Genomic DNA, 117,768 nt, shown 5'->3' with positions numbered 1-117,768 from the left:
ATATTTTAAGGAATCAAGTAATTGATAAATGGAAGTTTCCCTTTAAAGAATTCCAACTACAATTCCAATGTAAATAGAATGATAGAATTAGAAAACTATATGATCTAATGATATAATGGGTCTGGGCAATAATTATCAATGTTTGCTAAACTATTACATAAAAGGTTGATGAGAAACTTTAAAATAGAGTAATGAAGCTAACAGTATCTGAATCTGTTATTCTTAACATTACTAAAAAGTGAGAAAAGACATAGGGTACCTCCTTATGTGATTCAATACAAAGTACACACACCTATGAATTATTGTCCAAAAGTATATATATTGAATCTAATAAAGCCTTTACATCTAATCAACAATTTGCAGGAAACACCGGGGATAGAGGAACAAATTAAACAGCATCATTAAGATGTAATCAGTCAAATCCAGAATGTGGAAAATTCTACAGAGCAAATTATCTAATTTCTTCAATTTGAAAAATGGCATAAAAATTGGAGATGTGTGTAATTTATAGGCTAAAAAAGACTTAAGAGACACACCAACCAAATGACTCTCATTTGGATCTTTATTTGAATAAACTAACAGTAAAAGGACACTTTTGAGGTATCTGGGGAAATTTGAACATAACGTACTTACTACCTGATGTGAGAGCCATGCAAAGGGGCCTCTTCTAACCTCCTACTGTGGGGAGGGTAATTAACTGACAGTTCTAGCTGCTGTGGTCTGAATCCACCATGGTCTTCAATGTTTATCCCTGCTTCCTACTTCCTACGGCTGCTTCCTATGGCTGTTCCCTGCCAACAAAAGAGTATAGCAGGAATACAAAGTCAAGCCCACTCCTGTAAGATGTGGGTCTACTCTGATGAACAGGCACCTTTGGTCTGAGGACTTTTACACCTTCCTAAAACTTTTTTCAAACTGCACTATGTATTAAGACTGCCTGCTCAGCCATCCTTCTTCCCTCTCTCCTTCATAGTAGTCAGACCTGTACTGAGGTCTGCCAGCCTCTCCTAGCTCCTCACAGGTATTTTCCCCCAATAAATCCCTTGCAGTCCTTCCCCTCAAGAACCCAATCTAAACAGATGATATCAAGAAATTAGCATTAAATTTGTTAGGTATGATAATATTGTGGTTATTTTTTAAGTCCTTATCTATTAGGGATACATTCTCAAGTTTTTATAGGTGAAATGATAGGATGATTGAAATTTAACTTTAAAATACCCCAGCAAAAAAAAAAAGAAAAAAATGGGGGATAAAATAAGAGTAGCAATATATGGATCATTATTTTATCAACTTCTGTGCATATCTGAACATGGCCATAGTAACAAGTGAGAAATACCTGACCTGTAATCCTCAAAAGCTCATCAAATCCTGTCAAGGTCATCAAAAATAAGAAAAGTCTAAGAAACTTTCACAACTAAGAGGAGTGTTACGAGATATAACTACTAAATGTAATGTGGTATCTTAGATTGGATCCAGGAACATTAGGGAAAAAGTGAGGAAATATGAATCAAGTATGGACTTTAATAATAATGTATCAGTACTGGTTCATTAATTGTGACAAATGTACCATACTAATGTCAAACATTAGTAATGAGGCAAACTGGGTGTGAGGTATTCAAGTACTCTCTGTACTACCTTCATGGTAATTCTATAATCTAAAATTGCTCTAAAGTATTTAAAAAGCAGAAATAATTAAAAATAATAAACTATCTGGAAATAAAAAAATTATTCTAAATCAATAAACATAGACTTTAAAATTTTTCTTTACTCACTGATATGCAACACTGGATTTCTCCTCACTGATCAAATAGCTAGAAGATGTTACTGATTTTCTGAGTTCACAGTAAACTGAAGATTCAACCTCCCCATGAGCCACCCCAGTGTCCACACATGCAAAAAACAAAACAAAACAAAGACCAACAAAAACAAAACTGTAACTAATGAAATATACATTTATTTGTTCCAATCAAGTTTTAGAATTTGAAAAAAATGCATTCGTTACTAAAAACCTTCAGGCAATAACAGAGATCCAGCTTAACACAGTAAAACAAAGATTTCATTCCACAGTCTCCTGGACTTAAGAATCCATTTGAGTTCCAGAGATAATACTAAACTAATGCAGTTATGTCAAGCCACTAATCTCCACACTGGGGCTTTTCCTGATACAGTCTTTTGCACTGTAAGCAACAACAAAAAGACCACTTTTTTTTTTTTTAACAAGTTCATGCTATATTATTTATATAATGTCCAAAGAAAGACCAAGATCTTTCCCTAAAAATAGAAATGCACAATGCAAACTTGCAAGCTTTGACCTGCATCAGAATCACTTGAAGGGCCTGTTAAAACATAGATTGCTGAGCCCACCTCATTCAGGTGTTGGGTGGGGCCCAAGAGTTACTATTTCTAAGAGGTTTCTTTGTGAAGCCAGTACTGCTGGTGTGGAGACCACACTTTGAGAACCACTGGCAAAATGTTTAATAGGACAAGGATTATGTCATAAAAGTGAGTATGTTACAGTGTAAGCACAAAGCACTGCTTCGTAACTTTGGGCAAATTACCCTTCCTAATCTGTACTTGGCACTTTAAAGAATCAAATAAAAACAGTATTTAAGGCACTCAACACAATGCCTGGCAAATAGTGCTACTGAATTTCTAATTATTTAATGTTGTTATGCTATACTACATGTGTTAAAGTTGTGCTCAAATTGTTAACTACGTCAGTCACTGTACTTAGCTGAACCTCCTAAGGTACACTGATCTTAAAGGAGTTACAAGAAACAAAAGGCACTTTTAGGCCCCCTATGATCATCAATTAGCATTTCCAATGCCAAGTCATTCATCCCACTACAATTTTCGCTAAATCAGCGAGCTCAATGCATAATTTTACTTTAAATTAGTGATGTTGTTCATTGTCCCAAATCACCCATTCATGAAACTTTGATCAGCTATGGAAAGCTAATAATTTTCCTTTTCTTAACATTATATCAAATGAATGCATTCTTATCAAAAGTGATTGGCAGGTTCTTCAAAATGGGATTTCCTATGGCTTTGACTGATAGCTTTGGTTATACTTTTGCACTACAAGAATAAATCAAATACCTTTCTATTAATTTTGCACATTTTAATGTGAATAACACACTTAGCTGTCAAAACTGTTACTTTTCTTTCACATGTGTAAAGTCCAAGTCCAATCTACCTTTCTTAACTGGTTCATATTAATTTTTTTCATAATGCTCAACTATCTGACACCAAGTAGAGAGCTTCTTCCTTTATTAAACCTATCCTGGGCGCCTAGGTGGCTTAGTCGGTTAAGCATCTGCCTTTGGCGTGGGGTCCTGGGATCGAGCCCCTCATCAGACTTCCTGCTCGGTGGGGAGTCTGCTTCTCCCTCTCCCTCTGCCCCTGCTCATGGTCTCTCTCTCTCTCAAATAAATAAAATCTTTAAAAAAAAATTTTTAAAAACCCACCTTTACTCAGTCACATTCATTTTTTGAAAGTGAAGAGTAAAATTGCGCATTTGGTCCAATATTAAAAAGGAAGTTTTGCTTTCTAGCCTCCTTTTTAACCTTATCTGGTTAGACATCAAAATAAAATGAATGAATTGTAAAGGATATTATAACCAGTCCTATCTCTTTAACATGAAGGTCCAACATTACATAAATTCTCTCCAAAATGTAACTCTTGCAGAGGTGAAAAGAGAAACAAGACACAGGAGATTAAGAAAATATGTGGGTAGTATACAGCTACTGATAGAATTGTGTGCATGCACAGAGTGAATCTAGAAGAAAAAAAATACAGATTTGATAAAGTCTAAGATAAAGGGCTCCAGGTCCAATTAAGACTAAGAGACCTTACAAGTTTTTCGATAGGCTTGCTAATGGAGTAGGTTCTTATATAAGGACTTGAGACATTATCTAAACAGTCTGACTGAAGGATGCTTGTTCACTTGTTAGACATGTATGACATTACTGAGAAGATTAATTTAGAGTTCTAGAAGTAAAGAAGACTGATTAGCTTGTGCAGGTGTATGAAGAATGACACATTAGCAAAAGGTTATGTAAACCATTTACTCAAAAAACAAAGACCGGATTTGTACATTCTCAGACTCTTACTTAACTTTTTCAAACATTAAGGACCTGAAATTCTTTGAACACCATCAGATTTAGTTGATAATAGTTCCAATTCTGAATTAAGAAATTATTCATGTAGTTTTAAAACAAAGACAATTAAAATTTTTAGTCAGATTGAACATGTTTATACTTCCTTTCTTCAAGAAGTCCCACCACTGAAGTATACAGATCTTATCAATATAGCATTTTTATTTTTTTAAACATTTTTCCCTCTACAATAATGTATACTAAAGATTTAAATGTACTGCATACTGTTTTAGTAAGAGGCACACAAATTAATTAGAATATTAACATTATCCCTTAACTCCAAAAGTAAAATTCATGGTCAGGGTTTTACTGATAGTTCAGGGTGAAAAAAAAAATAACCAGTGTTGAAAAATAAATGAAAATTTATTTTTTTACTGAGTATTTATTATTTTACATGCAAAGCCTATTAAAAGTGAATCTGTATCAAGCTGACTATTCCACCATGAAAACCTATGCCATGGGAATTATGAAAGCTCTCTACACAATACTAATGTGGTCAATAAATTATCGAGGTGTTTTTCTACAAATATTTACTTAACTGATTTTTCAACAAAACAGTAAATTTTAGTTTTCATATGGTTGTTGCTGGTAGCAGCAGCCATCTAATACTTAAATCTAGAAGAAAAACCCTGACTAAAATAGCCAAATCTTCCAAGAAACAAGTTCACCAAAAGAGGCAATGTGTACCTATTAGGTATCCAGAAGAGGAATCAAAACAAAACAGGCGCATAATTAGTGTCCATCAAGTGATCATCACTAACATTCCATTATTACTAAAGCAATATGTGTCAGGATGTGAACTGCTTATTAGATGTAAATACCTAAAAACAAACTAGTAATCAATAATGTACAGAGAGAATACCATTAATAGTTTGTTGTATCTGAAATACACTGAATTCTTTTTATTTCATTACTGCTATAAATTCTTCAACAATGTTCTTTTCAAAAAGCATAATCACCTAAACAAAATATGGTAAGATATTTCCCAACAATGCATCAGGTCTTCCACTCCACCATTCAGTAAGTGCTGCAGCGAATTAAATGGTACCTATTATCTAGAGCTAAAAGACAATGGCTAGATAATACCAAAAAAAACCCCCACACTTTTGAATGAACTACTCAGATTAGACCAGCTAGTGCTAATTAAGAATGCACTTTGTGCTACTGACACACGCTACATAGACAGTACACTGCTAAATGAAGGGCTGGTCCATGTCCATTTTTAAAAAACATCTGTAAGAACTATAATTAGATATCTACTAGACTAATAAATACTTGCTAGAAGAATAGATATGAAAATTTAATGTATGTAGAGTCCTCATCCATAGTCCTCTCACATACTGACACGTTAACGGGTAGAGGATTTTAACGTGCTGTGAGAGTCTAGCTAAGTAAAATAAAAAAACAATATGGGTTCAGGTTTTCTAGGGTAATCTAGGTAATTTTTCAAGTTTGAGAATGACAACCAACTTCTAAACTTCAATGAGAAATTTAACAACATGGGGGAAGCACCTGAAGAGCAAAATGTTTGTTGTCTATTAGTATTACGCTTTCAGTTAAATGGAACAACAAAAGTGGCACTAGTTCTCACATAAATAATATATAAATTATGATCCTAGTTGATGGGATGTCCTTTACTTATGAGAGTGAGCATAGGAAGTCAAGCTTACTGTTACATATTAGAATGGTTCAGATACAATAAGAGAATGTTTAGCACTGACTTTAACATATTATTTTAAAGTTCTGACTCCTGAATGTTAGTTCTTTCTCACTTACTATTCCTCCCAATGAAAAGCTGGTGTGTTTCGTTTCTTATATTACAAGATGAAAATCTATGCCTGAATCTTGTAACAGGCTATTAACTAAACCATGAACAGTTATTAAATAAGTGCCAATACTGCATGGAACTTACTAGGCATGGACTCAAGATTATAAAACTACAAAAAAGATGAAAGATGACTATCACTGTACATATGAATATTGTCTAGGACATCAGATCAATGATCAACCCAAAGGTCTTTCCTGTTTTATATTACAGTGTTGAACTTACAAAGTCTATTATACTGACTTGTATTTTCAACAAAGTATTAGTGGACTCAAAATGTCCTATTTTAATTTCTAATTATAAAAATCCAGACTAATCCAGAAAACATAAACCCACATATAATTGAGGTAGGTTTTTCATCTTAGCAATACATTGCTTTAAACCACCATTAAAAAGTTAACTTTAAAAAAAAAAGAATACATTGCTTCATGTGTCTGCCCCCCGATACTTAATTTTCTATGTTTTAAACTGCTTGAGCCAGTGTAACAGTGCTAATCTCTATATTTAGTAAATTCCCTTAGAAATACATAAACACCACCCTCTTCCTCTCTAAAGGTAACTGTAGTGCAATAAAATTAATAACAATTCTAGAAAAATGAAAAATGGAGGTTACTTTGTAATTCTCAAATTAATGCATGTCAGAAATCAGGGGGACAAGTCATGTTCACTTTAAAATTAATAAACTTATTGTTTTGAAAATAATATCATAAACACAGTAAAACTTTGAATATGCTTTATTATGCCATAAAGTCCCAGGAAATATAAGAAATATAATTTCTGAATGGAACTAATAATTTCACAAATACTAGCACTTTATTGACAACAGCCAAGTTTTCTAAGGTAGTGCACATGTATTTTACCTTTTTAAAATCTCAATGCTTTTTATACATTTTAAAGGGAAATTGTAGCAGATCCTACTTAATTTTTCAATATTCAGTGTAAAAATCTATAAGTGATATAAATACACATTTTAAGGACAGGAGGAAGGACTGCTTGTGAACTGCTTTGCCTAAGTTGTCAGGCCTCTGTATTTGCACTAGGTACCATTATGTAAAAAATCATTGTTGGATGTTTTCCTAATAAACTGAAGAAAAGGAAAATTTAAAAACAGCTCAGTCTTTAAAAGCACTAATAACTGGTATAATTTTAAAAAAAGAAATGAAATATTCCTTTCCTTACATATGGATTAAATAGAAATTTCAAAAACTTTACTGAAAAACCAGCACACTAATAATGCTGGATACTGACAGCATTTTCACAACATCCAAAGCTTGGATGTAAAACTAGGTAACAGCAATATTTCTGCAAAATACCTAAGGGTAACTGAAGGGAGATGAGTGCCTCACAGCCAAGGCAGTGACTGAGCCTGGCATACCACTCTGACATGTGGAGAGCAGGTCACTGTTCCCATGCTGGGTAACATTCTCCAAAAAGGAGGCCCTTACGCAGTAATTCTGCAACTATATCAAGTTTGGTAATCTAACGTTGAAATTTTTGGTAAATATATTTAAACATATGAAAACTTCCCCAGAGACCAGATAAATTATTAAATAAACTAAAAGGGGGACAAAATGCTGGTAGCTAACATATGTTAATTCTAGGGTCTCCAGTGAAGATATAGAAAGGAAAGAGGCGACAGCAGCTATTTCCAAACTTAATTATGATCAGAATCATCAGATGGTGAGCTTTAAAAATTCTATCCAGGGTCTCAACCTAAATCTATCTAGAAATTACAGCCAGGGAATTCTTTGTAAGCAATCCAAGTGATTCTAATGATCAGCCAAGGTTGAAACTTCTGAAATGAGAAGCCAATCTAGGTAACCACAAAGAATTTTTAGAATTCAACATGTGATATTTATCATTTACATTCTGTCCAGTTGTCTCACTTCCCTATTTTTCTAATAGTAAATAATGAAGGGACTTGGCAAGTGAAGAAAAAGAGACAGTAGGTTACCCAAAATGGATTTTACTATGTTTCACTGGACAAAAGGGTATCAGTATACTGTTTAGGATTCAATTATCAGACAGACATTTCTTAATGTTAATATATTTTAAAAGAGGGGGTTTCCTTACTCAACATAAAAATTTAATATACAACAACTCTAAATACTAAATGATACTTAATAGAAAATTTATAAATTTCTTCAAAATTTTTAAAAATTGTTTTTAAAAATTCAATATTAGGAAGAAAATCCCTTAAATTTGAAGTAGGAGAATAATTCTCTCATATGAGAACAACTGTATCACAGTGTTATTCTCCAAGTTAGAAATAAGCAAAGTATTTCAATACTATTTCTGTTTATGTATTGTTTTGTAAATGTAATTATCAATATTTTAAGTGTGGATAAATATTTTGGTTTTGTTTTTAATGCAAATGACAATTAAAAATATGGATTTTTTTTCTTTTACACTGAAATTGTACACAGTCTCCAGGATTGATGAATGAACTTTTTAAATATCCCATGTTCATTTATAAATCTTGGAATAGTAAGAAATATAGTACCTACATAAGAAATTTTACGATGAAATTACAAAGTGTATGTCTTTCTGAAGCTAAAGTGATTTTAAATTTTTTTCAACATTCAAATACAAAAATTGTATATTTTAATTTACTGTAGCACAATTCAAGTATTCTTTAAAATTTTATATTTAGCCAACTAGTACATGATATTAAATGACTTTTCATAATAGCTTTCCTTTTTAAAGATGACTGTTACATAAAATGATGTGACACGCTATTACTCTAAATTGCTTAGAATAAGTTGAAAGAACAAATGACAATAGACAAAGCCTTTATGAGTAAATCAAAAACACATATAAGTTTGCACACATCAGTAATAAGGCAATTGCTGGTAATTCCCCAAAAGTATTTGAATTCATGTAAACAAAGACTATGTATATTCCTTTAGGGAGAAAACACACTACCATAGATAAAATATATTCAAATGGTTGTGACTTTAAACCATATATTATTTGAATACCACACAAAACCAAAAAAGGCATAACCTATCATTTTAATAACTGAAAGATGTTACTTATTCATGAAATAGAAGGTTGGTACTGTTTTGAAATAATGAAAAAGCAGTATTTTGAAAATAAAAACCCACTGTTTTCTAGAAATAAATATACATACTTAATGTATTGCAGCATAGGTATATTGTCCTACCATCAACTATAACATTCAATCAGTAGTTTTAAAGTACTTTTTCCACACTGGGACTTGAATCTTCTACCTTGTTAGCTGACCAACAACTTTCAAAAGAGTTTTATTTTCCTGCTTTAGTTGTTCATTTTCATCTTCTATGTCATCTAGGTCCTTAAGGAAACAAAAAATGAAAATAACATAGGAGTTTTTTAAATAATTAAAAATATACTAAAGGTGATAAAAACACTTTAAAATACATACATTCAAAGATAATTCATACAAGCATTTAATTTGGAAACAAGGACAAATTCTGAAAACAACTTTAGATGAAGTATGCCCCACCTGAAGGGAGCATCCACTACTCAACTCCTTCTCATTATTATCATGATAAGACAGATACCTCTTGCCAGATCTTTCATTTTTAGAAGTCAAAAATCAGAATTCTTTAATTGTGAATCTTCCAATTTTTAATCGTTATAAATAGCTTAATTTTTCAGTTAAAAACGAATCTCCCCTTCCCCCAAATTGAGGGCTAAACAAAATACATATGTAGGCAATATGAGGTTCAGGGCCTCGGATAACAGCCTGTGTCAAATGAGGCATCAAAACGATAGAGGTACAAGTTCTGGATGTACTCCTACCACCTTGTATGATCTTTAACAAGGGTGTGTGTTCGGAGGTGAAAATCTGGGGAAGTGATAAAATGGAGGCATACAGAAAAGGAGATCTGGAGCAAATAGAGTTGATCTGGTTCAATTCATGTTAGGCTTCTCTGTAACATTTTGTTTGAGGAAAAGGTTTTAGAGCTTTAAAAAAAACTGAAAGCCAATAAACTAAGTAATGATCCTCCAGCTTTAAAGTTATATGATTCCAGGTCTGTGTTCCCTATGTTAATCCTAGTGCCATATATACAACCATGTGGTAAATATGAAGATAATCCACTCTAAGTTTTAGTTAGAAGAAACTATTTCAAGGCACAATGCTTACTGATAGTTGTAAAAGCACATATTTTTAGATTTATCCTTGTAATTCAAAATACTAAAACTTGGAGTAATCAGTTTAAATTATAAGCATGCTACTGGACAGCAGCATTCTGATAAATTTAGCATACTGCCTTTGGACAATTAGGTAAATGTTTTTAAAATGTGCAAAAATAGAATCTGCATTTACTCACAAACCAAATGAATGATGTTGGTGAACTTACCTGTTGAAAGCAACAACAATAAATATACAGAATTCCGAAAATTACTACAACTGAGACCTAATCCAAGATTTAGAATTAAATAATAAAATATATTCCTGTATCATTACTTGATTATAAACTCTGTAAAAGCAGGTGTTTTATTATTCTTTTTAATGCACAGCGCCTAAGACAGTGCTAATATATCATAGACTTCAAAACTATTTTCAGATTTTATTAAATCATATTCCAAAACCAATAGAGGAATGCCTGTGTTCTAAACCAAGATGAAAGACTGTTTACAAAAATGGAGAGCTCAGAATTAGGATTTTGGAATACCTGATGTAAAATACTGGCTCAGACAGTTACTCCATGATTACTACCTAGGACTTTGAACAAGTTAAACTAAATTGTGCTGTCCTCATCTATTACCTGTAGTTAATGCCTTAGAGCTTTATTTAGAATGGATCTACATAATGAAGCCTCTTTATTTTCTCTTCTTTCATTGTTAGGGTTAAGACTGGATTAGGAATCTGTTCCCTTTTTCCCTGAAGCAAACTTACTTCTTTCCTCCATCTTATCTAAAGTCTTCTAATATGCAAAACTATGGAATCTCTTCTCATCAACATTACCTAAGTACGAGCCAGCACTAACACCTGCTTCTTAAGCAGAAAGGCCCAGCACTATTACCCGCTTCTTAAGCAGAAAGTAAATTCTAAGGCTAAAAGCAAGAAAAAGAGTTACAAAATAGTGTAATAGAGACCTAGTATAATGCTAAACCTAAAGTTGGAGATGTGTAAGTATAACTAGAGGGAAAAAAGGTGGTGAGAATTCACACAAAGACATCTGGAGTGTCTTATGGCAAGAAAGTAGCAAGTTTAGCTCTTCACTGAGGCAACTCTGTACCAATACCCTTTTATGTGTGGTGGTGACCAAGCTGCCTCTCACCTCCAGACTCTAACAAAAACACTGAACAAATCCATTCATCAGTCCATCCCCAAAAGAACAGTATTAACTGAATACAACTGATAACCGGCCAGAGGAAATCAGTTTATAGAATGAAATGATGATTCTTATTACCACAAGTTACCATCTCATTAACAAAATAATGAAATTACATAATCTCTTCATACATATGTATTTTCATCCAATTGAAGGGAAAAAAAAAACTATGAAACTGAAATGTGTGAATACTTACTCTATTTAACAGATCAATTTCTTCTTTGAGTTTTCCGATCATTTCCTCTTTATCTTGCATTAGTCTCACAAGTCTTAAGTTTTCTTGCCTTTCTCTTACTACTTCCTGGCAGATATAATTACAAAGTATTAATTGGGAAGTAACTGGTTGTTTTTAACCTTAAATGACATGTATCTGCCAAGTTTGGTGAAGCGCCCTAAATACAGGAAGACTTCCAAATGCATTTAAGTCACCTGGTGAGGGAAAGAAAAACCCATCCTAGGAAAGACCCAAAGAATGACAGGAATACAGGAGTTATAAGATGTATATATATATATATATATATATATATATATATATTTTTTTTTTTTTTTTTTAAGGATTTATTTATTTGACAGTGAGTATGAGAGTGTGCACGTAAAGGTGAGCATGGGCGAAGGGGGAGTGGGAGAGAATCCAAGCAAACTCCGTGCTGAGCATGAAGCCCGAGGCGGGGCTTGATCTCACAATCCATTAGATCATGACCTGATCAGAAACCAAGAGTCAGATGCTTAACCAACTGAGCCATCCAGGTGGCCCCATATTTCTGATTAAACCTATGTTTACACAATTCTTTAACAAATACTAATACCCAATGACTTACCCTCTTTAGTTTATCACCACCATTGGTTTTTTTATTATGTCAATCACCATATATTACATCATTAGTTTTTGATGTAGCGTTCCATGATTCATTGTTTGCACGTAACATCCAGTGGTCCATTCAGTACGTGCCCTCTTTAATACCCATCACCAGGGGCGCCTGGGTGGCTCAGTTGGTTAAGCGACTGCCTTCGGCTCAGGTCATGATCCTGGAGTCCCGGGATCGAGTCCCGCATCGGGCTCCCTGCTCAGCAGGGGGTCTGCTTCTCCCTCTGACCCTCTTCCCTCTTGTGCTGTCTCTCATTCTCTCTCTCAAATAAATAAAATCTTTAAAAAAAAAAAAAAAACCCATCACCAGGCTAGCCCATCTCCCCACCTCCCTCCCCTCTAGAACCCTCAGTTTGTTTCTCAGAGTCCATAGTCTCTCATGGTTCATCTTTATCACCACCATTGTAATGATATATCTTATTTTTTAAATGGATAATATCCTGTTTGAAGAAATTCAAATTTTTTATTCGAAATACAAAGTTTAAGGGGCACCTGGGTGGTGCAGTTGGTTAAGCCTCTGACTCAGGTAGTGATCTCTGAGCCTCTTGTCAGCTCCAAGCTCAGTGGAGTCTGCTTGGGATTCTCTCTCCCTCACCCCTGTCCCTCCCCCACCAAATCAATCAATCAATCAATCTTTAAAAAAAAACACACACACAAAGTTTAAGAAAAGGAGATGGCTCTGGAAAACTCTAAACAGAAAAACAATGGTCCTCAAATGTTACTTGTGGCTCTACCAGTTAATGGATAAAATAAAGGAACTGAAATAGATTACTGGTTTTTAAATTTCTTTTTTCTTCAAACAATGCAACACCTTTTTCAAAGAAATCTTATTTAGAATCCAGGGCCTTGGGCTGGGTTGACTACCTTGGGGGCAAAAGAAAAGCAGAACTGAAAAATTTCGTTCTTTCCTACTAGCCCTCAGAAAAAGCAGCCAGCCTGCTTCATTAAACAGCTGCTGCCAAACTACTCGGAACTGGATCCAAACTCATGTGGAACTGTAAAAGCCTTTCTAAAGAAACCCTTTAAACCGATTAGACTAAGTATTCCTTAAAGTTTTTAATTTAAACTCACAGAAACTGGTATTAAAGCTGAGATATGAACTAAAAACAATCATAATACTATAAAAATTTTTAAATTAAATTTCTACTTAAAACAATCTTTGTATCACAGAGAATAATTTCAGTTCAGCAATACAAAACATATTTTCAACAATCAGAAAGTAATCAGCACCATTACCAACTTTACATATTAAATGTTGACAGAAAAAAACCTGAGACCATATGGTTAATATATTGACGCGAATATTCATTTGCCTTGTTGTTCTCAAATACACTCCTAAATAGGTTTATTCTGACAACTGTTTCAAACACCAAAGATGGTTCTAAGCTCTAACCAGAACCCAGAAGAAAGTCTACAAATGATAAACTATACAGATAATATAAGAAACACACAGTAGGACATATTGCCAGCACAGACTTATAACCATTTCAAAAACAAAGACTGTCTTTATTTTTTTTTTTTTTAAAGATTTTATTTATTTATTTGAGAGAGAGAGAATGAGAGACAGAGAACATGAGAGGGAGGAGGGTCAGAGGGAGAAGCAGACTCTCCGCCGAGCAGGGAGCCCGATGCAGGACTCAATCCAGGGACTCCAGGATCATGACCTGAGCCGAAGGCAGTCGCTTAACCAACTGAGCCACCCAGGCGCCCCAAAGACTGTCTTTAATATGTTAGAGGTAATACGTAGCAGAATGGGAGTATACATTAAATATTAAGGAATACAAGAATTGGCTCCATTTCTGAAAGTTTTAACAACAAAACTGGATAAGAAAGTATTAAGGGAATCAGAAAATGCCTAGCCACAATGTATCTGGAAACTATATACTTAAGACAGTGATTTAAAACTGCAACTTGACTAAATATGGAAATACCAATTAATACTAATGGTATCTTCCACTAGCACCTCTCATTCTTTTCCCTTTGTTGGCACTCTCTCTCCCATTCAAATTTCAATTTATTTTCTCAGCTGCTATGAAAGTAAAATGAGGAATCCCAATGGCATATTGAATTTATCAATCTTAAATAATTTGTAATTCATACCTTTTCAAGATCTTCAATTTTCTTTTCCAACATGCTACTTGAGACCAAATTACCTGAAGCATTTGCATCCCTGTTATATCTGCTGAACACACTTCTATCTGTTCGGGGATATCTACTTGAGACATCTTCTTCAGAGGCAGTTGTGCTATGGAAAAAAAAAGATGTATTTTATAAAAGTACCTGTAAATACTCAGCAAGAAGAATACCAAGAATATTTTCTATTCACCATAAATAATTACCATTCCCTGAGGACACACAGTTATAGTAGCCAACTCATTTATAACTAAAGAAGTTAATCATTATTCTAACACAACAAAAAAAATTAAAAAAAAAAAAAAGTTAATTCTTTTGACCAATAACTACTGAGTAGCTGGCTAAGTACCAGACACTGTTCTGGGCATGAAGATATAACAGCAAACAAAGACATGGACTCTGCCTTTCACAGAGCTTTCAGTTTAACACGGAACATAACCAATTATAATAAAGCAAGATGACCATCACAATAAGGTAAGTATAGGGTACTATGACAACTGACAGGAGACTTAATGTAGATTATCTGTGGTGGAAAACCATTTTGTTTTCTTTTTCCATTTTTTAAAAAAATTCCAATCCATCAGGGACCAATACACTTTTCTAAATAAAATAAAAACGAACTAGTGGAAAAACAAAAGTTAAAAAGGCCATATAAAATATAAGGTCAATGTTTTATTAGCCATGCCCATAAAATTTTATTTCAATAATATAATTAGAATTAACAGAAAAAAGAATTACATAAAATTGTTTACTTTCATTGAAGTGTGCATATAGGCAATCACCGAAAACAGCCATCACACTAATCATTTCATAATTTTAATTAACCCAAAGTGAGGACTGAAATGGCAATTCTTCATATTAAACACCAATTCACATATTTAAGGTTTTTAACATAATAAGTGAGTTTGTTCCTTGTTTTTTTGTATTACTTACCTACTACTGCATTAAAAGTTACACCAAAACTTAGTGGCTTAAAACAACACATACTTATCATCTCACAATTTCTGTTGGTTAGGAATCTGGAAGCAATTTAGCTGAGTGGTTATGTTTCAAGGTCTTTTATGAGGTTTTGGTGAGGACTACAGTCATCTGAAGGCTTGACTGGTCTAGAGAATTTGCCTTTGAGCTCACTCACATGGCTGATGGCAAAAGGCTTCAGTTTCTAACTGGCTGTTGACCAAAAGCCTTAGTTTCTCAGTATGTAGGCCTCTCCACTGGGCTGTTCACCACATGACAGCTGGTTTCCAGAGACAGACAAGACAGACACTGTAGTATCTGCTATGACCTAATCTTATAAGTGACATACTATCATATCAACCCTATATATACTGCAGTGTGGAAGGGGATTACAAAGATGTAAATACCAGGAGGTAGGGCATCCTGGGAGCTCTCTCAGAGGCTGGCTACCACATTTGCTAAATGACCTATACTAGGTTAGACTGATGACAATGCCACCCATGAGGGATAAGGTATATCTAAACTACTTCTATGTTTTCTTTTAAGAGCACCCATAACAGAAAAACTAGTCTCATAGATGTATTTTAACAGGAATAGAAGATATTTTAAATAAAGCAATTTCAGCTCAGGATAGTAATTTTTAACTTTTACCCAAAAATCCAGAAAATGATGCTTTTTAAAATTTGTCTTCAATCCTTCATTGGTAGCCAATATCAATAATTTATCCATCAAAACTATAGTTCAATCCACAATAGTTTAAAAAAAAAAAAAGGATTCCTGAGCTATTAATTTCCTATGTACTGGCTTTCTTTTGATAAAAAAAATTCAAAGTGTGTCTTACCAAATTTGTAAATCTGACAAACTTCTTACCAAGTTTGTCTTACCAGTTTGATTTTAACATTTTATAAATGCACACTACAAAAATCATCAACTACTTTACTGATAATTATTACTGTGAAACCCATCATAACAATCTGTGGAACTCTTTCCCAAAATTTCTAACTTTCATTTTTGTCCTTTGATATTATATAACATTAAAAACATCTGACATTCTTTCCTTGCATGGAAGGCTAAGATCATTTTTAAAAAAGAATAAGGCTATCAGACAAATAAGTCTAATTCACGTATTTAAAAAGTTTGGGAACCAAACTGGTTCCTTATCTTGCAAAAACACTAAGCATTCATCCCAAAGTTCAAACACTTTTGTCTGACCATCTCCCTTTGAAAATTACTGTATTCCTTAGCATATGGTAACAGTTGACTGGTTCAGCTTCCAAACTATCATTTATTTTTTTAATCTCAAAAAAAATTTTTTTTAAAAGATTTTATTTATTTATTTGAGAGAGAGAGAATGAGAGACAGAGAGCATGAGAGGGAGGAGGGTCAGAGGGAGAAGCAGACTCCCTGCCGAGCAAGGAGCCCGATGCGGGACTCGATCCAGGGACTCCAGGATCATGACCTGAGCCGAAGGCAGTCGCTTAACCAACTGAGCCACCCAGGCGCCCTAATCTCAAACTTAATGCATTAGTGTTTAAGCAATTCACACTTTTGTGAACTACTGTTAATTTAGGTGATATAGAAAGTACAGTTTAGTTCAGCTGACAATAGCAAGACTTTCTCAATGAAAGAAGCAGGACATTGATTTACATTATGGCACAAGTTCCAGCATGTTTTTCTTGTCACCATCTCTCTATATAACCAGAACATACTCCTACAAAAGCAAAACAAAACTCCAAACCACATTTGTTGATTTGTTAACCCTTCAAAGTTTTACATAATTCATAATAAGTTGTGTTTGTCAGCAAGGAAGTTGAAAAATAAATTCTGCCTTCATATCAGTCATATTAACAAAATCAATGTATTCATCAAATTGTAACAAAAATTCCTTTCCTACCCTTATTTGTCTAAGAGTCAGTCTTCTGTATCACTAAACTGTTCCTAAATACATCAAGCTATGGTGTTGTCAGAAAGTATTACATAAACTATCTTCTTTGCAATGGATTCATCCAACATTTCCAAACAAACACCTTTCTCTTTTCATTCGTGTGTAGTTGTTTTTAATGTTAGCAACCTGATAATGAGACTTTAAAAGAAACTAAAAAAGCCCTAATGATTACATAAGAAATCCTGAAGATCCACTTCTGTCAGCTTAACTATAATATTCCTTCTTTCAATAATTCATTTGTGGTTGTGAATGTACTTATGTAATACATATAAATGCCACTTAAATTTTGATGGTATTATTGTTGTAGCAGCCAGTACATCACTGCAAATAACCCACTGTGGTTTTAGCACTTCCCCATCAATTATGGGTAAAAATTGAACTCAACACAGGCATTCCTCGGAGATACTTTGGGGTTTGGTTCCAGACCACCACAATGAAGCAAGTATCACAATAAAGAGAGTCAAATGAATTTTTTGGTTTCCCAGTGCATATAAAAGTTATGTTTACACCATACTGTAGACTATTTTTTAAATTTTATATAACTAAAAAATGTTAGGAAGTTTTTTTTTTAATTTTTATTTAAATTCTAGTTAGTTAAAATACAGTTCAATATTGGTTTCAGGAGTAGAATTCAGTGATTCATCACTTACATACAACACCCAGTGCTCATCATAACAAGTGCCCTCCTTAATCCCTATCACCCATCCAGCCCATCCCACACCCACCTCCCTCCCTCAACCCTCAGTTTGTCCTCTATCATTGAGTCTCTTATGGCTTGTTTCCCTCTCCTTTTTTCTTTTCCCCTTTCCCATATGTTCATTTGTTTTGTTTCTTAAATTCCACATATGAATGAAATCATATGGTATGTCTCTTATTTTTCTTAGCATAATATACTCTAGCTCCACCCACATCACTGCAAATGGCAAGATTTCATTCTCTTTGATGGCTGAGTAATATTTCATTGTATGTAAGACTTACTACATCTTCTTTATCCATTCATCAGTCGATGGACATTTGGGCTCTTTCCATAGTTTGGCTATTGTTGATAACGCTGCTTTTATAGACATCAGGGTGCATGTACCCCTTTGAATCTGTATTTTCGTATTCTTTGAGGAAATACCTAGTAGTGCAATTGCTGGGCTCATAGGGTAGTTCTATTTTTAACTTACTGAGGACCCTCCACACTGTTTTCCAGAGTGGCTGTACCAGTTTGCATTCCCACCAACAGTGCACGAGGGCTCCCCTTTCTCCACATCCTTGTCAACACCTATACTGTAGCCTATTAAATGTGCAATAACATTATGTTAAAGAAACAATGTAATCAATGAATCATGGAACACTACATCAAAAACTAATGATGTACTGTATAGGGTGACTAACGTAACATTAAACAAAGACACAGTGTACATGCTTAAGTTTAGAAATATTTTTTAGGGTGCCTGGGTGGCTCAGATGGTTAAGTGTCTGCCTTCGGCTCAGGTCATGATCCTGGAGTCCCGGGATCGAGTCCCGCATCGGGCTCCCTGCTCTGCGGGAAGTCTGCTTCTCCCTCTGCCTCTCTCTCTCTCTCTCTCATGAATAAATCTTAAAAAAAAAAAAAAAGAAATATTTTTTAAATGCTAACCATCATCTGAACTATCAATGAGTCATAAGTTTTTTGCTGGTGTTGGGGTGGGGGGGTCCATACTACCCAAAGCAATCTACACATACCTCAGTGTTGATGGCTGCTGACTGATCAGGGTGGTGGTTGCTAAAGGCTGGGGTGGTTGTGGCAATTTCTCAAAATAAGACAACAATGAAGTGTGATGTATTGACTGACTCTTCCTTTCACAAACAATTTCTCTGCAGCATGCAATGCTATTACATAGCATTTTACCCACAGCAGAATTTCTTTCAAAATTAGGAGTCATGCTCTCAAACCCTGCCAGTGCTTTATCAACCACGTTTATGTATTATCTAAATCCTCTGCTGTCCTTTCAACAAACTTCACAGCATCTTCACCAGGAGTGAAGAAGAAAACACCCATCTCAAGAAACCACTTTCTCCACTCATCTGTAAGAGGCAACTCCTTATCCAGTAAAGTTCTATCATGAGATTTCAACAACTCAGTCACATCCTCAGGCTTCACTTCTAATTCTAGTTCTCTCATTACTTCTACCACATCTGCAGTTACTTCCTCTACTGGTCTTGAACCTTCAAATTGTAAAAAACACAGTAACTACAAAGTACAAAAAAGCAAGTGCAATAAAACAAGGTAATGCCTGTATAGGAAAACTAATACTTCCCAACAAAACTAGCACAAACTCTTTTGGTCTGTAACTCTTTAAAATTACTTCTATCACCAGCATCATTTGATTTTGCTAGTGTTGAATTCAGAAAAGGTGTTATCTTTTCCTATCAAAAAAAGTCTAGTAAAGCTGGTTTTATTATTTATTAAATAGGATTAAAAATAAGGAATACAAATTTTACTTCTAGATTTAGATATACTAACAAAAGCAGAAATTGAAAAGGATGAAAAAGGTTTTCTATTTGTTTATTTTTATTTAATTATATACTTACATTTTAATTATCCTCTTTATGAAACAAGAATAAATCTGATTAAATTTAATGCAAGATTTTTAAAGTAAATAACTCCTTGTTGTTTTCTTCAGTTCTTACACATTTTGGGTTACAACTAACATAAAAATAACACACATACAGAAGAATATACATTCTTTTCAAGCTCACATGGTACATTCACCAAGACCAACCATATTCTAGACCATAAAACACATATTCACAAATTCAAAAGAATAGAAATCATACAATGTCTGCTCTCAGACCAAAACAGAATTTAACTAGAAATTAATAGCAGAAAAGTAACTGGAAAATCGTAAAATGTGTAGAAATTAATTAATAGACTTCTAAATAACACGAGTCAAAGAAGAAATCTCAAAGAATTTTTAAAATGTTTGAACTGAACAAAAATGAACCCACGACTTAAAATTTGTGGGATGCAATGAAAGCAGTGCTTGTAGAGAAATTTATAGCACTGAATGCATATGATAGAAAAGAAAGAAAATCTAAAATCAGTACTTTTAAGTTTCTGGCTTAGGAAACTGGAAAAGAAAGAATAAACTAATCCAAAGCAAGCAGAAGAAATAAGAATCAGAGCAGATATCAATGATATTGAAAACAGGAAACCAATAAAGAAAATCAATGAAACCAGAAACTGTTTCTTTGAAAAGATCAATAAATTCAAAAGGCCTCTAGCTAGGCTAAGCAAATGAGGGGACACAGATTATTAGTAACAGAAATGAAAGAGGGGACAGCACTAGAGAGTGCATGGACATTAAAAGGAATACTGTGAACAACTCTTCTCACAAATTTAATAACCTAGGTGAAATGGACCAATTCCTTAAAAGATACAGTCTGCCAAAACTCACACAAGAAGGGGCGTCTGGGTGGCTCAGTCGTTAAGCGTCTGCCTTCAGCTCAGGTCATGATCCCAGGGTCCTGGGTTCGAGCCCCACATGGGGCTCCCTGCTCAGCAGGAAGCCTGCTTCTCCCTCTCCCACTCCCCCTGCTTGTGTTCCCTCTCTCGCTATATCTTTCTCTGTCAAATAAATAAAATCTTAAAAAAGAAAAAAAACAACTTCACACAAGAAGAATTAGACAATCTGAATAGGCCTGTATCTGTTAAAGAAATTGAATCAATAATTGATAACCTTCCAAAACAGAAACCACTAGGTCCAGACAGGTTCACTGGTGAATCCTACCAAACATTTAAAGAATTATACCAATTCTCTAAAATCTCTTCCAGAAAAACAGAAGCAGAAGGAGTACTTCCTAACTCATTCTCTAAGGCCAGCATTACCCTAATACCAAAATCAGATGAAGATATCACAAGAAAACTGCAGACTAATATCTCTCATGAATATATAGATGCAAAAATCCTCAACAAAATATTTGCAAATAAAATATAACACTGTATATAAAAAAATATAGGGGTATCTGGGTGGCTCTGTTGGTTAAGTGTCTGCCTACGGCTCAGGTCATCCTAGCCCTACGTTGGGCTCCCTGCTCAGCGGGGAGTCTGCTTCTCCTTCTCCCTCTGCCTGCAGCTCTCCCTACTTGTTCTCTCTTTCTCTCTAATAAATAAATAAAATCTTAAAAAAAATTATATTAAATGGAATTTCCCAGGTATTCAAGGTTGGTTCAACATTCCAAAATCAATTAATGTAAGTGAGAGCTTTCCCCTAAGGTCAGGAACAAGACAGGATGCCTACTCTCACCACTTTTATTCAACATGGTACTGGTGGTCTTAGCCAAAGCAATCAGAGAGCATAAAGAAATAAAAGTCATCCAAATTGATAAAGAAAAAGTAAAACTCTCACTATTTGCAGATGAAATGATACTATATATAGAAAATCCTAAAGAATCTACCAAAAGACTGCTAGAACTAATAAATGAATTCAGTAAAGTAGCAGGATACAAAACCAATGTACAGAAATCTATCGCATTCCTATACACTAATAATAAAACAGCAGAAAGTGAAATTAAGAAAACAATCCCAGGGGCACCTGGGTGGCTCAGCTGGTTAAGCAGTTGCCTTCAGCTCAGACCATGATCTCAGGGTCCTGGGATTGAGCCCCGCATCGGGCTCCCTGCTCAGCCAGGAGTCTGCTTCTCCCTCTGCCCCTCCCACTGCTTGTGCTCTGTCTCTGTCTCTCCCAAATAAATAAAATCTTTAAAAAACAAAAATCTCATTTACAAAAACTGCAACAAAAGCAATAAAATATCTAGGAATACATTTAACCAAAGAGGTGAAAGACCTGTACTCTGAAAATTATAAAACACCGATGAAAGTAATTCAAGATGACGCAAAGAAATGGAAAGACATCCCATGTTCATGGGTTGGGAGAACAAATATTGTTAAAATGTCTATACTACCCAAAGCAATCTACACATTAATGCAATCCTTATCAAAATACCAACAGCATTTTTCACAGAACCAGAACAAACAATCCAAAAATGTCTATGCAACTACAAAAGACCTCGAATAGCCAAAGCAATCTTGAAAAAGAAGAACAACTGGAAGTATCACAATTCCAAGTCTCAAGTTCTATTACAAAGCAGTGGTAATTAAACAGTATGTTACTGACATAAAAACAGATGCATAGATCAATGGAACAGAACACAAAACCTGGAAATAAACTCACAATTATATGGTGAATTAATCTTTGACAAAGGAGGAAAGAATACACAATACAAATGGTGTTGGGACAACTGGACAGCAACAGGCAAAAGAATGAAACTGGACCACTTTCTTTCACCATACACAAAAATAAACTCCAAATGGATTAAACACCTAAATGTGAGACCTGAAACCATAAAAATCCTTGAAGACAGCACAGGCAGTAATCTCTCAGGGTCATAACATTTTTCTAGATATGTCTTTTATAAAGCAAAGGAAATAAAAGGAAAAATAACTACTGGGACTACATCAAAATAAAAAGTTTCTGCCCAGCAAAGGAAACAACAGAACTGAATGGGAAGAGATATCTGATATGGAGGACATACCTGACAAATGGTTAGTAACCAAAACATATAAAGAACTGATACAATTCAATACCCCAAAACAAATAATCCAATTAAAAAATGGGCAGAAGACATGAAGAGACATTTCTCCAAAGAAGACATACAGAAAGCCAACAGACACACAAAAAATTCTCAACTTCACTCATCATCAAGAAAATGCAAATCAAAACTACAATGAAATATCACCTCACACCTGGCAGACTGGCTAAAATCAAAAACACAAGAAACAAGTGTTGACAAGGATGTGGATAGAAAGGAATCCTCTTGCACTATTGGTGGAAATGCAAATTGGTGCAAGCGCTGTGGAAAACAATATGGAGGTTCCTCACAGAATTAAAAATAGAACTACCTTATGGCCCAGGAATCACACTACTGAGTATTAAACCAAAAAATACGAAAACACTAATTCAAAGGGATTCATACACCCTTATGTTTATTGCAGCATTATTTACAATAGCCAAGATATGGAAGCAGCCCAAGTGTCTATCAATAGATGAAGAGATAAAGAAGAGGTGGTGTGTATATATACAATAGAATATTATCCAGCCATAAAAAAGAACACTGCCATTTCCAACAACATGGATAGAGCTAGAGGGTATAATGCTAATCAAGGTCAGTCAATCAGAAAAGGACAAATAGCTATGATCTCACTCATATGCGGAATTTAAGAAAAAAACAAATGAGCAAAGGGAAAGAGAGAGAGACAAACCAAAAAACAGACTCTTAATTATAGAGAGCAAACATGGTTACCAGAAGGGAGGTGGGTGGGGAGATGGGTGTAAAGAAAGGATGAGATTTAGAATACACTTAACATGACGATAAAAAAATAAAAAAACAAAAACAAAAATCAATTAATGTAATCCATCACATCAACAGGCTAAAGAAAAAAAAATCAAATGACCACACCAATAAAGAAAAGCACTCCTTTTCAACCTCTTAGAGGAGTCCTAGCTAATGCAACAAAACAAGAAAATGCTACATGACATCATTGTCTATGTAGAAAATCCAAAAGAATCAAAAGAAAGAATCAACAACAACAAAAAAATTCCTGGAACTAACAAACAATTATAGCAAGGTTGAAGGACACAAGTTTAATACACAAAAGTCAATCAATCAATCACTGTCCTATATACTAGCAATAAACCAGTAGAATTTGAAATTTAAAAAAATATATTGAAAAAAAACTCTGATGAAAGATACCAAAGAAGAACTAAATAAATGTAGAGATATTCTCAGCTAATGAATAGGATGATTCAATATTGGCAAAATGTCAATTTTTCCCAACTTGATCTGTAGTCAATGCAAGCCCAATCAAAATCCCAGCAAGTTATTTTGTATTGACAAACTAATTCTGAAGTTCACACAGAGAGGCAAAAAAAAATCCAGAATAGCTAACACAGTATTGAAAAACAAAGCTGGAAGACTGATTATACCCAACTTCAATACTTAACTATAAAGCTACAGTAACCAAGACAGTGTGGTACTGTTGAAAGAATAAACAAATAGAATAGAACGGATAGGGAGCCCAGACATAAACTCACATAAGTAACCCACAACTGATCTTTGACAAAGGAGCAAAGGCAATACAATGGAGCAAAGATAAAAGATAGTCTTTTCAACAAATGGTGCTAGAACAACTGAACATCCACATGTAAAAAATGAAAAATTAAGACAAAGACCTTAAACCCTTCACAAAAATTAACTCAAAATGGGTAACAGGGGGCGCCTGGGTGGCTCAGATGGTTAAGCGTCTGCCTTCGGCTCAGGTCATGATCCCAGGGTCCTGGGATCGAGTCCCACATCGGGCTCCCAGCTCAGCGGGGAGCCTGCTTCTCCCTCTGACCCTCTCCCCTCTCATGCTGTTTCTCTCTCGCTCGCTCTCTAAAAAATAAATCTTTAAAAAAAAAAAAAAGGGTAACAGACCTAAATGGAAAATGGAAAACTATAAAACTCTTAGAAGATAACCAACATAGGAGAAAACCTAGAAAACCCTGGTTATGACAATGACTTTTTAGACTCAACACCAAAGGCATAATCTATGAAAGAAATAATCGACAGCTGGGCTTCATTAAAATTAAAAATTTCTACTCTGTAAAGGACAATGTTAAGAAAATGCGAAGGGGGTGCCTGGGTGGCTCAGTCGGTTAAGCATCTGCCTTTGGTTCAGGTCATGATCCCAGGGTCCTGGAATCAAGCCCCATGTCTGGCTTTCTGCTCAGCACGGAGTCTGCTTCTCCCTCTCCTTCTGCCTGCTTCTCTCTCTCCCTCTGCCTGCCACTCCCCCTGCTTGTGCTCTCCCTGCCCCCCACTCTCTCTGTCAGATAAATAAATAAAATCTTAAAAAAAAAAAATGGGAAGACAAGCCACACTGAGAGAAAATACTTATAAAAGACACACCTGACAAAGAACTCTTAAAACTCAATAAACAATCTTATTAAAAAACAGGCCAAAGACCAGGGAGCACCTGGGTGGCTCAGTCAGTTAAGCAGCTGCCTTGGGCTCAGGTCATGATCCCAGGGTCCTGGGATCGAGCCCCACGTCAGGCTCCCTGCTCAGTGGGGAGTCTGCTTCTCCCTCTCTCTCTGCCTGCCTCTCTGCCTACTTATGCTTTCTATTTCTCTGTCAAATAAATAAATAAAATAAAAAATAGGCCAAAGACCTTAACAGACACCTGTCAAAGAAGATATACAAATGAAAAATTAGCATATGAAAAGATGTTTCATATTATGTCATCAGGGAAATGCAAATTAAAATAATGCACACCCATTAGAATGGCTAAAATCAGAAACAATGAGAATCCCAAATGCTACGGAAGATATAGAACTGTTAGCCTGAAGGTAAAATGGCACAACCACTCTGGAAGAGATTTTGGTAGCTTCTTATAAAACTAAATATACTTTTAACCATACGCTCCATCAATCATGCTTCTTGATATTTACCTGAAGAAAATTATGTCTACACAAAAGTCTGCACAGGGATGATTACAACAGCTTTATTCCTAATTGCCAAAATTTAGAAGCAATCACAATATCCTTTCATAGATCAATGGACAAATAAACTGTGGTATATGCAGACAATGGGATATTATTCAGTGCTAAAAAGAAGCTAAAATGCATATTACTGTGACAGAAGCCAATATGAATAGACTATATATACTGTATGATTTCAATTATATGACACTGTGGAAAAGGCAAAACTATGGTGAAAGTAAAGATCAGTAATTTCCAAGGGGTAGGGGGAGAGATAACACAGGGAAGGATAAACAGATGGAGTACAGAGGACTTTCAGAGCAGGGAAAATACTCTGTATGCCATAATGATGAATACATGTCTTTCATTTGTCCAAACCCATAGAATGTACAATACTAAGAGTGAACCATAATGTAAACTATGCACTTTGGGTGATTATGATGCCATATGGAAGTTTATCAGTTTTAACAATTGTGCCTCTCTGATGGGGAATACTGATAATGCAGGAGGCTATGAGTGAGGGGAGGCAGGAGATATACTGGAAATCTCTGTACCTTCCCCTCAATTTTGCTGTTAATTTTAAACAGCTCTAAAAAACTTGAGTTAAAAAAAAAATCACACAAGCATCATGGCACTTGAACTAGTTAATATCCTATTCAGAAAGGAGAACACTGATCACGTACTTGGATGTGAGGATGACAATATCAAAATGCAATTTAAGCTTCTAAGTGTTTACTCTCAAGTTCTGTTCTTATCTTGTCATGGGTTGTTAACAACTGAAGCACCATACTTGGAGTAGCACTATGCATGCTAGATAATATTTAAACTCAGACTTAAAAGAGGAATAAGAATGTACAAATATCTACAAACAAAGGGTATGTGGCCCATTTAAGAAAGAGAAAAGTCCAATATGACTAAGGCATGAAACATAAATATAGGCATGGTAAGATACAATCCTTGAAAAGCAGGCAGGAAACCTGAAAACTATTTTATGGAAGAATCTGAACTGGTCTCCAAACTTTATTACATAACCATGTTGGTATGTATCTTTGTCTACTATTTTTATAATGATTTATAATCATATTTTATAAATCATATATTTACATATACTATATACATTATATATAATATAGTTAATATATGTAATAAATAATACATGTATGTAATATATATAAAATGATTTACAATATAATCATCCTATTAAAATAATATTATCATCTGTATCACAAAAAATAGAACATAAAGGGATGAAAAGAATTTAAAATTTATGTTTTAATTATTTATGATACAAAATTTTTTGTTTTCCTAAAAACGGACTATAATATTTTTAATGAAAGTATAGTTGAATATGTTTCATTACTTCTTAGGGTCTTACTTTAACACTGTGATACAGAGATTCAAAGAGCTAGTTCTAAGATCAGTTTGCAAATTTGATCTTAAACGGCTATCATAGCAAAAAGACATAAAATAAGAATTTCAATTTTTAAAACCTTTCACTTAAAACTCCCAAATAAGCATATAAGAACAGATCTGATTTTGTATATTTTGCCAGCTGAACAACCATGTGATCATCTTTGTACTTATTTTTTTTTTAAGATTTATTTACTTGAGAGAAAAGAGAGAATGTGTGCGCACACGAGTGGAGGGAGAGAGGGGAAGCAGACTCTCCACTGAGTGCAGAGCCCCACACGGGGCTCAATCCTACAACCCTGAGGTCATGACCTGAGATTAAAAAAGATTTTCTTCTTGCTTACTAACATTATCTTGTGTATCACCCCACCTTGGAGACTAGTTTAGACTTAATTTAAAGGTCACAGGAAGCCATTAAAGTAAGGAAAGTGAAAAAATCATTTAAATAAATGCATGAAAGATAAACAAAACTGGAAGCTGGGAGGCCAGTATGGAGGCTATCACAATAATATGTAAGAGATGGTGATGTCCTTTATTGGTGTATTGGCACTGGTGATATGCAGGAGATATAAACTCAATAGTCTTGATAAATGCCTGAATGTAGAGGAGGTAGTGGAAAAAAAAAAAAAAAGAAGAACGAGAAGGGTCATAAACAATGTCCAGATTTCTGGCTTGAGCAAAAGTAGATCTTGATGCCAACTACTGAAATCCACCAGGTTTTACAAGTTTACTTTTGAACATGCTGAGTTTGAGATACTTCTGCGATATCTGTAAGTAGGTATTTAAAAGTTGTTGGTTATACAGATACAGAGTCAATGACTTGGCAGTCATTGCTATATGTATAGGCAGTACCAGAAGTCAAAGAAGTAAAGAAAATTTCCGGTACAAATACACAGAACAAAAAGAATAAAGCTGAAGACAGACAGCTGAGTAATACCAACATATAAAAAACAAGTACAGGAAAGGAAAAACTACAAATAAGACTGGGAAATAGCAGCAAAATGGTAGAGTGGAAATCAAGAGAGTAGGGTATCACTGAAGCCATATCATATTATTGAAGGGCATTGGAATAATTTTTAAAAAGCTTTTCATTTAAAAAATCCAATTATCTGCATCAACCACAACATTATTCATGTAGAAATTACAATGCTGACAACCACAAACATAAAAACCTAGAAATATAGATATCCCTTAACAGCTTTGTATTTGCTTGATGCAGAAGCTTAGGACAGTTATTTCAGAAAATTTAACCCATTAACAATTTCTGAAATCCTTCATATTAGGCTTGTCACTACATAAATGATACTATTATACAAATTCAAAACAAGGAATAATTATTACTAAAAAAAATCAGTGTTTTATCCCCATTGTGTATTAGGTTTATAAGGAATACTGTCAAAATTGTGAATAATAGTTACTTGATCTCTTAACAAATTTAGCTCTTGTTTATTTTAAAAACAGAAATGTTTTCAACCTATATTGAGGGACAGACATGTACAGTGCAAAATATACAGAATAAAAGCCTGTTTCATTAACTCCAAAAAGTTTGTAATATTCTACTAGGAATGTTAACCTAAAGCTCTAACTAATACAATTCCAAAAAGAATCCCCTCTGCCCTTAGCTATTAAAGATATTAACTATAATGTTCAGAAAAGGGAAAAGAATAAAGTGTCTTCAAAGATAAATACTTCATTTACTGGAAGGTTTTCCCCCTCCGGGAATTTTCACATCTTCTGTGGAAAGACTAGGAGGTGTTACGCTGGGGAATAAAACATTGTTATTCTAAAACTATCATGAGAACAAGATTGGCACAGCATTATAAGATTATAGCTAGAGGAATTTTCCACTAAAATAGGTATTTTAAGGCTTAGCAATCAGAAGAAATATGAGACTCATGCGTAAAATCCCACTTTTAGAATGGATATCAAATATTTAGCAGTATTGGATAAACTATGAAATCCTTAATAACCAACAAGTACATGATTGCCCTCCATATTTTTAACATGTTTTGCTATCTTATTCTTTCCCACCATTACTCCCACTCCTTCCTCAAAACAGCCCCTTAACTCTGTGTAGGTCTTCCCTTTCTTCCTTTACACACACACACACACACACACACACGCACGCACAGCAACTAAAGATCAAAATCAAAAACTCTCAGACTCTACTCAAATTGATATGTATTAACTGGAAAAAAAAAAAAGATATGTATTAACTGTAGGAAACAAAAAATGTAAATCACTTATCTCCAGTAATCCCACCAACCCAGAGATAACTGCCGATATATTTTACAACATAGTAGTTCTTAACTTTTTTGGATCACAGCTCCCTTTGAAAATCTGAGGAAACGATAATTATTTATTTATTCATTCATTAATAAACATTATATTCTAGGGGAGCCTGGGTGGCTCAGTTGGTTAAGCGACTGCCTTTGGCTCAGGTCATGATCCTGGAGTCCCAGGATCGAGTCCCGCATCGGGCTCCCTGCTCAGCAGGGAGCCTGCTTCTCTCTCTGACCCTCCCCCCTCTCATGTGCTGTCTCTCTCATTCTCTCTCTCTCAAATAAATAAATAAAAAATCTTTAAAAAAAAAACAACATTATATTCTATTACATATAATTTTAGTAGATTTCAAGTTATGAACACTTGATATATATTATGATACTTTGTTTTGTATCATTCTCTCTGTAGTATGCCCCCCTTTCCCCATTTAACATAAATAGGTAATAATGATCCTATGTAACTGTTTTCTACAGGTTCAGTTTAATGTCTGCATTATAATTATTTATACTATACTAATATGTTATAGCTTATAACCTACCTCATTGTTAGAAATTTAAGCTTTTCCAGTTAGGGGCTATCATACATGCTCATTTCTGGTATTACATATAGTAAATTATCCTAAAGAGATCAAATAGGACAGTTATCTCATCAAATATAGCTGGTTGCTAAATTTCACTACCTGACAAACCCAGAAAACATTCTTCCAGATGGTCACTACATTTGGTAAGAACAGCTAAAATTATACTCTTCATTATTATCTTAACATGTGTCTCCCAAACACCAAGCATAGTACCCTTGTACCTCAGAATTATTCAAAACATATATGACATAAAACATCTATTTTTTTCAGAAGAATTTTTAACTAAGCAATATGAAAAATTTCTGTATATTAAGAATAAATAGGAACCAAAAAATTTACACATGAATGTTCACAGCATACTATATATTACATATCCTAATATAATTCCTATGAGCCAAAAGGTGGAAACACCCCAAATGTCCATTAAATGATGAATGGTTAAATAAAATGTGGTATTATCCAGGCAGGCTACAACACAGATAAATCTTGGCAGATGTTATGCTATATGAAAGAAGCCAGACCAAAAGGCCACATACTTGTATGATTTCATTTATATGCATTACCCAGCATATTCAAATCTATAAAAACACAAAACAGAGTACTGGTTGTTAAAGCTGAGGGGAAGGGAAAATGGTGACTGGCTGGCCATTTAACAGGCATGGGGTTTCCCCTTTTTTTGGTGTGGGGGTAGTTCTGCAACTAGATAATGGTAATGGTTATACAACACTGTTTAAGTACTATCAACCACTGAATTGTATACTTTCAAAGGATAAACTTTATGATATTTGAAGTACCGCTCAAAGCTCTTAAAAGCAGAGATTAAATATGGAAGAGCAAGTTCAGATTAGTGGTTAATTTCCAAGGAAATATAATACATAAAATGCACTTGAAAATAATGTACCAAATGTTATTACATAATTTCTCTTTCATGATTATAAAGATAACCTTAGATTTTGTTGGATTTGAAGATTATAAGAACAAAAGTTATTTTCCCATACTGTAGCCAGAACGACAGTAAAGATAGCTGAGCAAACTCTGTGAAATCCAAAGCCATGTGAAGAGAAGTTACTTTGCAAAACAAAAACTAAAACAAAAAAACTATGTTAAACAAAAAAAATCCAGTTACTGGTAACTTCCAGTTACTTGGGAGTCAAAATAAGCTAAATCAAACTCTGAATCAAACATTCTACGTTCTACCCATACTAGACAAATTAATATTACTATGAGGTAAAGCAACATATGTTGATAAGATCAACCAATTAATATGTCTGATCTCACACAAGTCATTAAATTTCACTGTGCCTCAGTTTGTTCATTTGTAAAATGGGGATAATAAAACATCTCCCTCATAAGGCTACCAGGAGAATTAACTGAATTAATGTATAGGGAAAGTACTTTGAATAGTGTATGGTACATAATAAATAGTATATAAATCTTAGCTAATAATATTTACAGCATAGATAAAAAGTCACAGATCCAAAAGGGAACCATTAGGTCCACAAAATGTACCAGTACCTCAATTACTTTTAAATTATCATTTTTTGATATTCACATTCATTTGTAATATCCATTAACCAGAAAAACCACAACTAGAACATATAGCTATTGTCTGCCTTACAGCATTTGGTAAAATACAGAATATATTAATACAAAAATAAGACATTTTGAGAAGGAATATATTTCCTTAGAAAACACATATAGTCCAAGAATCCTGGTTTCTCTTCAGTTACTGGAAGATACATTTGGTCTTTAGTCTGTAATTCTCACCTTTAAACAATTTGGCTGATTGTTTTGGTTTGATCCCTAAACAGCAAACCAAAGAAATTTCTTGTGACTCAGTGGTTCTCAAAACACATGTGCAATCAAACAAGAACTACTGGTTTTAAAACAATGGTTATAAAGAAAGTGCCATTTAGAAAAAAGCTGCAACATCTTAAATCTTTGCATGAAAATTTTCTGAATAAATTATTCACCTTCTAAACTTAAATAGGTTCTACGTAATTTCCTATGGAAGATCCTAAGAATTAAGTGACAACTAAAGGTTTGAACTTCTTTGTTTGGTTTTCCTGCTCTCGCTCGCTCTCTCTGTCAAATAAATAAATAAATAAATCTTAAAAAATAATTAATAATCTGAAGATACAGTATCTTTTAAAAGTGATCCCTCTTTTTTTTCCAAAAGGAGAGTTATCTGAAATCAAATGGGAAGTTGTGATACCACATATGTGAATGAATGGCTGTGGCTCACACTAAAGTCAGCTGGTAGATGTTTGAGGTGTGTGTTTTGTGTCTTCCTACATGGTTCAGTTGATCTGGGTACAGTTTTCTGTGTTTACCTAGTGTTTCTTTTTTTTTTTTAAGATTTTATTTATTTATTTAACAGAGACACAGTGAGAGAGGGAACACAAGCAGGCAGTGGGAGAGGGAGAAGCAGGCCTCCCACTGAGCAGGGAGCCCAATGTGGGGCTTGATCCCAGGACCCTGGGATCATGACCTGAGCCGAAGGCAGACGCCTAACGACTGAGCCACCCAGGCGCCCCTTACCTAGTGTTTCTGATGAACAAAACGGTGTATAAGCAAACACAAAATTTGTGTTATGGTCAAACTGTTCCCTAATATATCCATTGGGACAAATTTGAGTTTCCAAAAACATGTATTATAGCAGAACTGACCGGAAGAGAATATTGGCTCTTAAGGAAAAGAACTGTAGTCACGTTTTGTTCTAATAAAGAATTGGGGAGCACCTGGCTGGCTCAGTCAGAATAGCATACAACTCTTGATCTCAGGCCCATGTTGGGTGTAGAAATTACTTAAATAAACAAAAAATAAAGAAATTATGGGTCCCCAAAGCAGTTATAATGAGTGTCTCTGTTATATTTATGCTGTACTTCATTGAAAGGGAGAAAGAGACTGCTCTGTTGATATCAGCCATTCTTTTTATTCTTTTTCTTTTTTTCTTTATTTTTTATTCTTATGTTAATCCCTATACATTATATCATTAGTTTTAGATGAAGTGTTCCATGATTCATTGTTTGTGCATAACACCCAGTGCTCCATGCAGAATGTGCCCTCCTCAATACCCACCACCAGGCTAACCCATCCTCCCACACCCCTCCCCTCTAGAACCCTGATTGTTTTTCAGAGTCCATCGTCTCTCATGGTTCGTCTACCCCTCTGATTTCCCCCGCTTCATTCTTCCCCTCCCGCTACCTTCTTCTTCTTCTTTTTTTTTCTTAACATATATTGCATTATTTGTTTCAGAAGTACAGATCTGAGATTCAACAGTCTTGCACAATTCACAGCGCTTACCAGAGCACATACCCTCCCCAGTGTCTATCACCCAGTCACTCCATCCCTCCCACCCCACCCCCCACTCCAGCAACCCTCAGTTTGTTTCCTGCAATTAAGAATTCCTCATATCAGTGAGATCATATGATACATGTCTTTCTCTGTTTGACTTATTTCACTCAACATAATACCCTCCAGTTCCATCCACGTCGTTGCAAATGGCAAGATCTCAGCCATTCTCTTTAAAACTTAAAAGTTGAAGACACCCGTGTTACATTAACTAAGGAGCAAACCAGAATGCAAAATCATTCATCCATCATGCTCACCGTCATACAAATAAAAAAGCCTAAAAAATAAAGTGGAAGTAAAAAATAAAAATAATGTTAATAATGACTAACTTGGATGGTAGGGTTATGAGTGGGCTTTTCTAATTCAAATCTTCAATAGTGAGGACTGCCTTTAAAAAAAAGAAAACAATTTTTAAATTGTATAAAAATTCTACCCTGATCATTTTTAGTAACTGCAAAAAATTATAAAGGAAGAAAAGTCCTGATGAAGGTACACACATTATAGTTATAGAAAGAAGTACAATAATAACATGAAACACTACAGATTTAAAATAGGATTTTGCACTTGTGTTTTAGCTAAGATAATGTTTATTCTTTCTAACATTCATATTCTGATATGTCCATGCTCTTTATAAAAGCAAAACCTTGTAGTGCCTGGGTGGCTCAGTCAGTTAAGCTTCAGATTCTTAATTTCAGCTCCAGCTCCTGTCAAGATTATGATCTAACTGACCTTGAGATCAAGCCCCTTGACAAGTTCAGTGGGGAGTCTGCTTCTCTCCCTCTCCCTCTGCCCCTCTCCCCCACTCACTGGCGGCACACACCCTCTCTCTCTCTCTCTCTCAAATAAATCTTTAAAACAAAAAATAAAATGAAAACCTTGTAATATTTCCTCTCTTGTAACTTAACTAATTTCTGCTCAGAGAGAATGTGGTACAACAAAGGGTTCACTGAACTAAAGCCTTTTTCCTCACTTTGGAAAGAAGATACCTGTCCTGCTGCCTGATGGGATTATTGTTGGGGGAGAGGACTTAGAAGCACTTCTGACTCCATAATTACTTAATAAAATAATTAATACTGCATTAAATATATTTGTGAAAACAAAGGGACCAGTTAATTACTATGTGAGAATGATAAAACTTACTATTTGTCTTAACTTGCTTCCCATATTTTTTAATCAGAGTCATTCCTGATGGCTTAATTACATACATAAATAAAAATGGTAAATTATATACCCAGGTTAATCCTGCCCTTTGCAAGTCACGTCTTGCCTTTTTTTTTAAGTGTATGACAGTTTTATTTAGATACCACATTGAGTAGGGTATCTACAAGCACCCATCTAATAACCTGTCTTGCCTTTTTAAAAAAACTTTATTTTAACCAATGTACTATAAACTTAACCAGTAAGCATATTTTTTTTTTTCAAAGATTTTATTTATTTATTTGAGAGAGACAGAATGAGAGACAGAGAGCATGAGAGGGAGGAGGGTCAGAGGGAGAAGCAGACTCCCTGCCAAGCAGGGAACCCGATGCGGGACTCGATCCTGTGACTCCAGGATCATGACCTGAGCTGAAGGCAGTCGCTTAACCAACTGAGCCACCCAGGCGCCCAACCAGTAAGCATATTAAGAAAATCACACATTGAAAAAAACAAAACCACCTACAAATAGATGATACGGATTCATCTTTCCTAAATCTTGAGTTGCAAGAATTTCATTAATTCCCACCTCCAAATAGTCTCTAAATATTTTTTTTTTAAAGATTTTATTTATTTTTGAGAGAGAGAGAGAGCACAAGCAGGGGGAGGGGGAGAGGGAGAAGCAGACACCCCTCTGAGCAGGGAGCCCAATGTGGGGCTTGATCCTGGGACTCCGGGATCATGACCTGAGCCGAAGACAGTCACTTAACCGACTAAGCCACCCAGGTGCCTTTAAATATGTTTTAAAAAGGAAATTAGTCAATATCTAAGAGATGCTCTAGATAAACAAGAGTTGATTCGATTAAATACAGTCTAAGTAGAGTGTTTAACAGACTCAATGCTCAAAAAGTACATTCTTGATATTTGTAAGAAAAAATTAAGTATTTAATTCATAATTTATAACAGCACACATACAACTAGTTTTGTGGGTTTTGTATCCTCCAATTGACTTTTTAAGAGTTTGTCTAGCTGTGTATAGTATATCATAAAGTTATTTGGTACACTGGAAACATTTTCTAACATATGAGGCCAAATTTCTATTCTTTAGGCAGTCTTCCTTTTAAATGCCCAATAGTCGGCAGACACCCTCATCAACAACATCCATTCTCTAGTCATTGCTACAACGTGCTGACAGATTAATGAAAGTAATGAACTGCTGATGTACAATTTAACAAATTCCTCTCGATAAGGAATTGATAATTTCAAATTAGATTCTGTTTTTTTAACAGAATTTTGTTTAATTTTTTTAGTTTTAATTTTTTTAGTTATTTTTCTTCTTTTTAAACAGTATTCGAACTATGAGTTGCTGTAAGTCAGTGAATAATGACTAGAAGCTTTAAAAAATATTTATTTTATAACAGTATTAAATAGGGCTAAATCTTTGAAAGCTGAAAATTAACAAAACATGCTCTAGGTCATGAAAATTTAAAAAATACCAGTATAGGAACAGGTCCCAAGCAAAATAATGGTCTGAAAAGCTTAAAAAGAGAAACATACATGACAGAAAACCAATCTTCTTCCTTATTTAACACAATGAAATGTAAATGAAGTTTTTGATGAGTATTTGTAAGAAAATTATTCCCTGTTGATTCTACTTAAAGAACACTAATCTGAAAAGTGTCAATTATAACTCAGGGTTTACTATTTAATAAGTAAATATTTATACATTTATTAAGTCACTGAAATTTATCTTTATCCCCAAACCAAAAACTAATGATAAAAATGTTCTTGGTTTGTGAATGTGGCATGGAAATAAGCCAAATCAAAGCTATTTGACTGGTAATAATTTCTGGCAAAAGAAAAGAGATTCTTTCCAGTTTAAGCTATTCATGTTAAGTAAAAATTATTAAGCAATGTATAACAGTTAGACACTTAAAAGAATCACAGGTTTCATTATACCTAAATCAAAATTAGTCAGAAATGAAAATTAAAACAGAAGCAGTAGCAAACATACAAAGTTCACCTGAGACAGTTTCACTTTCTTACTCAATTGTTGATTATTTTGGCCTTCTTACCTTTTTCTACTTGTAGTAGGTATTATGGCCCATAGTAAAAACTAAAAATTGAGATTTATATGTAATAGTATTAAAATTAGAGCTCTTCTTAATCAATGTTTTATTTTAGATGGAATATAATAATCAAAACTTTCAACCAAACACTTCAAACTTTAACATACAAATAGAGAAAATCAAAGGTTTTATAGGTGTGCTAAATTATATACCCAGGTTAATCCTGCCCTTTGCAAGTCATGTCTTGCCTTTTTTTTTTTTTTTAAGTGTATGACAGTTTTATTTAGATACCACATTGAGTAGGGTATCTACAAGCACACATCTAATAACCTGTCTTGCCTTTTTAAAAAAACTTTATTTTAACCAATGTACTATAAACTTAACCAATAAATTTAGGTAGATGGTGCAAGCATGTGTATTCTGGAGTCAGGATGTCTGAGTTCAAATCTTGACTCTACTAATGACTACCTAGTCTTGTTCCCTAGTGAAATTATTCTACCTCTTGAACCCCACTTCTCTCATCTACAAAATGAAAGTAAACATTGTACCTATTGTACCTACCTTTTAAGATAACTGCGAGAATTGAATGAGATTGCTCTATGTAAAGCACCTTGGACATTATAAGCACTTGATAAGGTTTACCATTATTCTATGATTATTAGCACATCCATGACCACATCGTCTGTAACCTTTATGATGTCACCAGGGAAAAAGAAAACTGATAGCCCAAGCATCCCCACTAAACAACTTCTCATATCTAATTTTGATTTTCTTCTTATACACGTACATACATACTCTCAAACACGTTTTCTGGTAAAAGCATTACTCATAGCGTAGAAGACTTGGTATGGTCTGAATGCTCTGCATCCTCCCAAAATTCATATGTTGAAATCCTCATGTTCAATGTAGTAGTATTAGGAGGTGGAGCCTTTCAGAGGTCTTTCAGAGGTGCTTAGGTCACAAACGTAGAGTCCTCATGGATGGAATCAGTGCTCTGATAAAAGCAATCTGAGAGAGTTCTTTGGCCTCTTCCATGCCACAGTAAGGACAGAGCAAGAAGTTGTTAGTCTGCAACCCTGAAGATGGCCTTCACCAGAACCTGATCTTGGTGGCTCTCTGATCTCTGACTTCCAGCCTCCAGAACTGTGAGAAAAGTAATTTCTGTTTAAGCCATCCCTTTCTATGGTGTTTTGTTATGGCAGCCCAAGTTGACTAATAAAAGTAGTATACTTTTATTTTCAATGTTCAAATACATAAGAGAAAATGATTCTAAGTTTCTATTTTGCTAATTTCATCAGTTCCATACAAATTCATGGTATGCACAGTTTTCAAAGACAGCAGGGTATGTCAGAATCAGTCATGATCAGAGAGACATTACTATACTCCCACCTACAATGTAATTTCTTCTTAACAGCACAATATTAAGGTTTCTTATTTTTCAACAAGCTGCTTGAAACAGTTCTAGTTAGTTAGGTCATGGTCAGACAGATATTACAGTCATGTTTGTAATATGTTGTAAGTTAAAACTTAGGGAGTCTTACCTTTTATATCTGCCTGAAACTGTTCTAGATGGGTCCTATAAAGCAAAAATAATGACATCAGTTTGGGTGTGTGTACAAGAACACAATTCCACATCATATAAAAGTTAATAATGTTTAACTTTGAAAGAAACTAATTTGGAACAAATATCATTGCTTTAAAAAATTGACAGTGCTGGTCAAACAAAATAAGATTCTACATCTGATTTCTCAGACAAAAACAACCACTTTTTTTAAATTATATTTCTAATTTAGAAGATTTTTAAAACTCAGAAAATTGAAAAAGGAAGCATCATTCATCAACCAATCAGCTTAAATCATTTTTGGAAGCCAATGAGCATTTAAAAACACAACTAGAATCAAACATATATATATACACAATATATATATACATGTATCTCTCCCTTCTGCTTTTTTTAATGCCCTCAATTAAAAAAAAGATTCACCCCAAATACATATAATGATTAATGTTTATTTTAAAAGACAGCTAAAAATTAAAAGTAAGAAAGTACTCTTTATGTTGATTGTATGCTATCCAAAAGAAAGGTTGCTGAAAGTTAACATTAACCACTGGGGTGGGGAAATTATTACCTTGCAATTTACCGGGCATTTTTCTGTTCAATCTTTTTTTTTTTTTTAAGATTTTATTTATTTATTTGAGAGAGAGAGAGAGAGTGCGCACCTGGGAGCAGGGAGAGGAGCACAGGGGGAGGGTGAGGAAGGGGGAAAGAATCTCAAGCAGACTCAGCGCAGGGTTTGATCCCTCCACCCTGATCATGACCTGAACCGAAACCAAGAGTCAGACACTTAAGCAAATGAGCCACTCAGGCATCCCTGTTCAATCTTTTTTTTTTAAGATTTTATTTATTCATTTGAGAGAGAGAGAGACAGCAAGAGAGAGCATGAGCGGGGAGGAGAGGGAGAAGCAGGCTCCCTGCTGAGCAGGGAGCCCAAAGCAGGGCTTAATCCCAGGACCCTAGGATCACGATGCCTACCTGACTGAGCCACCCAGATGCCCCAACCCCTGTTCAATCTTTTAATAGCCAAGGCTCTCCAAATATTTTTTGCAGTTTCATTTTAATAAAATCAGTCAAAATGAAATGATGAGTCTGTTTAAAAACTGATCACTCTTTTCTTCTAGTTATCATTTAAAGTATTCAAGAGAGACTCTACAGTTAAAGAATGTCTGATGTTAAAATCAGAGAATCCACTCCCTTTATAAATAAGATGACCAGATTCCAGACTAAAACAGCAAATGCTGATTGCATGGTGCAATAAAGGTCATAATCAATGTAGAGGAAACAGTATAGCAAACCATATGGTTAAGAGTTAAGATTTAGATCCAAGTTTCAACCAGACAAGCTTCAGTAGCTATGAAGCTATGGATAAGTTATTTAACTTCTATCAGTCTCAGTTTCCTCATCTCTAAAATAGGAATAACAATGTCAATGTTACTGGATTATTGTGGGGATTAAAGGACATAAGTGAGTAAAAAAATTACACAACTCCTTTACAATAGGCTTACAATTTAAATTTTGCAGCTAAGATTTTTTTTAAACTGGGATACAGAAAAATCTTTACCAATTTTTCTAAGTGGAATTTTAGTAAATCTGTCTCAATTATTCCAAGTCAGTATATTCCCATTAGAACAGCCTAACCTACTTATTTAAATAAAAGTTTATCTCAATTTTTCATGTCCGGCATATATCTTATTTTCTGGAAGGTGGGGATTCCCACCTTTGATTCCTTTTTCCCCCAAACCCCAGCTCAAATAGTATGCCATAAATATATATCGACAATGTATGGAACTAACTTCCCTAGTAATCTGCCACTACAGAAAAGTACCACTTTGGAATTAACCAGTTGCAGAAAGTAACCAGGTGACAGACAGGATACTAGAAGTGTCCGTATGTATGGGCTTGACCCCTTAACAGATTACCTCTGAGAAGTTATGCTTTGACAGCTGGTTTCAAGACATTTTAACTCTCCCCACCTTGCATCAGCTGTTCTTACAGAAGGGAGTAACAAAGCCTAGCAAGTAAACTTAAAGAGTTTCTTATTAGCTTGTATTAAAGTGGCAGTCCCTAAAGATGGGGCAGATGAATCTTTGTACTTTATACACCAAACATGTAAACAAATCGCCTGTTTACAAAAATATTTCTAATAATTAACAACAAAAAATATACTTTGTAAAATCTAGCCTTTAAGTTATTTTTAAAACCATAATAACTAGATTAAAATTTTAATCACTGGTTATTTAGATAAAGCAGAAAGAAATACTAAGCTTGTGTCTATCCAAAGTACATTTTACTGAATGAAGATGATTATGATGTCATATGAAACTTTTACCCCTAAATTTTCACAAACAGTACTCAACTAACATTTTATAAAGGTTTTCATTTATAAATTTCCCTAATCTTATTCTACATGAACTAAAACTAAGACATAATATTAAATGATGTCCATCTAAATATGAATTAGAAAAAAATGTTAATGCCATAGGTTCCAAAACAACACTCTCTCTCAGTTTGGTTATAACTGAAATATTTTAAAACATGACATCAGCTTGATTGCCCAGACTACATTTTACTGAACTGGAGTAAGCAGAATTGCTGAATGAGAATAGCCTTTATTGGATTTATTGATTTGTGGGTTATTGGTCACTGACTGAAATGATATGAACATTGCAATAAATCATATTTATGAAGATTAACATAGGCATTTTCCTAAATATGGTAAAAACTTTGATTAATACAGATTTAGAGCAGAATTTTAACAACTATAGAAATGTGAAATGAAGGCTGTTTTCAGCAACACCAACTATAGTGGCATTATACTAATTTTATACTTTGACCCAATTATAAATGACTTAAAGTCAGTATAAGAGAAGTTTCTAGGGGCGCCTGGGTGGCTGAGTCATTAAGCATCTGCCTTCGGCTCAGGTCATGATCCCAGGGTCCTGGGATCGAGCCCCGCATCGGGCTCCCTACTCAGCGGGAAGCCTGCTTCTCCCTCCTCCCACTCCCCCTGCTTGTGCTCTTTCTCTCGCTGTGTCTCTCTGTCAAATAAATAAATAAAATCTTAAAAAAAAAAAAAAAAAGAGAAGTTTCTAGTTAAGTATACGAATAAGGAAGTTATATAATATCAGTTTTCCGTATTTCTCACAGCTTTTTTTTAAAACAACTAGTCACTTAAAACATATCTCAATGAAGTTTCACACAGTATTTTCTATATAGCTAGTATAGAAATCGGTAAAATAAGAACTCTGATCAGATCATTCCATGTTCATGTCCAAGATGTGTAAACAATTAGAATTTAGGCTTATTTCAATATAACTACTGTTTCAATAGTGAAGATTCTGAAGCAGACAGAAGAGACTTAAGCTTATTCTTTATTGGTAGATTTATATAGGGTCTTTTATTAGTTTACATATTTTGTAACTAAATGTTATTTCACAGTAATTCTAGTAATCATATTACATTCCTTAACAATGGAATGTTCCCCCTCCTACACTGTTGGTGGGAATGCAAGCTGCTGCAGCCACTCTGGAAAACAGTATGGAGGTTCCTCAAAAAGTTAAAAATAAAGCTACCATACGACCCAGCAATTGCACTACTGGGTATTTACCCCAAAGATACAAATGTAGTGATCCGAAGGGGTACATGCACCCCGATGTTTATAGTAGCAATGTCCACAATAGCCAAACTGTGGAAAGAGCCAAGATGTCCATCAAGATGAATGGATAAAGAAGACATGGTATATATATACAATGGAATATTATGCAGCCATCAAAAGAATAAAATCTTGCCATTTGCAACGACGGAATTGGAGGGTATTGTGCTGAGTGAAATAAGTCAATCAGAGAAAGACATGTATCGTATGACCTCACTGATATGAGAAATTCTTAATCTCAAGAAACTGAGGGTTGCTGGAGTGGTGGGGGGTGGGGGAGTGATAGATATTGGGGAGGGTATGTGCTATGGTGAGTGCTGTGAATTGTCTAAGACTGATGAATCACAGACCTGTACCTCTGAAACAAATAATACATTATATGTTAAAAAAAAAACAAAGAAGAAGAAAATAGCAGGAGGGGAAGAATGAAGGGGGGAAAATCTAACTGGGAGACAAACCATGAGAGACTATGGACTCTGAGAAACAAACTGAGGGTTGTAGAGGGGAAGGGGGTGGGGGGATGGGTTAGCCTGGTGATGGGTATTAAAGAGGGCACATACTGAATGGAGCACTGGGTGTTATACACAAACAATGAATCATGGAACACTACATCAAAAACTAATGATGTAATGTATGGTGATTAACATAATTTAAAAAAAAAACAACAATGGAATGTTCCCCAAACTGGACAGGCTATGTTAGTATGAGAACTAGCATTAGAAGAAATTGGGAGGAGTGGTAGTCTGCTTCTCATGTGCATTCAAAATGGTCATTTACAGATGGAGTTCAAAGTGATTTCTAAACTCTTGCCAAAAAAAGAAAATTGGGTATTTCTTGAATGAGAAATATTAGAGAGAGAAAAAGCAAAATCAACCTCTATAGTGCAGCAAGGGTCTCATAATTTTAAGAAGGAAATGCTTGATGTTTTTACACATTAAATATACAAATATAAACTTCACCTCAGATTTGTTAACTAGAAACCTCTGTATTTCTGTGGCAGCAAAGACTTCCAAGCAAAGGATGACAACTCAATAATTACTATACCTGTTAAAGTTGACAACTGCATTCTAAATGGGGGCAGGAGGTAGGAGATATACCAGTACCACTGAAACCACTTATAAAAACTACAACTGTTAAAAGTGACATTGGTCTTGGGGCGCCTGGGTGGCTCAGTCGTTAAGCGTCTGCCTTCGGCTCAGGTCATGATCCCAGGGGCCTGGGATCGAGCCCCACATCGGGCTCCCCGCTCAGCCAGGAGCCTGCTTCTCCCTCTCCCACTCCCCTTGCTTGTGTTCCCTCTCTCGCCATGTCTCTCTCTGTCAAATAAATAAAATCTTTAAAAAAAAAAAAAAAAAAAAAAAGAGTGACATTGGTCTTAAAAGTTTCAAAGACTATGTAATTAGACCTTCCAATAACCCCAAAGCCTGTTATACAACTGATTTAAAATACACTTTGCCTGAAATAATCTTCCTTACAATGGGATGGTTTATATTACTAAAGGGAGGGGGAAAGACCTATATAGCACTTAGAAAATGCTGGCAAGGCACAAACTGTTTTGTGTAAGTTTAAATAAAACATTCTGCTTTAGTCAAGCTTAGAATGGTCAGTAAGGAAATCCCATGAATTGTCTTTACAGGTGCAGTGGCAGACAGAACTTGTAAAGTATAAACAAATATAAAAGCATACGTGAAATAAGATCAGAGAAATACAAGACCAGCTAAATACAGCAAAATAATACTGAAGTTATTCAAATAAACTAATTACTGACAAAGCCATAGCCCTCAATAAAATTATGGCATAACATGCTAACTGGCCCTCAGGACTAACTTAAAGTACCTATACTGGTAGACATAATGTAGCAAAGTAACACTGCTGAAGATGAATGCAGAACAAAATATCTGTAATGTATAATCGATAGAATAGCTAAGAAAATGGAAAAAATAAGAACTTTATCAAATTAACAAAGATTTAAAAAGGAAAAACTCACCACTCCCCTTTCCTTTCTGAATGATTCAGTCCTAAAACCATTAGGTGTGGCAGAGCTAGATGGGGAGGAAACATAGTAGCCCAAACCATGGTATCAGAATACTGGAGCCCTACATGAAGAGGAGCTGCCTGGCATAGAGAATCAGACTCCAAGCAAACTGACAAGAACATCCATATAGCAAGGGGACTTGGCGTGGCCTGAGAAATCAGAGCCAGAGCAGAAATGAGGATGTCTACAAAGCAGGAAAGGGAAGGCAGACTATCAGTCCTGAGACAATGTCAGAAAGGGAGACCCATGTAGGGGACATCAAGAAGCCCAAGAAGGGTGTGATGGTCATTCATTCTAGAGGGTGGCACAGAACAGAGTTTTAGAGCCCCAGAAGGGTAAAGAAAACAGCATGGCATGGGGAGTTCGCAACCCTTGAAGAGAGCCTCTCTGCTCCACACTGAGCGGTATTCTGGCCTGAAGGTGTCAAAACCCAATGAGGTTGATGAGGGGTCTCCATGGAGAAGCAATTCAGCATAAGGTCTCAGAGTCTGAACATGAACAAAGACCCTAGGGAAGAGCAGCTTATCACAGGATGACAGAAGCTAAGCAGTGTAAGGAGGGAATCCTGGCGCATGGGGGCGGAGGGGTGATCCAGTGTGGGGAGTCACAATTCAAGCAGGGTAAGGAGGGCATCCTACAGCCTTGCATGGGATGCTCAAGCCTGAAGAGAGGGTCAGCAAGTGTTCATGCACAAAGAAAGCCAACATGGGATGTCAGAACTCACTTGTAGTGAGGAGGGTATAAATGTGGGGAAGGGGGGGCGCCTGGGTGGCTCAGACGGTTAAGCGTCTGCCTTCAGCTCAGGTCATGATCCCAGCGTCCTGGGATGGAGCCCCGCATCGGTCTCCCTGCTCAGCTGGAAGCCTGCTTCTCCCTCTCCTACTCCCCCCCCCCCTTGTGTTCCCTCTCTCTATGTCAAATAAATTAAAAAAAAAAAAATCTTTTAAAAAAATAATAAAAAAAAAATGTGGGGAAGGGGTGGCAATGGAAGATAGGTTACATAGAAGGGGACTGAACAAATAAGAAAACATTAAGGATAATGGGAGTTTCTCAATGTCACAAAAGGGAGTTAAAACTACTAGAATAAAACCCTATAGTATTAGATTAGTTTGGAAGTTATCAGTATAAATTAGTTTCAGTATCTACATAGATGTAGGCAGGTAGACAGACAGAAGGCAGATATTTATATATATAGATACACAAATAGTTTGTAGGTCTATACACAGAGAGGGACCAAGAATGGTGACATTTCAGTAACATAAACAAACCTACAGCCCAGATCATGGCTTCAAAGTATTTTCCAGTAAAAGGAATCAGAGCTCCTTAGCTTCTTAAAGAAATGGCTGTTCCCAACCCTGGTGTAGGAAAGTTAAAGATGAGCTGTAACATCAGATTATGCCAAGAAGTATTCCAAAAATGATGGAGATGTGGCAAAAGCTCCAAACCGTTTCCACTGGCAAAATCTGGGATAATCTGAACACCAAAATAGATAATGGTGTGGTAGGCAGAATAATGACCCTCAAAAATGTCTATGTCCTAATCCCTGGAACCTTCAAACATACTAGGTTATACAGCAAAGGGTTGCTAATCAACAACCCTATATAGGGAGATTATCCTAGATTATCTAATGGGATCACAAGATTCATTAAAAGTGGAAGACAGAGGCAGAAGGTCAGAGGGAGATATGACTAAGAACAAAGGTCAGAATGACAAGCTGCAGGAAGTACTCAACCCACCGTTTCAGGCTTTGACAGAAGGAGAGCCATAAGCCAAAGAATGTGGGTAGCCACTGGGACCTGGAAAAGGCAAGGAAACAGATTCTCCCCTAGAGCCTCCAAAAAGGAATGCAGTCCTGATTTTTGCCTTTGAAGCCTTTGATTTTAGTCCTTGATATTGGCCAATCAGACCCGTGTTGGACTTCCAATTAATAAAACTGTAAGATGATAAATTTGTGCGCTGTTTTTAAGACAACAAATTTGTAGTGATTTGTTACAGCAGCAACAGAAAACTAATACAGATGGTAACAGTATAATCCATCAGATAAAATAGGTAATAGTGAGTCAATAAGATATACAGATATAAACACAGGAAGATGATAGAGAAGGTTTGATGGGGATTAAGATATCTACATGGTTCAAAGCACTTACCCACAAAATATTTTTTTTTCTGTTGAAGGATTTCATATAATCAGCAGTTCCACAAAACACTTATTAAGAAAGGGAAAATAAAAAAAAAAAAAGAAAGGGAAAATAAAATAACTGCCCTATAATCTTTTAAAGTGGGAAGATTAAGAAATTTATTTATTTTTTTTAAAGATAGACTGATTTGACAGAGAGAGAAAGAGAAAGAGAGAGCACAAGCAGAAAGAGAAAGAGAGAGCACAAGAGCGGCAGGCAGAGGGAGAGGGAGAAGCAGGCTCCCCGCCAAGCAGGTAGCCCAATGTGGGGCTCCATCCCAGGGTCCTGGGATCATGACCTGAGCCAAAGGCAGACTCTTAACCAACTGGGCCATCAAGGCACCCCAAGATAAGAAATGTAAAGAGAGACAGACTGCTTCATATTAAAGGAAACTAAAGAGATAACAGCAACTAAATGCAACACCTCATTCTGAATGAGATCCTTCTGCTATACTTTAGAACATTACTGGGATAGTACCTGAAACCTGAAAAAGGTCTAAGTATTATATGGTAAGAATGTGTCATTTTTAATTTTCTTTTTTTTTTTTCATTTTTCATTTTCTATTTTTAAGAGCCGTGTTGTGGTTATGTAGGAGACTGTAGAAAATACCCCGTAAAGGGAAGAAAGGCTCTTTCCTTTCTGTCTGGTGGCAGCCATCTGCTCAAAGCTAAGCCAAGGTGGGCGCTTACCAGTCCATCCAGGAGCTAGCTACAGAGGAAGTAGCAGTCGGCTGTAATGCACTTTCTTCTCAAGGGGTGCTGCTGGCAGTACCCCCAGCTCTCTACACTCCATAGGGACCCTGCCCAACCTGGTCCAATAAAGCGCACAGACTAGGGTACAAGGCCAAGCAAAGTTACGTCATATATAGGATTCATGTGCAACGTGGTGGCCACAAATGCCCAGTTCCTAAGGGTGCAACCTATGGCAAACTTGTCCACCATGGTGTTAACCGGCTAAAGTTTGCCCAAAGCCTTCAGTCTGTTGCAGAGGAGCAAGATGGACACCACCGTGGAGCTCTGAAAGTCCTGAAAATTCTTACTGGGTTGGCGAAGATTCCACGTACAAATTCTTTCGGTTATCCTCACTGATCCATTCCATAAAGCTAGCAAAAGAAATCCTGACACCCAGTGGATCGCCAAACCAGTACACAAGCACAGGAAGATACAAGAACTGACATCTGCAGGCTATAAGAATGTGGCCTTGGAAAGGGTCGTAAGTTTCACCACACTACTGGTGGTTCTTGGTGTGCGGCATGGAGAAGATGTAATACTCTCTAGCTCCACCATTACTGCTAATGTAAGTAATGTTTGTAAAATTAAAAGTGTTCCTTGTCTGTTAAAATGAGTTGTCTACAGAATGTTCCATGAATGCACTGTCAAATTATGAAAGTTAAAGTGCAATAATGTTTGAAGACTCTAAGTGGTGGTATATCTTGTTTCTTGTAAGATAAATGCTTTTGTCTTTGCTTTATCTTATTAGGGATTTTATACGTCAGTGTTTAAAATGCTATTTGGTATAACAGGTATAATATAAGTTCTGTAAAAGTGGAATGCAGAAGCTAGCCATGTAGATTTGCTGGTGCATGTAATGAAACCTACAGCTTCACTGAGATGATGTAATGCTCTACTGGTTTACTCTCAAATGGCTATTTTTAGGGGTTTGATAAGACCACACTTTTTAAAATTGGATTTTTCTGGAAATGTGAAGAATACCCTAATCTTTTATATATATATAAAAATATATATTTTATGGGCGCCTGGGTGGCTCATTTGGTTGGGCAACTGCCTTCGGCTCAGGTCATGATCCTGGAGTCCCGGGATCGAGTCCCGCATCGGGCTCCCTGCTCGGCGGGGAGTCTGCTTCTCCCTCAGACTCTCCTCCCTCTCATGTGCTCTCTTTCTCATTCTCTCTCTCTCAAATAAAAAAAATATATATATATTATATATATAAATATATGTTATTTATATATATAATTTTTATTTATATATGTTTGGAAATGTGAAGAATACCCTAATCTTTTATATATATAAATATATTTATATATAATATATATAAATATATTTATATGTTATATATTTATTATATAAATATATATGTTTACATATATATACACACACACATGTAAAATCATATGCAGAATAATATAGTTAACTGGGGTCCACATTTTTAGGTTTAATCCAATCTTCCCTTTATGTAACTGCTACTTCTAAAAGAGTAGTTTAAAAGAATGCCACCATTTTTAGGAGAATTGAATAAGCCTGTTGCAAGAGGGTTCTCTTACAAATGAAAGTAAATCCTGCTTAACCTAAGCAAAACTGCCTCGGTCTCCAGAGTACCACTGAAGTTCCTATAAAAGATGGAGGCTCCTGGTTCTATTCCACAACCCTATGGGATTTGTAGAACACTGAATTTCATACAAAACAGTCAGTAATGGTATTTACACTGGCGTATATTAAAACTGATGGAAACTGAACATTAGGTAAATGAGAAGAATTTACCTTAAGATTTGTAAGCTAGTAATCAATGCTAGGATGGCTATCAGAATTGTCCACTGACTTAAACTTACTAATTCTAACTTTATTAAGAGCAAAGAGGTAATTATTTTTCCTAGCTCTTTTTACAATAGGTACTGCTTAACTTGCTTAATCAGTCAGCCAGCAAATATTCACTGATCAAGAACTAAGAACCATACATACTGTTTTTAAGTCAAGAAGTATTTGGATAGAAGGAAAGTCAATGCTTAAATCCATTGAAAATACTTAAATGGAGCTGATGTAACCAAAAGGAGAATGGAAAAATTATTAAAAGCTACTTAAAAATGATTGTTAAAATAGCAACTGACATCCTGGTATTTTTAAATATTCATTTGTAAAATAAAAAAATAAAAAATAAAGTTTTAGGGGCACCTGGCTGGCTTCGTTGGTAGAGCACATGACTCTTGATCTCAGAGTTCACAATCAATCAATATATAATAACTCATAAGAAAATAAATTTTTAAGATAATTTTTTAAAATTAAATTTAAATAAATACTCACTTGTAGCAGGTAGGAACTGCCTGGATCTAATAAGCTGACAGCTTCATTCTGCATCGTGTTCTGTTGTGTAACTGCATCTTCACGTTTCCGCTCTTTCTGCCCTGCTTCATCATCTTCATATTCATCTAAGCACTAAAAGAAAAAATAGTTTCCATTTTATATCTACATAGTACTAACAGATTGTACTGATAGTATATGAAGATACATTTGGATAGCATTAAAGAAGTATCTGTACATTCAGAAACTAATTTATATGATAAAGGTGTTCCTTTCAGTAATATGTACATTTAATCCCTGTAAATTATCTGCTTAAACCCCAAGATCCACACTGATACCCCCAACAACTTATCTTTTCTCTAGACTCTAAATAGCAGTGACAGAGCTTGCTTAAAGGCAATGTTTACTCATTCTTTTACATTCATTCAACAAGTAAACGAATGGTGTCTACCTTAAACAAGGCACTTTTCAGAGGGTAACAAATGATATACCCAAGACATGGAATTTATAGTCTAGTGGGAAGTTACGATGTAAGATATAAGACATATAGAGATATAGATAGAGATGCAGATAACTCAATGATAAAGGCCATTTTCCAGCTTAGTACTACCTAAGAGTATATACAGAAAGAGTATTTTCACCTGGGGAGTAAGTCTTCTACAAAAACTCTGTGGAAGAGTTTATAATTTAAAGGATGGGTAAAATTTAGAACTGCAGATACAGAAAAAAGAGAATTTCAGATGGTGGGAAGAGCATATGGAAAGATTGTTGCTAAAAGCTCAATCAACACCTACATTATCTATCTCCAGACTCTACATGAAAAGAAGTCATAAACAGAAACAAAATTCTCTTCAATATATCCATTGTGGAATGGGTTATCTGTTCCTTGCAAATGAACACATTCCTTTTATTTTTAAGATTTTATTTATTTGAGAGAGAGAACGAGAGAGCACAAGCAGGGGGAGCAGCTGAGGGAGAGGGAGAAGCAGGCTCCCCACTGAGCAGGTAGTCCTAAATGGGAGTCGATTCCAAGGACCTGGGATCATGACTTGAGCTGAAGGCAGACGCTTAACTGACTGAGACACCCAGGCACCCCTGTAACTGAACACATTCCTAACCAATATCGCCTTAAAGGGTTCTGTGAGAGACAAAGAATAATGTTTCTGCAGGCAGTCTGTAAACAAGAAGGCACTAACCAAAGAAACAGGACTTACAAATTATAAAAAGAGAGAGTAAGTTAGGCCACTGTGCAAACTAAGAAAGGACACTGGAGTGCCTGGAATAGGAGGGACACAGTAGATAAGCAGCACATTCAAAGACACAAGGTCCATGATGGGAGATATGGAAGAAAGTACCTCTCTGAGATGGAGTCTTAAAAATTAGGATGATATGGAAAGGAAGTGAGGGGAAAGAATGAAAGGGGTGAGATTCCAGAGAATGCTCCTGCCCTCCCTGTAATGGAACTAACTGTGTGTACAGGTGTCATCTGGCCCTTGTCATGCACCCGGTGAGAACTGGGACTTGGGTTACCAGTGCAAGAAAAATGGATACTGAGGCTACTTGACTCTGATCCAGGAGACTAGTGTGATCTGCCATGATCCATGAAATGACAGCAGGCTAACACGGTTAGCTTGCAAGTAGAGTAAGATCTCTTGCTGAGGGAGGGGCGCCTCGGTGGCTCAGTTGGTTAAGCGACTGCCTTCGGCTCAGGTCATGGTCCTGGAGTCCCGGGATCGAGTCTCGCGTCGGGCTCCCTGCTCAGCGGGGAGTCTGCTTCTCCCTCTGACCCTCCTCCCTCTGTGCTCTCTGTCTTTCATTCTCTCTCTCTCTCAAATAAATAAATAAAATCTTTAAAAAAAAAAGAAAAGAAAAGAAACTGCCAAACTGTTTTCTAGTTTGAGTTTTTGCCAACAGTGTAGGAGATATTCAGTTGTTTGAAATCCTCATTAACACTTGGTATTATTAGTCTTTAATTTTAATCATTTTGGTAGATGTGTAGTGATAGCCTGTCAAGGTTTATTTCACATTTCCCTAATAACTAATTATATTGAGCCTCTTTTCATGTGTTTATTTGCAATGCCTGTATTTTCTTTGGTGGGATGTCTGTTCAGTTTTTGCTCATTTTTAATGATGCACTGAAATTTATTCTGGTATGTGGAATAAATCTAATTTCATCTTTTTAAATATGGCTATCCAGTTATCCCCAAGCCACATATTAAAAAGTTCCTCTTTTCCCACTGGTGTGTATTTCCACTTTATTGTAAACTCGGTTTGTCTGTGTATTTGGATCTATTTCTGAATTTCCTCTTCTTTTCCTGTGAGTTGCATTTTTTGATCCCAACTAATAGGACTTTAAAAATGTCTTGATTTCCTTTTTACTTGGTTACTTTGTCAGATTAGCAATGCCTGAATAATTTTTTAGAACATATTATAGCAGGGGCGCCTGGGTGGCTCAGATGGTTAAGCGTCTGCCTTCAGCTCAGGTCATGATCCCAGGGTCCCGGGATCGAGTCCCGCATCAGGCTCCCTGCTCAGCGGGGAGTCTGCTTCTCCCTCTGACCCTATAGCTGTCTCAACTGAAAGCTATTTGTGTTTTAATTTCTCTAGTGTCTTCTGACTACCACTCTAAGAGCAAGTCTCTCCTCTGGCCACAAAGCTCTAGCCCAGTGATTCTCATTCAGTCAATACCACTCCCTACAAGGCATGGAATTTTGTGAAGGCATTTTTGGTCATATTGATGAGTAAAGGATGCTACTGGTTTATGGATGAGAAGCATGGAATGAGTATCTTGCAATTTCAAAAATTAGTCCCTCTAAGAAAGAACTGACCCACATTCCATTCAACCATAGAATGTAATACTGAACAGTCATGCAGGTGAAAAATCTATTTATAATTATCTGAGCCTAAACATATTTTACCTCTAAAAAACAGTGTGTTTGCAGCATTTAAAAATAGAGAGAGATCTTTCCAGAAAGACAACTATACCCTGTAAATGATATTTTGTTAGTAATCTTATGAAAAAATTTGTCTGACATTTCAGAAAATGTCACTAACAGCAAAACTATTCATGGTATTTTAGTCATTAATAAAGCACACTTTTATCAGTCCAAAACAAAGTTTGAAAGCCAATGCACTATGTTTTTATAGCTCTAAGACTTTGCTTGAGGCAACAGACTGCACCATCACAATAGCAGCATCACCACAATATATCACACTTATAACAAAACATGACATATATAGTATATCTTCAATGTTTGCTGAAATAAATACTGGGGTGCACAGTGAAAAAACGAGACTAGACTGAACCAGGTTACAAGGACACTGAGACTAAGGAGAAGCTGGGGCTTAAAGTCCTAAATACAAAGTAACCAGCCAATCATCACTTAATTTCTTGAACAAATCAGAGACATACTGGTTTTGAAAGACTAACCATAGAGTGATATATATGTGAAATACGCAAATAAACTTGACTTAGACATCTTAAGGCTGTAGTTTCCACTACTAAAATTTTTATTACTATACCTCAAAGGTTTTTTGGGCTTTTTTGTTTTTTTCAGCTCAAACTCATTTCCCTTTTATTAAAGTCCAAGTTACCATTACATCATTTGGTATTCAATAAAGGAAAACTTTTTCAAATAAGGTAAAATGTCATCATCAGTATTTCCAGGTGGTTGTTTACAGTCAAGTAGCATCATGCATAAATCCTTGAGAGGCCCATCCATGAAGTTTATACTTTGTCAAGGCCCACTTCCTCTGGAGTGGGGAATCTCAATTCATTTAAAGTTGATCTAAGTTCCTGAATGACTTAGGGGTAGATTTCCTTATGAGGTCCAGCTTTGTCCTTAACAACCTCTAGGATGCAAACTGCACTAGCAAAATCATTTAACCACCTGCATGCCAGCAAAGCAGCATCACTGATTTGGGGTTTTGGAACCACATCATAGCCAACAAGCATGTTCATCCCTTCACACAATTTTCAGGCATCAGTATCTGGCTTGTTGAAGTATGTCACCCAGCAAGCATCAAATTCCTCATCTGTTTCCTGTGAGCCACAAGAGTAGCAGCATACCGACTGGAAAGTGGCAGCGGGGCTGACGGCCTGGGGCCAGGTACAGGAGGCCTCAAGGGCTGGCGAGGGCCGTTACAGCTGCCGCTACAGTGTCTTTGGCAGAGAGTGACGCCAAACCTAATGGTGAAGGCAGCCTGTACTCTAAGTCAAGGTTTTTAATATATCAAAAATGTAGTAAGTTCACAGAATGAAATAACTAAAAAGGATCCATTTCATGGTAGCTTCCTTATCAATTTTATAAAGCAGAATTCCACAAAATTCAGGAGTTCAGAAAAAGCAATCAACATATCATTTGTCAACTTTATTCTTTTTAAAAAAGACGTATTTATTTGAGAGAGGGAGTGCAAGTGTGTGAACCAGCGGGAGGGGGGTGGGGGATGGGAACAGAGAGAAAGGGAGTAGCAGATTTCCCCGCTGAGCACGGAGCCCCACTGAAGCCCCACAGAAGCCCCACTTGGAGCTCAATCTCAGGACTCTGAGATCATGACCTGAGCTGAAATCAAGAGTCAGATGTTTTACCAACTGAGCCACTCAGGCGTCCACATTTGCCAACTTTAAACACAATTTTATTAAGGTATTTTTAAATGTTTCTAATATTTGGAAAACCGCATACTCCACAGGACTTTGTACTTACATTAGTAAGAATTCTTGGACACTAGGGGTATACCTAAGCATAACAGATAATCATCATTCACAACTATTACTTATCTGAAACTATGCATACAAAACAAAATACAATTCAAAAAAATTGTGATTCAAACACATTAGAAATTGCTAAAATTAATTTTTGTTAAATATAAATGCTTAAGCCAAGTTTTGAGACTTTGATATTTTGACAGAATAAATTGTGTGATATACTATCTAGTTCTTGGAAGAGTTCAGCTAGATAACTGCTTCACATTCCTTTCTCTTTTTTCACATCTGTTCTCTTTCATAAGCGATGAGTCTTACAAAGAATGAAACAATTCATTCATCTCCAAACAATATTGAATAGTTCATAAAATCCATTAAAAAATGCTACTTCCTTTAATTTTCAGAATCCCCCCAAATTTTAATATCCTCTTCTATCCAAATGCTGAAGTCTATATAACATATGCACATTTGATCTTAAAATAAAGAATCCACAAAATTCCTTAAGTGTTCTGGTTTTTCAATAAATTTTTGCAAAGTATAAATACTTCTCTATAAAGCTCTACCACTAGGGAACAGGGAAACATTTTCTTCATATGAATCAGAATGAGGACAAAAATTACAACAGAACTAAAATGAAATGCAAATTTCAAACAGCCAGGAAAATTTAACTGTATCTATGTATAATAAATCATATAAATGTGGCTCTAAAAGCATTCTGATTGTCCTCTGCATTTAAAAGAAAATCAAGTAAGCAATCCTAGCAAAGCTTTTAGGGAAAAGAAAGAAAAGCTATATAGCTCCAAGAAAATGAAAAAAAGTTTCTATTTAGGAGCATACAATTACAAACCATGAATATGGGTAAGTGGCCGTGCTTTCCAAAATGAAAAGTTACTATTATCCATGAAAGGCATCAGGAAAGTTGAGATTTTCTTCAGTAAGACCACGTCAGTCCTATCAGTACCGCTGTGCTTTATCTGTCTTCCTCTCTGGTAATACCCTTTTTACATTCTCCATTACTCCTTTATCTAGCATATACCAGTCTGTCATCACTCAACCTCTGCCTAGCTTTTCCTTACCTTCCTTCCCCTGCTCCTAAGCCAAGAGGCTTATTTTGACTGGTTAAACAAAAGAAACTTTCCAACATAACAAAAAGAAAACTGAAATAAGATCAAATTAATAAGTATCTCTACATGAAAAGAACTGAACAAAATGAACAAATGACCCCTCTCTCCTCTCATCAGGTGGCTGAAAAAGCCATGTATATCTGTATCACAATGATTACAAACGACTACTACTGCTAGGACTACTACAACTACTACTACTATTACTACTACTACTACTGCACACAGCCCTCAGTCAGAAAGTATGGGAACTAAATGGAGTAAATTAAAATGTATGAAATTTCCAAAACTACTTATTAAACAATAATTCAGTAACTGAATGAGTTATGCTAACAACTTTGTAACATCTAACAGAAGCACTCTGATTTCATGGATTTAAAAGCTGAATTTACAATAAAAGTTAGCATTTTCAATAAAAAAGAAATCTTAGTTGTAAAGAATCCCAAAATATAACCCTCCAAAAACACGAAATGAAACCAGAATTTCATTCTTGCACAGTTTTAAAGAACCTTTCTCACCATTAAAATCTGCACCAATACCATCAGATACAACTCAGCCATGGTCAGACCCAACCACACAATCTTGTGCTGGGATCCCATTGGACCTCGGACCTAAGTAAGTGTTAAATTCTCTATATAGCAATATTCATGATTAGACAGGTAGCACTCAAGCACTCTCATTTTCAGCCATTTCAACTAATACTAGGAATAATAATTTTTTAAAAATAATTTTAAAACTGTAGTTAGGTACTTTTAAACAGAAAATGACATTTTTCATAATTACAAAATTAATGTACATTACCAAAACACTTTTTTCTTTTTAAGATTTTATTTATTTATTTGACAGAGAAACACACAGCGAGAAAGTGAACACAAGCAGGGGGAGTGGGAGAAGGAGAAGCAGGCTTCCCGCGGAGCAGGGAGCCCGATGTGGGGCTCCATCCCAGAACGCTGGGATCATGACCTGAGCTGAAGGCAGACGCTTAACGACGGAGCCACCCAGGCGCCCCACCAAAACACTTCTAGAATAAAAAAAGAGGAGCACCTGGGTGGCTCAGTTGGTAAAGCATCAGACTCTTGATTTCAGCTCAGGTCATGATCTCAGGGTCCTGAGATCAAGCCCTGGGAGTCTGCTTCTCTCCCTTCCTCTCCTTGCCCCATCCCCCAATACCCCTCCCCCCTCCCCCCCACTCTCTCTCTTTCTAAAATAAATCTTAAAAAAAAAAAACAAAACAGACAACTGGTATCACTTTGGTACAAATCCTTTCTTCTACTAGAACTTTTTTCTTAAATTCAGGTAATTACAGGCATCCTGTTGGGACTTACTTGCACCATCTTTTTTTCAACAAAAATTTTAGCAGCTGCATAGTATGATATCACATTATTAATACACCATGATTTGTTTAATCATATCTGGGTGTGGGTCATACAAACTAAATAGTCTTTCATATAAATTCTAGTGTACATCTCTAATTTTCGTGGCTCTTTAAGCATGCTGCCAAATCTTCTGCCAAGAAGGCTGTCTAATCCTTATTACTTTTTTTTAACTCTCAAACATATGAGGCAAATAATGGTTTGACTGAATCCTAGTTAGCAGAATGACCTTGTGTTATCTTTACTGACTTTATGTATTTCTTTATGTGGCTTTACGTTCCTCACTATGTCCTCTTTTCAATTTTTATGTTAATTTTTTTCATTTCCCTAGTATTTCTCAAAGCTCTTAATACAGTAAGATGGTAACTTCTGTCTATCATATAGCCAATCTTTCCTAGCTCACCTTTTAATTCTATTGAAGTTTTCCTTTTGAAATTTTCTCCCTGTGGTTTTATGTTAAGAAAATGTTTTCCGTGGCGCCTGGGTGGCTCAGTCGTTAAGGGTCTGCCTTCGGCTCAGGTCATGATCCCAGGGTCCTGGGATCAAGCCTTGCATCCTCCCTGCTCAGGGGGGAAGCCTGCTTCTCCCTCTCCCACTCCCCCTATTTGTGTTCCTACTCTCGCTGCCCCTCTCTCTGTCAAAAAAAAAAAAAAAAATTAAAAATGTTTTCCCATTTTGAGAGCTTTAGTAAACACATACACTTTCTAATTTTTACTATCTCTATTAATTTTTTAACTCATCTCCTATTTAATTTGTCATATAGTCAGTCTGGAAACAAATGTGTTTCCTTTTGTTGTAATTAGCAATTGTTCTAGCCACATACATGGAATAATCCAGAACTGCAGCACTGGTAGTGGGTTGTTTGAGTAATGGCTCCTGGAGGGCTCTAGCACCCCCCTCCAAGTTTCATACCCAGGGGTTCTGTACAACCCATCTCCTCACCATGGATACAAAATGCTACCTTTATTATATATTTTTATATATGGGTATGTTTTTAGCTTTCTGTTTGTTCCACTGATCTATCTATACTAATACTCAAATCACATTACTTTTATCATTGTAAGTAATATCTAGCAGTGCAATTATTATTCATTTTTAAAACTCTCTTGACCATTCCCAGCCAATGTATTCTCCTAGTAGATTATTTCAATACATTTGAAGTAATGTATAAATTACTTGGAAAAAACTACTGACAACATTTATTAGCTGTGTGACCTTGTAAAATGGGGACAAGAGCAGCGCCACATAATAGGGTTGTTGCTAAATAGGTCAGCAATAAGTTAGAACTAAGGAAATGAAAGTAGATATAGACAATGAATAGACATGGCAAGCAGAAGTAGAACCTGACTGGATTGGGAAAGCCAAAAGCAATCAAGTAGCAGTAACAAGATGACTCCTGGCTATCTAGCTCATGGTGTCATTCATGTACACAGAAAATTTAAAAAGGGAAATGGCGAGGAGTTTGGTATTGAGCATTTGAAATATTTGTGGGATATACAAGAGGAAAACAAAGACCAAGGTACAGATCAAAGACTAAGCCTCTTCTAAAACTGCAGGGAAGGCTCTCAATATGGATCTAAATGCAGATAACTTAGACAATACAGCCAAAAAAAATTTTTTTTTGAGAGAGTTCTGATTGAGAGCTCTCTAGTTTCTTCTCTGAGAAGTTAATTGTGCTCTTCTGCTGACAGTCATGGGGAGAAGTTTAGGATAAGGTAATGGGTAGGAGGTGGGTTAAAAGTTTAAACTACCTATAGTAGGAAACATAAAAGTGAGGGAAATAAAAATACATAAAGGACTTTCAGACAAGTGCTGAGGGTCTAGCTCAGAATGAAGAACCTAAGACTTCAAAATGGCACCAATCTGTGATATCTGAAAACTCATTAGTGTTATGAGTTCAGTTCTATTATGAAAACTTATTTATCAATATTTTCAGCCATTTATCTAATTATTTCTGGAATGGATGTGAAAAAGGGTCTTTCCATATCCCTCAACTGTTGAAACAGGTAATTCAGAAGCAAGTCCTGACCAGCAGGATATTAACTATGCAATTATACTTGAATATATTAGCTATGTTAGTATCATTTCCCATCAATATCTGACTCTCCTATGGAATTTTTTTAAGTTATTAAACTTAGTTAATCCAGGATCATACTAGTTTTAGGTGGAAATTCTTTCCACAGCCCTATATTATACACTTTCTTCTATTACCTACAACCAGGTCTCAACCTAATTAGACTTGTTCTAATGCTTAGCAGTTGGGAGTAACAGGCCTGGGTATTTATAACATACAAATTCCTCAACATGAGTCACACAAACAATGCTAGGAAAACAAAGTAGGCACTAGTATTAAGTAAAGAGACTATCTTCAGAAGGAACTATTAAAAAAAGACAAATATGCAAAACATATTCTATCTTAAATGTATCGATGATGGCTCTTAAGCATAGTGCTAAGGTCAGAAAAATAAACATCATACTCTTCAGCTCAACAATTCACACATTACTGATTACAGCCCTAGAGAGCAATGACATGAACAATCAAAGAAAACGAACAATCTAAATTATCTCTATTTAGTTTCCAACTATTATCAGATTTAAACAATCCAGTATTCACAGACTTCCTTCAGCTACATCCAATGATGCAATCTAATCCCATGAGTTATTCCTCAACTTCCAAGATATTTGGGCAATATACTGAACCACTCTATGCTTGTTCTGCTCATCTCCAAAATGGGGATAACACCAATAGCTATGTCCCATTGAACTGTAAGGATTAAAGGAAATAATGAATGCAGAAAAGCTAAGAACAGTAACACACACAGCACTTAGTAAATACTGTATTATCATAACTCTCATCAAAGAACACTCAGACATACATTTAAACATGGTAATGACAAGAATAGCTAACTTTTACTGTACACTTACTATGAACTAGGCATTTTTCTAATACTTTATTTGGATTATTTCAGTTAATCCTCACAGATAGGTACTACTATAGATTTATTTGGTCAATGCTGCTTCAGCTGGAATCTCTTTCTCCTTACTTCTCTATGCTTCCAACTCCAAGTATCCAATTCTTCCACATAGTAGGAATATATATGTTTATTGAATGAAACCTTGTCTGATTATTTCAAATGTAAAAATCAGATTATAAAGCCTCAAATTCTTAATATTTAACTCATTCTAGTTCTTTTCTTTATTTTTTAAAGATTTTATTTTTTTATTTGAGAGAGACAGAATGAGAGAGAGAGCACATGAGAGGGGGGAGGGTCAGAGGGCGAAGGAGACTCCCTGCTGAGCAGGGAGCCCCCTGTGGGACTCAATCCAGGGACTCGATCCAGGGACTCCAGGATCATGACCTGAGCCAAAGGCAGTCGCTTAACCAACTGAGCCACCCAGGCGCCCCTAACTCATTCTAGTTCTTGATTACCTACCACTACATAGCTCCTTTCATTTCATGTTACCTAATTAGATTTTAAGGTTCCCAAAAGCAGGTACCTCATCCAGTACTGTTTCTGGATCCTTCAGTCTCTTGTCAGTAGTAACTACAGAATGGGAAGTTAATAAATACAAATGCATATTTCCTAATTTAATATTTCCTAAGAACGTACTATAATATTTTAAAATAATTTTCATAGCAAATTTATTCACTTATTCAAGGACATTCCTTCTGCTTAAAAATACAATTTGAAAAATACTCAGGCACACAGAAATAACTTCTGGTAACCACCTTCCATCTTATCCCAATTTCATTAAAGATTCTAATGAGAAACACAGGATTTTCAAGAACTCTCATACATAGCATGCTCTAAGAAACACTATACAAATGCAGTAAAGTCTTATTTCTCCAGCACTGAACAAGCCAAACTTCCCTATGTTCTAAATAATTAATATGGGTCACTCTCAATCTCAAACCCCTCTCCCCAAATAATGAAAAGCAGTGATTATTAAATTCAGAGGATCTAAAATTAAGCCTAAAAAGACTGCAGGCAGAAGCCTTGAAACTTTTAAAATAAGTTATGTCTTTCTAGTTTTTGTGGGAATGTTTATTTATAAAATCATTTAGAATTTCCTATAAACTACCTATTGAGATTTTGGGAGGCAGGAAAAGAGAAGACTATGGAAGAGAAAGCAATATACTGCATGTCGAGATTTCTCCAATGCAATGTGCTTTTTCCGAGAATTTAGAAATATTTGGATAAACACGACAGAATAATTTGTATACATACTTGAACAAAAGGAATGATAGCACTGAATCCTTTGGAACTGAGCAATTATCCTGGAATCTCTTTTATGCTTGGAGAAACAAAACCACCAAAGAGCTCCTCTCTATTTTAGCCAGAACTTTCAATAGAGAACATTACCATTTGGTCAATACTACCAAAAAGAAATTACTAAATAAGGGAAGGTTATAGGAAAAGGAGTCCTAGAGAAGAAAGGAGAGTCACAGTTTTGCTAAGGTTTCTACTTGCTAAGGTTTCTACTATTTTCTGTAGATGTTCTACACAAAACCTACCTTTTCGGTTTAGTGTCTCTGAAGTGCATCTTCAGTCTTCTTTTTTCCCTTAGGAACATTCATCTAGCCCCTCTTAGGAAGCTCTACATTTCTGTTTAAATTTCCTTGTCCCCTAGACCCAACCTCTCCCATCCACAATATAGTCCATCTGAAAAAAACTTAACATATAAATCATTCATACTAATATGAACTTCCATTAAGAATGGTTTCTCTCACAAAAAATAGAAAGTGTATGTCTATATAATACAAACTAAAACTGATCTTGAATGTAAGCCAGCACTTGGCACAGAGGCTGGCAACTACAGGTATTTAAAAATTAAGTAGATGAATGAACAACTTAACATGTGAACCAATGAATCTACTTTTGCCTAGCAAGCTCCCACCCACCAAGGGTCTTTCCTCAGCACTCCCTTAGTCCTAGGATCCTCCATTTCTCTCCCATCCGTTGGCCCCAAGACTCAAGGACCCAAGTCCTACTTGCTGTACCTTATTCTTCTATCCCAGGCCTACAATCACTGGGTAACCCAAACACGCAACCAGCCTGTATAACCAAGAGAGATTCTGCCTTCTCAAACTCTTTAATCCTTTGGATACACAATATCCCAGGCATGAAGAACAAAAAGACTACTTGGGAGCACAGGGGTGTAGCTTAAAGGAAGTCAATCCTAGAATAGTTTGACAGGTAGGGATCTTGGAAGAGAACTTAAGAATATATGTATCTGAGAGTCTGAGGTCAAGAGAAATAACTAAAAACTGTTGTAGCAGTGGCTAGATAGTAAAGAAAATATAAGGAGAACTAAAAATTTAATCTCAATTTTGTCTAATTACCATATAACACCCACCATTAAATGGTGGATTCATTTTACTTTAAATTTTATTAGATAACATTAAACTCTATTTGTGCCCTTAATTCTCAGGTTTTATTGATTATACAAATGTAGTTAAACTGATTTTTTTTAATTTGTTAGTACATGATCATGCTAAATCAAATGTAGTAACAACAGTAACAGTTAACAATCACAGAGCACTTCTGTGTCAGGCACTGGTCTAAGTGCTTTTCAGAGAATAACTCTTTTAACCTTCACAACCCTGTAAAAGATAGGTACTATTATCAATCCCACTTTATAAATTTAGAAGCAGTTAAGCAACTTACCTAAAGTCACACAGCTAACAAGTGACGGAACTATGATTTGAATTCAGATAATGTGGTTGCAGAGCGTATGGTCTTAACCACTAAGCCACATTTACTATTCTGTGGTGACTAGCTTATTCTCTACTCCTAACAAAAATTTTTAAAAAGGGGGGTCTCAAATACAACAGATATTTTATACAATGTTTATTAATAGGATTAAGAAAGTCTAATGATTTACCAAGGGAAACTGCATATCTCCTTTCCTGAGCATTCTGAAAAATCATAAATACTTATCTGAGATGGTGTAAGATGGAGGTGGGGGGAGGGTGTATAATAGGAAAAATATATTTTATTACATCAAAGATGCCAATGACTGAAAACATACCATTATTTTACATGCCACAACACACAAAAAAACTGCCAAACTATAATACAATGTTATTTTAAAATGTATCTTTTTTTTTTTTTTAAGATTTTTTAAATTTATTTATTTGACAGAGAGAGCTAGCGAGAGCAGGAACACAAGCAGGGGGAGTGGGAGAAGGAGAAGCAGGCTTCCCACCGAGCAGGGAGCCCCATGCGGGGCTAGATCCCAGGACCCTGGGATCATGACCTGAGCTGAAGGCAGACGCTTAACGACTGAGCCACCCAGGCGCCCCTAAAACATATCTTAAATGAAAAGTGAACAAAGGTATAACTATGTCAATGAACTACAGTCACTTATCAAGGAAACTTCAATATATAGTTGCTTAATAGATGAGACCATGTAAAAGAAAATTAGTATTTCTTGAAATCTGCTATATCATTCCGGGAATCTACATATGTAGAAGAAATTAGACTTGAAAACAAACTAAAACTGGGGTTTAAACTGTGGTTGTAGAGAATTTCAAAACTACATGAGAAACTGGTTTATCAACCATATGCCTAGATTAGTTAGCTGGGGCTACCATAACAAAACACCACACAATGGGGGCTTAAAGAGAAATTTAATTTTCTCACAGTTCTGGAGGCTGGAAGTCCAAGACCATGGTGTCAGCAGGTTTGGTTTCTACTGACACCTCCCTCCTTGATTTGCAGACAGCTGTCTTCTCACAGTACCCTCTTACGGCCTTGTGTGTGTGTGTTTCCCTGGTGTCTCTCTCTATTATTATGGACACCAGTCATAATGGATTGCGTCCGCCTCTTACAATCTCATTTAACCTTAACTATCTCTTTAAAGGCCCTATCTCTAAATGTAGTCATACTGGAGGTTAGGGCTTGACTCAATCCATAACAATGTACAAGAGCTGATCTTAGTGGAACCCATTCCTAGAATGCAAAACATCATTTCTGTTATAGGGAGCTACTGTTGAGGTAATAGTCCTCAGTACGAAGTCATTTCTACATTAGGATCAATAACAACAACAACAACAAAATCAGAATAGCTCTTCATTTGAGATTAAAATAAATTATTCTGGGATTTTTAAGAATTGTTTAAGGCTCAAGAAAGTGCCCTTATTTCTGGTTCTTGCTATATTCTCATACTAGAATCAATTTACATTTTATATGACAAAGGCAAATACTGCTTTCAGGCAATTTTTGCACATTATTCTATATATTACTTAAGAGTAAGAATTACTATTTACCTTTGACTCACTAGCACCTCACAAAGTGCTGGGCATGTAGTAACTGCTTAATAAGTATCGGCGGGGGGGAAAATTGAAAGAAGAGAAGAAGGAAGAAATAAGTTGTTAATTTAGATACAGCAGTCTTTTAACTCTTACTAGCTTTTACTAGGTACTCTGCAAATTACTTGAACCAAAATACTTAACATTCAAAGAAGGTATAAAGATACATCCAGCAAATTTAAGGTCTAACACTTCAGCTGGTTCTTAGCTTCATGTCACAAATCATAAAAGTAGAAAGCAAAAAAATCTCACGAACAAAACGTCAGCTTCCCTGAATGAGCATTTAAATGCTAGCTGAAAACAGAAAACACAGTTTAAAAGACTTTTCAAAGCTTAGAGGGTCTATTTAATTGCCAGTAAGTCTACTAGTTCAAAAGCTGGTTTTTGAAGCCCGCTGATTCTACTGTTTCAACAAGAAACTTTCACAAAATTTTATCTGCTTCGCCCCCCAAAAAGCCTACATAAAACACAGCATTTACATATAATGCCTACTCTAAACTCCAGATATTCAGAAACTATCCATGCAATAAGCTGTCAGCTCATTCAGGGTTTATCATCTGTATGGCTCCACTCTACAAGAGGAAAAGTAGAAGCCTAGAGTAGGCTAGAGATAGGTGAAAAGAAACATTCTTAATGATTACCCGCTATTTTTCAACTGTCAAGGAGTATCAGAATGTATGTACAAACCAAAAATAAAGCAGTATCTAAATATTTGGTTGGGGGCGCCTGGGTGGCTCAGTTGGTTGAACATCCAACTCTTGGTTTAGGCTCAGGTCATGATCTCACGGGTGGTGAGACTGAGCCCTGCATCAGGCTCTGCACTCAGTGGGGAGTCTGCTTAAAGGTTCTCTCTCCCTGCCCCCCACTACTGGTGCGCTTATACTTGCTCATGTGCGTGTGCATACTCTCTTTCTCTCTCAAATATAAAAATCTTTAAATGTTTGGTTGGGATCTTAACCGTAACAGATACATGAACAAAGGTGGACCATTTTTAGTTTATTATTTGGGTCCATGCTTCTCCATAAATTTAGATAATTAAGTATGAAAGCAAATAGTAGTAACACTACTTTGATTTGACACATCTGAATCAATGAACATTAACACACATAGTTATTTAGAAAGGAAAACATTCCTTCAGTACAAATGTGCTTATTATGTGGTTTCTTGTATTTGTAATTGAAATTTAAGACGTTTAAATTGCCAAAATCCCATATGATTGAGTTTTAGTTTATTTTAAAAGGATCCAAAGTTCTTGATCTCATATGTCAGAAGAACTGAACGAAACTTCTATAATGAGAAAACAAAATGCCTACAGAAAATGATAAGTTCATTTTGTCTTAATTCTGACATTTACTGAAAAATGTTCTTGTGTAGCATACTTTTCAAAGCCTTTCAAAGAATGATAATAATATGCTTTTCCTATTACATAGTTCAGATCAAATTATATGCCTAACAATTACAAACGTAAGTATTCATTTACATACCTTCTTTCAGTGTTCAGAACACACTTCCTATTGACCAAATCACTTACGTGAAAGATTTAAATAAGACATTAGGTAACAAAAATTCCATTTCTCCTTAGTTGTTTTCCTATTCCCTTTATCAAATACTTTCTGAGCCATATACTTAAATATCGATATCCTCATTATCCCAACTATAGCATTGCTTTGTATAGTCTGAAGGCCCATGGAGCCAGCTCAATGTTAATCTGGTTATAGCAATTCAAACAACTCCTTTCAGGAGTAAGCCCAGTATCTCAATTAGGAAAAAGAGGGTTTCAGTCAGGTTCTACTACTATGTACCTACCCTTAAAGTAGTGTCTCTACTTTTTTATATAACCACATTTAGTGATGTTCAAATGAAATTATGCTTATTAAAATACCTCATAAATGTTACTTGTTACACAAACAATCTAATGGATACACCATTCTTTCAAATATTTACATGCAAGGCAGTGTTAGCAAATGGGGACTGAGAAACAAAACAGAAAGAATCCCTCTCCTCATGGAACTCAGACTCTAGCTGTGGAAATAATTAATATATTTAATCTCAGCTTCCTTCCACTAAAAATGACAACGAAGAAATGTTAAAAAGATATTAGCACATAATGACAAAAAAATAAGGCAACAGAATGAGAGATGACAGCTAAGTCTTGGACTACAGAAAGCAGACGGACAACTGCTGATTTAGCAGAGCAGATAAAGCTGAAATCTACACATCAATCAAAAAAGGAAAAGTATACCAAGGAATTGAAGAAAAGGCTTAGGAACTAGAAGTATCAGAAGTCCCTTAAAGGCAAGGGAGGGGGGAGGGTTGGGCAAAGAAAGGAGGAATAATGAAAATTCTATGTAAAAGGAAATTAGGACAACCTGCTCCCTACCCTCGTCCACTATTTTCTCCCCACAGACAAGGTTTACTCTTTACAAATACTGAACCAAAGAGGTGCCTGACTCTGAGACATCAGTAACAGTGACATCGGTAACAGTTAAGGGTGGAGGTGAGGAATGAATCACGCTGAAACAAGGAGTGAACATACGTACATATAAAATAGCGTAATTTTTAAAAAACAGTGTCATTTAAAAAAATAGTGTCCTTTTCAGTACCCTTCACCACATGGATCTCAAAACATCCAATGACAAAAGTATAATAAGTATTCCCCATAATTTCAGACTTACCCAAGTTGTTAAATACAGTAAGTATAATGCTTCTTGCTAACCAAAAAGCCGTATTTCGCTATCAAAATAATTTATTATTTTCAAGTTTAGATAGAAAGAGAGAAAAAGGACAAAAGAAATTATTTTCAGAGGTTAGATGATCATCCTGTCAGGAATGCTTTAGGCAATGAGTAAAAAGGTAATCAACACAATTTTAAATAGCACACAAATGGTTATGTAGTTATTTTAACATACATTAGAAAAAATATTGCTAGTATACTGAATCTGTAATTTCAGAGATATTATTGCTTAGCCAAGGCTAAATTTAAAAAAATATTATTATTGTAAATACTAACAAGGCACTCTGCAGAAATAACAGCAGTATGTAAACATCTAAACTTTGAGGCACACCACTGCAGAGACAATGACTAAATTAGCTGGTGACGTTAAGAGCAGATAAAATTCCTTCACACTCCAAGGATTCCTTCAAATCTGATTCTAAAAACATTTTTAATAAGGGTGCCTGGCTGGCTTAGTCCGTAGAACATGCAACTCTTGATCTCAGGGGTGTAAGTTCGAGCCCTATGCTGGGTGTAGATTACCCAAAAAATAAAATCTTTTAAAATAAAATTTTAATAGGGGCACCTGGGTGGCTCAGTTGGTTAAGCAATGGACCCTTGGTTTTGGCTAAGGTCATGATATCAGGGGTCATGAGATGATCTCCATGCTCAGCGTGGAGTCTGCTTGGAATTCTTTCCCTCTTCTTCTCCCCCCCCCCCGGCCCTACCCCCCTTTCTCTCTCTCTCAAAAATGAATAAAGAAATAAAATTTTAACAGACCTATTTTAGGAAGCAAATATTTTCTGGATCTATACTGACATAATGTATATGACCAAAGGGATGCTTTTGCAGACATTTTCCCAAGAAAGGACATAACACTAGACAAAATTAATTCTTTGAGCTATAGTAATTTAAAATTTTGAAAACAGAATAATACATTAATGAAGAAATAAGGAAGCACTCAGAAAAAAAGAGAGAGGAAATTTATAAGTTATATTAATAGAAACTACCATTTACTGAGGTTCTACTATGTACTGAGTCAGACAATAGAAATAGGCAGTCTTCACAAAACTCTCGTTTATAGATTAAAAATCAAGACTCAGAGATTAAATAATTAGCCGTGGTCCCAGCTGGGGGGAAGAAGGGAAAAAATTGAGAAATAAGGGAAAAAATTATTTGCTAACCACCAAATTCTTAATATAGTTTCCTAACATTCCTAACATCTAAAAATCCATAAAGTAAATGACTAAAGACTATTAGGCAAACAAAATGGTCAATAAATTAGATTTACTACAATTAACATTCCAAGGAGATATTATCCCCACAAAAACCATCAATTTGATAAAACAGATTCATCATGTTCATCTTATTCTAGCTGAGGATTTAATTACATTGCTGGTCCAGCCAATGAAGTTATAGCAAAAAGAATGCCCAAAACTTAAATGGTCACATACCACTTTTCAATTACACAAAGTCAGAAGTTATTTAGCAGCCCAACGAAACAACAACAACAAAATTTGGCCATATGCTTTATATTTCTATGACCTGTGTCCTTAAAATGCCAAAGGATGTTTAGCAGTTAAACTTAAATTCCTTAAGTTTTCAGAAATCCTCCCATATTTGTATTATCATAAAAAGTAGTTAATTTTGTGAAACTGAAGGGAGACTCTGCTATTCATGCTTTTAAAATGTGCTTTTAATTTTTCTGACTACTAAAGGCTATAATAATGTCACTTGGAAAACAGAAGGCTGAGTGAGCATCTGAGGGTAAAAAGGAATGTTTTCACAGGCTCAGTTGGTAAATACCACTGGCTCTAGATGAACATTCTTCCCTAACTGGAAGCCAATCACAATTTAACTTGAAAAATCTCCTTGTTAACACAGAGCAATGGGAGATCGTATTATCTCAATTATCCCTTCACTTAAACTCAAGGGTTCAACTAATACTTTAAACATTATCAACATCCGTTCCTTTTTACTGTGTTTCCAAGTAAGTCCATACCCAGAGTTAAGATTTAGCTAAACTAGTCAACAAGCCTACATGTTAGTTCTCTAGTTTCGGTACTACAAAAAGCTGATTTTTATACTTCATACTTTGCAAACATTCAATTTGCAAGTTACAATACAAGTGCTCTAAGGGAAGAACTTGAGACCCCCAATTCAAAATTTTAATGTCATAGCAATCATTCCTTGTATTACACACAGCAGTAATCAACACAGCTGAATAAGGGCAATATGATGGGAAGATATAATTCTACACAATTCCAGAGGAATAAATCTGCAATCAGTAAATCTACTTGGATACTAGGGTACATGACCTTGAACAGAAAGAACTAGGTGTCCAGGAGATGCATGAAGTATAATCATATGAAATAAATAAAAATTTTAAAATTAAGCAAAATATTACATTTCTGAAATTTAAAGTATTTTTCTTTCTTCTGATATAAATCTTTACTCTATGTGACTGAATAGGTAATACACTATAAACATGAAAAGGCAATTCAGAAAACACCAACACCCAGTTAAGTAGGTGTAAACATGTACTATCTCAAAGAAAAGCAAATTATAACCAAAAAAGAGAGAATTGATTAAAAATATTATGGCACACAATTCAAATTTGAAGCTTTCCCTTATAAACCTGAATCCTCAATCCCAGATCTTAGTCTTCCATATCTTGGCTCAATCTCTCAATATAGATGCCCCATGTGGTAGGTATCTCAGCTTCCATCTGGCCAGAGGATCAGATTATTCTTACCTCTAGGCTGGACTAGCAAAACAAACACTCAAGTAACAATAAGAAAATATTTCAAGGAGGAAAGGAATAGTCCCAAGGCTTAAATCCCTTGGTCCCTTCTACAGTGGATTTCTGAACCACTATTCATAGCTGTAAAACACTAGAAAGGACTGATATGATCAGTATTTAAAATTTAGACTATAAAAGGAAAGAAAAGGAAGCAACCCATGTCACTCAACTTGATGAATGGATGAACAAACACAAACAAAAGTGGTATATATGTATGTGTGTGTGTGTCTATACACACACACACACACACACAGCCTTAACAGGGAAATTCTGACACACACTACAACATGCATGAGCCTTTTAAGACATATACTAAATGAAATAAGCTAGTAACAAAAGGATAAATACAGTACAATTCCACTTCTATGAGGTACCTAAAGCAGTCAAATTCATAGACAAAAAGTAGAATAATGGTTGGGGGGGTGGGGAGAAGGAAGGGGAAATGGGGAATTACTGTCCAATGGAGTATCAGTTGGGAAGATGATAAAGTGGCTGCACAACAATGTAAATGTATTTAATGCCACTGAACTGTACACTTTAAGACAGAATGGTAAATTTTATGTTATGTATATTCTACCACAATAATAAAAAAGGGAAAGGAAAGATAAAAACGATTAAGCTCACAACTGCAAAGACCCTTTAAGACTTTCAAAAACACTAGTGGAATTTAAATATTTAATTGACTAAGTAATACAAGGATATTCTTTGGCTAAATATACCTTGTAATACAGACTACAACCTGATGAATGTGAGGATTTGAGCTGATAAAGGAAAGGCTTTCAATACAAGTCCACTTAAATCTTTCATATGGAAAAATCTTCAGATTTGTGATTCTATGGAGAATGTCAATTCAAAAGCTCTTTGGAAAGAGTTCAATGATAAAATAAGATAAAAATATGGACCATCATGCCCTTACTTCATTTTCCAAACTCTGTATTAACCTTTTCCTGAAAGGCATGCATATTCTGTAGCAAATCTTTTCATCAATCACCATGTGAAAACCTTTGGCAGGGACACTGTGCATTCCTGGGAGGATTTAAATGAGTTTGTGAGAGACTGAAACCTGGCTTAAAAGCAAAGAATTGGATTTAGAATTTGACAAAGAGTTTCTTTTCTGAAGAACTTAAAATGTTCTATCATGAGTTTTCATATTTATTTGCTCCATCGTTAGCAAAGTAGCAAAATAAAATTATCTTTGGTAGTTTTCTACACTTTACTGCCCTAGCTCTATCTGTCTACGCTATAGTCCTATATTTGAAATCACATTCCTATTTTTAGCAAAAAAGGAATAAATTAAAAATTCCAATTACGGGAAATCCTATTTCAAATCCATCATTTAAAAACTCTTAATTCATCTACTTTTGAACTAATTCTCTACTAGAAAGCAGGATAATATTTTTAAATGATGCAATTTCAATCTCCTTAAACACTTCACGTGAACTGACATCAGTGCTTATTAAAAATAAATCAAGCCTATCTTTTATTTCAAATTCTTGGGGTTTTTCTTAACGTTCACCTGACAAAAATATTTTATTTTATTTATTTATTTATTTATTTTTTAAGATTTTATTTATTTATTTGACAGAGAGAGACACAGCGAGAGAGGGAATACAAGCAGGGGGAATGGGAGAGGGAGAAGCAGGCTTCCCGCGGAGCAGGGAGCCCGATGCGGGGCTCGATCCCAGGACCCTGGGATCATGACCTGAGCCGAAGGCAGACGCTTAACGACTGAGCCACCCAGGTGCCCCCTGACAAAATTATTTTAATTGTAAACAAAAGACACTCATTTAATTCTGCAACATTCAGTTTACACCTAAAAACTGAAATTGCTCTAAAGAATCCTTATTTGTAGTGGAGTAAATTAGAGAAAATCAAGTACTACGACAGGTGCTATCTGAATGATACAAAATCTTCCTAGAAGAGCCAAATTGCCAGATCAGCTTAATTTAAGTACTCAAACATGTTAAAACAGCTGCTGTAAACCCAAGAGAACAAGATGAAAAGATCAACAAAAATGAATTGACAGTCCTTAAAGAATAGAAGGGGGGAAAACCAAAAGATCCTTGTGAAGAATATTCCAGTCCTATGACTCAGGGAAATTATTGGCACAACAGTGATTAGAAAAATGGAGAAAAGTCTACTCATAATGGCATCACCCACCATTTCCATAAATAATGTTTGCTTAAATATGACTGCATTTAAAATTTACCATAATTACAAATAATATTCTATTAAAGCACCGAAGTGTGGGGAGTGGGGAGGAAGACACGGACTAGTCAATCCACTGGTTAAAATATGATCAAATATAATAACAATAATAACAAGGCAGACTCTGTGATCGATATATTAAAAAAAGGGAATACACTCCCATATAACAGACAAAGCTTTGCATCAATTATAAGACAATGATTCAAATGACAGCCCTCTTGTCCCTCTGTACAAAAGCATGTGTTTCTCCTTCCCATAAATCAACCAACCAAAGAAGGCTCTGGGAGGGTTTCCTTTCCCTCTTAACATGGAAACCTGCTCAAAAAAGCCTAATTTTAATGGTGTTTTACAATCCCATGGAAAGGGCAACAATTATCACTTGGGTACTGGGGACTGCAGACACTTAAATGCCCTTTCTTCCTTTCAGTAACAATCAAGGAATTCTTTCACCTTGTGAAGTATTGCTACTGTACTCTAAGGAAAAAAAACTAAGGAAGTAGAAGGAAGTTCATTTGTTTTTATTAAAGTCACTTAACACCTCTATTAGTTTTCTAATGCATTTAAGCCTGCTAAAAATAAGGAATCTCAGGCCTCGCCCCAGATTCTTTCAACAAAATCTGCATTTTACAAAAGCCTCAGGTAATCTGTAGGCACATTAAAGTCTGAGGTGTAATGGTCTAAAATGGCCCACCTGCCAACCTGACATTCCCAATTAGTCCAGGCCCAATTACGTATCACCAGTCTCCAAACATTTTTAAGCTTTAAAATGGAAGTGTTAAAGGAGCTCAAAATCTGAATATGAACTAACATCTTCTCCAGTATTAGACTAAAATGAGAGAGGACTTCAATGGAAGTGTAGGGTCCCCTTGGGAGTGTTAAGAAAATACTGATGTCCAGGACACACACCACAGGATTAAATACGGAGCATCAGTCCCCCAGGTGACTTTAACATACAGCTAAAAAGGATAACCAATAAACTAGAGCCTGGCTTCTCACACTTTAGTGCACCTATCACCTGTGGATCTGTCAAAATGCAGATTCTAATTCATTCTCTGAACTGAGGCCTGAAATACTGCATTTCTAAGAAGATTCTGAGAAGCAACAGCCCAGCCTCTGCCCATGTGGTCTAACAACTCAGGAACAGGTTGTCAAAAACAGGGATTTTGAGTTTTTGCTCTCCTTATTCTCAATAGTCAAGTGTGAATATGGATGACCTCCAAATTCAATATTCACATTACGTGTCACAGACACTGTTTTAGACAAACCACTACAAAAATTAACAAGATACATAAAATTCCTACCCTCACAGAGTGGATCATCTAATACATGAAAGAGACAATCAATTAAAATAGTGCTGATGGAGATACCTAACCCAGACCTGGAATGGAGAGATTTCTTAAGTACCATATGACACAGATGAGCACATCTGGAATGGAATTCCTTCCGGGGCAGAAGACAGTGCATGTGAAGGTCTCAAGGTGAGGAAGAGCACATCACACTGAAAAATCCAATATTCACTATGTCTAAAGAGTCCAGAACGTGAAGGAGAGAATCTGAGAGATGAGACTGAAGGGCAGACTGAGCAAAGGCCAAAACATGAAGAGTCTGGTACACTAAGAGTCTAGACGTTTCCTAACTCCTTTTTGAACAGGAGAATTATATGACCAGATTTGTGTTTTGAAATCTAGCTCTCACTATAGGACGGAGAACAGATTGGAGACCGATAAAATTAATTAGAAGCTACCACAGTGATCCAAATTAAGTGATACCGGTAGCTTGAACTATTGCAGTAATAATGAGGATGGGAAAAAAGTAAATGAATCTGAGTGATATTCAGGAACTAAAGTTGACAACATGTGGTGAAATGAATGGATGTGATATGGAAGTGGAGCAAGAAAATACGGAAGATAATCATGTTAATTCAGAGCAGTCATATCAATAACTTGGAAAAACTAGATAGTCATACTACTCACAAGTTAGGGAACACAAGAACAATAAAGTTCAGCAGGAAAAGATTATAAATTTTTAGGGAAAAAAGCAGAAATATTCAGTAGACAGATTGGCACACAAATCTCAAGCTCAAGAAGAAAAAAGACACTGGAAATACAGTCATAAATTAACAGTGATGACATCAATTTCTGGCCAAGTTGGAGTAATAAGGACCAGATTTACCTTCCTGTATGAAAAAACAATAACAAAAAACAGATCAAACACACAAAATAATGGTTTTTAGACAATGGACATAAGGCAGCATACAATAATGACCCCTGAGAGACAGAAAACTAACAAGGTAAACTGCACAGTTACTGCTTAGTTTACAGACTGCAACACGGTAAAGAAGAACCTGGGTAGAGCCCAGCAATCTCTTGGAATTGAAGAAATACACGTGGGAGTCTTGGGGTGGCTGGAATTTGCAGGGCAGAATTCCGAAGAGGAAAGAGGTACAGAAATCTCCAGAGATGGATCCCCTCTCAAGATTTAAACTAAGTATTGATCGGGCGCCTGGGTGGCTCAGCTGGTTAAGCGACTGCCTTCGGCTCAGGTCATGATCCTGGAGTCCCGGGATCGAGTCCCGCATCGGGCTCCCTGCTCGGCAGGGAGTCTGCTTCTCCCTCTGACCCTCCTCCCTCTCATGCTCTCTGTCTCTCATTCTCTCTGTCTCAAATAAATAAATAAAATCTTTAAAAAAAAAAAAACCTAAGTATTGATCAATGCATGCACACGAGGAAGCACCCCAAAGCTGGGGAGAGAACCATCCATGAGGATTAGTGGGAACAAATCTAAACAAAGCTAAAACAGGCAACACCACTGTGCTGAAGGAAGCCAGATTTAAAAGAGTACATACTAGGGGCGCCTGGGTGGCTCAGTCAGTTAAGCGTCTGCCTTCGGCTCAGGTCATGATCCCAGGGTCCTGGGATCGAGCCCCGCATCGGGCTCCTGGCTCGGCGGGAAGCCTGCTTCTCCCTCTTCCTCTGCCTCTCTCCCTGCTCATGATCTCTCTCTCTCTCTGTATCTCTGTGGCTCAAATGAATGAAGAAAATCTTAAAAAAAAAAAAAAAAGAGTACATACTATATGATTACATGTATATAAAATACTAGAAAATGTCAAATAATCTATTGTGACAGAAAACAAATCACTGGTTGCCTTGGATAGGGGAAAAATTACAAAGGGGTAATGGGTAAACTTCTGAGAGCAATGGATATGTTCAATATCTTAATTGTAGTGATAGTTTCAAGGGTGTATACAAATGTCAAAACCTGTATACTGTACACTTCAAATATGTTTGGTTTACAGTGTGTTTATTATATTTCAATAAAATTTTTAAAAACTATCAGCATATACATACAAACTGAAGCTATGGGGGTAGCTGAGATTGCTGAGCAATCACATATAGATTCAGAAGATCATCTAGGGTAGGACCATAAAGAAAACCAATATTTAAAGAAGTAATAAAGCAAAGAGATTGGGAAGGAGTGTCCAAAGAATTAAAGGAGAAATCTGGAGAGTATGGCATCACTGAAGCAAAGGAAAAAGAGTTTTCTCTCACGGAGACTCTTCAGGAAAGAGCAGTCTATAATGTCAAATGTAAGATAAGGCCTATTAAAAGTTCAGTGAGCAAAAGAGACGAAGATTATGAGGTAGGCAACACGGTTTAGGAGAAAGAGCACCAAGATAAACATTCTTTATTCAATAATTTGTCAAATTTCACAAGAAAGACTAAGAAATAGGGTGAAATTTTTATTTTAGGTTTGACAGTTAAGAAAAACCATGAATCCTAGATGCCAACAGATTGTTACATCTGGCACTAGCACCCTCCTAACTAATATACTATATGCAACATAAACAACAGTAATTGTCCTTAATTGAGTCTTCAAAGGAAATTAAATCAGAATCAAGCTAAGCGTTGTTGGTGCATATTCTCATTAAGTATAAGGAAAAATCCAATTTGGAGGTCCATCTTCCCATCTAAATTTAATAGGAAACTAAATACTTGAAATTCTTCCAGTTTTTCTTTTTTAATGGGTAATAGGGTTATTTATGTTCTTCCTATCAACCAAGCAGAAAAGATTTTTTTTTGCCTCATGTTAAAATAAGAATTTATGTTTACATACAGATGCACCTCATCAGTACACATAGAATTTAATTCAGTAAATTAAAGTTAGTGAACAATCTTTAAAACAAATGCAGATTTATCTGTTATAACACTAAAATTCCAAGAGAATAAATTAGTCATCCCTCAAAGTAAATACCAGAAAGTAGTTGTTTTATTGTTCCTTTTAAATGTTTATACAGATTCAACTTAATAAGTATCTCAAAATGAAAGTTTTAAAATAGATTCTATATGTTAGTCTCTTGATTATATATATTTTAATCTAAACTCAAGCTACAAATATCTGTAATATTTTGTAGCAGGAGCACTTTAGATATTGGATAAAATAAGCCAATAGAGACGGCCAAATACAGCCACAGGCATTCACAAACATGGACGAGCTTTATTTGATCTTGTCATGAAAAACACTGCCCCGCACTCTACCTCGTTTTAGTAGCATCATCTCCAGCTGTACAATAGTAATACATGACTGGAGAAAACCCACTAGTTCTCATATTGTCCAAACCAACTGATCCCTAAATAAGATTAAAGTGTTAAAAATGTTTTTCACAGCAAATTCCATTTTATAACTATGTATATTTCTATCTGCGGTCACTCAGAATATTTATTGCATTCTTATGTAACCATAAGAGAAAAATAAGCTATAGCAGCTTGAGACTACACATTAATTAAAAACTTTATCAATCATAAAGAACATCAAAGTTTTTAAAAGTAATTTACTGTGATATTTAAAAAGGATTTTGTCTCTGGTCTATCCAGTTTCCCTTTTTTTCTTTTATGATATTTAACAGAAGAAAATATTTGTGTTTAAAAGACTACATACTCCCTAAACACAGTGCTACAAACTGTTCAAAATAGAAAGGTTAAAGAGTGAGGTGGGAGAGAGAGACCTGGAAAGAAAAGAGTAACTCTTACTAACCAACTATTTTATTAGACAAGTCTGCAAGAAATAACAGTAAAAAGAAAATGCTGAAAACAATATATTCCTCATGTTTAGTGCTAGGCCCATGTTAAAAGTTTGGGAGACATAACTAGCCTTTAAAAGGCATTAAAAGCAAATTTACCTCAGACATATTAATTATAAGCTCTACAATCACCTACAGTGAGCAGCCCAAAGTCTCTGATGAATTTATCCTGGTCAGGAGTAGCAGGGGAAATGAAGCCAGGGAAACAGGAAACAGCATGGATAAAATGCTTTTTCCTAAGGTAAACTTCAAAGTGGCATTGAAAGGAATCTGGTCCTTTCCTGATCAGCTGACCATGTTAAGAGGCAGAGAATGAAAGTACATAGTTATTAGGTACCACAATACAATTCAAGATGACAGAGACAGAAACATGCAGCAGAAGTGCTAAGATAAGGCACTGGGAAAAGAGAGGAGAATGAAGGAAAGCAAAGATTAAAAAACACCTCCTGGGGATAATCTTACACACACAGTATAACCACCACCATCACCTCACAAGACAAGAATACCTTCCTCTGTCATAGACTTTCGTAATAGCCCATACCAAAGGTTCTTAAGCTCTAGCACCCATCAGTGTTATCCAGGGAGCTTGCTAAAACAGTAGGTCCAGAGTAAAGCACAAGAATTTGAATTTCTAACAAGGATGTTAGAAATCCTAATATTTGATGAGGCTGCCAGACCCAGAACCACACTTTAAGAAGCACTGCTCTATACTTACCTTTTCATAACACTTATCCTACTCATGACCACTTATTTTATATTTGTCATCTGGGAGGAGAGAGACTCTTAAATCCATCACTATATGCCTATCACGCAGCACAATGGGTGATATATCATAGTCTCCAAATATTATTCAATGAATAAAGACCACTGTGAAAAACGTGGAATGCCCATAGAACAGAAGTAAACGGGAGGAGGGTGGAGATGCACTAAAAAGAGAAATAAGAGTACAAAGATGTAGAAAACAAAAGCACGATATAAATTTACAAGTATTTACAACAAGAACGGCAGCAATTGTACACTGATCTAATTTCATATAGGTCATAAGCAGAGAAATGTGTGTGACAATGAGGCAGAAAAAGCAAAAGAGTTAGAAGGAAGAAAAATCAAAGAGTATTGGATATCATCAAAAAGACAGTATTTAAATGGAAAGAGCAGTAAATTACATTCAAGTGGAGAAAAGAATTTGTTATGGACATACTGCTGTTAGATAGCAATGACCCTAATCATCATCATCACTGCTAAAATTCATTAAGTACCTATGAGTCAGATACTACATTAAGCAGTTACATTTAACCAACCACTCCAGATAGCTGTTCTCTACATTTTACAGATAAGGAAACTAGACTGTAAGTGATGAAATCATTTGCCTTTAGAGTCAGAGGGACCTAGACTTGAATCCCTAGAATAGCCTTAAGCAAATAATTTAGCCTTTTAACCTCTTGCTTAACTGTTATTCTTTCCATTAAGTCAGTTTTTTGCTACGGTTGTTTATTTTTAACTTAGCATTTAATGAGTACCCTGTGTGCTAAATAAATAACATGGTGGTCGAGAGCATCAAGGTGTAAACTCAATGAACGGAATACTGCCTGGGTTTAAATTCCAGACAAGGTCAATTTCATTTATAAAATGGGTATAATAATAAGACCACCAGCCACACAGGGCTTAGAAGAGTGTTTAGCAATAAAACCTAGCATCTATTATCATTATACATCATTGCCATTATTACTATTAATCCATATATCAACACAAGTATTAGTCCTACCCAAAAGAGAATAGGACCTGGAATCTGTAATTAACTATATCTATTTAAGTATTTGTTGAATTTAGTTGTTTTATCTATACTCAAAGTGCTACTAAGTTATTTTTTACAAACTTTAGAGAATTCAGTCTTTTCATTTACAGGAAAAGACTTTGTGTATGCGACGGGGGGGGGGCGGGGGGGGCGGGGAGATGCTGTGTAACAAAATTAACATCTAAGTAAGGATAGAGAGGTAGTGTAAAAGAGAAAAGAAAGCAGAAGACAACATCTCTTATGTCCAGAACTCATAAAATAGGCCCTCAAGATATACTCGATCTGATATATTTCTACTTTCTTGGAAGCTGTATTTCTCATTTCAGGATACAATCACCCTTCCTAGAAATATACCATGACACCTGGTATGCAGAGGCACAATACATCTATGATCTATTCTTACAGCATCAAATATATTCAAAGATGCAGGAGGAGGGTGGTGCGTAGAGGAGTGGAGATTTCAAAGAACTGGGCAACCATACCAGTACAACTCGGGCCACCTGAGATACACAGAACTGTATCCTCTCTTGCCCAGGAGTCATTTGATGGCAGTTTGAGAAGTACTGGTTTCTATAATAAACCTATTAGTGGTATAATATTAACTCTTCTTCTACAATTACTAAAAATGAGGTCAATATGATCAAATCAGATAATGCATGTACATTTTCTTCAAACTGTCAAGACCTAACCACATAAATTAGTATTAATGTCCTCTTCATTTTTTAAAAACTATGACTCCACTCCTTGAGGAAAGGGCTCATGTAACAAATAGTTTTTTCTCTCCAAAGTCATTTTTATAATTAACATTTATAGAAGATTCCCTACCACTGTATTTTTAGAATACCTATGCAAATTGTTAGTGTCAAGCCATTTAAAGATAACAGATCTGCGTTGATCTTTTTTTTAAGGAATTATTTGAGAGCACATGTGTGCATGAGTGGGAGGGACAAAGGGAGAGGGAGAGAGAATCTCACGCAGACTCCGTGCTGAGCATGGAGCCCAACGCAAGGCCCTGAAATCATGGGCCCTGAGACCTGGGCCAAAATCAAGAGTCAGGCGCTTAACCAACTATGCCACCCAGGTGCCCCTGTGTTAATCTTTTCATAAAATCGTATGATTCACTATCTAGGTTCACCTCTTTACTTCGACCACTGACAAATACCAGAATATTAAAAATTAGATGTTCTATTATGATTTTCCCCATCCCTAGATCCATGCTGTCCAATGGAAATAAACTATAAGCCACAGATGTAATTTTAAATGTTCTAGTAACCACATTAAAAACAAGTCAAAAACAGGTAAAATTAATTTTGATAATATACTTTATTTCATCCAATAGACCAAAAGTATAATTTTAATACGTAATTCATATAAAGTTTAGTATTTTAATGTTCTCATAATTTTATATTAATATTTTTCCACACAAAGTCTTCAAAACCCAGTTTATATTTTATTTTTTTTTCCCCAGTGTATATTTTATACTTAACAGCACATCTCAACTCAGACCAGTCACATTTCAGGTGCTCAGGAACCACCTGTAACAGTGGCTTTCATACTAGCTACAGAAACCCTATATGGTGACACAAACAAGTTTCACTGACCTAAAGGCTACAAATTCCTGATATTTATGCCTACCTAATCTACTAAAGGAATTTAAAGAGAAAACCTTTATTCCCTCTCCTTTCATTGTATATCAGAGTAAAACTGAAACTGAATTTAAAAAAGGTGTAATTCAACAAAATAAACACCAAAAGTATAAACCTCTGCACTAGCAAAATTAAAAAGATTCAGTGGTACATCAACAATCCAGAAACCAGAAAAGACCATATGGTGAAAGCGAAAATACATTAACTGAGTAACTACTGTGTCTAATATTAATCTATAAAAAATACAGCTATTAAGTATCAGTTAGTGATTCTCAAACATGGCTGGAATTCTAACACAGGCAAACTAATTTCAGAATTAAAAAACTCCACTAGGACTTTTTTGTTGGTACCATGTTCTTTCTGTCATAAACCCAAATGACTTTCCTCTTGGTAACTGCTAATACTTCCCCACTTTTATACCACACCCACTTCCCCTGGCCAACCTGGGTATGGAAGAGTCCCTACTGTAACCCCTTCCTTCTGTCCTCAAGGAAGGTATACAGACCTTTTCTTTAAAACACATAAATTCTTTCCTCAGGAATTTTTTTTTCCTTTTTATTGACATATAATGTATTATTTATTTCAGGGGTACAGGTTTGTGATACATCAGTCTTACACAATTCACAGTGCTCACCATAGCACATAGCCTCCCCAATATCCACCACCCAGCCATCCCATCCCTCCCACCCCCCTCCACTCCAGCAATCCTCAGTCTGTTTTCCTCAGGAATTTCTTAAATCCTTTACACATGTTTGTGTGTATTCTGAAGCTTCCAAGAAACAGCAATATAACACAACAAATTTTCCAAATTTATCCATCAGAACTCTTCTCCTCCTGGACAATACTTCACCCCCACCTCACCCCATCCCTTGACTCCATTAACTAAATAAAAGATGCTCAGCGCTCAGCCCTCAGAACTTTGCTCTTATATATCTAAGCTACCTCCCTAGATGATCTATCTCCTCTCATATGGTTTAAACACCACAGATCACTAATTCTCAAAGTGTGGTCCCCAGAGTTAAAACAGCATCACTTGGGGACATGGGCAAATTCTTGGGACACCAATTCAGACCTACTGAATCAGAAACTATTTGGGTGGACCCCAGCAATGTGTGTTAGAACAAGTCCTCTAAGTGATGTTAATGTGTGCTAAAGTTTGAGAACCACTGCCTATGACACTTACTAGCTCCAAATTGTTACCTTGAGGCCAGATCTCTTCCATGAAATACAGACTCAGCCTATCTAGTAAGATAGCCAAAAAGCATCTTACTGTATTTTTTTAAAAAGATGGAATTTACATAAACTAGGGAATAATATAAATAGTAAATATTTACCTACAGCAAAGAAAAAATCTGCCCTTAAGGACTTCTATTTCAACTCTTAACCATAATATTTCTAACTAGAAAACTTAATAACAAAAGATTTCAAATTGAGTATGGTGTTCATTATCAGCCTTGAAAGAATCTCTGTGGATATCCAAACGTATTTGCTGGTAAAAAAAATATATCTTTGGAAGGCACACAAGAAAAATAACAGTGGTTATCTATATGTACTATTTGAAATTTTGCCATGGGCATATAAGTTTTAAAAATTAATATATTATATTTAAGGTAATATTTCATAAGAAAATAATTTTCTCATTTACTTTCTTAAAAAACTGCTATATTTCTAACAGTTTAATTCAAAGCCATATTAAACTGAGAAACTGTTAACCACAAAGTTTGATTCTGCCTTTGCATCATTATATGCATTAAACCAAAGCCCCCTGCCCTCACTTTGTTCCCCTCATCCTCATAAACATTTCAGTAAGCATCTATGAAAAGTTCACGTGTCATCAGTAAAAAAATACTAAGTTAGGGTCATACCTTAAACAGGGCTCAGAAACTATAGGGTCCAGGGAATTATAATATAGAAGGGTTACAACAGTCTGGTTAATCACACTCAGAAAGTAAAATGGAAAAGCAATAAAAAGTAAAAATAAAAGTACCTCAAACAGTGGCGCCTGGGTAGTTCAGCTGGTTAAAGCCGTCTGACTCCTGGTTTTGGCGCAGGTCATAATCTCAGGGTTATGAGATCAAGTCCTGCCATAGGCTCCCCACTCAGCGGGGAGCCTGCTTCCCCTCACTCTCTCCCTCTGCCCCTCCCCTGCTGTCATAAACACATAAATCTTTAAAAAAGTAACTTAAATGTTGCCACTAGAAAAAAATGCTAGAAAACATTCTCAAACTGAAATCACAATGTTGCACACCTGAAACTAATGTAACACTGTACGTCAACTATACTTCAATTTATAAAAATAATTAAAATTTTTAAAATAAGTTCTCTGTATAAGTAAATTATGTGTTTGTAAAAAAAAAAAAAAAGATTCTCAAACTAAAAAACAATCTTTTCCAAAAAGCCCCATTGGAATGCAAGAAATGTTACCTGAATTAGAGAAAAATGTCAGTCAATAAATAAGTACAGTAGGGCTTAAAAGATCCAGACTTCAGTATAGGAAACAGTGATAAAGATCATTTGTAGGGATAATACTTAATATTTGACAAAATAATTTTTACAGATACCCTCTCATTTGATTCTGACAACAACCCTGTAGGTAGGCTGTGATATTAGAATAACTAGGTTATGATGTATTCTAATAAAGAAATCAAAGATCAAAGAAATTAGGTAACCAACTGCTCAGAGTCATATAGCCACAGAAAAGTGTGTGTGTGTGTGTATATATATATATATTTTTTTTTTTTAAGATTTTATTTATTTATTTGACAGAGAAAGAGGTAGCGAGAGCAGGAACACAAGCAGGGGGAGTGGGAGAGGGAGAAGCAGGCTTCCCACGGAGCAGGGAGCCCGATGCGGGGCTCGATCCCAGGACCCGGGGATCATGACCTGAGCCGAAGGCAGACGCTTAATGACTGAGCTACCCAGACGCCCCAAGTAAAAAATATTTTAGTCCTTAACCTGTGACCTTCTACTTTATCTCCATATGGGGATATCTATGTCGTCTGGGATTATTAATCTCTTGCTTCCATTCACATCCTCGTTCTGGCCCATTCATCAATGGACTCCACTGCCAAACTGAACTAGGATTCAGTCAGCTTGCTTCCCTCTGCAAAGCAAAAGGTATCATTCACACATAAAGGCCAAAGTAGGAGCCCAGCTCTTCTGGATTCCAGGGTAAGAAATCTAAGAAGGCTTAAACCAAATCACCAAAGTCCTTTTAAGCATCTACAAACTGTAATAAAATGGCATCCATTCCAATCAGGCCTATTCCTAGAGAACAGAGGACAGAGATAAACAGAAATAACTAAAATGTATGAATCAACACTTAAAACCAAAAGAGAGATAGGAAAAATGGGCAGGATACCAACAATAATCTCAGCAGATCTCCATACACCTGATAAAATACAGAGTAAGTGACTGGGGTTCATTCCATGGCAACACTGATTCTCACCTTATCAAACATTTATCCATTCATCATTTTTCTCCCACACAAAGTATTGTTAATTTAACATTAATTATTAAGATTTATCAATTCTTAATATTTATCCTTCATATTAATTCTTAATAATTATTACTGAATACTGTTAACTATTAATGATATTACTAAGAAGGATGGATGTGGGAGTGAGATAAACCTGAATTTCAATCTTGACTCCATCAGTTAGTAGCTGTTTAAGACTGGGTAGGGGTACATGTGGCCCTTTAGAAAAATGGAGAGTCACTCAACTATCTTTAGAGTCAGGATTAAATTAAAAGTGCTTATCCAAAACTTCTCCCATATAACAATTCTCAGATAAATAGTATATTTGTATTTACAATGACAACATAGTATCATTTTTATTATTTCCTTTACGATCAGTGATTAGCATTTTTTATTTTATTTTTCTTTAAAGATTTTATTTATTTTTAGAGAGAGAGAATGAGAGAGAATGAATGAGGGGAGGGACAGAGGAAGGGAATCTCCAACAGGCTCCCCGCTGAGTGTAGAGCCTGGTGAAGAGCTCAAACCCAAGACCCCAAGATCACGATAGGAGCCAAAACCAGGGTTCAGATCCCCAACCGACTGAGCCACCCAGGTACCCCAGTGATTAGCATTTTTTAAATAGCATTCTCTCAATGTTTCCTTATTCCACCTTCATACATCAAATACCAAGAGTTTAATAAACTCTAAGAAATCTAAGAGGGGCGCCTAGGTGGCTCAGTCAGTTGGGCGTCTGCCTTCAGTCAGGTCATGATCCCAGGGTCATGGGATTAAGCCCTGCATCAGGCTTCCTGCTCAGCAAGGAGTCTGCTTCCCCCTCTCCCTCTGCCCCACCCCTTGTGCTGTCTCTCTCTCCCTCAAATAAATAAAAATTTTTTAAAAATCTAAGAAAAATTAGGATTTTTTAAATGAAAAAAAAAAAAAAAAAGACACCAGACTTGAATTGGGTAATCTGTTTTAGTTAACATTAAGCTATTAATAAATTCTGTAAATCAATGTTTCTCACAGGTACTGTTGATGGTACACTTTTCATCACAATTATCTGATGAGATCTTTAAAATATAGATTTCACAGGTCCTCTCCTACACTTACTAACTCTTCCTTAATGATTCCATGGCAGCTAACATGTAGTAACATTTGTTTTAAACAGCCTAGTATGGGGGTGCCTGGGTGGCTCAGTCGTTGAGTGTCTGCCTTCGGCTCAGGTCATGATCCCAGGGTCCTGGGATCGAGCCCTGCATCGGGCTCCCTGCTCCGCGGGAAGCCTGCTTCTGCCTCTCACACTCCCCTTGCTTGTGTTCCCTCTCTCGCTGTCTCTCTGTCAAATAAATAAATTAAATCTTTAAAAAAAAAAAAAAAGTCTTTAAAAAAATGAACAGCCTAGTATGAACTGACACAGCAACTTATAAGAAAAACAAAGTTATACCACATGTAGTGATTTACTAGCATCCCAATTAATTCAAGAATATCATTAATAAGTAATGTGTTCATAATGTAATAAACTGACAAAAATAAATTCAACTGCAAAGGATATGCAAAACACACATTCCAGGAAAAGTACTAAGTGTTGGCAAATATGAAATTGTCGAAGGGAGTAAATAGCTCATGTCTTAGTCCCTCTGGGCTGCTATGACAAAATACCATAGGCTAAGTGGCTTATACGCAAGAGAAATTTATTTCTCACAGTTCTGGAGGCTGGGAATTCCAAGATCAAGGTGCTGGCCGATTGGTTGTCTGGTGAGAACCCACTTCTTCATTCACAAACAGAGGTCTCTTTTGCTCTCCTCACAAGGTGGAAGGTGCAAGAAAGCTCACTGGAACCTCTTTTATAAGGGCACTAATCCCATTCATGAAGGCGCTGCCTTCCTGATCTAATCACCTCCCAAAAACCCCACTTCCAAATACCATCACATATGAATTTGGAGGAAAACATTTAGTCTATACAGCAGCTTATAATGAAGTTGTCCTTTACTTTCTAAACAAAAAATTGCCCATCAAAAATAAATAGACCTAAGGAGAAATTTACTATTTACCTACTTTCCATAAGTGATTATTTTTGTAAGAGCTGTACAAAACAAATCTCCTGAAAACAGTTATCAAAGCCTACCACTTCAAGGGCTGCAGGGCAACTAGCCCCTAATTTTTTTTAAAAAAATTTTTATTTATTTATTTGAGAGAGAGGGAGAGCACACACAAACGGTGGGGGCGGGGGGGGGGGACAGGCAGAGGGAGAGGGAAAAGCAGACTCTCCACTGAGCAGGGAGCCTGATGCAGGGCTCAATCCCAGAACCCTGAGATCATGACCTGAACCTAAGGCAGATGCTTAACCTACTGAGCCACCCAGGCACCCCACCCCTAATTTTTTTAAGTAAGTTTTCATTAGTCAAAATGATCTGGAGATAGAAAAAGGATCCGAATGATCCTCTTCTTTGACTACCTGAGCAAAACCCTCCCCTCAATTAAAAAAGAACTTACATAATAAATTAAGAACTCAGGGCGCCTGGGTGGCTCAACTGCTTAAGTGACTGCCTTCAGCTCAAATCATGATCCCGGAGTCCTGGGACAGAGTCCCACATTGGGCTCCCGGCTCAGCGGGAAGTCTGCTTCTCCCTCTGTCCCTCTCCCCTCTCATGCTGTTTCTCTCTCTCTCTCTAATAAAATCTTTAAAAAATAAAATAAATTAAGCACACAAAAAGGAGTTCTCTATACTGTCGTAAGAGTTTTCTCTAAATTTTGGCCCTGTAGGATAATGTGCTTTTAAATTATTAATTACCATGAACTATCATTACCAAGTTTTTACACTGAATCTGTATTAACTGAACATGCCCTGAAAGTATATTTTTATTTTTATTTTATGTTTTCAAATCCATGACATTACCTTGTTTTCGGTCATATTATTGTTTTTTAGTAAGTCAGTGTTTTGTTGTTGTTGTTGTTTTTTAAGATTTTATTTTTAAGTAATCTCTACACCCAATGTGGAACTGGAACTCACAACCCTGAGATTAAGAGTCACATGCTCCAATGACTGAGTCAGCCAGGAGTCCCAGAAAGCCAATGTTTTTAAACATAACATTAAAAAGGAAGTCCTAGAACACAGGCAGCAACCTCTTCCACCTCAGCCGCAGCAACTTCTTCCTAGAAACATCGCCAAAGGCAAGGGAAGCAAGGGCAAAAATGAACTATTGGGACTTCATCAAGATAAAAAGCTTTTGCACAGCAAAGGAAACAGTCAACAAAACCAAAAGACAACCGACAGAATAGGAGAAGATATTGGCAAATGACATATCAGATAAAGGGCTAGTATCCAAAATCTATAAAGAACTTATCAAACTCAACACCCAAAGAACAAATGATCCAATCAAGAAATGGGCAGAAGACATGAACAGACATTTTTCCAAAGAAGACCTCCAAATGACCAAGAGACACATGAAAAAGTGCTCAACATCGCTCGGCATCAGGGAAATCCAAATCAAAACCTCAATGAGATACCACCTCACACCAGTCAGAATGGCTAAAATTAACAAGTCAGGTAACAACAGATGTTGGCGAGGATGTGGAGAAAGGGGAACCCTCCTACATTGTTGGTGGGAATGCAAGCTGCTGCAACCACTCTGGAAAATAGTATGAGGGTTCCTTAAAAAGTTGAAAACAGAGATACCGTATGACCCAGCAATCACACTACTGGGTATTTACCCCAAAGATACAAATATAGTGATCCAGGGCGCCTGGGTGGCTCAGATGGTTAAGCGTCTGCCTTCGGCTCAGGTCATGATCTCAGGGTCCCGGGATCGAGTCCCGCATCGGGCTCCCTGCTCTGCAGGGAGCCTGCTTCTCCCTCTGCCTCTCTCTCTCTCTCTCTCTCTCTCTGTCATGAATAAATAAATAAAATCTTAAAAAAAAAAAAAACAAATATAGTGATCCAAAGGGGTATGTGCACCCCAATGTTTATAGTGGCAATGTCCACAATAGCCAAACTATGGAAAGAGCCAAGATGTCCATCAAAAGATGAATGGATAAAGAAGATGTGGTATATATATACAATGGAATATTATGCAGCCATCCAAAAAAAAAAAAAAAAACCGAAATCTTGCCATTTGCAACGACGTGGATGGAACTGGAGGGTATTATGCTGAGGGAAATAAGTCAATCAGAGAAAGACATGTATCATATGATCTCACTGATATGAGGAATTCTTAATCTCAGAAACAAACTGAGGGTTGCTGGAGTGGTGGCGGGTGGGAGGGATGGGGTGGCTGAGTGATAGACATTGGGGAGGCTATGTGCTATGGTGAGTGCTGTGAATTGTCTAAGACTGATGAATCACAGACCTGTACCTCTTAATACATTATATGCTAAAAAAAGATAGTAGGAAGGGGAAAATGAAGGGGAGGAAATTGGAGGGGGAGATGAACCATGAGAAACTATGGACTCTGAGAAACAAACTGAGGGTTCTAGAGGGGAGGGGAGTGGGGGGATGGGTTAGCCTCGTGATGGGTATTAAAGAGGGCACATACTGCATGGAGCACTGGGTGTTATATGCAAACAATGAATCATGGAACACTACATCAAAAACTAATGATGTAATGTATGGTGATTAACATAACATAATAAAATAAAATTAAAAAGAAAAAAAGGAAGTCCTAAATGTGATACCAAATTAGTTCTCCTTTTTTTGAGATACCAAATTATTTCAAGGTCAGAGTAGTTTTTTTCTTAAAGCTCCAAATTTTATACTTTAGAAAAAAGAATGGGAACAGAAAACATACTAATAATTGTGTAAGTATAGTCAATATGCATCTATTACTTACATTAGCAAACCAAAAAATTTTTTAACTTTATAATGAACATTCAGTCACTGCATTCATCATTTACAACTAGACAACTCCTCTTTAACTTCCAGGAAGGAGAGGCAGTTCAGCACATATTTTTCCAAAAATCATTATTGATATTTTAGGGTTCAACTTTGATAATATACCTCCAATAAATATTCTTTGAGAAACAGATTAAAACAATGAAAGAAAAGATTTAATTTCTTTTCCAAACTGAGATATGTTTCCATGGAATGATGGTGGTTATTCATAAGATTCTCAAAAAAAAAAAGTGCAGTTTTTGAAAGAAATTTTATAAATGCAAAAATAATTTTTTAAATTCTTCTTATAGTCTACAAACACAAAACTAAAATAGATACCTTCAAACCATAGCTATGCTATTAAATTCTAATCTTTAAAATAGTTTTCATCAGCTCCAAAACAAGAGAGTAAGTCTAACTAGAGAAGATTTATTTTGCTGACAGATTATTCTTTGTGGTTCAGCTTCCTTCCATCCTTCAACTCACATCCTTCTCACTTCTAACCCACATTAAATAACAATTTAAACTGCCAAATACTTTAAGATCTACAGATAGTTGGCTCAATAAACTTGTCTCAACATATTTCTATTGTATTGTAAAAATTCCAAAAGTCAATTAAAATAAAAATTGTTAAGTACAAGAAAATTGATTCCACGTTTCATCTCAAGTATACATAAGTAAGGAATTAAGATGACCTCCCTCTTTCATTTGTGAAATTTTATTATGACTAATTAATCTATTGCTTACACTACTCTGACACACATCTCCTCTCTCCAGACTCCATTCCATTCCAAGTTTTAGTCTCTGGGCTTTATCATTTATGACAGCTTACAACTCCCAATCTTGTTTCAAGAGTGCTCAAATTTTGGAAGCAATTCTGGAAGTGGATTACACAGTTCAGTTTTCTAAAATCAAACTGTAGTAAAACCTAACATCCCATAACAGAGCCTATATTTTTCCTTCTATGGAGTTAACAATAATATATCTCACAATACCCATGAACTTTAAACTATTCACAGACATTATCTTGTTAATCTTTACAACATTTCTATAAGGAAGCAATAGGTAAAAGCATCCCATAACTTGGAAGTTTCCAACCCTTTTTAAACTCCTCAGTTTCTCAGAGATTATATTATTTGATATACTACTAAAATAAGCAACCTGTAAGATACAAACTGCATCTTAATAATTTAAGAAGGCAACTCAAATGGATTAGTAGAGGGCTTCCTTTCCCTTGTAGGAGTCTAACTGAAAGTAGTTTCAATTAGTACAAAGGGGGTTTTGTGGTCCTCTTTCTCTTTCTCACATGGTAAAACAAATGCAGTAAGCTTCTATCTCCCTAAAGAGAAAAACTGATAATTTAACCCACCTTATCTGTACAAACCATTATCTCAGGGTAACTAAATAGTTGATAAAAGTTCTCTTTATAAAATACTCCAGCTAATACATTTTTTTAAAAGATTTATTTATTTGACAGAGAGAAAGCACATGCACACACAAGTAGGGGGAGGCAGAGGGAGAAGAAAGAATCTGTAGCAGACTCCCAGCTGAGCACAGAACAGAGGCAGGGCTCATCCCAGGACCCTGAGATCACGACCTGAGCCAAAACCAAGAGTCTGCTGCTTAACCATCTGAGCCACCCAGGTGGCTAGGTGCTCCTAGCTAATAAATTATAAGGGTATGACAGAATTAGATTATCACCATTTTGCAACCCCTAATAAAATGGATCCAGACCAGGAGTCCCCAAAGCATGGTATGGACACCCCTATGGGTCCCTAAAACCCTTTCAGAGAATCTGTAAAGTCAAAACGATTTACAATACTAAAATGTTACTTGTGTTTCCCCCCCCTCATGCTCTCATTAGCGTACATGAATGAAGTTTTCAGAAGCTACATGATATAGATTATCACAAAAAACTAAATGATAAAGTAGATATGAGAATCCAGCAGTCTTTTTTTAAGCCAGATAATAAAGAGATTTACAAAAATGTAAAACAATGCCACTCTTCTCACTAAGTTTATGTTCTGGAAAATAGTTTTCACAAAAATGTTATTCATATAAACATGCAGTTATCGTTATTTTTTTTTTAAAGATTTTTTATTTATTTGTTTGAGACAGAGAGAATGAGAGAGATAGAGCACACGAGAGGGGGGAGGGTCAGAGGGAGAAGCAGACTCCCCGCCGAGCAGGGAGCCCGATGCGGAACTCGATCCCGGGACTCCAGGATCATGACCTGAGCCGAAGGCAGTCGCTTAACCAACTGAGCCACCCAGGCGCCCAGTTATTGTTATTTTTAAATAAATAAATGATTATTTCTAAAATTTGTTTTAATTTCTATTAAAATAAACACCAATAGATATAACGGTATTTACACATAAACAAACTCTTTAGGATCCTTAATAATTTTGAGGAATATAAAGGGGTCGTGGGACTAAAAAGCAATTCATTAGTAACTGCTAACATCATTAAAAGAGAGATGACCAAACAATTTATGACTCCTGACATAAGTACCAAATACCACCTATGAAGTATTCTTGCCCCACCAAAAAAGAAAAAAAAAAAAAACAAAAAACCCACCCCACACGTGAACATGAATCTGATCAGCTTCTAGTTTAAATAAAATCTACCAATTTACAGGAAATAAACGGTGCAGAGGTTTACAATAAACACCACCATGCGGACGCATTCAGCAAAATCCAGACTACAGTAAACACTATAGAACAATCAGCTTTATTCAATAAACTGCCAAAGAATAAAAGAGGGAGAGAGAATGTAAAGATTAAAAAGAAACATAAGAGACACAGCAATCAACTGCAGTGTATAAACCTTATTTAGGCAAAATATAAAAAACATATATGAGACAATCATACAAATGTGAACAATGGGTATTTGATATTAAAAATTATTATTTAAATGTAATCGTATTGTAATAGTAATATAGTGGTTATCATTAAAAGAGTCTCTTTTATAAACCTATACTATTTACAAATGAAATGATAGGATTCAAGATGTCTCAAAATAATGAGGACTGGGGGAAAAGAAAATTACTGAACCCAGATAGTTATGGTTGTACACAGGGTTCATTATACTATTTTGTTTACCTTTGTTCTTTTGGTTTTTCTATAAGTTGTTGTTGCTTTTTAATGTTTCAAGTTAGGAGAAAATGTATTTCCATAAGTAAGTTCATTCACTCACTCTGACACCAAAGAGAACTATAACCAGTGTTTGCTCCCATTAAGCTGCCTGATAATGTGTTGTTTCAGCTTCACGAAGCAGCCCCAAGCAGTTTGTCTTTGGTTATCCAGCATCCTACTTCTGAACTCGTCACCTCCAAGAATATTAAAACAAAACAAAAATAAAAACAAACAAACAAAAAAAAACTGAGCGAGGACAAATATAAAGAGAGAAATTAGGACAAGTTGGGGACTTCACACTAGAAGGAAATAGTCTCTTCCCAAGAGAACAAATACCAGCATGCTTACACACAGGCGCATACTGTCCATTATAACCCAGAAATGGGAAAGTTCCAAACAGAGCCAGGGAAAGGAAGGAATGAGTACATTGTTTTTTAAAGATTTATTTATTTGAGAGAGAGTGAGAGAGAAAGTGAGCGAGCATGGGGGAGTGGGAGGGGGGGCAGAGGGAGAGGGGGAGAGAGAATCCCAAGCAGGCTCCCCGCTGAGTGCGGAGCCGGACATGGGGCTCAATCCCATGATGCCGAGACCACCACCCAAGCCAAAATCAAGAGTCAAACACTCAACTGACTGAGTCACCCTGGCACCCCTGGAATGAGTGCATTTTTTTTAATTTAAATTCAATTAGCCAACATAAAGTACATGATTAGTTTTTGATGTAGTATTCAATGAGTGCATTTTAATAATTTCACTCCTGTCTTTTTCTATTACAGACACATCAAAGATTGATTAGTCTTCACATTTTGATTTGAAAGTCTTCAGTCCTAGAGTTGTTGAAAGGCAAGCCCTAAAAATTACTGCCTTCAGTTATCTATAGGATACTGCCACTCCACCAATTGGAGACTATGTAAAGATTAAGGATATAAAATCAATAATCTTAAAGTCAGAGTTTCTTGTACATGATATTACTTGTTTTTTAAAAGTAATCTGCATGACAAACTTATGAATCACAAAGGCCTCAAAACTTTCCCTGCATGGAAGGAAAGGGTAAGCCATATACTCAAGTAGGACCATGTCCATTTATCCAAGATCATCTACATTTCAAATTTCCTATCTTGTCATCAGGTCTTACATTCTGATTATTGGTTTGGGAAATACAGTCATCAGATCCATAGAACTTAAATAACTAAGAAATATATTTAAATAACATCTAAATAAATAAATAACATCTAACATCTTTCCCATCTAATAAGGTTTCACTTTCAACACCTCCAAAAGAAGCAACTCTATCAATAATCTATCCTGAGTTGAATAACTCTCACTCAAGTGTTCTTTAAAAAAAAAAAAAAATCATATTATAAATGGAAAAATAAACTGAAACTGTTAAATAAGTTCTTCTATATGGACAGTAGTTAGTCTTTGTTTTTAATGATTACTTTGCAAGAAAAAAGTCAATATTTTTAACCTATCGATGGACAAAAAGCTAAAGAATCTTTCTTCTAACTAGGAAAGAAAGCTGTTAATCACGTTTTCATTCCCTCAACCAGAGCAAATTTTTATTATTTTTCCCCATTTTGGCAATGTAAATAGTTTATACAAAACAACAAAAAGTTTTAAGGAACTAATTGATAGTATGTAACCAAGGAAAACTGCAAGGGAAAATTACAAAAGGGTTTTTCTGTTTGTTTGTTGTTAGAACTGTATTCTCAAAGATTACCATGGAATCACACAATTTAAGCCTAAAAAATGCCCTATCATCCTAGTTAATACAGTAAGAAAAGAAAATGAATACAGATTGAGAAGGAAGAAATAAAACTGTCTTTGTTCATAGATGACATGATTGTCTATATAGAAACCTCAAAGAATCAACAACAAAAAATGCTGGAAATGGGGTACCAGAAATGGGGTGGCTCAGTCAGTTGGGCGTCTGCCTTTGGTTCAGGTCGTGATCCTAGGGTTCTGGGATCAAGCCTCGCATTGGGCTCTCTGCTCAGCAGGGGCATCTGCTTCTCCCTCTCCCCACCTCCCCACCCCATTTGTGCTCACTCTCTCTCACTCTCTCTCAAATAAGTAAATAAAATCTTTAAAAAAATTCCAAAAATGATTAAGCAATCATAGCAAGGTTAATGAATACATGATTAATATAAAAAAAAAATCAATCGTTTTCCCATATGCCAGCAATGAACAAGTGGAATTTGAAATAAAAACATGATATATTTCCATTAGCACCCAAAAAAATGAGATACCTAGATATAATCTAACAAAATATATGCAACATCTATATGAAGAAAACTATACAAATCTGATGGAGAGATGTCAAAGAAGAGCTAAATAAATGGAGAGATATTCCCTATTTATGGTTAGGAAGACACATCACTCTCAAGATGTCAGTTCTTCCCAACTGATCTATATAAATTCAATGAAAGCCCAATCAAAATTCCTGTAGCAAGTATTTTGTGGATATAGACAAACTGATTCTAAAATTTATAGGGAGAAGTAAAAGACCCAGAACAGCCAACACAATACTGAAAGAGAAGAACAAAGCTGGAGGACTGACACTACCCAACTTCAAGACTTTCTATAAAGCTATAGTAATCAAGACAGTTTGGCACCGCTAAAAGAATAGACGAATAGGAGCACTGGAATAGACGAGACTAAAAATAGATCCACGTAAATACAGTCACTTGACAAACGAGCAAAGGTAATACAATGGAGCAAAGATAATCTTTTCAACAAACTGGACATCCATATGCAAAAAAATGAATCTAGACACAGATTTAAATACAAAACATTAAATTCTAAAAATCCTAGAAAATAACTAACATAGGGGTGCCTGGGTGACTCAGTGGTTGAGCATCTGCCTTTGGCTCGGGTCATGATCCTAGGGTGCTGGGATTAAGCCCCCCACATTGGGCTCCCTGCTCAGTGGGAAGCCCACTTGTCCCTCTCCCACTCCCCCTGCTTGTGCGCTCCCACGCACTCTCTCTGTCAAATAATAAAAAAAAAGAAAAGAACAGAACACAGGAGAAAACCTATATGACCTTAGGTTTTACAATGACTCTTTAGATATAACACCAAAGCCACAATTCATGATAGAAATAAGTGATGAGCTAGCCTTAATTAAAATTTAAAAATTCTACTCTGAAAAAGGCACTGTCAAGAAAATGAAAGGACTGGAAGATAACATTTACAAAAGAAAACATAAAAGACCATTATCCGAAATATATGAAGAACTCTTAAAATGCAGCAATAAGAAAACAACCCAAAAAATGGGCTAAAGACCTAACAGATAATTCACCAAAGAAGACATACAGATAGCAAATAAGCATATGAAAAGATGCTTCATATCACATGTCATCAGGGAAATGCAAATTAAAACAAGATATCACTACATACCTATCAATCAGAATGGCCAAAATCAAAAACACTGACAACCCCAAATGGTGTCAAGGATATGGAGCAACTGGAATTCTCACTGTTCATAGAAATACAAAACAGTACAGCCACTATGGAAGACAGTTTGACAGTGTCTTACAAAACTAAACATACTCGGGGTGCCTAGGTGGCTCAGTCGGTTAAGCGTATGACTTGGTTTTGGCTCTCGTCATGATCTCAGAGTCCTGGGATGGAACCCCGTGTCAGGCTCCCTGCTCAGCAGGGAGCATGTCTGAGATCCTCTCTCCCCCTCTGCCCTTCCCCCTGCTCTCATGCATGCATTCTCTCTAAAATAAAAAAAATTAAAATAGGGGCGCCTGGGTGGCTCAGTCGTTAAGCGTCTGTCTTCGGCTCAGGTCATGGTCCCAGGGTCCTGGGATCGAGCCCCGCATCGGGCTCCCTGCTCGGCGGGAAGTCTGCTTCTCCCTCTCGCACTCCCCCTGCTTGTGTTCCCTCTCTCACTGTGTCTCACTCTGTCAAATAAATAAATAAAATCTTTTAAAAAAAAAATTAAAATAGATAAATAAATAAAACTAAACATACTCTTACCATGCAATCCATTAATCACGCTCCTTGGTATTTACCTAAAGAAACTGAAAATTTAAAAGAAAAGAAACTGAAACTGGGAATTATGTCCACACAAAACCTGCACATGGGTGTTTATAACAGCTTTAATTACAACTGCCACAAGTTGGAAGCAATCTTCTTTAGTAGGTGAATGGATAAAGTGTGGTACCTCCATGGAATATTATTCAACACTAAAAAGAGCTATGAAAAGATGGAGGAAGCTTAAATGCATATTACTAAGTGAAAGAAACCTGTATGAAAAGACTACATACTGTAGGATTCCTACTCTATGACATTCTGGTAAAGACAAAGCTATGGAGATAGTAAAAAGATCTGTGATTGCCTGGGGTTGGGGGGAGGACTGAATAAATGGAACACAAAGGATTCTTAAGGGAGTAAAACTACTCTGTATGATACTACTACAATGGATACATACCATTATACATTTGTCCAAACTCACAGAATGTACAACACCAAGAATGAACCATAATATAAAATACAGACTTGGTGATAATGATGTGTCAGTACAGATTCATCAGTTCTAACAAATATACCACTCTGGTAGGGGATGCTGATAATGGGGGAGCCTATGCACAGGCGGGGGCAGAAGATACAATGGATATCTCTGTATCTTCTGTTCAATTTTGCTATAAACATAAAACTGCTCTAAAATATAAAGTCTGGGGGGGCCTAGGTGGCTCAGTTAGTTGAGCTCAGTTGATTAAGTTGGTTAAGCTCATTTGGTTAAGAGTCCTGGGATCGAGCCCCATGCCATGCTCCCGGCTCAGCCAGGAGTCGGCTTGTCCCTCTATCTCTGCCCTGCTCGTGCTCTCTCTTTCGCCCTCTCTAATAAATAAATTTATAATCTTAAAAAAAATTTTAAATACAATATAAAGTCTATTAAAAAAAAGATATCAAATCTGTTCCTGGAACCAAAATTAAATTAAATGGGTGTAACATCTTAACATTAAAATACGCATCTTATGTGTTATTATTATAAATGCTTTTCTTGAACAAAAAATTCCAGTTAGTAAGAATGAAAATTCTTCATAGAAAAATCAATTGGTTTCAAAAACACTAAAAATAACTTATTCAGAGTGCCTGGCTAGCTCGGTCCATAAGATTCTCAAAGCATACTCTTGATCTCAGGATTGTGAATTCAAGCCCCACGTTGAGTACATAGCTTACTTTAAAAATAAATAAATAAATAAGTAAACAAACTAAATTAAGTTTTGCTAAAAAGAAAAAATCGCTTATTCAGTTTCATTCTGAAAAATTCCATTTTACATTAAAAAAAAAGAGGTTTCCTGAGATGCAAATGTTGCAAAGGGAATAATCTGCAAAATATCAAGATAACAGAAAATTACTATGACCGATTCTTTCTTATGCCCAAACAAAATTTTTGGCAGTTATTTTCTAGTATTTATGTTCAAATATTCATTGGAATGAATAACCGTACTAAAAACCATAGTTCACAATAAAAATGTCTATCATAGGTTTAACGCCAAATTTTAAGTCTACCTCAAGATTTTATGATGTTAGAGGAGGAATCCAGGAGAAAACACAATTTATATATGAAATCACTTATCAATCAAGACATCTGCACTACATTCTTTTTTTTTTTTCAAAGATTTTATTTATTTATTTGAGAGAGAATGAGAGAGAGCACATGAGAAGGGGGAGGGTCAGAGGGAGAACTGGACTCCCTGCCGAACAGGGAGCCCGATGCGGGACTCGATCCAGGGACTCCAGGATCATGACCTGAGCCGAAGGCAGTCGCTTAACCAACTGAGCCACCCAGGCGCCCCTGCACTACATTCTTAATAAACATTCTTACTTCTACATAGCAAGCAATGAGCTAAGTATTGACAATACTAAAATAAGTAAACTCTCAAGCAAAAATAAGTTGAAAAAAGAAATCATTACATCCAAATATTCACTCCAAACCAGCTATTGCCTAAAGTTGCTTTGTGTTCACGCTTTTTTTTTTTTTTAAGATTTTATTTATTTGACAGAGACACAGTGAGAGAGGGAACACAAGCAGGCGGAGTGGGAGAGGGAGAAGCAGGCTTCCAGCTGAGCAGGGAGCCCGATGTGGGGCTCGATCCCAGGTCCCTGGGACCATGACCTGAGCCGAAGGCAGACGCTTAACGACTGAGCCACCCAGGCGCCCCTGTGTTCATGCTTTTAAAGATTTATCTTAGAGACAGAATGAGCACTTGAGCATGCAAGAGCAAGCAGGGGGAGGGACAGAGGGAGAGGAAGAGGGAGATGCAGGGAATCCCAAACCAACTCCCCGCTGAGGGCAGAGCCCCATCTCAGGACCCTGAGATCATGACCTGAGCCCAAGAGTCAGACACTCAACCAACTGAGCCACCCAGCCACCTGTGTTTGCGCTTTTGAACTTGAAATCAGCAAAGTGAAGTGTTGAGAAATGTAACTGAAGTCTCTTTTCTCTAATCAATTTACCATCTAAAATATTCCACCAATCTTTTTTCTTTTTAAGATTTTATTTATTTGACAGAGAGCACAAGCAGGGGGAGCAGCAGGCAGAGGAAGAGGGAGAAGCAGGCTCCCCACTGAGCAGGGAGCCAGCCCCATGTGGGGCTCGATCCCAGGGCCCTGGGACCATGACCTGAGACAAAGGCAGACACTTAACCCACTGAGCCACCCAGGCATCCCTATTTCACCAATCTCAAAATTGAATCCCTTCTCTGTGAGAATGATGTGGATAAATTTCATTGACATAGGAAAGGTTTTTTTTTTTTTTGTTTTGTTTTTTTTTTTAAATTCTCTCTTTTTTTTTTAAAGATTTATTTATTTATTTATTTGAGAGAGAGAGTGAGAGAGAGAAAGAGCACAAGAGGGGGGAGCGGGAGAGGGAGAAGCAGACTCCCTGCTGAGCAGGGAGCCCGATGCGGGACTCGATCCCGGGACTCCAGGATCATGACCTGAGCCGAAGGCAGTCGCTTAACCAACTGAGCCACCCAGGCGCCCAACATAGGAAAGGTTTTAATCAATATGCTAGAAACACAGGACTTACGTTCTGTGTCCTGAAGGTGGAAGTAGCTTCTCTGAATTCAAATCTACTGCCATCTAGAAATGAAGTCAGGCAGAAAGAAAGCACTTAAAATCTAAATGTTTATCCTACCCATCTCACTGAATCAATCAATAAAAATGAACATCCCTTTCTAAGGATCTTTGAAAAGTCAAAGATAGATTTGATTCCTTGTGAAAACACTTGATTAGATACTTAGAGGAGGGGCGCCTGGATGGCTCAGCCAGTTAAGCCATGACTCTTGGTGTAGGCTCAGGTCATGATCTCATGGAGTCCTGAGATTGAGCTCCGCCAAAGGATCCACACTCAGTGGGGAGTCTGCTTGAAGATTCTCTCCCTCTTCCCCCCCATTCACACGTGCATGCTCTGTCTCTCTAAAATAAATAAATCTTTAAAAAAAAAAAAGATATTTAGAGGAAAACCACATAAAAACTACAAATGTGGACCAAAAAGTGGTATGATTAATATTTTAACATAAACAAATTCTAATTGACATGATCAACTAAGCATTAGTATCTTCTCAAAGCTTTATATATACCTTATGAAGCCATACACATTTAATGAAAATATCATCATTAACCAAAGTATTTTTGGTGCTCTTCTTTTGGAATTTCCATTACAGCTTTGGCATATTTTCCGAACAACTGTTCATTTGATAAACATTAATTCATCACCTTGTTTGTGCTATAACTACTTAATGGTAACAAATGTTTGTCATTTGAGGGTAGATTTGACTTTTCTAAAATTCACCCCAGGTCATCTGGGTAACTCAGGTGATTAGGTTAAGTAAAATAATTACTATATGATCAAAAAAATGAAATGTTAAAACCTTAAATGCATGTTGCTAAAATGAAAAGTAGCCACTCTAGGGCGCCTGGGTGGCTCAGTTGGTTAAGCGACTGCCTTCGGCTCAGGTCATGATCCTGGAGTCCCTGGATCGAGTCCCGCATCGGGCTCCCTGCTCGGCAGGTAGTCTGCTTCTCCCTCTGACCCTCCTCCCTCTCATGCTCTCTGTCTCTCATTCTCTCTCTCAAATAAATAAATAAAATCTTTAAAAAAAAAAAAAAAAAAGAAAAGAAAAGTAGCCACTCTAAAAAAGCTTTACATGGTAGGATTCCAACTACACGATATTTTGGAAAAGGCAATACTATAGAGACAGGAAAAAGATCAGTAGTTGCCAGGGAGGGAAGGAAGTATGAACAGGTACAGCATAGAGGATTTTTAGGGCAGTGAAACTATTCCCTATGATACTGTAATGGTAGATACATGACATTATAAAATAACAAAATCCCAAAGAAGTGTGCAGTGAAATCTAACGTCAACTATCAACTTTAGTTAATCCTGGTTCAGCAGTTGTAACAAATATACCACCACACCAATGCAAGACGTTGATAGGGAAACTGGGGTTTGAGGGCAAATATGGGGATTCTCTACTTTCTACTCAATTTCTCTATAAACATAAAACTGCTCCAACATGTTACTATAAACTAATATAAGTGGTTCAGACGATCTAGAGTAGAACTTTTAAAATAACAATAGGGGTGCCTGGGTGGCTCAGTTGATCATCTGACTCTTGGTTTAGGCTTGGGTCGTGGGATCAGGCTGCACATCAGACTCCACGCTTGGCACAGAGTCTGCTTGAGATTCTCTCTCCCTCCCCCCTTTGGCCCTCCCCCAACTCATGCTCTCTCTAAATAAATAAAATCTTTAACAACAACAACAAAAAGATACATCAAACCAAACTACCAATGATAATACCTGTATATCTCTACTATGGGTTTGAAAATTGAGATTTTATAGTATTTTTTCCATTATTAACCTTCTGCTTATAAGATGTAATTCTGTCAAAGTTCAAAGAGAAATTGACAAGCCAACAACAGTAAACATCAGTATATCTTCTAAGAAACAACAGCTCAAACAAGCTCAAACAAGCCAGAAATAAGTAAGGTTGAATGATTTGAAACATAAGTTGGGAGACTGGCTTAACAGAAAATATTTAGAATTCTATACCCAGAAAATACACAATCTTTTCAAATACCCCTGGGATATCTACAAAAACTTCCCATGCCTTAGGTCATGGAGAAAATCTCAACAAGAAAGATTAAACAAAGACATGCCAACAACAAAGATCTCCTTAATTCAACCATCCAGAGATAATCAGTTAACCAGTGCATGATCTTTCCAAACTTTTTGCTATGCCTCTGACTCTCATATGTAGCTTTAAGAGAAAAAAATCTCTTAAAACAAAATAATTAAAAACCCGAAAGATGGGACACCTGGGTGGCTCAGTCAGTTAAGCATCTACCTTCGGCTCAGGTTATGATCCCAGGGTCCTGGGATCGAGTCCCACATGGGGCTCCTTGCTCAGCAAGGAGTCTGCTTCTCCCTCTCCTTCTGCTTGCTTCTCCCCCTGCTTGTGCTCTCTCTCTTTCTCTAACAAATAAATAAAATGTTTAAAAAATAAAATAAAATAAAAACCTGAAAGCAAGTTAAATATAAGGATGCCAACTTTGCTTGGGCTAATGCTAAAAGGTGATACTGCCCCTACTGTAAACTTGAAAGCACGGGGGGGCCGGGGGGGAAATATCAAGAGGCAAAGTTAGCATCTAATTCTTCTAATCAGAAATTCAGTATGGCTTATCATCTCTGTACTTCACTTTCCTCATCTGTAAAACAGGAAGAGCACTGACTGTCCTGGAGTTTTTCTAAAAATTAAGTGAGTTCAGGGGCGCCTGGGTGGCTCAGCTGGTTGGGTGTCTGCCTTCTGCTCAGGTCATGATCCCAGAGTCCTGGGATCAATCCCCATGTCGGGCTCTCTGCTCAGAGTCCGCTTCTCCCTCTCCATCTGCCTGCTTCTCTCCCTGCTTGTGCAGAGCTCTGTCAAATAAATAAAATCTTCAGAAATAAATAAAATAAAAATTTAGTGAGTTCATACCCATAAAGGGCTTAGAATAGTGCCAAGCCCAGTAAGCATGCAAATGTTATCTATTTATTAACATGGCTTCCTTATCCTGAGAGACAAATGCCTTTCTCTTCACCTACAATCAAAATAACAAAATATTCTAAAAGCCAGTTTATAGTGTAAGTGATTTCTGGTTTATTATCTTTGAACTTATCATTGACTCATAAGTTCCCCTAAGCACTCCAACTGAAGACAGTAACAGTCAATTAAACAAAACATAAAACTGAGAATGTTAATGAACTATATTCTACTACAATGTTCTAATGGTTTCACATATGTCTCCCCCCTCGTGTAGGACAACCTCCCAATTCATCTTACTTATGTTCTCCCCTTCCTCCAACCTATTCTCCACACAGCTGCCCAGCAGATCCTGTTAAAATCCTGGTGTCACCAATATAAACATATCCTGCTCAAGGTTTTCCTATGGACTGACACATCAAGCCTAAAATTTTCAGCCCATTTTTTAAGATCCTTCATAATTCCACTCCCTAATTTCTCTATTATTATTTCCTAATATAAACCCTTTATTCCAATCAGATTGCTAACTCTTTAGTCCTTCAAGATCAGCTCAAATCTCACACTCCCTCAATGAAACTTCCTGGACCATTCAGTTCTCTAGGGATCTCTCACATCTCTGTACTAACAGCATGGTATAACATTTAACACTTTAGTATACATTTCTTTTTAAATGTTTCAAAATGATATTACATAACCTTATTTCTCCAAATTAGATTATAAATTGCTCAAGAACAAATGATGAACGACAGTTCATTCAAATCCTGAGTGCTGGTAACAAAACAAGTATGGCAACTCAAATGGCCAAAAGGCCTACTTCAGTGTCTAACATGTAATATGTACTGAGACTGAAAAATGAAATAAATAAAATAAAATATGTACTAAGACTGCAGTCAATGTACTGTAGCTTTATCAGAACACCCAAATTATGAAATATTCTATAGCCATTAAGAATAACAACAACAACAACACAGTGGGAAACCTGGGTGGCTCAATCAGAACATGTGATTCTTGATCTTGGGGATGTGAGTTCAAGCCACACTGGGTGTAGAGATTACTAAAAAATATAAATAAACTAAAAAAAAACCAACAACAGAGGTATATATTTGCTGGCATACAAAGATATTCATGAGATATTGAAAACAAAAAGGTTTAATAGTATTTGTAGAATGATTAAATTTCTGGATATATGTATTTTTTATGTGTATGCCTAAAAATATACTTAAGAATTATATGCCAAAACTATAAAGTAATAGTTACCATTGGATAAACATAATTTCCACTTTATGTTTATGAAACAAAAAATATGCAGCAATTAACATCTTTCAAAAAGTTTAGAAGGAAATAATATTATTATTGGCCATGTTTAAAAATGGAAAAACACGGGCTCCTGGGTGGCTCAGTTGGTTAAGCGACTGCCTTCGGCTCAGGTCGTGATCCTGGAGTCCCAGGATCGAGTCCCACATCGGGCTCCCTGCCCAGCGGGGGGTCTGCTTCTCCCTCTGACTCTCTTCCCTCTCATGCTCTCTGTCTCTCATTCTCTCTCTCTCAAATAAATAAATAAAATCTTTAAAAAAAAAAAAAAGGAAAAACACGTCAAATTGATATAGTAATCTATAGCTTATCTTTGCACAATCCCGTTTCTGCTAATTTTATTTCTAATTTTCTACAAATAAGCAGGCATTACCTTTGCATCACCAAAAATAAACCAACACTATTCCTAAAACATGGTTTGGAGAAGCACTTGACTTCCTCTAAGATAATAGAGGGCAGAAGGGATGAAGGGGGAGGGTGGGGAGCATGTGTGGAAGTTGAACAAATAATATGTGAGAAAAGATTCAAAGGCAATGCTCACCCTTTAGCACCTGTATCCCAAGCATCTATGTTGCAAGATCAACACCACCTTTTATATCAAGTACAGGGTCACGTCTAAACCCAGGGACAATATTAAACTATAAACTTCTTCATGATAACACTCGGTACATAATCTGGCAATTTAGTATCATCAGAGCCCCCATCTCCTCTTCATCTTACTCCACTAAAAATGTCATTCCCAAATCTACCTACAGTATAGAATTATTTTTGTAATAAAAAGAATTACTTGGGCACAACTTTGTTTAGAGGCTATCCTCTCATCTCTTTTTAACCCACACAGAAATCTGGATTTATTTATTCTATTATATGCAATATAATTTTTACATGGTTTTGTATTGTTTATTATTCTTGAACAGATACCTGTTCTCCAAACAAGAAGATCCTCTTTGTGACTTCATATTAGGCAGGCAAAAGTTTTCCATTCCAGAAGCTGTCAGGGTTACTGGATATACAGGTATGGACAGAAGGAAATACCCAGCCAACAATACTAATAGAGAACAGCAGAATAAAGTCTGAATTCCTTGGCATGACATTCAGATCCATCACAATTGGTCCATATTATTCCTCTTCAGCCGTTCTCCACTCACTCCCCACCAAGAATTCTCTGCACATCAAAGTTTCCTCTGTTAGAACATATCCCTCCCTCTTTCCAACAATGATAACCAATGTGCATGCACTGGCACCCAAACAAATCTGGAGTCAGATCCAAATTCTGTCAGTACGGCCTTGGGCAAGTCACAACTTCTTTGAGGCATCTTGTAAAATGAGGAATATATTTTAAAAATCTACCTTGTGAATTAATGTGAAGATTAGAACTAACACATGGAAATCCCCCAGCACAGTACTGGGCACACAGGAGATATATTTGTAATAGAATGCTATTATTTCCTGGCTTTGTGCCTTCACAAATGCTATTTCCTCTACAGAGAATGTTACCGAGTCTCCCCTCTCCGTTTGGGAAATCCTTCCTATCAGTCAAGACACAGGGCTCAATACTACTTTACCTTATGTAAAGCCCTCTTTGACTCTCTCATGTAACTGATGGCTCCCTTTTCTGACCTAGTTCAGTACTCTGTTCTTTTCTCTATCATAGTTCTCATTATACCAAATTCCATTTATCTGTTATGAACTGAGTATTTGCATCTCCCCAAAATTCCTATGTTGAGATCCTAACCCCCAATATTACAGTATTAGAAGGGGGGGTCCCTTGGGAGGAGATTAGGTCATAAGGATGGGGCCCCTCACGAATGGGATTAGTGCCCTGATAAAAGAGATCCCAGATATCTCTCTCACCCCTTCCACCATGTGAGGACAGAGTGAACCAGGAAGCAGGCTCTCACCAGACACCAATTCTGCTGCTGTCTTGGACTTTGCAGCCTCCAGAACTGTGAGAATAAATTTCTGTTGTTTGTTAGACACCCAGTCTATGGTATTCTGTTATGGCAGCCTGAACTAAAACATTATCTTTTTCTCTGAGAGAAAACTGAAAGTTCCTTAAAGATTGGTGAGTATGTAATTCATCTTTGTATCATCTAGCACTGAGCTTGGGGTACAGCAGGCACTCAAATGTTTCTGAGTAAACCAAGTAAAAAAGAATCTAACAGGTCACAAGCAACCTTGTAGAGACCAACTGCAATTAGGTAGCAGGAAATGAACAATGAAATGGGAGTTAGCAGGTGAAAACAATGCCTGCAAGTTGAACAATTAAGTTGAAAGTGAAGCAGAATTAAGGGAACATTTCTTCATGGCAAGAAGATGAACCAAGAGGGAAAGGCCAAGTATTTAAGAAAGAAGGAAAACAATAAGCAAGATTTAGATAGGAATCGGGTACAGGTAGCCCTGGGGGGACGGGAGGGTAGGTGTGTGCTACCCTCAGCTAGAGGTAGGAATGTTGAGGAGGAATCTTCCAGCTCAAACATTGTTATGTAATTTTCTAATACCAATGAAATACCTCTTAATTCATCCATTTATTTCCTTTTCAGTATTTATATACTCTTAAATGAGTATTCTTATATCTAGTCACATCTGCTCCCTAGCCCTTTCTCCATCTCATTACTTGAACTGATCTTCTCAAGCCACTGTTTCACATATTTTGAATAGATGAATGTGGATATGCACATAAATGTATAAATAATGTATATGTATGAGTATATACATATACACTATAATATTTGTTTAGAAAACTGGATTTGTTCCAATGCAACTGATATATTAGGGAGCAAGTTGAACATAATACAAATTTCGCATCTGCTTACGTGAAACTGAAACACTAGGTAAGCACAGAAAATGCAACCCAGTCACACAAAATGACATAGAATGCACACATCTCAAACATCTGCCAGCTCAGTCCTCATGTTGGAACCCATCCACATCTGGTGTTACAGTTTCAGTCCAATTCAGATAACCCTTCTTCCAACACTTCACAAATTGCCACCCTTTTGACACCCACTTCTATAAGAAAACTCAGGTTTTCTTCAAGGTCAAGTGTCATATCTGTTGTAGTATTTATGTGTGTAACCATTTAACATGTGTAAAATTGTGCTAGTCTTTATTATGTTTCTATCTTTTTACAAGTCACTGACAAAATTTCTGAGTATTATACCCTTAAACTCCATTTTTCCTTCTGTCCTGTAGTTTTCATTGTGTGATTTTGCATGTATGATTAGGAACTTTTACGCTGAATTATAACTTACAAATACTTGTAATTATTGCAGCTCTGATCACCAATTTCCCACTGAAATCAAAAGCTACAGAGAAGGTTAAAAAATATATATATATGAGCATGGGGCACCTGGGTGGCTTAGTCAAACATCCCGACTCTTGATTTCAGCTCAGGTGGTGATTTCAGGGTCCTGGGATCGAGCCCCGTGTTGGGCTCCATGCTCAGCTCGGAGTTCACTTGAGGATTCTTTCTTTCCCCCTCCCTCTGCCCTCTCTTTCTCTCTCAAATAAATAAGTAAATCTTAAAAAAATAATTGGGCATCCCTCACAATTATCTAAAGGTCCTAGTATCTATGAGGTACTTTGAAAGACCCAAACACTTGTCTTGAAGAATGCTTCAGGAAACCCAATGCACGAAAAGAAAAGAATATGTATGTTTATCTTAAGACAACTTATCTGCCAATCAGCTACATAATAGGACAAAGAAGTAGTAGAGTCCTTCACCAATGAAGTAATGCTCAAGTATTTTAATATCAAGTAACACAAACATATCCATCCCTAAAGACAGAAAGCATAATGGTAGTTGCCAGGGACTAGGTAGGTAGAATGAGGAGTTATTGTTTAATAGATATAGAGTTTCAGTTTTACAAGATGAGAAGAGTAATGGGATGGATAGTGATAATGACTTTATAATAATACGAATATATTTAATACCACTGAATGTACACTCAAAAGCGGTTAAAATTTTGTTATTAGTATTTTACCACGAAGAAAAGAATCCCTATATTGCACACCTGAAACTAATTTTTTTTAATATCCATCCTTATTTTTGAAGAACACCATCATAAAAATACTCATGATGAATGACTACTAAATGCACATAAAATCTGTATAGTGTGGTTCCATTTTTTATGTAGATATAGAGAAAAAGGATCAGAAACAAGTATTTATATGAATTAAAATAACAGGTGATGTTTCTCTATCTTTTCCTGTATTTCTACAAAGGAACTACAATGAACACATTTTTTTTTTTAACACATTACTTTTACCAGCAGAAAAAAATTAAGATTACGTTAAGTTTAGTGTGGATCAACTTTTGCTTGCACTACAGGCTATCAAAAAGTCTCGCCAAGAATTTCAAACCCAAAGTAACTTCTTTGACTACTGCAGCTAATATAATCTTACTTTTTACTCCTCAAGTACCATCTTCTGAAAGTTAATATTGTTCTTCAAACTAAGATTTCCATTTTTTTAACGTACTACTAAAAATATTCAAGAAATTCCAAAAGCAACAGAAAGTAATACTTTGTATACAAAGTATACTTTGTATAACTTGCAAAATTCACTTTTATGCCCATAAGCTTAATATTAAATAGTACCTTTTAAAGTTAATTTTATTATAAAACACGTTTTCATCCTGTATTTCAAACTGTATTATTTTTATTTCTTATTCAGCTAGTCGCCCAGAGTTTATATAAAGAAACTGCAAAGAAAATTTAAGCTATCACAGAAATGTAATCTGTAACATAAATTCTCTCCTTTCTATTCATTTCAGCAAAACCCTAACAAAACACCGTCAGAATACAACACTGTTTTAAAAAAAATTCAACCATATAAAACAAATGAAACTATTACTGAAAACTACCCTGTGACGCATAGAATTTGGTGAAGGAATTTTCTAAAGACTATCACAGAATAAATATTATTATCCAATTTTCACATGCTAGGTTTTGAACTCATTGGATCAGTTTCGACCTTTTGAGATATATAATTTTGCTGCTTTTAGAAACTAAATGTTCTTACAATTTCATTCAGACATAGTGCCTAGTATATTTTTAAATAACCCAAGGAGAATATGATAGATGGCTAAGGCTTGAATCTATACAGTAGGTATATGGCTATAAACACAAATGCCTAAGATTTAAACTGAAAGTTCCCTCAACAATAACCAGATATTTTAAGAATCAATTGGCCAGCTAAAAATGCCTATAGATTTAATATGTGATAGTGAACAAGAGAAGAAATATCATGCAGTTGGGAATATTTTGTGATAAGATGGACAAAACCTGTTTTAAGAGTTTGAACCACAAATTATTAAATACACTTTCAAACATAATTATACACTTTCCCTTAAAGATATGTAAAAATGAAAAATGAATGAAAGTTCAAATTACACATTAAGGTAGAGTTTTTTTTTTTCCTGTAGTCTAGGCTTCTAACAAATTCAAGACAAGAAGCAAGGCAGATGCAACATTTTGCACTAACGGTACATTACATAAATGTTCAAGGTGCTTTGAATTTCCAAGTAGTTCAAGTTGTCTTTGTTAAAATGTTTTAGTTTTTAATTAGAAGGAAAAAAAAGAATTTTCAACATCCCAGTAAGAAATTTCCACTAGACATCAACAACCAGTTATCAATATAACCACACAGTAACTATAATTTATCATTTTATCATTTTTGGAACATTTACACCGACATTATTTTATTTGATCATGTAATAATCCTGTTAAGATAATCAGTATCAACTTCATTTGACAGATCAATAAACCATTACAGGGCATTTAAGTCGGTTCTTCCCAAACTTTAGGGTGTACAAGAATCACTCAGGAACATGTTCAGACTCTGCGGTCTCAGTAACCCCTCTCGCTCCCCAGACTGAGGTGGATTCCAGGAATCTCCATTTCAAATAAACAACACAGGTAATACTGGTACAGATGGTCCCCATCCCTACATCCCCAAGACGCATCTTTTAAGACACTGATTTAAGTAACACGACTAAGACTTTAGGTGGTTTACAACTCTATTTTTATTTTGAATCTAAGTTCCCAAATGTTTAGATAGTAGAGCTTTGCAGATCTCCTTGAAAGATATGTAAAATTTTAATTTTCAAAAAATTTTACATTTATTTAAAATAATACCTCTTATACTAAACTCCTATGCAAACAAATGGTAGTAGGTATTTGAAGAAACATAAAACCGAGAAAATTCTACCATAATTTCATTTTCTGTGAGATGCAGGAAAAGCTGATACCGAATTATTTGAATACTGCTGCATTTTATAGGGTGGTAAGCTAAAACTTAGGTACCACAGGTTCTAAAAACATAATGAAAAATTAAGATGAAAATATAAAAGCACTTAGAGTACAACTTTGTGAATACACTAAAAACCACTGAACTGAATAATTTAAAGGATTAATTTTATGATCTATGAATTATATCTCACTTTTTATTTATTTTTTTGAAGATTTCATTTATTTATGTGACAGAGAAAGACACAGCGAGAGTGGGAACACAAGCAGGGGGAGTGGGAGGGGGAGAAGCAGGCTTCCTGCCAAGCAGGGAGCCCGATGCGGTGAGGACTCAATCCCAGGACCCTGGGATCATGACCTGAGCCGAAGGCAGACGCTTAACGACTGAGCCACCCAGGTGCCCCTATAGCTCACTTTTTAAAAAGAAAAAAGCACTCAGAAAATTTCAAACTCTAATATTTGCCAATCATTTTAAACTTCTAAGACATATTTTAGCCTTTCTATTAAACAGCATAATTATTTTCTGGCCTATATTACAAGTGCTAAAAACCAATGTAGAAATAATAAAGAGCATAAATAAAGCCACTAGCTTGATAGTGATTTTATTTTTTTTAAGATTTTTTTATTTATTCATTTGAGAGAGACAGCAACAGCACAAGCAGGGAGGAGAGGGACATGGATCATGACCTGAGCCCAAGGCAGACGTTTAACTGACTCAGCCACCCAGGTGCTCCTTGATAGTGATTTTAAATAAGAATTTTAATGTCACTATTTATTTCCTTTCAAGTTTTTCTAATAAAGTTCCACTTAATCTGCCTTTTATTATAGGGCTATTTTCAAATTCTTTAGTCACATGTTAGCATCTTCTAGTTTACTACTAAAATAGTCTTTGTCTTTCTTAACTAGGTATATAGTATGTAATACACTGAAATATAGTAAGATGGTTGGTTATTAAGCCCCAGGCTTTAAAGGCTTTATCTCTACTCTGCTTCATACCACATATGTGACCTGAGGCAAGTAAGTGACTTACTTGCTCTCCCCCATCTTCCCATAGGGTTGTGGTGAGAATTAAATGCACCACTACAGGTGAAGTGCTTAGAACAGTGCCTAGCACTTAATAAGCACACCATAAATGTCATCTACTTTAATTACATAATTATTTTTACAGAAAAAGGCATCCCAGCTTAGACCACTCATTATAAATCCTGGTAATATTAAAATTTTAATTTACTTTACCAATGTGTTCAAACATTTAGGAAAGTTGGGCTTGCTTGTTTATGCTATATCTACCCTATTCACAAGTTCAATTTTCCCCAACCCTGAGTCACTATTAGTTCCTCTTCTGACTCATCACATAGAAAGGTAGACAGTCTGGAACCTACTGGGCATACTGAAAGGAATTTCTTAATCTACCTGGATTTACATGGTTTACTAAGTAGAATTTGTCCTACATAATGTTCAATAAATATGCTGAATAATTATGACTGAAAATTGTGCTCACTTAAAAGTGCTTTCTATATATCATATGATCCCTCAAACTACAGTGTAGGTGTTTAGCGCCATCTTGACAGAAAAACAACGTATCACTTAAATAAAAACAAAGATTCACATTTTCTGACTTCTAGCCAAAAACAGATTTTGCGGGTGGCCTAGTGTTCAAATTTTGCCAAGCAAACTATAAATTAGCGAGTCAGAAGCAATCTCTGAGTCTACAAATTTGACTCTAATTTCTATTCAGTTCCTTTTACTGTTTTCCCCATTCAGATGTTTAAATTAAGATAACCTCTAACAAAAAGTTATAGAAAAAAACAAAGTTATAGGGAAATAAGCTAAATAATGCAAAGTAGGTTAATTCCTTTTTTGATTTTTTAATTTTTTAAAAATTTTATTTTAAGTAGGCCTCACACTTAATATAGTGTTTGAATTCATGACCCCAAGATTAAGAATTGCACAATCTACCAACGGAGCCAGCCAGGTGCCTCCAGAGTAGGTTAATTCTTAAAAACACTTTTCCCAAGATGCACATATACACAAAAAAACCCACAAAAACATTTAAAATATTGCTCTACCACTTATTCACTTTCCATGTGATCCTGAGTCATTCAAATTCTGCAAGCTTCCATTTTCTCTTCTGGAAATGAGGATAAAAAGAGAAACTATACCACATGGGATTGCTGTGAGCATTAATTAAAACAACACATAAAGCACTCTAGCCAACCACTATGAAAATAGTAAGTTTCGACATATGTTAACTTTATATTTAAATCAAAACTTCAGTGCCATTTGACCTTGACCTATTGGATTATTATATTTTCTAGGGTAACCAGATCTGTTAACTCTTCTGCAAACCTATTAAATGGCAGTCACTTCATAAGCACTATGAAAACAGGAGTGATACTGCCTAGGAATCCTTCCTCAACTATCCCCCACTCAGGAAATAGGCTGTACTTAACACTGTATATTACTTGAGAGGCCCTGTGGACAAGCCTGTGTCCTATTCATTTCTGTATCCCCAGACTGCAGCCCAGTATTTCTTAACCCTGACTCACAGTAGAATCACATGCGAAGTTTACCAAAATATTAATGCCTGGGATCCATCCCAGGCCCATTAAATCAAAAGGGGGTCAGGGAGGGAGAAGGGAAGTATTCTCCATGGAGAGCACTTTTTTAAGATCCTCACATGATTTTAATTAGCTACCACAATTAAGAAACACTGCACTCTGATATTTAAAATATTATACAAACAGGTATATATACATGTATGTGTGAATATATGTATAAGTATATAGCTACAGAAATGTAAGTCTCAGCTCAAGACCCTCATCCTCACTAGCTTCTCACAGCCCAATCATCTCTTTCCTCTAAACACAAAATATATATATATATATTTTAAGATTTTTAAAGTAATCTCCACACCCAACATGGGGCTTGAACTCACAACCCCGAGATTAAGGGTTCCACGCTCCACCAACTGAGTCAGTCAGGCGCCCCTAAACACAAAATATTTCTAATAAACAATATGCGGTGTTAAGATGGCTTTTCAATTGTTAACTCAGTACTTAAATTTTTTCATATAATTATGCCTTATCCTTCCTCCTGGATTACAGTTCTGCTCCTTGAGACTATACACTGCCTTACTCTTGTTTTTTCCACAGCACTTACAATAGTGCCTTGAACACAGACATGTAATAAACATGACAGATCTAATAAACATATACCAAAATTATTGGCAGGAGGTATATTACATCCAAATTATCCAATTTGGGCTACTGCCCCCCAAAATACAAGAATTTAGAAAAAAAAATTTTTTTTTTTTAATCTTTATCTCAGTAAATGAGAACTCAAGTTTGTCTCACTAACGACAACTGAATATTTGCACTTTTTATTACGGTTATCAGAAGCAGTATGCCCCCCCCCCCAGCTTCACATTCCCATCTACCACTTTTAGTTTTTGACTTGTTTCCTCACTAAAACTATCTTCTGGTTGTTTGTGGTATCTTTAGCTGTTGTCAGGTATCTCTTTACAACAATTTTATAATACTCTGTAATTAGTAAAATAAGTTAATGAAAGTCACAGTGATGTGTCATGCTACTCTTCTAATATAAACTTGGTTGAGAATATTGCCTGAAAATAAGATGCTTTCTCAACATTAAATAATAATACAAGTCCACTCTTGAATATTGACAGATTGGTGGTTTTCTGTTTTTATGATATTTGCATACCTGAAAATTTTGTAAAATATCATATGACTTCTTAAACCAGGAGTACTAAGTTATATTACACAAGAAACTCCACAGCAACTGATATTCTCAATGCTGAAATTACTAAGAGAAATGAATGGCACACAATTCTAAAAAAACAACGTACAACAACCTAAAGATATAAAGACGGCCCACCTTTAAAGTTTTGTGTCATATATTTACCACTATTAAAATAATCTGAACGACTTAAGTTGTTTTTATGAAAATATGAGGAGGAGGCCCTCAAGCAGTATGCCTGCTAATTAGATACTGCGGTAAAACATTACCATGTTTTGTTGCGTCCTACAGCAACAGATAGAGCCATAGTTACCACAAAAAGAAAGCAGTCCTCAATTCCCTATTCAATAAAAAAGGTTCAAATTCCACAGACAAAAAAATGGTACCCTGGGTTGTTTGTTTTTAAGGAAGATTAAATTTAGGACTTGCCAACACCCAAACGAAAAACATTCCAGAGTATTAGACTCAATTGTAGTGGGGAGTCATCTACATTCTCAGCACTATGTTCTCTAACCCAAAGCAGGAGTATTAACAAAGGATGTTTCTTAGGACCTCGTAAGATATACCACACTTATTCCCCCCAGTAAACATTACCCTTGTTAAAAACAAAAACAAAAAAGGTACTTGAGAAGTAACAATTCTAGCACAAGCAGCCAGACAAAAAATGAAGTTTAACATCTGCCAAGATATTTCCCAAAATAAGACCCCTGTCAGATGAACAATGAGGAAAAGATTGAAAATGACTAATTCTTTTATTTGGACCATCAGCTACTTTTAAAAATAAAGTTGAGGAATGTAGCTTTTCCAAAGCCTTGTCTTTAGTTTCCCCTTAATCTTCATATTTAAAAAAAAAAAAAAAAAAACCTAGAAATTTGATTACCACTCTCATGAATTCCTTTTAAAGCAATTTAATGAATAACAGATCTTTTGTGCAAGTAGCAAACCATAGAGGACAGTTTTGCTGGCTGATAAAAATCTGTCTGCAACATGCATGTAAAAATATATCCTTCAAAGACAAACCGTAATTTTCCAGGTATGGAAAACATATTAACACTTAAAAAGTGGGGTATGTTTGACACACCCTAGCTTACTGTGAATGCTTTTACTTGAATCACAATTAAAGTTAGTATATTCTTATTAAGTATTTACTGGTTATCAAAGTTGAATAAATTAGAAAGCCACGAGTAAAAAAATTTAAAAAATAAAAAAATAAAACCTAAAGAGCCAATGAGAAAAAGATGCAACTACTTTGGGTGAAACAAGGTTGTGTAATCACTTCCCAAAACCAGTGCGTTTCTATTAAAGTAACCAAAATTGTTTAGGATTTTTTTTTTTGAGGGTAGAAATAGGTTACACATTAAGTAAAAATTTTCACCACTCACTCTAATAGGAAGATGCTGCTGCCTGCAGGAATGTTGAGACCTCTCAAAAATACAAAGCAAAAACAAAAACTCTACCACAACTGTTTTCCACAATATACAGAGCCAAATACTTAAATACAAGGAAAGATCGTCTTAACAAAAGAATTGTGGATTACTACAACGTTCCTATTGTCCTAATATCACTCAGAATAAAGTGTGTATGTGTGTGTTGGGGAGCGCTGGTGTGTGTGTGTGTGGGTGTGTGTGGGTGGGTGTGTGGGTGTGTGTTGGGGAGCGCTGGTGTGTGTGTGGGGGGGTGTTGGGGAGTGCTGGGGTGTGTGTGTGTCTGTGTGTGTTGGGGAGCGCTGGTGTGTGTGTGGGGGGGGGTGTGTGTTGGGGAGCGCTGGGGTGTGTGTGTGTGTGTGTGTTGGGGAGCGCTGTAGTGTGTGTGTGTGTTGGGGAGCGCTGGTGTGTGTGTGGGGGGGTGCGGGTGTGTGTGTGTGTGTTGGGGAGCGCTGGGGTGTGTGTGTGTGTGTGTTGGGGAGCGCTGGTGTGTGTGTGTGTGTTGGGGAGCGCTGGTGTGTGTGTGGGGGGGTGCGGGGGTGTGTGTGTGTGTTGGGGAGCGCTGGGGTGTGTGTGTGTGGGTGGGTGGGTGTGTGGGTGTGTGTTGGGGAGCGCTGGTGTGTGTGTGGGGGTGTGTGTGTTGGGGAGCGCTGGTGTGTGTGTGGGTGTGTGTGTTGGGGAGCGCTGGTGTGTGTGTGTGTGTGGGTGCGGGTGTGTGTGTGGGGAGGGGTGCGGGTGTGTGTGTGTGTGTTGGGGAGCGCTGGGGTGTGTGTGTGTGGGTGGGTGGGTGGGTGTGTGGGTGTGTGTTGGGGAGCGCTGGTGTGTGTGGGGGGGGTGTGTGTTGGGGAGCGCTGGTGTGTGTGTGGGTGTGTGTGTGTGTGTTGGGGAGCGCTGGTGTGTGTGTGTGGGTGCGGGTGTGTGTGTGGGGGGGGTGCGGGTGTGTGTGTGTGTGTTGGGGAGCGCTGGGGTGTGTGTGTGGGGGTGCGGGTGTGTGTGTGTGTGTTGGGGAGCGCTGGGGTGTGTGTGTGTGTGTGTTGGGGAGCGCTGTAGTGTGTGTGTGTGTTGGGGAGCGCTGGTGTGTGTGTGTGGGGGTGCGGGTGTGTGTGTGTGTGTTGGGGAGCGCTGGGGTGTGTGTGGGGGGGGTGCGGGTGTGTGTGTGTGTGTTGGGGAGCGCTGGGGTGTGTGTGTGTGTGGGTGGGTGGGTGTGTGGGTGTGTGTTGGGGAGCGCTGGTGTGTGTGTGTGGGTGTGGGTGCGGGTGTGTGTGTGTGTGTTGGGGAGCGCTGGGGTGTGTGTGTGTCTGTGTGTGTGTTGGGGAGCGCTGTTCCCAAAAGCTGGTTTACAGATGAAAATCATATACTTATTTAGATATACTCATCTTGGGTACACTGAAAAATAAAGCTGTGGTGCAGAGCGCTAAGGCCGCGTTTCTTTACAGGTGCTATTAAACACTGTCAAGAGAAAAGAGATCAACAATCTGGTAACTTCAGATGGACACGTGGGAAACTAAACTTTGTATGTCGTCATCACCATTAATCAATTTTTCTAACCGATCAAGCAAAAACAAACAACCCTAGGTGGGCCAGTTTGGGAGCCACCAGTCGTCCCGTAAAGGAGGATCCTGACTCTGAGACCTCAGCCAGGAAGCCCGAAAAGCACGTGTCCTACTTTGGCTTTGGGGAACTTCCCAGGAAGCATTTGTTCAGAGTAAAACTCCATCACCCTCTGCGCCTGCCTAACCCGGCGAAAGGCTAAGTACTGGCGAGCGCGGGGAAACTCCGCCGCCCGGGGACCGGGGAGCTGCCCCCGCGGCCCCCGCCCGCTCACCTCTGCCGTGGGGATGTTGACCACGCCGGTGGAGCGACGCTTCTCCCGCAGCTTTCTCTTCTCGATTTGCCCCTTGCCTTTCCTGGCACTGGGGCCCGAGCTCTTGCCCTTCTCCGGGGCGCCGTCGCGCTCCTCCCCGTCGCCCCGGGCCGGCGGTGCCCCCGAGGCGGAGACCGCGGCGGCGGCGGCCGTGGGGGGCGGCTCGTCTTCGGGCCGCCGGGGGCCGGGGGCGGGCCGGGGCAGCGCCGCGGGGCCCACCGCGCAGTTCACGCCCCCGGCGCCGGGGGCGGCAGGTGCGGCCGCGCCGCCCGGGAGGTTGTTGTTGAGCTCGTTGGCCGCGGCGGCGGCCGAGGTGCCCAGGGCCCCCGCTGGGGGCCTCCCGGTCGCGTCGCTGCCGCCGCCGCTCGGAGCGGCCGGGCCCGGGGGGTTCTGCTTGGCGCGCATCTTCTCGCGCTTCGCCTTCCACTCCTCCAGGAAGTCTGTGGTGCTGCCGCTGCTGCCGCTGCTGGTCCGGTAGCCACCGGTCGCCATATTCCCAGCGGGACCGGCCGGGCTCTCACCTCAAGCCTCCCCGCCCGGCTCCGGCCGCCGCCGCCTCTGCCTTCCCGAGGCCGGGAGGATGTGAGGGAACGACCCCCGGAGCGCGGGGGCGGCCCGGGCTCCCCCGGCGGCCGGCGGCTCTGAGGCAAAACACAAAAGGGGGCGGGGAAGGGAAGCGTTAAGGTCCTCGCCCGGCCGGAGGGGCTGCCCCGCGGCCCGCCTCGGAGCCCCCGCCCCCGCAGAACGTGCTGACCAGGCCCCGCTGGCAAGCGGCTGCCGAGTCCCCACCCTGCAAAGTTTCTCCGTCGCACCTACACGGCGGGCCCGGACGATCGCCGCCCCTCGAGGGGAGGAGAAAAGGGCTTGTCCCCACCCCCCGGCCCGCCCGCCCCATCCCCACCGGGGTCTGCGCCTGCGGCGGTCGGGGGACCAGGGCCAGACCCGCCACCTGTCGGCCTGTCGCATCTCCTGCCCCTCGCTCCGGCCCCCGTCGGCCCAAGGTGCCCGCCACCAACACCTTCATTCCTGGGTGAGGCGCGAAGCCCCCAGGCGGCTCGCTGAAGAGGCGGGACGCGTACAGACACCAGCTGTCCAGCCGCGTCCGGAGGACGGGTGCGCGGGTCGAGCGCGGGCGGCCGGAGCAGCCCCTTACCTGAGAGGTGTTTTGGGGGGCCAGGCGCGAGTCTGGGAGTCGGCGCCCAGGTGAACCCACGCGGCGGCGCGGAAGGAGCGGCAGCAAACTCGCGGCCAGAGCTCAAGGCTCCGCCGGGCCAGGAGGGAGGGAAAGAGGGAGGGAGCGAGGGGCGGGAGGGGAGCCGAGCGGCGCCGAAGCGCGGGCGGAAAGGGCCGAGACGCCGCGCGAGGGGCGCGGCGCGACTTGGGGGGGGGGGGTCGTGCCCACCGACGCCCCGCCCCCGGCGCTCAGGTGCGCGCCGCCTGGTCCAGCCCGCCGCGGCAGCCCGCCCCGCGCCCGCCGGTCCCACCGCACGTTCCTGGGCTCGCGGCCCCACGGCGGCGGGCCCCGCGGCGGCGGGCCCCGCGGCAACTCTGACTCCGAGCGGGGCAGCCCTCCACGCCCTTCACCCCGCTCCTGTTCTCCGCCTCTCCGTCTCCCACCACTCTTCCTTCTAAGTACAAGACTTATTCTTCGAGGGAAAATCTCGAATGCTGCTGGCCGAGGGGGAAAATGCAATGAAGTTGTGATGATTCAGGCCTGACTGGCCAGGATGGGAAAACACTCGCGCGTCACTTTTCCTTGTCGCTGCCCCCTTTTCAGATGTACTAGGCTGACAGACAGAAGAGTTGAAGGAAAAAAACCGAAACAAACCCAGACCCTTCTGAGAAAAGCCTGTGGGTTCTGGGTGA

The 117,768-nt window shown here is 36.9% G+C and overlaps 1 protein-coding gene and 1 pseudogene across 3 annotated transcripts; one reads left to right on the top strand and one right to left on the bottom strand.

Annotated features, from left to right (window-relative positions):
• Positions 1–6,701: 6,701 nt before the first annotated feature.
• On the bottom strand, positions 6,702–117,369 carry PAWR (pro-apoptotic WT1 regulator). 3 transcript variants are annotated; one of them, XM_045872915.3, is made up of 7 exons: positions 117,056–117,369; positions 115,864–116,543; positions 49,046–49,177; positions 38,130–38,164; positions 14,275–14,419; positions 11,506–11,610; positions 6,702–9,298 (listed from the first exon to the last, which is right to left on the bottom strand). In XM_045872915.3, exons 2-7 carry the CDS (start codon positions 116,392–116,394, stop codon positions 9,212–9,214), a joined length of 1,035 nt encoding a protein of 344 aa, XP_045728871.1. In that variant the 5' UTR covers positions 116,395–116,543; positions 117,056–117,369; the 3' UTR covers positions 6,702–9,211. The 3 variants fall into 3 exon arrangements, with proteins under 3 accessions (XP_045728871.1, XP_064446915.1, XP_054362882.1); XM_064590845.1 differs by lacking the exon at positions 117,056–117,369 and having other exon boundaries at positions 14,328–14,419; positions 115,864–116,735; XM_054506907.2 differs by lacking the exon at positions 117,056–117,369 and having other exon boundaries at positions 115,864–116,730.
• LOC123844957 (large ribosomal subunit protein eL15-like) lies at positions 45,250–47,305 on the top strand (annotated as a pseudogene).
• Positions 117,370–117,768: the final 399 nt, after the last annotated feature.

This window comes from Mirounga angustirostris, unplaced genomic scaffold (genome assembly GCF_029215605.1).
Source record: "Mirounga angustirostris isolate CCGP_5_RB_7025 unplaced genomic scaffold, mMirAng1.0.hap1 SCAF_5, whole genome shotgun sequence".
Lineage (NCBI taxonomy): Eukaryota > Metazoa > Chordata > Mammalia > Carnivora > Phocidae > Mirounga > Mirounga angustirostris.
The sequence above is the reverse complement of the archived record's forward strand: the minus strand, read 5'-3'. Positions and strand labels throughout refer to the sequence as shown.

Bases quoted from the DNA above. Each gene is read 5' to 3' on its own strand.
- PAWR (XM_045872915.3), bottom strand. From the start codon at position 116,394: ATGGCGACCGGTGGCTACCGGACCAGCAGCGGCAGCAGCGGCAGCACC. The intron at 11,611-14,274 runs GTATGAATTACA...TATATCTGCCAG, and splicing joins AAATTGAAGATCTTGAAAAG to GAAGTAGTAAGAGAAAGGCA. The intron at 9,299-11,505 runs GTAAGTATTCAC...TGTTTCCTTAAG, and splicing joins AAATTGATCTGTTAAATAGA to GACCTAGATGACATAGAAGA.